This window comes from Somniosus microcephalus, chromosome 14 (genome assembly GCF_052327205.1).
Source record: "Somniosus microcephalus isolate GS21.2 chromosome 14, FLI_Smic_1.0, whole genome shotgun sequence".
Classification (NCBI taxonomy): domain Eukaryota; kingdom Metazoa; phylum Chordata; class Chondrichthyes; order Squaliformes; family Somniosidae; genus Somniosus; species Somniosus microcephalus.
Window position 1 is genome coordinate 63162612 of NC_141000.1, and position 144179 is coordinate 63306790.

The window sequence follows — 144179 nt, forward strand, 5'->3', positions numbered from 1 at the left end:
CGTAAGATCCTTTTCCTCTAGCAGTCGCTTCTGGGTTCCTTCCCTTAGGAGCCCACACACAAACTTATCTCTCAGTGCGTCTGCTAGTCCTGTACCGAACTGACAGTACTTTGATAACTTGCGCAGTTCGATTAAGAATTCAGCGTTGCTTTCCTCTTTAAGTTGAATTCTTTTGTAGAATTTAAATCGTTCCACTATCAGCAGCGGCGTGGGGTTTAAATGCTCTTGCAGGATAGTAACAATATCCGCGAAACTCTTTCCTACCTGTTTATCTGGTGTTACAAGGTTCCTTAATAACCCGTACGTCTTCGCACCCATCGAGTTTAATAGGGTTAGTGCTTTCTTATCCTCCGGTACCTCATTCGTTGTACAGTAAACTTCGACGCGTTCCACATAAGTGGCCCAATCTTCCACATCGCTATCAAAAGCAGTGATGTTACCCATTTTTGGCATCCTTGTTGAGTTTCCTTTCCTTCGGATATGATTATTATTTTATTTAATTTTTTTCAAAATGGCGGCTTCCCGCTCTTGGCGGCTTTTCCCGCGCTTGTCTTCTTCCCCCGCCGACTCAAAATGGCGATTACCGCGCTGTTGCCATTCTCGCCTCCCAGCGGTCTTTTATTTTCCCCTACGCTGCTGCTCTTGTTCCCCGCCGCTCCCGCGGTCCTTGTGGACATAAGCGCTTTTCTGGCTGCTGCGCGTCTTTGCCCCGATTGCAGTCCGGCCCCTGACACCGGCTGCGGTCGTGTTCTCCGCCCTTTTCGTCGTTTCCCTCCCCTTCTCTTACTGACAACTCGGCTGACTTCCCCCCCGTGCCACTCGATCGGGCTTACCCGCCGCTGTCGTCGAAGGGATGTTCACTGATGTTTGACTTCGTGGCCAGAAACCACCCCGGGTTCCCGATTGCCTCCCATGCTATGCAGTGCCCAGCAGGATGTTGAGGGTGGATGTCCTTGATCGACGCCCGTTTCAGAGGCGAAGCTTCCTTTGATGCAACTGCCGCTAGGTAAGATCAGACTCGTCGCCACTGTTAAGTCTGTGTTTCCAAATGTAGTTATGCTGAATAACTGGACACAGACTACAGAAATAATTAAACAGTTCTTTAGTAATTGAGGGTCAGGGCTGAACTGGAATACAATTTGCTCCACAGGGTTTATATACCAGTGTGGTCACCACCGGTACTACAATGTACAGGAGCCATCAAAAAGTAGTCCATCACCTTAAGGTATCCTCTTAAGGTGGTACAGGTTACATACACTACAGGAGCCAGATGCAATAAGGAGGTACTCTTCCCTTCCTCCGGGAGGAAAAAGCCTCCTCAGCAGACTAAAGCTGTGTGGATGCAAGTGTCCCAGGAGGTCAACTCAATGTCTATGTGCCGCAGAACCTGGCTGCAGTGCAGGAAGAGGTTTCATGACCTTCTGCGCACTGGAAAAGTGAGTATGACTTTCCCATCACCCTCAATCTGATCCCCATCTCCTCTCCTCACCAGCACTCAGCTTTGACAACCTCTTCCTCCACATCCCACTTGACACTGACATCCCTGCACCCTTACCCATTCCCTCTCTCTGTATGTTCACATTCACTTAACTATTCGACTATGCAGCCCTCACACTCCCTATCACTATGATGCTATGAAAACAACTTACAAAACACAGGGAGAGCCCTTGGTCTTGCCACCTCACTCCATCTTTGTCTCCTTCTAACCATCAATGATATGGATTCTCTACACTCACTCCTTCATTCTCACTCAAACTCCACTTGTCTCCCTCATCGCAGGAAAAGAGAGCTCACAATAAGAGGGAAAGAGCGAGGACAGGAGGAGGGCCACCCTCAGTAGCCCAGCGCACCCCCTGGGAGGAACCGGCCCTGGAGATCGTGGGAGTGGAGGAGGATGTGCAAGTGGGGGACGGACAGACAGGTGCATCAGAGCAAGCTGGTGACAGAATAGTTTATCATCTCTCTCATTGACATTGCATGAGTCACTGATAATGATTCTGATGCTCTAACAGGTTGACTTTTGATCATCTGCAATATTCAATGTGCCTTGGCCTCACATCTCTGACTCTTTCCTTTACTCCCCCACAGGACCATCACAAGCCCCCGTCCCCACTGTCCAGGAGGAAGAGCCTGAGCTTCCAGACTCCTCAGAGGAAGCTCGAACCTCTGAGGGCACAACGTCAGCAGAATTCAGCGCACCCAGCACCAGTGCAGGCATTCACACCTCGGTGGGACCCTCGCGAGATAGAGTAGTGTTGTCACCTGGTGTATCACAGCTCACAGGTGAGCATCAGCAGACGATGGAGACAGGGACATCAGTGGAGAGTCCTCGTCGGAGTGCGCAGTACTCTGCCAGCTCGGCTCAGCTGCATGTCGACCCTGTGCATACAGGTTTATCCAGAGGAAGAGTGGTGCTGGAACTCCAGGAACAGGTGCAGGAGTCTCTGGCAGGTTTTGTCTCTAAGGTAGCTGCGAGTGTGGAGCGAATGGAGGAGTCCCTCGCTAACATGAGCAAAGCCTTTGTGGAGGCGTTGGCACATGAAGGCAGCACCACGGAAAGGATGGTAACCTCCGTGGAAAGGCTGGCTACGGCCATGGAGGCTGTAAGTCGCTGGAGTGAGGAAAACATGGTGAGTGTTCAGAATAGACTGACATCTCTGGAGGAGCGATGGTCATCTATTGAACAGAGAAACCAGAGCTTCATGGAAGTCCCTCTGAGTAGGACTGCCAGTGCAGAGACAGGTCCCCATGGCCCCCCTGATGTGCAGCAAGGTGCTCTCAAGCCACTTGCAAGCGCTGAGGGGGACCTGACCCATGATAGGGAAGTTGGTGGCAGACATCAAGGAAGTGGGAGCTCCTCTCCAAGCACTCAAATTTCCATGCCACTGTAGAGCCCTCGGTCAGAGCCCCTTCAGAGTCCCCACCCAACTGAGATCGACGTCTCAACCCCTGCACAGCTGCAGGAGCAGCAGGCTGTTGACGAGCCCTCACAGGCTCGCAACCCCAGAGGATGCCCACCAAAGGCGTCGAGGTAGGAGCAGCAACAAAGTGAGCAAGGGGCCTCCACATCTGCTGAAGCCACAGGGGAAGCACCACGTAGGAGCACACGTAAAAGAAAGATAATGCACAAGTAGTCACAAGGGTAGTCACTTGGGTGTAATTTGTGTTTATTTTTAACATGCCATCAATTGCATATTGTCATAAAAAATACTGATGGGAAACGGTTGCAGTTGTGGCGTCTGTCATTTCGCAAATGGGACTTCCACATTGAGGGCTTAGGGTGACTTGCAATTGTCAGTATGGTGGTAAGAGTGATAGGAATCTGCAGGCTCTTGGCCATTGTCGATGATCTGATAAGAAGCTGCGAGGCGAAAGTGTTTGATTGTGCAGGCTAAGCAAATCTGGCCAAGTGCATCCCTTGCATCCCGGGCAGCAATGTGGTCACGCGCTGGCGCCTTCTGGCCTGTGCAGCTTCAGGTGGGTGAGCAGCAGCTTGGTACTCCTGTTGATGCTGCTGCTGTTGGTGGTGCTGTTGTTCATGGTTCTGCTGCTGCCACGGTTGGTCTTCGTCCGAATCTGATGTCCAGGAGGAAAGGAAATAAATGGTTCCCATGCTTCTGGTATAAGCCTCAGTTGAGGAAGCGCTCAGTCAAGGTGGGGAGAGGGGTTTCCCAGGAGGTCACACTGGAGATGGGTGTCAGGCTCCAAACTTCCACAACAACGAGTAGGCCTGTTAGAGTTCCCCCAGACCTGAGACAACAAAGTTCTGCCACCTGCAAATGAAGATTGTTGAAAACTCCTTTTTAATGGCGGAGCTGCATCTGTTAGTAAGCAATCCACTTGTGCTGCTGACAGGTTTCACTGGCGAGTTTCAGAGGAGGCGTAAAGCGCGTGGAAAAAGTGTTAAAATCAGAAAGGCCTCTCAAAATGGGATTATAGAGGCACTTAACTGGTTGTTAAGGGCCTTAAGGGCCTATCCTGCCTCTTGGAGGTGGGATGAACATAAGAACATAAGAACATAAGAAGTAGTAGCAGGAGTAGGCCATACGGCCCCTCGGGCCTGCTCCGCCATTCAATAGGATCATGGCTGATCCGAATCTAGACTCATGTCCACTTCCCTGCCCTCTCCCCGTAACCCCTAATTCCCTTATCTGCTAGGAAACTGTCTATCTCCATTTTAAATTTATTTAATGTTGCAGCTTCCGCAGCTCTCTGGGGTAGCAAATTCCATAGATTTACTACCCTCTGAGTGAAGAAGTTTCTCCTCATCTCAGTTTTGAAAGGGCAGCCCCTTATTCTTAGATTATGCCCCCTAGTTCTAGTCTCACCCATCAGTGGAAACATCCTCACCGCATCCACCCGATCAAGCCCCCTCACAATCTTATATGTTTCGATAAGATCGCCTCTCATTCTTCTGAACTCCAATGAGTAGAGTCCCAACCTACTCAACCTTTCCTCATACGTCAACCCCCTCATCTCCGGAATCAACTGAGTGAACCTTCTCTGAACCGCCTCGAGAGCAAGTATATCTTTTCTTAAATATGGAAACCAAAACTGCACGCAGTATTCCAGGTGTGGCCTCACCAATACCCTGTATAACTGCAGCAAGACTTCCCTGTTTTTATACTCCATCCCCCTTGCAATAAAAGCCAAGATTCCATTGGCCTTCCTGATCACCTGCTGCACCTGCATACTAACTTTTTGTGTTTCATGCACCAGGACCCCCAGATCCCTTTGTACTGTAGCACCTTGCAGTTTCTCTCCATTTAGATAATAACTTGCTCTTTGATTTTTTCATCCAAAGTGCATAACCTCACACTTTCTAACATTATATTGCATCTGCCAAATCTCTGCCCACTCACTTAGCCTGTCTATGTCCTTTTGCAGGTTTTTTATGTCCTCCTCACTCACTGCTTTCCCTCCCATCTTTGTATCGTCGGCAAACTTGGATATGTTGCACTCGGTCCCTTCCTCCAAATCATTAATATAGATTGTAAAGAGTTGGGGTCCCAGCACAGACCCCTGCAGAACACCACTAGTTACTGATTGCCAGCCCGAGAATGAACCATTTATCCCAACTCTTTGTTTTCTGTTAGATAGCCAATCTTCCACCCATGCCAGTATATTACCGCCAATCCCGTGATTTCTTATCTTGATCAGTAATCTTTTGTGTGGAACCTTGTCAAATGCCTTTTGGAAGTCCAAATACACTACATCCACTGGTTCCCCTTTATCCACCCTGTATGTTACATCCTCAAAGAATTCGAGCAAATTTGTCAAACGGGGTCAGATTCTATGGGCTTGATTTTGCCAGGCCCGAGGAGGCGAGATTGGAGGCGTGTGAGTTGTTAAAATCGCAAAAAATGGCAGGCGGGCCCGATCCTGCCTCCATCCCGCCTCCAAGCAATTTTCCCACATCCGAGTTTTCTGACCCCGTTTCCATCCCACCTCCAAGAGGCGGGATTGGCCCTTAAGGCCCTTAACAACCACTTAATTGCCTCTATAATCCCATTTTGAGAGGCCTTTCCAATTTTAACCCTTTTCCCACGTGCTGCACACCTCCTCTGGAACACGCCAGTGAATCCTGGTGGCTTCACAAGTGGACTGCTTACTAACAGCTGCAGCTCCACCATTATAAAGGAGTTTTCATCAATCATCATTTGCAGGTGGCAGAACTTTGTTGTCTCATGTCTGGGGGAACTTTTAGCAGGCATAGCCATTGTTCTGGAAGTTTGGAGCCTGACACCCATCTCCAGTGTGACCTCCTGGGAAACCCCTCTCCCCACCTTGACTGAGCACTTCCTCAACTAATGTATTTACTAGAAGAATGGGAACTATTTATTTCCTTTCCTCCTGGACATCAGATTCGGATGAAGACCAGCCGCGGCAGCAGCAGAACCCTGAACAACAGCAGCACCAACTGCAGGAGCAACAGCAGGAGCTCCAAGCTGCTGCTCACCCACCTGAAGCTGCACAGGCCAGAAGACGCCAGCGCATGGAAGCACATCGGCGCAGGAGGTACCCACCAAACAGGGTCTACAGACAGAGGATGAGCTACCTCAGCATGACTGAGCAGCAGTGCCAAAGAAGGCTCAGACTTTCGCGAGAGGTAGTGGCTGACATCTGCGCAATGCTGCAGCAAGACCTGGAGCCCAGAGGAGCAGGTGGACACCCCTTACCAGTGGCCGTCAAAGTCACCACCACACTCAACTTTTTAGCTTCAGGCTCATTCCAGGGATCAGCAGCAGACATCAACGGCGTCTCCCAGGCGGCCGCACACATTTGCATCACGCAGGTAACTGATGCCCTTTTTGCCATCGCGCACAATCACATCAATTTCTCCAAAGATCAAGCCAGTGTAACTGCGCATGCGGTTGGGTTTGACAATCTGGCAGGCTTTCCAAGGGTGCAGGGCATTGTTGATTGCACACATGTGGCCCTAAAGGCACCCCATCACAATCCAGGTATTTTTGTCAACCGCAAGGGAATCCACTCCCTCAACGTACAGTTGGTGTGTGACCACAAGAAGGAAATTTTGCATGTTTGTGCCAAGTACCCTGGCAATTGCCATGAATCCTTTATCCTGTGCCAGTCTAGTGTGCTTCCGCTCTTCAGTCCGCCAAATCAACTTTGCGGATGGCTACTTGGAGACAAGGGCTATCCCCTGAGGACGTGGCTAATGACGCAGTTGAGGAGCCCTTCCAACAAAGCAGAGGAGCGCTACAACTCCAGCCACACGTCCACCAGATCCATAATTGAGGAAACCATCAGCTTGCTGAAGATGTGCTTCAGATGCCTTGATAGATCAGGTGGAGCCCTGCAGTACTCAGCAGCCAGGGTCTCCAGAATGGTCGTGGTTTGCTGTGCACTTCACAACATGGCACAGCATCGTGGCTTGCAGATGCCAGAGGAACAAGTGGCTCATCACATAGCCTCCTCAGATGAGGAGGAGGAGGAGGAGGAGAGCGACAATGAACAGCTTGCAGAGGCGCATCAATCAGCGGCAGCAGCATGCGAGTACATTGCTGCCCGGGATGCAAGGCATGCACTCTTCTTGGCCAGATTTGCTTAGCCTGCACAATCAAACACTTTTGCCTCGCACCTTCATATTAGACCCTCGACAATGGCCAGGAACCTGCAGATTCCTATCACTCTGACCACCATACTGACAATTGCAAGTAATCCTAAGCCCTCAATGTGGAAATCCCATTAGCGAAATGACACACGCTACAACTGCAACAGTTTGCCATCAGAATTTTTAATGGCAATAAGCATCTGATGGCTTTTCAAAATTAAACATAACATTACACCCAAGTGACTACCCTTGTGACTACTTGTGCATTACCTTCCTCTTACGTGTGCTCCTACGTGGTGCTTCCCCTGTGGCTTCAGCAGATGTGGAGGCCCCTTGCTCACTTTGTTGCTGCTCCTGTCATGACACCTTTGGTGGGTGTCCTCTGGGGTTGCAAACCTATGAGGGCTCGGCAACAGTCTGCTGCTCCTGCGGCTGTGCAGGGGTTGAGACGCCGCTCTCAATTGGGTGGGGACTCTGCTGGGGCTCTGACCGAGGACTTTGCGGTGGCATGGTGGTGTAAGCGCTTGGAGAGGAGCCCCCACTTCCTTGCCGTCTGCCACCAACATCCCTGTCATGGGTCAGCCCCACTTCAGAGCTAGCAAGTGGCTTGACAGCACCTTGCTGCACTTCACGGGGGCCATGAGGACCCGTTTCTGTACTGGAAGTCCTACTCCCGAGAACCTGCATGAATGTCTGGTTTGTACGCTCAATAGCTGACCATCGCTCCTCAAGAGAAATCAGTCTGTTTTGAACAATGATGATGTTTTCACGACCCTGGTGACTAAGCCGTAGTCATCCTCTCCTCTACGATAGCCATCCTTTCCACGGAGGTTGCCATTCTTTCTGTGGTGATGCGTTCATGCGCCAACGCCTCCACAAAGGCTCTGCTCATGTTAGCGATGGACTCCTCCATTCGCTCCACACTCGCAGCGACCCTGGAGACAAAACCTGCCAGAGATTCCTGCACCTGTTCCTGGAGTTCCAGCACCGCTCTCCTTCTGGATGAACCCAGAGGCAGAGGGTCGACATGCAGCTGAGCCGGGCTGACAGAGTCCTGCACCCTCCGATGAGGACTCTCCACTGCTGTCCCTGTCTCCAACATCTGCTGATGCTCACTTGTGAGCTGTGATACACCAGGTGACAACTCTACTCTATGTCCCGAAGGTCCCACCGAGGTGTGAGTGTCTGCGCTGGTGCTGGGTGTGCTTAATTCTGCTGACACAGCAACCTCAGATGTTGCAGCTTCCTCTGAGGAGTCTGGAAGCTCAGGCTCTTTCTCGTGGACAGTGGGGAAGGGGGCTGTTGATGGTCCTGTGGGGGAATAAAGGAAAGAGTCAGAGATGTGACGTCAAGGTTACATGCACATTGAATAGTGCAGATGATCATAAGTCAATCTGTTAGAGCATCAGATTCATTATCAGTGACTCATGCAATGTCAATGAGAGAGATGCCAAACTATTCTGTCACCAGCTTGCTGTGATGCGCCTGCCTGTCCGTCCCCCATTTGGGAATCGTCCTTGATCCCGGCAATTTCCAGGGCCGCCTCCTCTGAGGTGGTGAGCTGGGCTACTGAGGGTGGCCCTCCTCCTGTCCTTGCTCTTTCCCTCTTATTGTGGGCTCTCTTTTCCTGCAATGAGGAACACAAGTGGAGTTTGAGTGAGAATGAAGGAGTGAGTGTAGAGATTCCATAGCATAGATGCTTATAAGGAGACAAAGGGCCCTCCCTGTGTGTTGTAAGTTGTCATTGCATCACAGTGATAGAGTGTGTGAGGGCTGCATGTTCGAATAGTTAAGTGAATATGACCATAGAGAGAGTGGGAATGGGTAAGGGTGCAGGGATGTAAGTGTCAAGTGGGATGTGGAGGAAGAGGTTGGCAAAGCAGAGTTCTGGTGAGGAGAGGCGATGGGGATCAGATTGAGGGTGAAGGGAAAGTCATACTCACTTTTCCTGTGTGCAGACGGTCATGAAACCTCTTCCTGCACTGCAGCCAGGTTTTGCATTACATAGAGATGGCATTGACCTCCCTGGCCACTTGCAGCCACACAGCTTTAGTTTGTTGTGATGGCTTTTTTCACCCTGTGGAAGGGAAGAGCACCTCCTTATTAGATCTTGCTCCCTGCACCAGAGCTTGGAGGGAGGGCTCATCAAATCGAGGTGCACACTTTTGCTTGCTGGTGGACATGGTCAGTAAATGAAGTTTTCATACAATGTCTAAAGTGTTTCCAGTCTCCAGAAGAAGCAAGGCTGCTTGCAGGCCTTAAATCCAGCAGCACTGATGACATCATCGGAGATGACTTTCAGGGTGGAAAGACTAATTGGGCCAGGGGTTCCCACACGCAGGAAATCAATTGCCTAATTAGGGGAAAATCGCTCTTTTTCCCCACATCACACTGGAGTCGGGTTCTAAAAACACCTGACATGCCCCAGCCCATCCACACTGGCAAAATCAAGCCCTATTGACCCTATACAATGGTGTGTGTGTGCCTTTATAAAATGGTGTGTGTGTGTCTTTATAAAATGGTGTGTATGTGTCTATATAAAATGCTGTGTGTGTCTATATAAAATGTTATGTGTGTGTCTATATAAAATGGTGTATGTGTGTCTTTATAAAATGGTGTGTGTGTGTCTACATAAAATGGTGTGTGTGCCTCTATATAAAATGGTGTGTGTGTGTCTACATAAAATGGTGTGTGTGTGTCTATATACAATGGTGTGTGTGTGTCTATATAATGTAGGGGGTGATGTGTGGGTCAGCTTCCCCTCTGACTTCTGAGTGGTTTGAATTGCTCCCACTCCCTTGATTCTAGACCTTGGGCTTATTTGGGGGTTGTGCAGCAGACAACTGGTTTTGTTGCAAGAAACTTTGATCTTTATTCAAGAAAGAAAATATAACACAGCAATCTTCTACTCTAATAAAAATGGGGAACACTTCGATACATACGAGGGAAAATACAGTAGAAAAATACCTCACCCCTCCCAATCCCACTTCCTAGCTAAGTTGGACTCTAGAGGACCAGGGATAATGCTCACTAAAACGAATCCTTGACAGTTGAGCTGGTTCGCAGTTTTGGGGTTTGCTGGATGTGTTGGCCGGTGTCTGCCATACCCCGTATGTGGTAGAGGACTTCGACTATCTGCTGGTCAGTCTTTGCGAGTCCGCTGATGCGGTAGGGTGTGTTTTGGATCTATGGGGTGAGTACCCACTTTTCTTTGGTCGAGATAGGGTTTAGAGTTCCTTTTAAGTAAAAATCTTACCCGGGGTAAGTCAGGAATAGATTGTAGAGTGGAAACTTTCGAATCTTCGGTTTTTCTCCTGAGTTGTTTATCTTTGGTCGCGGTGGCTCAGTATTACCGGATTGGTTGGTGATAATATTATTTTGATAGTTTTGTAAGGCTCTTGTTGCCACAGGGTGTCCGACGATGTCCTGGGTCACTGAAGCTGTTGGGCTTGGGTGTACGGTAGAATGCTGCTCCGTTTCGATGCTTCGGTTTCTCTTGGGCGTTGCTTCTGGGGCGAGCTTTCTGAGAGAGAACTTCTTGAGTTGTCTCGAACTTCTGGAGAGTTCCTTTTCTTTAGAAAACAGGCCTTTAATTATACTAATTGGGGCCTCCTTATCTGCGCACCAAATCAGTCCCGGTTTATTGTTTAATTTGGGCAGGGTCGTTAAGGTAACTTGATTAAAAATGTGAAAAATGGTTTTGGGATGTTGTACTGTTTAGTCAATGAGTTGTTGATCGCCTAGTTCATTGTCATAGTTATATTCAGGTATCGAGTATCCTGTCTGAGCCTAAGATTTCTATGTAGGTTGGCGAGGTGATTTGCATTATGCATGTTTTGGATGGGTCCTGTGTTTTGGGTGGGGACTGCTCCTTCGTGGATCGATTGTTAGGATGAATTGAGGTTACACAGTTCCCCAGACAATTTTATTTACTCCAATATCCAAACTGTCCTTAAAGAGGTTGATCCCATTTCCTGTTGCAGCCTTTTCTCCCTGTACAGGTCCAAACATGCCTTTTTATTTTACCACCCTGAAACTTGTTTCGAAAGAGTCCAAACTCATTTTTCTTAGGGTTTTCTTCTAGCTTTGGGGGATCTGTGAATTTTGAGAATCTTACAATAAAATGGTGTGTGTGTCTATATAAAATGGTATGTGTGGCTCTATAAAATGGTGTGTGTGTGTATATAAAATGGTGTGTGTGTGTGTGTATAAAATGGTGTGTGTGTGTGTCTATATGGTGGCACGGTGGCATAGTGGTTAGCACTGTTGCCTCACAGCGCCAGGGACCCGGGTTCAAATCCGGCCTCGGGTGACTGTCTGTGTGGAGTTTGTACATTCTCCCCGTGTTTGCGTGGGTTCCTCCGGGTGCTCCGGTTTCCTCCCACAGTCCAAAGATGTGCGGGCTAGGTTGATTGGCCATGATAAAAAATTGGCCCTTAGTGTTAGGGGGGATTAAATACGTGGGGTTATGGGGTTACGGGGATAGGGCTTGGGTGGGATGGCTGTCGGTGTAGGGACCGGGTGCTAGGGTTTGGATGATCAGCCATGATCTCGTTGAATGGCGGAGCAGGCTCAAAGGACCTACTCCTGCTCCTATCTTCTATGTTTCTATATATAAAATGGTGTGTGTGTGTCTATATAAAATGATGTGTGTGTGTCTTAAGAAAATGGTGTGTGTGTGTGTGTCTACATAAAATGGTATATGTGTGTCTATATAAAATGGTCTGTGTGTATCCATATAAAATGATGTGAGTCTGTGTCTATATAAAGTGGCATGTGTGTCTATATAAAATGGTGTGTGTGTCTCTATAATGTGGCATGTGTGGGTCTATATAAAATGGTGTGCGTGTGTCTATATAAAATGATGTGGGTGTGTGTGTCTATATAAAATGGGGTGTGTGTGTGTGTCTATATAAACATAGAAACATAGAAGATAGGAGCAGGAGTAGGCCATTCGGCCACTCGAGCCTGTTCCGCCATTTAATGAGATCATGGCTGATCATCCAAATTCAGTACCCTGTCCCTGCTTTCTCCACATATCGCTTGATCCCTTTAGCCTGAAGAAATATATCTATCTCCTTCTTTAATATATTTAATAAGTTGGACTCAACTGCCTCCTGTGGTAGAGAATTCCACAGGTTCACCACTCTCTGGGTGAAGAAATTCCTCCTCATCTCAGTCCTAAATGGCTTACCACTTATCCTTAGACTGTGACCCCTGGTTTTGGACTCCCCCGCCATCGGGAACATCCTTCCTGCATCTAGTCTGTCTAGTCCTGTTAGAATTTTATAAGTTTCAATGAGATCCCTGTTATGTTCATTAATAAATAGACATTCTTATTATGAACACAGCTAGCTTTTGCTAGTTACTTTATTGAGCCATGTGGACTTGGTACAGTATCTGTAGAGATGCAGCATTGTGCTCCTGTGTGCAGGCTGCCATCTTGACTGTTGCCTTGTGGGTAGCCTAGCCTCATGGGTAATGTAGTCTTAATGTATGTATAGCTGGGTAGTGTAGTTTTATACATACAGCTATGTACAGCTCTACTGCTCCACCTAGTGTCCACCACAGAATGACATGTTATTGATCACTACATCCCCCTTTCTTTGGAGGTTTAACAAAATCAATATCACTCAACTTTCAAGAAAACAATAAAGATAATATCAGTAACACTTTTGTTAGTGCTCTATAAACATAAACATTTTCAAAACAGTCAACACATTTTCAAAGCTTTACATTGTACTCAAAGATTAAGTCTATCAGGCTCTTTTACTTTACGTGTGGATCTTCTCAACACGGGTAAGTCTGATGTGTCTTCATGAGATCGTTCTGGCAGTGAATGACAAGATGCAGTTGCGGCATTGTCATCAATCTGCTCTTGTATAGATTGACGTCTCCTTGCGATCTTTGCTTGGAGAGGGTTTCAGTGTTTCCTTCACTCTTCATGCCATAACTCTCAATGTAGTCAATGCACTCTCGAAAAACTGCTGGCAGCTGGATCCCATCATACAGCATAGTCCTCTCAGCAGCCTCGGCTAATGGAACACCAAAGATTGGCCTGAGGGAAGAAGGAGCATCCACCGGAACTGCTTCCTGCTCTGGCGCAGGCTTCTTCTTTTTCTTTTTCTCTTTCCACTGCTTAACAACATCTGCTGCAGTTATATCTTTGGACTTTTTCTCCTTGTGTTTTTCCTCTTTGTGCTTTTCTTTCTTTGGCTTCTCTTTGACCTTGAAGTCTTTTTCTTTCTTCTTGGAGAAACTAGGCTTTTTGAAGACATGGATACCCTTTGGCCTTTTCATCCTTGATAGGCTCTCTGCTTCATCACCTGAGTCATCTGGTCTGCTTATGGTACAGTTTATACGGTAGACTCTCTTGACCAGTTCTAAGTCTTCACAAGCTTTGTCACCTAGTATCGAATCAAGTCTTTCAGCCACAACAGAAAACATGAGATGATGCACTTTGTCTTTGACTGTCACTTTAAGTCTGCATACACCTAAGCTATCTATTTTCTGTCCATTATAGTCCTTCAGTAGTACTGACTTTTTCTGTATTTTGGGCTTTTCTTTCACATTGTTAATGTCACTCATACTGATTAAGTTTGCTTTTGCCCCAGTGTCCAGTTTCAATGTAACTAATGCTCCATTTATCTGCAGTGGGATCATCCATTTGTCCTCTTTTACTGCATTAACTTTATGTTCAGCATTGTCTATTTCTGAGGGCTGCACATTTTCTGTATCTTTTTTGATATCGTCACATGACACCATTCCTACAAAAAATGTCTCACTTAAATCAGTGTCCTTAATCACATTAACTTGTTGCCCTTTCATCGTTTTTACTTTTGAAAAGCATTGTTTGGCAAAGTGATTCTTTCCATTACACTTTGTGCACATTTTTCCAAACGCTGGGCATTGTCTTAACTGGTGTTTGTAACCACAGCGTTTACAATTAAAAATTTCATCCTCCGATTGCTTTTCATTTCTGTTCTGCCCACGTTTCTTCCCCTTGTAGGACACAGCAGCATTATCACTCATTACATTCGCATCATTATTTATTTCACCGAAAGTCTTCGCGTGATTTCGAGCTAGCTCGCTGGCTTTGCATATTGTCACAGCATTTTCCAATGTTAGTTCGGTTTCTCTCAACAGACGTTCCCTGACTTTTTTATCATGAATACCAAACACAATCTGGCCACGAATCATGGATGCTTTGAGCTCAGAGAAATTACATGTCTGTGCTTTCAGTTTCAGATCAGTTATAAAGCTAACAAAAGTCTCATTTTGTTGCTGTGCCCGAGAACGGAAAATGTATCTTTCATACGTCTCATTCTTTTTGGGAGAGCAATGTGCATCAAATTTTTTTAGCACACCTACTAATTTTTCACTGTTCTCCGCTGAATTAAATACAAATGTATTAAATACCTCTATTGCCTGTGGGCCTGCAACCGTAAGCAGCAACGCTATCTTCCTTGCGTCTGGCTTTGTACCGAATCCGATGGCTGCAATGTAGTGTTCTAATTGTTGTTTAAAAATCCGCCAATTGTAGTCGACATTTCCCTCGAGATTCAAACGCTCTGGTGGCTTCAAATTCTCCATGTCGCTTTTCACAATTTTCAGCAGATCTTCACCACCCTGGTACCATGTTATGTTCATTAATAAATAGACGTTCTTATTATGAACACAGCTAGCTTCTGCCAGTTACTTTATTGAGCCATGTGGACTTGGTACAGTATCTGTAGAGATGCAGCATTGTGCTCCTGTGTGCAGGCTGCCAGCGTGACTGTTGCCTTGTGGGTAGCCTAGCCTCATGGGTAATGTAGTCTTAATGTATGTATAGCTGGGTAGTGTAGTTTTATACATACAGCTATATACAGCTCTACTGCTCCACCTAGTGTCCACCACAGAATGACATGTTATTTATCACTACAATCCCCTCTCATTCTTCTAAACGCTAATGAATATAAGCCTAATTGACCCAATCTCTCTTCATACATCATTCCTGCCATCCCAGGTATCAGTCTGGTGAATCTTCGCTGCACTCCCTCCATGACAAGAACATCCTTCCTCAGGTAAGGTGACCAAAACTGCACACAATACTCAAGGTGTGGTCTCACCAAGGCCCTGTACAACTGCAGCAAGACATCCATGCTCCTGTACTCGAATCTTCTCGCTATGAAGGCCAACATACCATTTGCCTTCTTAACCGCCTGCTGCACCTGCATGCTTACCTTCAGCGACTGGTGCACAAGGACACCCAGGTCTCGTTGCACTTCCCCTTTTCCCAATCTATTGCTTTTCAGATAATAATCTGTCTTCCTGTTTTTGCCACCAAAGTGGATAACCTCACATTTATCCACATTATACTGCATCTGCCATGCATCTGCCCAATCACCCAACCTGTCCAAATCATACTGGAGTTTCTCTGCATCCTCCTCACAGCACACATGCACACCCAGCTTTGTGTCATCTGCAAACTTGGAGCTATTACATCTAGTTCCCTCGTCTAGATCATTAATATATATTGTGAATAGCTGGGGTCCTAGCACCAATCCCTGCGGTACCCCACTAGTCACTGCCTGCCACTCGGAAAAAGACAAGTTTATTCCAACTCTTTGCTTCCTGTCTGCCAATCAGTTCTCTATCCAAGACAGTACCTTACCCCAAATCCCATGTGCTTTAACTTTGCATGCCAATCTCTTATGTGGGACCTTTTTGAAAGCCTTCTGAAAGTCCAAATATACTACATCTACTGGTTCTCCCATATCTATTCTATCCGTTACATCCTCAAAAAATTCCAGTAGATTAGTCAAGCACGATTTACCCTTTGTAAATCCATGTTGATTGGTCCGATCCTGTCACTGTTTTCCAAGAGCTCTGCTATTACATCTTTTATAATGGACTCTAGCATTTTCCCCACTTCCAATGTCAGGCTTACCGGTCTTTAATACCCCATTTTCTCTCTACCACCTTTTTGAATAGTGGGGTTACATTAGCTTTCCTCCAATCCATGGGAACTATTCCAGAGTCTATAGAATTTTGGAAGATGACCAGCAATGCATCTTCTATTTCTAGGGCCACTTCCTTAAGTACTTTAGGATGTAGATTACCAGTCCCTGGGGATTTATCGGCTTTCAATGCCATCAATTTCCCTAACACCATTTCCCTACAAATACTGATTTCATTCAATTCCTCCCTCTCATTAGACTCTATGTTCCCTGACATCTCTGGAAGATTATTTGTGTCCTTCTTTGTGAAGACAGAACCAAAGTATGTATTTAATTGGTCTGCCATTTCTTTGTTCCCCATTATAAATTCCCCTGATTCTGACTGCAAGAGACTTATGCTTGACTACACCAATCTTTTTCTCTTCACATATCTATAGAAGCTTTTACAGTCAGTTTTTATGTTCCTTGCAAGCTTACTCTCATATTCTATTTTCCCCCTCTTTATTAATCCCTTTGTCTTCCTTTGCTGAATCATAAACTGCTCCCAATCCTCAGATTTGCTGCTTTTTCTGGCCAAATGATGTCCTCTCCTTGGATCTTATGCTATCCCTATTTTCCTTTGTTAGCCACGGTTGAGTCACCTTTTTGTTTTATTTTATGCCAAACTGGGATGAACAAATTCTGTAGTTCATCCATGCAATCTTTAAATGTTTGCAATTGCCTATCCACTGTCAACCCTTTAAGTAACATTCCCCAATCCATCCTAGCCAACTTGTGCCTCATACCATCATAGTTTCCTTTATTTAAATTCAGGACCCTAGTCTCTGAGTCAACTACTTCACTCTCCATTTTAATGAAGAATTCCATCATATTATGATCGCTCTTCCCCAAGGGGCTTCGCACAACAACATTGCTAATTAATCCTTTCTCATTACATAATACCCAGTCTAAGATGGCCTGATCTCCAGTTGGTTCCTCGACATATTGGTCCAGGAAACCATCCCGTATACACTCTAGGAATTCCTCCTCCACAGTATTATTACTAATTTAGTTAGCCCAATCTATATGTAAATTAAATACACCCATGATAATTGCTGTGCCCTTATTGCATGCATCTCTTACTTTCCCGTTTAATGCCCTCCCCAACCTCAGCATTACTGTTTGGGGGTCTGTATACAACTCCCGTTTTCTGCCCCTTGGTATTTCTCAGCTCTACCCATACAGATTCCACATCATCAGAGCTAATATCCTTCCTTACTATTGTGTTAATCTCCTCTTTAACCAGCAATGTTACCCCACCTCCTTTTCCTTTTTACCTGTCCTTCCTGAATATTGAATACCCGTAGATGTTGAATTCCCAGCCTTGGTCAACCTGGAGCCATTTCTCCGTAATTCCAATTACATCATATCCGTTTACATCTATTTGCGGAGCTAATTCACCCACCTTATTAGGAATGCTCCTCGCATTAAGACACAAAGCCTTCAGGCTTGTTTTTTTAACACTCTTAGTCCTTTTAGAATTATTATTTACTGCAGCCCTGTTTGATTTACACCCTTGGTTTCTCTGCCTTCCACTTTTGCTTTTCTCCTTCCTGTCTTTTGTTTCTATCCTTTCTTCCCTTTCCTCTGTCTCCCTGCACAGGTTCCCAACCCCCTGCCATTTTAGTTTAAACCCTCCCCAACAGCACTAGCAAACACTCCCCCGAGGACATCGGTCCCAGTCCTGCCCAGGTGCAAACCGTCCAGTTTGTATTGGTCCCACCTCCCCCAGAACCAGTTCCAATGTCCCAGGAATTTGAATCTCTCCCCCTTGCACCATTCCTCTAGCCATGTATTCATCTGAAATATCCTTCTATTTCTATTCTGACTAGCATGTGGCACTGGTAGCAATCTTGAGATTACTACCTTTGAGGTCATATTTTTTAATTTACCTCCTAACTCCCTATATTCAGCTTTTAGGATCTCATCCCATTTTTTACCTATATCGTTGGTACCTATATGCACCACGACAACTGGTTGTTCACCCTCCCCCTCCAGAATGCCCTACAGCCACCCCTGCAGTGGCGTGTGTGTGTCTATATAAAATGGCGTGTGTCTATATAAAATGATGTGTGTGTCATAGAGTCATAGAGTCATAGAGTTTTACAGCACAGAAAGAGGCCCTTCGGCCCATCGTGTCTGCGCCGCCCATCCATCCCTGTCCAGTCTAATCCCATTTTCCAGCATTTGGTCCATAGCCTTGTATGCATTGGCATTCCAAGTGCTCATCCAAATGCTTCTTGAATGTTGTGAGGGTTCTTGCCTCTACCACCCTTTTGGGCATTGAGTTCCACATTCCAACCACCCTCTGGGTGAAAAAGTTCCTCCTCAAATCCCCTCTAAATCTCCTGCCCCTTACCCTGAATCTATGCCCCCTTGTTATTGACCCCCCTACTAAGGGGAAAAGTTCCTCTTTGTCTACCCTATCTATGCCCCTCATCATTTTGTATACCTCAATCAGGTCCCCCCTCAGCCTTCTTTGCTCCAAGGAAAACAACCCCAGCCTGTTTAGTCTTTCTTCATAGCTGAGGCGCTCCATCCCAGGTAACATCCTGGTGAATCTTCTCTGCACCCTCTCCAAAGCAATCACATCCTTCCTATAGTGAGGCGACCAGAACTGCACACAGTACTCCAGCTGTGGCCTCACCAGCGTTTTGTACAGCTCCATCATAACCTCCCTGCTCTTATATTCTATGCCTCGGCTAATGAAGGCAAGTATCCCATATGCCTTTTTAACCACCTTATCTACCTGCTCCGCTGCCTTCAGGGATCTATGTACATGTACACCAAGGTCCCTCTGACCCTCTGTACTTCCTAGGGTCCTACCACTCATTGTGTATTCCCTTGCCTTATTTGTCCGTCCAAAATGCATCACCTCGCACTTTTCAGGGTTAAATTCCATTTGCCACTTTTCCGCCCATCTGACCAACCCGTTTATATCGTCCTGTAGCCTGAGGCTTTCCTCCTCGCAATTGACCACCCCACCAATTTTCGTGTCATCTGCGAACTTGCTGATCATACCTTTTACATTCTCATCCAAATCATTTATGTAGATCACAAACAACAAGGGACCCAGCACCGATCCCTGAGGTACCCCACTGGACACAGGCTTCCAGTCACAAAAGCAACCTTCGACCATCACCCTCTGCCTCCTGCCACTCAGCCAGTTTAGGATCCAACGCGCCAAGGCACCCTGGATCCCATGGGCTCTTACCTTCTTGACCAGTCTCCTATGCGGGACTTTGTCAAAGGCTTTACTGAAGTCCATGTAAACCACATCCACAGTATTTCCCTCATCCACCCCCCTAGTCACCCCCTTGAAAAATTCAATCAGATTTGTCAGACATGATTTACCCTTGACAAAGCCATGCTGACTATCCCCGATTAATCCTTGCCTCTCCAAGTGGAGACTAATTTTGTCCCTCAGAATTTTTTCCAATAATTTCCCTACCACAGATGTTAGGCTCACTGGCCTGTAATTCCCTGGTTTATCCCTGCTACCCTTCTTGTATAATGGTACTACATTAGCTGTTCTCCAGTCCTCTGGTACATCCCCTGTGGCCAGAGAGGTTCTGAAAATTTGTGTCAGAGCCCCTGCAATCTCCTCCTTTGCCTCCCACAGCAGCCTGGGATACATCTCGTCCGGGCCTGGGGATTTATCCACTTTTTGGCCTGCTAAAACCGCGAGCACCTCCTCCCTCTCGATGATAATATGTTCAAGTATGTCACAGTCCCCTTGCCCGATTTCTATGTCTGCATCGTCTTTCTCCATAGTGAACACAGATGCAAAAAATTCATTTAAAACCCCGCCTACATCATCTGGCTCTACACACAGATTGCCGCTTTGGTCCCTAATGGGCCCTACCCTTTCCCTGGTTATCCTCTTGCCCTTAATATACTTATAAAACATCTTAGGATTTTCCTTTATTTTGCTCGCCAGTGTTATTTCATGGCCCCTCCTCGCCCTCCTAATTTCTTTTTTAAGTATGCCCCTGCACTTTTTATACTCCTCTAGGGCTTCTTCCGTCTTTAGTCTTTTGTAACTGCCAAAAGCCCCCCTTTTATTTCTAATGCATTTTTGTATATCCCTTGTCATCCAAGGTTCCCTTTGCTTGTTGGTTCCACCCTTGACCTTTACAGGAACATGTTGGCGCTGTACTCTCTCTATTTCCCTTCTGAAAGTCTCCCACTGTTTTGATGTGGATTTTCCTATAAGTAGCTGCTCCCAGTCCACTTTGGCCAGATCCTGCCTTATCATATTAAAATCGGCCTTCCCCCAATTTAGAACCGTTATTTCCGGGCCGTCTTTGTCTTTTTCCATGACCACCTTAAATCTCACCGAATTATGGTCACTGTCGCCAAAATGCTCCCCTACTGATACTTCCACCACTTGCCCGGCTACATTCCCCAGGATTAGGTCCAGTACCGCCCCCTCTCTTGTAGGACTTTCTACATGTTGGCTCAAAAAGCTCTCCTGGATGCACTTTAAGAATTCTGCACCCTCTAAGCCTTTCACACTCTGGTGTGTGCGTGTGTGTGTTATATAAAATGGTGTGTGTGTCTCTATATAAAATGGGGTGTGTGTGTCTATATAAAATGGTGTGTGTGTGTCTATGTAAAATGGTGTGTGTGGGGGCGATTTCCTGACATCGGAGGAGGCGGGTTTGTAGGTGGGAAAGGCGGGAAAGGAGGGAAAATCAGATTCAAAGAGGTCGGATTTGGAACCCGCCTCCAACCCGCCTCCATGGGATTTTGCCGGTTCCGGTTTTGGAGGTCAGGAAATGCTCCCACCTCCAGCTGGCCATTTCGCTATTTAACATCCTTAAATGCTCATTAATGGCCTCTCTAAGTCTATTTTGAGAGGCCCTCGTGATTTTTCCAGCTTTTTGGTGTGATGCACGCACCTCCTGAATCAAGCTGGGTTAATCTGGTGGGTTGACTCATGGGTGGCCTCCTCACTGCTGCAGGTCTAACAAGACATCGTTTACTGCAGCAAAGATTACTTGCAGGTGACAGACCTTGGTTTTAAAAGGTCTCCAAGCATTTTTAGAAGGCCTTCCAAAGTTGGAGGTGCTGCAGCATGACTCCATCAACTGTGGGACCACCTTGGAAGACCCTCTCCCCGCTTGCAATGAACGCTTCCCCAAAGGAGGCATCTACAAGCAGCATGGGAACCATTCGTTTTCTTTCTGCATGGACCTCAGATGAGGATGAGGAGGAGGAAGAGGAGGATTTGGAGGAGGGGGAGGAGGAGGTCAGAGCTCGGGATGCAAGGGATGAACTTATCGGGCTCGATTTTGTCAATGGGGACGTGATGGAGGTGGGACTCCCACTTTTTGGGTTGTAGTCCCGCCTCCATCGACTTGTGGCCAACCCACGCTATTTTCCCTTGATTGACCTTGTTAAGCCCGCCCAGCGGGCTCAGCCGGCCAATTAAGGGACACCTGGTTATTGGTGACGTCAGTGATTGACATTTCATCTGTCAAGAGCTTTTGACAGATGAAAAATCAGCGTTTTACAGCTCTGTGAAGCTGTCAAACACTGACAATCTGTCTTCTAACTTGAGTCCTTCTACTCAGACTCAGTTAGCGAGCTCTCCAGACCAGAAAGCAGAGGCTGCAGCTTTTGACAGTTCAGCGGCCATTCTGCTTTCTGTGCTGGTGAACTGAGGGACTCCCAAGAACTGAAGGAAGGAAGCCTGCAGGAGAAAGTAAAGGTAAGTAAAACTTATTAAAACACTTTACACTTACCTCACACACTTACTTCTGCACACATGCACCCATTACTCACCTGCACAACGGACATCTCGACCCCTCCAAGCCCTGCAGACCAACGGTCTGCCTCACTATCTTGGTGTGGTTCGGAGCTGTCGGACAGCCCACACTTCAGGGCTAAAACCAGTGGTTAGCCAAAAAACTGCCTGTTAACTATCTGTTAACAGGCAGTTAATTGGCACTAAACACCTTTCTGCCTCGGGGAGGTGGCTCCCAGCACAGGTCGGGTACCCGCCTCCTGGGACATTGGCACGGAGGTGGGTTGGGGGCGGGATGGGTTCCTGCCCCCTGATTCTGCAATTTTCCCATCACTCCCACCTCCGAACCTGCCTCCTCGGGGCTTGGAAAATCGAGCCCATCATGGCCAGATTTGCATAGGTTGCCCAAGTTGGCACATGTCCTTTGCTCCATCCTAGGACATCGTTGACAATGGACTCTCTGGCCTCCGTTCACTCAGGCCACCAACCTGACAACGCAAGTGTGCCTAAGGCGAAAGAACAGATGGCATAACGCCAACATTTTGGCTTCAAATCATTTTAATGCTTTCCAACAGGGATGGCATTTCATCAATACACAGAAACAGTCTCCCAATCTGCACACAGATCTGGAGGTTATAGCCCTTGCCAGCTGTACCCACACAGCCTTGGTTAGTTTGGTAGGCCCCTTCCTCCGAGATGAGTGGAAGAGCACCTCCATGCTAGCTGACACCCCCTCAACCAACATTTGCAGCACTTCATCCGAGAGCCTCGGGTAGGCCCTTGCCTTGGAATTGAACATAGTGGTTTCTCAAAAGATGTTAGAGGTGGTGCAGGAGACGCAGAAATGCTGTGGAATGAGGCAAGGGAGCAAGAAGCCATGAAATCGACTGGAAAAGTGCTGTCAACAGAGGCGGGTTGCAGTCCCAAAACACTAATTGAGCAAAGGCATCCCACACCTCTGAAATCAAGTGGCCAATCGTGGGAGAATCGCAAATTGTTTAAACCTATCATTGGAGGCGGGTTTCAAACCCACCCAAACTGAAACCTGCCTCCATTTCACCTCCAGTGGGAAAATTGCCCCTGTGTGTCTATATAAAATGATATGTGTGTGTCGATAAAAAATGGTGTGTGTGTGTGTGTGTGTGTGTGTGTGTGTCTATATAAAATGGTGTGTGTGTGTGTCTAAATAAAATGGTGTGTGTGTGTGTAAATAAAATGGCGTGTGTGTCTATATAAAATGGTGTGTGTGTGTGTCTAAATGAAATGGTGTGTGTGTGTGTAAATAAAATGGCGTGTGTGTCTATATAAAATGGTGTGTGTGTGTGTCTATATAAAATGGCGTGTGTGTCTATATAAAATGGTGTGTGTGTCTATATAAAATGGTGTGTATGTGTCTTTATAAAATGGCATCTGTGGCTACGATTTTGCAAATGGATGTTGTTTGGGAGCGGGTCAGCTGGTTTCCAGCTTCCAGTCCTGCCCCCAACGACATCTGGCCCACGGACGTGATTTTAGGTTGATTGACCTTGTTAAGCCCACCTTGCTGGCTTCCTGGCCAATTAAGAGGAAGCTGGTCAGATGGCGTCATTTGATGACGTGTCATCTGCTGGTTTTCTTAAAGGGACCACGCACAATATTTCTTTGACAGCTCATTTCTCAGTGTTTGACAGCATTGAGGTGCTGCAAACATTGACAATCACTGTACAAAGGTGAGCTCTCATACCCAGGCTCTCCAATGACTCCCTCCATAGGCTGGAACAGATGGCAGCTGCAGGTGAGGTTATAGAAGCCATCTGTCACTGGTGAGAGAGGTTCTCCCAATGAGGTGGGACTAGACAGCCAATTCAAAATTTTGGGCTGGATTTTCTCAATGGGGAGCTTTTGGAGGCGGGACTCCCACTTGTCAGGTTTTAGTCCTGCCTCCATCGACTTGTGGCAACCCACTCTATTTTCCCTTGATTGACCTTGTTAAGCCCGCCCAGCGGGCTTAGCAGGCCAATTAAGGGAAAGTGGGTTAGTGGTGATGCCAGCGAGTGACATTTCATCTGTCACGAGCTTTTGACAGATGAAATGTCAGCGTTTGATGGCTCTGTAAAGCTGTCAAACACTGACAATCTGTCTTTTAAGTTGAGCCCTTCCACTCAGGCTCACTTGATCCCTCCTGAGCAGAAAGCAGAAGGCTGCAACTTTTGACAGTTCAGCGGCCATTCTGCTTTCTGTGCCGGTGAGAAGCGGGACTCCCGAGACCTGAAGGGATGAAGCCTGCAAGAAGAAGTAAAGGTAAGTAAAGCTTTTAAAACACTCAACATTCACCTCACATACTTACCTCTGCACACTTGCACCCATCACTCACTTGCACACCGGACATCTCGACCCCTCCGACCCCCGCAGACCGACGGCCCGCCTCGTGGACACTGGCGAGGTTCGGAGCCATAGGGAAGCCCACACATCAGGGCTGAAAATAGGGATTCTTCAAGAAACTGCCTGTTAATTACCTGTTAACAGGCAGTTAATTGGCACTAATCCCCTTCCCGCCTCGGGGAGACAGCTCCCAGCGTGGGTCGGGTACCCACATCCTGGAAAGATGGCACAGAGGCAGGTTTGGGGGCGGGATGGGTACCCGCCCTGTAGGGGGTGCTTTGTGCAGTCAGCTCTGCCCCTGACTGTTTTGAGAGGTTTGAAGCGCTCCCACACCCCTGGTTCTAGACACCGGACTTCGGTACAGGCGGCGACACAGAATTGGAGTAGACAACTGATTTGGTGCAAGAAAACTGTATTTTTATTAAAGACACAACAAAATCACAACACTGAAAAATTACTGGAACAGTTACAGGCATACAGGAGTACACTTAATGAGGAATGGGGAACACATGGCACATCGAGGGAAAAATCACATTAACAATCCCCCTACCCTTGTCCCACCCCCAATATCTAACTAATTGTATAGTGAGGGGCCGGGGATTATGCTCACCAATCAGGGTTCCTGGACAGGTCGAATCCTAATGATTAAGCGGTTTTGGGGTTCGCTCTCGGTGTCCTTTATGGCCTGCCGTCGCCACGTGGTCTCAGGGCGCGGTAGTGGAGTCGTCTGTGTAAAGTACCCTCTCTTCTCCGTTAGAGATAGGGAGTAAAGTCTTTGTTGGGTACTTTACCTTGTAGAGTGGAAAACTTCTGGTTTTGTTCTTCTGGTGGTGGTCTGGTCATCGAAGTTTTGTTGCGGTTGGGGTTCGGTTGGCGGTCTTCGGTGTTAGCTCGGTCGCGGTGGCCTAGATCACTACCTGTGCAGTGGTAATGATCTGAAGGTATGGTTTACCCGGCCTTTTGTTACCGCGGTGCTCGTGGTCGTTCTGCTTTGTTGAGTTTCGAGCATCCCTGGACCAAAGTGTGCATCTGCCCGTCCCCCAACGCTTCTCCACACTGCCCTTCTCTGCTTGTCGGCTTTGCCATTCGCCTCGTATCACCTGCCCGCTTGCTGCTCCATGTGTCCTGTGCATTTTCGGTTACCAGTGGGCCTACAATTATACTATTTCGGAGGTTCCTTATCTGCGCGCCAAATCAGGGTTAGTCCTTTGTCTAATTTTGGCAGGCTCGTTAAAGTGATTGTGGTCATTCACCTTAACTGCTTTTTGGGGTGGTTGTCTCATTGCTAAATGATCTTTAATGTCTCAGTGTTTGATATTCATAAGGTTTAATCGGCGTCTCCCTGGCTTGGTGACTACTTAGAACTATAACCGATTATTTATGCAAAAGGTTTGATGGGTTCAAGATTAAGTCTTTCCTGAGTTGATCTGTTTCAAATGAAGAATGCGTATCCTGCATTATCTTTTTGTCTGCCTTCAGAAATAACAAGTCTCTCACAGACCCAGGCATGTCATCTGACCTGCCGTTTTTGCAGGGCCCTGCTTTCCAATCTTGCAGGCCTCTGCCACGAGGTCCAGAAGCCATTTTCTTTAGGGTACCCTTGTTAATACATTTGTCCTTCAGGGTCCCTTTAACTAACTTTGGGGAATGTGGGAATTTTGAGAACCCTACACTCCCCCCTGTTGATACTAAAACTCGCTTTAAGTATCACACTTATGAAGGTGAGCAAAATTCCAACGCTCCACAGCCAATCTTCCCTGTAATTACCTATCTAAAATCCCATGACACATGCAATTCCTGTTCTTCGAAAATGTAGTGTACATAAGCATACATAGGCAAAAATACAAGTTACATACATCCAAGCATGAAGGGGGACCAACACCCCTGCACCACTTGGTACACACACGTCTTTATTAAAAATAACACGTTAAAATCTTTATTGAAAATAACAAAAATGCAAAAGAACAACATTCTTTATTTAGAAATACAAAATAAAAGATTCAAACAGGTATATCTCCTTCCACCTTAACATAATGCTCCTTCCAAGTCCTTTGGTTTCGGAATTCTAGTATTTGGCCTTTTCCCTTGCACTGAGTGCACACTAGGTAAAATGCTATTCCCAGCTGGCAAACCACGAGGATGTGGGAAGCCATTCTATCCCATGAAGGGACCTCTATATTTTCAAAAATGTCCCACCAGGGTGGAACTACAATATCCAATATCTTGGCCCCTATCTCTATTGTTTTCTGCTCCAAAGTATAGAAATGTTTCTGTGAAACAACTATTGCTTTTAATAGGGCAGTAAGATGCTCTGATAGAGGGGGAATCTCATAGCCGAAATGTGTGACGTAACTTTGCAGGTTGGTGATGTTTTCCCTGACAGTGAGGTGAACAGTCGAGGGTTCAGGGATGGGTACAAACCGTTCCTGGGCCACATGAACTTCTGCCTCGGGTTTAAAGCAGAAACTGCTGTCACTTACCGGACACCAGCTATGCTGTCCAAGCTGATAGTGGGGTGCACTTGTGATGACACAATATGTCCCACCTCCTATATATGCTACCTGTGGGGGAACATGGTCTTGTGCCATTATCTCCATGGTACAGTTTATAGGTCTTGCGCCAGCAGCTTTAAACCCGCACTGTGGTCTCGAATAGGTATTCAAGTGCTGGGGACACAGGATTATGTGTGCTCCCCGGCTCCGACACCCGAAGAGGTCTGTACCTGTCATAGCGTGCCCCCACTTTATGACATAAGGTGGGACCACTGTGAAACGGATGTGTGCACCCCCTTGAATGACTCCAATGTACTCTACCCTGTATACCGGTGCGGGTCGGGCTGTCCCACCCATGACCAGCATCCTCACTACTATCCCCATGATAGTGTGGTTAGAACGTCTACAATCTACTGGGACAGGGTAGGCCTCAGAAGCTAGCTGGAGTTGGTACGGGCTCAATGTATTCTCAAATGGATGGATGGCTGCGAGGTGCTTGTTGCTGATCCAGGAGGGGATTAAACCCTGTTTTAAATCCTCCAGGTTACTGCGGCCCTCACCTAGCAACCATGCCCCGTACAGTATGCACACCTCGTTCTGTGCAGCCTGATCTGAAGCACTTCTGTCCTCTCTTATGAGAGCATTTACAGTTTTGGTGTGTCTTTCCAGCTCAGCAATGATCTCTTTTAAATGGACCATCATAGCTTGGTCCTTGTGTAACTCTGAGCCTACTACTGTATTTTCATCCATTAAGATTTTTGGTAATTGTGTTTTCAAACCGTTTATCTGTGTCTGCAATTCTATGTCATCCAGGCTGTTTATAAAAGAGGATCCTGTGTTATATGCAGTAAAAACATCATTCCAGGTTCCCCTTCTTTGTCTCACCGCATTGCTAAAGTACTCATTGTGTGTAGTGTACAGTTCGGTTTTGCCTACTGATATACCTATCAATTCATCCAATGAAAAGCGACGAGTTAAGAAAGTAACTATAGGTTTTTATTGGCTAAATAACAGAGCCCACCCTCGTGGGTGATCGGATCCAACAAGGAGGAATACCAGCCAGTCGACCACCTTTATACCTGGGCAGGTAGGTGGAGCCATGGGCGGAGTCAGCAGTGGTCAGCCCAGGTATAACAGCGTGACAAGAGGCGACCTCGTATAGTGATACAACAGTGTGAACAGTGATAACGATATAACAGTGATAACTATAGTGTAACGATAGTGAATGATAAAAGTGGTTTACCACATTCACCCCTTGTTTAGATTTGAGTCCGGCGGGGTGAAGTGTACTACCAGTTCTGGTAAGTCAGTCTGTCCGGAGGCCTCGTAAGCCTTTCTGATCGTCGCAGCGGTGGTGTTGCCTTCTCCGGTGTTGATGCTGGTGTCTGCGTGGTCGGCGAAGGCTCGTGGGGTTCCGGCATGCCGTCTTCCTGAGCTGGAATTGGGGGGGGTGGGGGGGGGTAAAGGTGGTGTCTCCGGAATGCCCGAGGGGAGACTGTGTCCTCCCGCCCGTCCGGGTAAGCCACATAGGCGTACTGGGGGTTGGCGTGCAGGAGGTTCACCTTCTCGACCAGGGGGTCCGTTTTATGGGTCCTCACGTGCTTTCGCAGCAGGACGGGCCCCGGGGAGGTCAGCCAGGTTGGTAGTGTGGTTCCCGTAGTCGACTTCCTGGGGAAAACAAACATTCGTTCATGGGGGGTGGCGTTAATGGCAGTGCAAAGTAGTGACCGGATGGAGTGCAGGGCTGCCGGGAGGACTTCCTGCCAGCGGGAGGTTGGGAGGCCCTTAGACTTTAAGGCAAAGAGGACGGCCTTCCATACCGTCGCGTTCTCTCTTTCTACCTGGCCGTTCCCTCGGGGGTTGTAGCTGGTGGTCCTGCTTGCAGCAATACCTCTCGCTAGTAGGAACTGACGGAGTTCCTCGCTCATGAAGGAGGAGCCCCGGTCACTATGTATATAGTTTGGGAACCCGAACAAGGCGAAGAGGTCGTTCAGGCATTTGATGACCGTGGTACTGGTCATGTCTGGGCAGGGGAAGGCAAAGGGGAAATGGGAGTACTCATCAACGATGTTGAGGAAATACACATTACGGTCAGAGGACGGGAGGGGCCCCTTAAAGTCGATGCTCAGGCGCTCGAAGGGGCGGGTGGCCTTGATCAGGCTTGCTCTGTCCGGCCTAAAGAAATGCGGTTTGCACTCGGCACAGGTCTGGCAGTTCCTGGTCATGGTCCTGACCTCCTCGATGGAGTATGGCAGGTTGCGGGCCTTAATGAAGTGGTAAAGTCTGGTGACCCCGGGGTGGCAGAGGTCGTTGTGGAGGGTCTGAAGTCTATCACTTTGCGCGCTGGCGCATGTAATTCGTGACAGAGCATCAGGGGGATCGTTCAGCTTACCTGGCCGGTACAAGATATCATAATCATAGGTGGATAGTTCGATTCTCCACCTCAATATCTTGTCATTCTTGATTTGGCCCCTCAGCTTGTTATTAAACATAAAAGCGACCGAACGCTGGTCGGTGAGGAGGGTAAATCGTTTGCCTGCCAGGTAATGCCTCCAGCGTCGTACCGCCTCCACAATCGCTTGGGCCTCCTTCTCGACCGATGAGTGTCGGATCTCAGGGCCCTGTAGGGTCCTTGAGAAGAAGGCCACTGGTCTCCCCTCCTGGTTAAGGGTAGCGGCTAGGGCGAAGTCGGATGCATCGCTCTCCACTTGGAAGGGGATGGACTCGTCCACTGCGTGCATTGTGGCCTTGGCGATGTCTCCCTTAATGAGGGAGAAGGCTGCGCACGCTTCCTCTGTAAGGGGGAAGGATGTGGACTTCATGAGGGGTCTGGCTTTGTCTGCATAATTGGGCACCCATTGGGCATAGTAGGCGAAGAGCCCCAGGGTTCTCTTCAGAGCCTTTGGACAGTGGGGGAGGGGTAACTCCATGAGGGGACGCATTCTTTCGGAGTCGGGGCCGATGACTCCGTTCTCTACTACACAGCCGAGGATGGCAAGGCGCGAGGTGTTACGCGGTGGGCGGTTTAAAATCTGTTGGTTGTCGACTGTGAGTGGGGGGAGGGGTCCACCGTATGCTAGCGTGACGCTTTGGAGGTGGGATTGGAAGTCTAGCCCTAGTAGGATGGCGGCGCATAGCTGGGGGAGGACGAGGAGTTTAAAATTTTTATACTCCGTACCCTTAACCGATAGGGTCACAACACAGTAGCCGCTGATGTCTGTGGCGTGGGATCTCGATGCCATCGAGATCCGGTTGCGCGTTGGCAGGACAGGGAGGGAGTAGTGGCTCACCGTGTCTGGGTGGATGAAACTCTCCGTGCTTCCGCTGTCGAACAGGCAGGTCGTGGCGTGGCCGTTTACTCTGATGTCCATCATTGACTTGGACAGGTGATGCGGGCGGGCTTGGTCCAGTGAGACGGAGGCTAGTGTATAGCTGAGCGAGTCGTTGTAGTCTGCGGGTGAGGCGGTAGTCGGGTCTAGAGGCACGGTGGCGGTCGAGCGTGGTGGGTAAAATGGCGTCTCCCACGAGGTTGGACAAAATGGCAGAGAAGATGGCTGCCCCCGTAACTCACATGAGGCACTGCTGGTGTCGGTTGCCTGTATCAAAGATGGCCGCCCCCATGACTCACATGTGGGGATGCTGGCCTCTGTTGCCTTGAAGGAAGATGGCCGCCCCCACAGCTCGCATGAGGCACTGCTGGCCTCTGATGATCCACCTCTGCAGGCCTTAGCGAAGTGGCCTTTCTTCATACAGTTTGAGCAGGTAGAGTTCCTGGCTGGGCAGCGCGACCTCGGGTGTTTCGCCTGGCCACAGAAGAAGCAGCCGGCGGCCCGATCGCGGGGGTCCGATGTCGGAGCCGGTACCGGGGGTGGCGGTCTCGATCGGGTCCGGGACGCCGACGCTGAGGTAGGTCCCAGGGGGGGTGCTGCGGGGGGTATCGCGGTCGGGGTCGGTCCCAAGTCCCAGGGTCGCGAGTTACAGTACCTTGAGTATGCCTCGAGGTCCCGATGGGCCACCTCTAGAGAGAGAGCAAGGGCTGCAGCTTTGTCCAGGTCGAGGTCCCTTGCTTCCAGTAGTCTTTGCCGTGAGTAGTCGGACCGCAGGCCTTTCACGAAGGCATCGCGGACGTTGTCTTCAGTATTTTCTGCCGCCGTTACCGCTTTAAAGTTACAGTCTCTGCCGAGTGCTTGTAGCACCCGTAAAAATTCCTCCATGGGCTCCCCTGGCTGTTGCGGGCGGGATCTTAGGAGGTGTCTGGCATACATGGAATTTACCGGGGTTTGGTACTGTCTTTTCAGCCGGTTGATGGCGTCCTCGTATGTTTTGAGGTCCCGGATGAGTGCGAATACTTTAGGGCTCACTTGGGCATTCAGAACTCTTAGCATGGATTTCTGAGGCACGCCGGATTCTCCCAGGTAGGCTTCGAAGCAGCTCAGCCAGTGTTCAAAGTCGAGGGCTGAGTTTGCTGCCTGTGGATTTAGGTCCAGGTACGGTGGTCTGAGGGCTCGCAGCCAGGCAGGCTGCTGTGGCTGTTGTAGCTGGGCGTCTGGCTGGTCGCTTGGCTGGTCGTTTGACTGCTCAAGTGTCGACATTTTAAAATTTAGCCAATAAAATTGATATACCTATCAATTCATCCAATGAAAAGCGACGAGTTAAGAAAGTAACTATAGGTTTTTATTGGCTAAATAACAGAGCCCACCCTCGTGGGTGATCGGATCCAACAAGGAGGAATACCAGCCAGTCGACCACCTTTATACCTGGGCAGGTAGGTGGAGCCATGGGCGGAGTCAGCAGTGGTCAGCCCAGGTATAACAGCGTGACAAGAGGCAACCTCGTATAGTGATACAACAGTGTGAACAGTGATAATGATATAACAGTGATAACTATAGTGTAACGATAGTGAATGATAAAAGTGGTTTACCACACCTACGTCAGCAAAATTGAACTCGTAGAATTTCCTAAACATTTCTCTCAACAGGGCCTGGTATAGCTGCTCTGTCTCTGCGGGGCATCACTCAGGTAAGTGCACCTCGGTAAGCCTTAGAATCACGGAGGCTACCGCGTAGTGTACCCCCTAGTATAGCACCTTTTCAGTCGGCACTTGTACCAGCCCATTCCCTGGTCCCTTTGTGGTGGCAGGGCACCTCTCTACATATGTCCTTGCTGTCTATGTCATGGGCAGGGGCTTTCGGGTGCGTGCCACGAGTTCAGTGGCTTTAACTGGGGCTGGGGAGCGTGGGACTATGCAAGTGTGTAGGTGGGAATCCCATTCCACCCCCTTCCCCTTATCCTGCCATGATGCAGAAAAGATGATGGATATGCCTGTGGGGCAGGCCCTTTGTGACCCCCACATGCAGACATAAATTCCTTGTTCTGACTCCCACCACTTATCCCAGCACACTCTCGTCCCAGCACACTCTCTTCCCCCCAAGTCGTACCCAGTCAGCTGTACGGTCCCCATGTCTTTGCTCAGCTTCCTGAGGCACCACCACCTTCCCAGGGGAATCTGTCCTCTGCAAGTCAGGCACACGCGTTTCCCCTCAGTGACCCCAACCAGTGTGGTCACCACCTGTATGCTGGGGCAGGGGAGGGAGGCCTCCCCGTAGGTGAACCCGGTCTGGCTGGAGTACCGGGTGGAGTTAGATCCCAGCCACCCTGGCCATCTGCCCTCATGGGAATAGGTGGCGAGCTCCTCCACACCTCAGTCGCCGCCCCCGGCAGTCACAACCGGTGCTCTCTCTCCTGAGCACCCGTAGATGTGGGAGTCCTCCACGTCAGCTCGCTTCCCAGTGCTCATTCCTATCAGGGCGAGTAGGAGTATGCCCCCCTTCATCTCGAAATCCCTTCTGTAAAGAAACACAAGAGCATATAGCCATGTCCCGAGAAGATTCTCTGGCTTGGGTAAAGCATAGTCGAGTCTTGCGACCTCGACTCAATACAAACACTGTTAAAACAATAATAAGGTAGTGGTACTCGGTAAAATAATGGGACTCAAGGCGGATAAATCACCTGGACCTGATGGCTTACATCCTAGGGTCTTGAGGGAAGTGGCGGTAGGGATTGTGGATGCATTGGTAATAATTTTCCAAAACTCCCTGGACTCAGCAAAGGTCCCGGCAGACTGGAAAACTGCTAATGTAACACCCTTATTTAAAAAGGGCAGTAGACAGAAGGCTGGAAACTATAGACCGGTTAGCCTAACATCTGTGGTAGGTAAAATATTGGAGTCCATTATTAAGGAGACAGTAACAGGACATTTGGATAATCATAATTTAATAGGACAAAGTCAGCATGGTTTTATGAAGGGGAAGTCATGTTTGACAAATTTGCTGGAGTTCTTTGAGGGAGTAACATATAGGGTGGATAAAGGGGAACCAGTGGACGTAGTGTATTTAGACTTCCAAAAGGCATTTGACAAGGTGCCACACAAAAGATTATTGCTTAAGATAAAAAATCACGGGATTGGGGGTAATATTCTGGCATGGATAGAGGATTGGCTATCTAACAGAAGGCAGGGAGTTGGGATAAATGGTTCATTCTCGGACTGGCAATCAGTAACTAGTGGTGTTTCACAGGGGTCAGTGCTGGGTCCCCAACTCTTTACAATCTATATTAACGATTTGGAGGAGGGGACCGAGTGTAACATATCAAAGTTTGCAGATGATACTAAGATGGGAGGGAAAGTAGTGAGTGAGGAGGACATAAAAAACGTGCAAGGGGACATAGACAGGCTCAGTAAGTGGGCAGAGATTTGGCAGATGGAATACAATACTGGAAAGTGTGAGATTATGCACTTTGGCAGGAAAAATCGTAGAGCAAGTTATTATCTTAATGGCAAGAAACTGAAAGTACTGAAGTACAAAGGGATCTGGGGGTCCTGGTGCACGAAACTCAAAAGGTTAGTATGCAGGTGCAGCAAGTGATTAAGAAGGCCAATGGAATATTGGCTTTCATTGCTAGGGGGATAGAATATAAAAATAGGGAGGTATTGCTTCAGTTGTACAAGGTATTGGTGAGACCGCACCTGGAATACTGCAAACAGTTTTGGTGTCCATACTTAAGAAAAGACATATTTGCTCTCAAGTCAGTACAAAGAAGGTTCACTCGGTTAATCCCGGGGATGAGGGGATGGACATATGAGGAGAGGTTGAGTAGATTGGGACTCTACTCATTGGAGTTCAGAAGAATGAGAGGCGATCTTATTGAAACATAAAAGATTGTGAAGGGGTTGGGTCGGGTGGATGCGGGGATGATGTTCCCGATGATGGGTGAAACTAGAACTAGGGGGCATAGTCTTAGAATAAGGGGCTGCTCTTTCAAAACTGAGATGAGGAGGAACTACTTCACTCAGAGGGTGATAGGTCCATGGAATATGCTGCCCCAAAAAGCTGTAGAAGCTACATCATTACATAAATTTAAAACAGAAATAGACAGTTTCCTAGAAGTAAAGGGAATAAAGGGTTATGGGGAGCGGGCAGGAATTTGGACATGAGCCTAGCTTCAGATCGGTCATGGCTCTGTGGGTAGCGGAGCGGGCCCAGGGGCCGTGTAGCCTGATCCTGCTCCTATTTCGTGTGTCTAATTCTGTTAGATTCAGGAAATGGTTCTGTGATAGTAGATTGGCGGTCAGGATCAGATCAGCCATGATCTTATTGAATGGCGGAGCAGGCTCGAGGGGCTGATTGGCCTACTCCTGCTCCTATTTCTTATGTTCTTATGTTCTTATGTTCTTAAACTACCAATCACCTCGTATAAACTTAAACTAACACCCAAACTTAACAATAACTAAAATTACATTACAGAAACTATGTACATCCGCCGCCTGTCTCCAGGCAGCTAGGCTAATCCCTGTTTGGGCTGCAGCACACTACTCCCTTCGGTGTGGCTGCTCTGTCCTGTTCCTTTGGTGCCTCGCAGCCTGCGGCTGCTGGCTGGCAACCTCTGTCCTCAGACCGATCCCTGACTTGAGAGGCTGCCCATTTAAACTGGGGAGCCGGTGACCACGGTTTCTTTGGCCGTGGCGTTCGTGGGGGCCTTCTCGTGACTTTGGCTGTTGGAGGTTTTCTGGCTGGTTGTTTTTTAACACGAGCCACTGCCCCCTCCTCTGCGGTCTGTGAACTTTCCACTGCCGCTGGCTGGGGATTTTCATCCTCAGGCTTTACCACTCCTAAACCTGTGCTAGGGGCAGGTAACTCTTCGCAGCCTGGTGCTGCAGGCTGAGGGTCTTCACCCTCACACCCCACATCATCTAAACCTGGGTCAGGGGCGGGTGGCTCTCTGCAGCCTGGTGCTGCAGGCTGAGGGTCCTCGCCCTCAGGTCCTACCTCGCCTAAGCCTGGGTTAGGGGCAGGGCCTTCGCTCTCACATCCCACCTCATCTAAATTCCAGAGGAGTGGGGGAGTGTCCCAAGCGGTTGGTGGGATGGCCCCTCCCCTAAAACAAGCCACTACACCTGCCTGTGCAGTCTGTGAGTTTTCTCCTGCTGCAGGCTGAGGATTTCTATCCTCAGACATTGCCCCAACTGGCTGTCCTCTTTTCTCAGGCTTAAACAATTTGCATTGGTTAATATGGAACCATTTGATGCGCCGAGGCATCGTTATGACATATATCATGGGGCTTGCCTTGTCTACAATGCTGTAGGGCCCCATGTATAACGGTTTTAGACTTCCTACCCGAGCAAAATTCCTCACCATAACCTGATCCCCTATCTCCCACTCGTGGTGTTTTCGGGGTTCTAACAGCAATTGGTTACTCCGATGCTGCTTTCCCATGTTCCCAGCCGCCTGCTTATGGACCTGTTTAAGGTGCTCGAAGAGGTTCCTGGCGAACCTATCCTGGTTCACCTCCCTGAGCTGACCTTCTGTGAGCACCGGGGCTAGTACATGGGAGGGGGTCCACATAACTCGGCCAGTCATCAGCTCGTGTGGGGAATACCCCGTGCTTTTTGACTGGCTGGCTCGGATCCCCATCAGGACCAACGGTAGGACCTCTGCCCATTTTCTAGATGAGTCCACCGTCTCTTTCCTCAGCCTTTCCTTCAAGGTCCTGTTCATCCTCTCCACAATCCCTGAGGACTGTGGGTTGTGTGCAACGTGCCAATTCCCCTCAATGCCGAGTACCATAAGGGTATTCTGCATGACCTGTCCAGTAAAGTGACTCCCTTGGTTGGACTCCACATACTGTGGTAGCCCCCATCGTGAGAACACCTCCCTGACCAGGATCCTGGATGTACCCAGAGCTGTGGCCGTTCTGCAGGGGAAGGCTTCTACCCACTTCGTGAACACATCTACCAGGACTATGCAGTACTTATAGCCTCCCTGGGCGATGGGTAGGGGCCCGATGAAATCGACCTGGATCGGCTGCCATGGTCCCTCTACACTCTTGATGTGTCCCATAGGTACCTTCCTTTTGTGGGGGTCAGGGTTGATAGCAGCACACACCAGACAGCTGGCGCAGAACTCGCAGACATCTTCCCTGAGTCCTGGCCACCATCCCGCCTGTTCCACCTGCTGCCAGGTGGTCTCAGGCCCAGGATTCCCTGCTCCTGGACCCTCATGGGCCAGTTGAAGGAATTCCCTCCAGTGCTGCTGTGGTACCACCCATTGTTCTCCCCTAAACAGCATGCCTTCTTTCACAGAGAGGCTGCTGTACCGTAAGGGTCCTCTACCCTGTTTCCCTCAGTCACTGCACTGAGGACTGCCTTGAGGATGGGGTTTTGGGTTTGGACCATTTTAAGGTCCGGGGCTAAATCTACCCCTGCACTCCCTTGTGTCCGGTTCCTACCCCTGACTGCTGCTATAAGATTGGACCCATATGGGTCCCAGAAAGTGCCTGTGCGGGCACCCTCCTTAGCTAGCACGTCGGCCTGCTGGTTGCCCTTACTATGGGGTTCTGTGGAGGAATGGGCTTTCACCTTATGGATGAAAACCTCCCCTTCCTCCCCCACTGCTGCTAAGATTTTCTCCAGCAGGGATTTCACTGTGAGGGGTCTCCCATCAGCGGAGGTGTATCCGCAGCAGGACCAGATGGCCAGGTACCCATACACGAATTGCACGTGAACATGCTGTCCAAGCAAATCGTGTATGGGGTGGGGAAGATTTCGGGGTGTGTAACGACGTACACTACCGTGGACAGTTCAGCCTGCTGGGCGCTCATGGTGCTGGGGAGCTTAATTGCCAGGGCAATGTTTGCCGCTGGGTCATAAACTCCACACCCTGAGAGTCGCTCACCAGCAGATACCGTGTTGGAGCCATCCACATAGATTTCGCGGCCTGTGGGGTGTATCCCGGCCCGCAAACCTATTTCCATTTCCCAAACCCCTTCTATGGAACACCGGTGGGCTGTTCCAGGATATACCAAGTTAGCTGCGAGCTTTGGCTCGCAGAGCCCTTTCACCTTTAGGTCCATCGATGAGAGAAGCAGGGTCCAGTGAGCAATGCGGGCACTGCTCATTGTCCCATCCTTGATTCTCCCGTCCAGGAGCATCTGGGTGGGTGTGTGATGGGTGAGGAGGGTGATGGGAGAGGTGCCTGTGAAGATCAGCAATCTTTTCACAGCCCAATGTGTGGCCAAGAGGTGCCTCTCACAATTGGAGTAGCTCCTCTCCACATCCGTGAGTATCCTGGAGGAGTAGACCACCGGCCTCAGCCTGCCATGCCGCTCTTGGAGCAGCACAGCACTCAGGCTGTCCCCGCTGGCTGCCACCGCCAGGAAGAACTCTTCCCCCCCATCTATGGCCCCTAGAGCTGGTGCGGTCTGCAGGTCTTTCTTGAGCCTGACAAATGCTGCCTGGCAACCCTCAATCCAAGCCCACTCCACTCCCTTGTGTAGGAGTCGGAGCAGAGGGGCTGCTGTGGCTGCATAGTTCTCAATAAAATCTCTGCAGTACCTGGTTAGCCCTAGAAAAGATCGCACTCCCGTGACTGTATTGGGGACTGGTAACTCCTGTACCGCTTCCCTTCTAGCTTTGTCTATGGCTCTTTCCCCAGCACCTATGGTCAGGTTGTTGTCTATATAATATGGTGTGTGCCTGTCTAGATAAAATGACGTGTGTCTTTCTATATAAAATGGTGTGCCTGTCTCTATATAAAATGTTGTGTGTCTCTATATAATATGGTGTGCGTGAGTGTCTACATAAAATGGTGTGTGTGTGTCTGTATAAAATGGTGTGTGTGTGTCTATATAATATGGTGTGTTGTCTATATAAAATGCTGTGTGTGTCTATATAAAATGCCTGTGTGTCTATATATAATTGTGTGTGTCTCTATATAATATGGTGTGTGTGTGTCTACATAAAATGGTGTATGTGGGTCTATATAAAATGGTGTGTGTGTCTATATAAAATGGTGGGTGGGCATCTATATAAAATGGTGTGTGTGTCTATATAAAATGCTGTGTGTGTCTATATAAAACGCCTGTGTGTCTATATAAAAGGGTGTGTGTGTCTATATAAAATGGCGTGTGTGTGTCTATATAAAATGGTATGTGTGTGTCTATATAAAATGTTGTGTGTGTCTATATAAACTGGTGTGGGTGTCCATATAAAAGGGCGGGTGTGTGTCTATATATAATGGTGTGTGTGTGTTTCTATATAAAATGGTGTGTTGTGTGTCTATATCAAATGGTGTGTGTGTGTTTGTCTTTATAAAATGGTGTGTGTATTGTCTATATAAAATGGCTCGTGTGTGTCTATATAAAATGGCTCGTGTGTGTCGATATAAAATGGCATATGTCTGTCTGTATAAAATCGCGTGTGTATATATCTATATAAAATGGTGTGTGTGTCTATATAATGTGTTGTGTGTGTGTCTATATAATATGGTGTGTGTGTGTGTCTATATAAAATGGTGTGTGTGACTATAAAATGGTGTGAAGGTGTCCATATAATATGGTGTTTGTGTGCTGTAAGTGGTGGTGTGTGTGGTCAGCTTTGCCTCTGACTCCTGAGCGGTTTGAATCGCTCCCATTCCCTTGGTTCTAGACTTTGGACTTATTTGGGGGTTGTAATGAAATTGCAACAGACACCTGAGTTGGTGAAAAGAACTTGGATTTTTATTTGAGACAGGAAAATATACAATACTATAATCTTATCACTCTAAAATGAGGGAACACTTCGGAATATACGAGGGAGAATGATAATAGACATAATACTTCACCCCTCCCAATCCCACGACTTTCTTGACAGTTGTAGGAGAGGTTCGCAATTTTGGGGTTCTCTTTAGGTGTGGCGGTTGGGGCCTGCCATACCCCGGACGTGGTGGAAGACATCACCTGCGTTGGTTTTTCAGTCTTCGCGTGTCCTCTGATGCGGTCGGGTGCGTATTGGATCTATCAGGTAAGTACCCAATTTCCTTTGGTTAGGTGTAGGGTTTAGAGTCTTTTTCATCAAATCTTACCCAGGGGTAAGTCTGGATAGCTTGTAGAGTGGAAACACACTTGCGAATCTTTGGTTCCTTCCAGGTTGGTTTCCTGTTGGTCGCGGTGGCCCAATATTACCTAGTTGTTGGTAATATTGTTGGTTGTTTGTTTCTTGGGGCCCTTGGTTGCCTTTGATTCCTTTCCGTTCTCCTCCTGTTGTCCTTCCGTCGATTGATTGTCTCAAGGCTGAATGAAACCACTGCACCTTCAATTCACTGACTGTCTGTAAAAGCAGGCCTCAATTATACCGTTTGAGGCCTTCCTTATCTGCCTGCCAAATCTTCCCTGGCCCATTGTCAATTTTGGCGGGCTCGTTAATTTAATTGTTTTAAATTCTTTATCGAGTTTTGAGTTGGTCCCATCTATTTTTAATAGATTTTAAACTAGTTTCGGGATGGTCCATCGAAACCTAAATTAGCTTTTAATGGCTGTTTAATCTTTGGTGCGATTAGTAAGTTTTGTCTTCTCCTGCTGGGGTCAGGGTCCCTTTTGTTGATCAGTGGCATGTACTGTATTATTCATATTCTTGATGGCATTTTTGGATGGGGTTAGGGCCCACAGGGAGGTCCTCTTCCCTAGGCCAGGGAGGAAGAGGCCTCCCACTGAGACCAAGGCTGCATGGATGCAGGCATCAGCAGATGTCAACTCCCTGGGAGTCACCAGAAGAACCTTGGCATTACATCTCTAACTTCTTCCTTTACTCCCCCACTGTACCATCCAGAGCCCCCGTCCCCACTTTGGAGGAGGAAGAGGCTGTGCAGCCAGACTCCTCAGAGGAAGCTCCAACCTCTGAGGGTGCAGCGTCAGCAGAAATAAGCGCACCCAGCACCAGCACAGACACTCACACCTCGGGGGGACCTTCGGGACATTGAGTAGTGTTGTCACCTGGTGTTTCACAGCTCACAAGTGAGCATCAGCAGATTGTGGAGACAGGGACAGCAGTAGAGAGTCCTCGTCGGAGGGCGCAGGACTCTGCCAGCTCAGCTCAGCTGCATGTCAACCCTCTGCCTCTGGGTCCATCCGCAAGAGAAGAGGTGATGGATCTCCATGCATAGATGCAGAAGTCTCTGGCAGATTTTGTCTCCAGGATCGCTGTGAGTGTGGAGCGAATGGAGGAGTCCATTGCGAAGATGAGCTGAGCCTTTGCGTAGTCATTGGCGCATGAACGCATCACCATGCAAAGGTTGGCATCCTCCATGGAGGAGATAAGTCACCAGGGTATGGAAAACATGGTGAGTGTTCATTATAGAATGACATCTCTTGAGGAGCGATGGGCATCTATTGAACAGAGAAACCAGACCTTCATGGAAGTCCTTCTGAGTAGGACTGCCAGTGCAGATACGGGTCCCCATGGCCCCCTGATGTGCAACAAGGTGCTCTCAAGCCACATCCAAGCGCTGGCCCCTTCTGGCCTCTGCAGCTTCAGGTGAGTGAGCAGCAGCCTGGCGCTCCTGCTGCTGATGCTGCTGCTCCTGGTTCTGCTGCTGACGTCTCTGCTGCTGGAGATCCTCTAATGGCATGAAGGGAAGGGAAAAAAGGCCTCCCATACTTCTGGTAGATGCCTCCGTTGAGGAAGCGCTGAGTGAGAGTGCCGAGTGGTGCTTCACAGGAGCTCACACTGGAGAAGTGTGTGAGGCTCAAAACTTCCACAGCTGTGCCAGCCTTGAACAAGTTGCCCCAAGCCTGAAACAACAAGGTCCTACAACCTACAAATGCTGCCTTATTAAATCTCTTCTTTCCTGATTGACCTGCAGCTGAAAGTAAGCGAGCCGATATTGTTCATGTCAGGTTTCATCAGCGATGTTCCCACCAGGCGTGTTTAGCGTGGGGAAAGGCTGAAAATTGCAAGGGCCTCTTAAAATTGGATTACAGATACCAAATATTGCTCATTAGGCTCCCGCTGACCAGTCCCGCCTGCTGCGGGCGGGACTGATTCGGGTCGCGCTGAAACAACGGGGCGAAAGTCAGACGGGGCGGGGAATCGGGCGGGGGGGTCGTGACCCCCAATTTCTGCAAGTTTCAACCCCCGCCCACCTGAAATCCCGCCTGACAGCTCCAGGAAAATCGGGGCCAATATATCCCACCCCCTATGAATGCTACCTGTGGGGAAGCATGGCCTTTTACCATTACCTCCATGGTACAGTTCACAGGTTGTGCGCCAGCAGCTTTAAACCTGCACTGTGGTCTCAAATGGGCATTCAAGTGCTGGGGACACACTATTACATGTGCTCCCCGGCTCCGGCACCCGGAGAGGTCTGTACCTGTCATAGCGTGCTCCCACTTTATGACATAAGGTGGGACCTTTGCAAAATGGACGTGTGCACCCCCTTGAATGATCACAATGTTCTCCACACTGTATACCAGTGTGGGTCGGGCTGTCCCACCCATGACCGCCATCCTCACTACTATCCCCATGTTAGTGTGGTTGGAACGTCCACAATCCACTGGGACAAGGTAGGCTTCAGAGGTTGGGGGAGCTGACACGGGCTCAGCGAATTAATAAACAGGTGGAGGGCTGTGAGGTGCTTGTTGCTAATCCAGGACGGGACTAAACCTTGTTTTAAACACTCCAGATTGCTGCGGCCCGCACCTAGCAACCATGCCCCGTATAGCACGCACACCTCATTCTGTGCAGCTTGATCCGAAGCATTCCTGTCCTCCCGTATAAGTGCATTTACTGTTTTGCCATGTCTCTCCAGCTCAGCTATTATTTCTTTTAAATGGGCCGTCATAGCCTGGTCCTCGTGTAGCTCTGAGCCTACCACTGTGTTCTCCTCCATTCGGATTTTTCTTAATTGGGTCTTTAAACCATTTATCTGGGTTTGTAACTCTATAACATCCAGGCTATTTATTACTGAGGATCCTGTATTATAAGCAGTGAAAATATCGTTCCGGGTTCCCATCCTTTGTCTCTCCACGGCAATAGCATGCCCAGGTTGTAAACTGTACAGTTTCGCATTGTCCACATTGGCAAAGTCGAATTCATAAAATTTCTTAAACATTTCCTTCAGCAGGGCTTGGTACAACTGTTCTGTCTCCTTAGGACACCATTCAGGTAAGTGTACCTCGGTCAGGTTCAGGATCACTGAGGCCACTGCATAGTGTACCCCCTGGTACAGTAACTTATCGGTTGGCACTAGGACTAACCCATTCCCTGGTCCCTTGGTGGTGGTAGGACACCTCCTTACTAAAGTTCGTGATGTCGTGGACGTGGGCAGGGGCTTTCGGGGTGGGTTACAAGTTTGGTGGCATTGACTGGGGTCGGGGAGTGTGGGATCGCGCACGCATGCAGGCTAGAATCCCAATCCATCCCCTCCCCGGCATCTTGCCATTGTCTGTAGAAGATGATGGATATGCCTGTGGGGCAGACTTTCTCTGATCCCCACATACAAACATAAATCCCCTGATCTGGCTCCCACCACTTGTCCCACCACACACTCACTCCCCCTCGGGTCCCTGTAATCGTCCGGTGGGTATTGTTCCCCAGTCGTTCCCAATCGACTGCGGGGTTTCCTATATCCTTGCTCAGCTTTCTGAGCCACCACCACCAATCCAAAGGAATCTGTCCCTTACATGTCAAACACACATGCTTCCCCTTGGTGACGCTGACCCTTGTAGGGGTTTTGGTGTACGCAGTCAGCTTGCCCCTGACTGTTTTTGAGCGGTTCAAATCGCTCCCACACCCCTGTGGTTCTAGACTCCGGACTTAGGTACAGGCTGTGATACAAATTGGAGTAGACAACTGGTTTGACGCAAGAAAACCGTATTTTATTAAAGGCACAAAAAATTACAACACTGAAAATTACTGGAATAGTTACAGGCATATAAAAGTACACTTAATTAAGAATGGGGAACACACAGCACAACGAGGGAAATATCACATTAATAATCCCTCTACCCTTGTCCCACTCCCAATATCTAACTAAATTGTGCCATAAGGGGCCAGGGATTATGCTCACCAATAAGGGTTTCCTATATCCTTGCTCAGCTTTCTGAGCCACCACCACCAATCCAAAGGAATCTGTCCCTTACATGTCAAACACACATGTTTCCCCTTGGTGACGCTGGCCCTTGTAGGGGTTTTGGTGTACGCAGTCAGCTTGCCCCTGACTGTTTTTGAGCGGTTCAAATCACTCCCACACCCCTGTGGTTCTAGACTCCGGACTTAGGTACAGGCTGCGATACAAATTGGAGTAGACAACTGGTTTGACGCAAGAAAACCGTATTTTATTAAAGGCACAAAAAATTACAACACTGAAAATTACTGGAATAGTTACAGGCATATAAAAGTACACTTAATTAAGAATGGGGAACACACGGCACAACGAGGGAAATATCACATTAATAATCCCTCTACCCTTGTCCCACTCCCAATATCTAACTAAATTGTGCCATAAGGGGCCAGGGATTATGCTCACCAATAAGGGTTTCTTGACAGGTTGAATCCTGTTGATTAAGCCGGTTGCGGTTTTGGGGTTCGTTCTTTGTGTCCTTTGGGGCCTGCCATCGCCATTTGGTCCCAGAGCGTGGTGGTGGATTTGTCTGAGTAAAATACCCTCTTTTCTCCGTTAGAGATAGGGAGTAAAGTCTTTGTTGGGTACTTTATCTTGTAGAGTGGAAAACTTTGGGTTTTGTTCTGGTGGTGGTCTGGTCGTCGAGGTTTTGTTGTGGTTGGGGTTCGGTTGGCGGTCTTCGGTGTTGGCTCGGTCGCGGTGGCCTAGATCATTACCTGTGCAGTGGTAATGATCTGAAGGTATGGTTTACCCGGCCCTTTGTTACCGCGGTGCTCGTGGTCATTCCTCGTGTAAGGCTGTGGTTGCGGCTTAGTCGTCTTCGGTCGAGCCTGCCCCACTGTGCCTCCTCGCTGTGCTGTTCCGTGCTGCTTCTTTGCATTTCGAGTAAGCCCGGACCTGAGCATGTGCCTGCTTGTCCCCAACACTTCACCACACTGCCCTTCTCTGCTTGCTCGTCTCCGTAACAGTTCGTCTCCGCTTTCCTGCCTGTTGCTCGTCTGCTTGCCCTTGGTTACTGGTGGGCCTACAATTATACTCTTTCAGAGGTTGTTATCTGCGCGCCAAATCAGGGCTAGTTCTTTGTCTAATTTTGGCGGGCTCGTCTAAGGTGATTATAGTCGTTCACCTTAACTGCTTTTTGGGTGGTTGCCCCATTGCTAAATGGTCTTTAATGTCTCGGTGTTTGTTATGCATAATGTGAATCGGTATCTTCCTGGCTTGGTAGCCAGTTAAACTGTAAGTGATTATTTATGCAATGGTTTGATGGGTTCAAGATGAAGTCTTTCCTGAGTTGATTTGTTTCAAACATGAAGAATGCGTATTCTGTATTATCTAGTTGTCTGGCTTCAAAATAACAAGTCTGCCACAAACCCAGGCATGTCAGGTTTTTCAAAGTCTTTTTGAACTTGACCTGCTGTTTTGCAGGGTCCTGCTTTCAATCTTGCAGGTTTCTGCCGCAAGGTCCAGAAGCCATTTCCTTTAGGGTACCCTTATTAATAACGTATCCTTCAGGGTCCCTTTATTAATAACTTTGGGGAATGTGGGAATTTTGAGAAACCTACACTCCCCGCTGTTGATACTAAAACTCGCTTTAAGTATCATACTTACAAAGGTGAGCAAAATTCCCGACCCTCCACAGCCAATCTTCCCTGTAATTACCTATCTAAAATCCCATGACACAGACATTTCCCATTCTCTAAAAATGTAGTGTACATAAGCATACATAGGCAGAATACCGTTGTTTACACACATCCAAGCATAGAAGGGGTCCAACACCCCTGCACCACTTGGCACACACACATCTTTATTAAAAATAACACATCAAAGTCTTTATTAAAAATAACAAAAACACAAAAAACAACAATCTTTATTCAGAAACATAAAATAAAAGATTCAAACAGGTGTATCTCCTTCCACCTTAACATAATGCTCTTCAGAAGTCCTTTGGTTTTGGAATTCTAGTATTTGGCCTTTTCCCTTGCACTGAGTGCACACTAGGTACAATACTATTCCCAGCTGGCAAACCACAAGGATGTGGGAAGCCATTCTAACCCATGAAGGGACCTCGATGTTTTCAAAAATGTCCCACCAGGGTGGAACTACAATATCCAATATCTTGGCCCCTATCTCTACAGTCTTCTGCTCCAACGTGTAGAAATGTTTTTGTGAGACGACTACTGCTTTTAATAACTTGGTAAGATGTTCTGGTAGGGGGGGGGATTTTGTAGCCGAAATGTGCTACATATTTTTGCAGGTTGGTGAAATTCTCTTTTACAGTGAGGTGAACTGTGGAGGGTTCAGGAATGGGGACAATTCGTTCCTGGGCCACTTTAATTTTTGCCTCAGGTTTAAAGCAGAAGCTGCTGTCACTTACCGGATGCCAGCTATGCTGTCCATGCTGGTAGTGGGGCGCACCTGTGGTGACACAATATGTCCCACCTCCTATATATGCTACCTGTGGGGAAACATGGTCTTGTGCCATTACCTCCATGGTACAGTTTATAGGTTTTGCGCCAGCAGCTTTAAACCCGCACTGTGGTTTTGAATAGGCGTTCAAATGCTGGGGACACAGTATTTTGTGTGCTCCCCGGCTCCGGCACCCCGAGAGGTCAGTACCTGTCATAGCGTGCTCCCACTTTATGACATAAGGTGGGACTGCTGTGAAACGGATGTGTGCACCCCCTTGAATGACTCCAAGTTTCTCTACCCTGTATTCCCGCACGGGTCGGGCTGTCCCACCCATGACCGGCATCCTCACTATTATCCCCATGATAGTGTGGTTAGAGCGCCCACAATCTACTGGGGCAGGGTAGGCCTCAGAAGCTAGCCGGAGTTGACACAGGCTTAATGCATTCTCGAATGGGTGGAGGGCTGCAATGTGCTTGTTGCTGATCCAAGAGGGGACTAAACCCTGTTTTAAATCCTCCAGGTTACTGCGGCCCTCGCCCGGCAACCATGCCCTGTACAGTACGCACACCTCGTTCTGTGCCGACTGATCGGAAGCATTCCTGTCCTCTCTTATGAGGGCATTTACAGTCTTTGCGTGCTTCTCCAGCTCAGCAATGATCTCTGTTAAATGGACCATCATAGCCTGGTCCTCGTGTAACTCTGAGCCTACTACTGTATTTTCATCCATTAAGATTTTTCGCAATTGTGTTTTCAAACCGTTTATCTGTGTCTGCAATTCTATGTCATCCAGGCTGTTTATAACAGAGGATCCTGTGTTAAACGCTGTGAATACCTCATTCCAGGTTCCCCTTCTTTGTCTCCCCGCATTACCAAAATACTCAGTGTGTGTAGTGTACAGTTCTGTCTTGTCTACGTTGGCAAAATCAAACTCGTAGAATTTCCTAAACATTTCTTTTAACAGGGCCTAGTATAGCTGTTCTGTCTCTTTGGGGCACTGTAGGGGGTGGCGGGTGCCCAGTCAGCTCTGCCCTGACTGTCTCTGAGCGGTTCGAATCGCTCCCACACCCCTGGGTTCTAGACACTGGACTTAGGTACAGGCGGCGATACAGAAAATAGAGTAGACAAGTGGTTTGGTGCAAGAAAACTGCAAATTTTATTAAAAGGCACAATAAAACACAATACTGAGACTTACTGGAATAATTCCAGGCATATAAAATTACACTTATATGGAAATGGGGAACACGCGGCACATCAAGGGAAACAAATACACCAAAAATCCCCTTATTCTTATCCCACCGCCGATACCTAACTAGATTAAGCTATGAGGGGCCAGGAATTCATGCTCACCAATAGGGATCTTTTATGGTTCGAAACCTGTCGATTAAGCCAGTCGCGGTTTGCTCTTATTGTCCTTTGGGCCTGCCGTCGTCACGTGGTCACTGGGCGCGGCAATGGAGTTGTCTGTGCGAAGTACCCTTCCCCTTTTCTCTTCGTTAAGTTAAAGTCTTTTGTGGGGTACTTCACCTTGCAGGAAATGGTTGTTCTTCTGGTGGCGGTTTGGTCGCCGACGGTTTTGTTGCGGTTGGGGCTCAGTTGGCGGTTTTTACTGTTAATATGATTTTCCTACCCAAGCTTCAAACGCCAACTTATTCTTGATTGGCTTTTACTGTCTGATCATCAAATGCCAGCTTATAACTAGGCCGTTTGTCTTGATTTCACTATCCATGCATCAAACGCCAGCTTATAACTAGGCCGTTTGTCCCCCAACGCTTCTTCTTGCTGCCCTTCTTTGCCTATTGGTTTTACCATTCGTCTCGTCTCGTCTCATCTGCCCATTTGCGGCCTGTGTGTCCTGTGCATGCTCGAATTCGGTTCCGTTCTTCTTCCCGTTTGGCCCCTGTTGTTGTAATGGGCATCCTCGGTGTCGGGAGTGAGTAAGAGAGCAAGAGGCAAGAGGCAAGAGAGCGAGAGCTACCGGAGGGCCTACAATTATACCCGGTTCTTCACCCCTTATCTGCGCGCCAAATCAGGTCAGTTCTTTGTCTAACTTTTGGCGGGCTCGTCTAAAATGATTACAGTCATTTACTTTAACGACTTCTGGGGCGGTTGTCTCCTTGTATAATGACTTCGATATCCTGGCTGTTTGTTATTTATGAAATGTAATCGTCTTTCCTGGCTTGGCAGCTACCTGTGAGCTGTTACCGATTATTTATGCAGAAAGTTAATGGCCTTAAGATTAGGGCCATCCTGACTTGATCTGTTCCAAGGTGAAGAATGCATATTCTGTGTTTACCTAGCTGTTTGGCTTTAGAAAGGACAAAGTCTTTCACAGATCCATGCAGTTTCGTTTCAGGTTTTGAAGGGGCCTGCCTTCTGCAGGGCCTTGCTTTTAAAAATCCTGCAAGCCTTGGTCACGAGGTTTCAGAAGCCATTTTGGGTACCCTTTTTAATAACTTGTCCATACAGGGTCCCTTTATCCATAACTTTTAGGGAATGTGGGAATTTTGAGAACCCTACAGCATCACTCAGGTAAGTGTACCTCGGTAAGGTTTAGAATCACGGAAGCTACTGCATAGTGTACCCCCTGGTATAACACCTTTTCCATCGGCACTAGTACCAGCCCATTCCCTGGTCCCTTGGTGGTGGCAGGGCACCACTCTCTGTGTGTCCTTGCTACCTGGGTCATGGGCAGGGGCTTTCGGGTGTGTGCCACTAGTTCAGTGGCTTTAACTGGGGCTGGGGAGCGTGGGACTATGCAAGTGTAGGAATCCCACCCCACCCCCTTCCCCTTATCCTGCCATGATGCGGAGAAGATGATGGATATGCCTGTGGGACAGGCCCTTTGTGACCCCCACATGCAGACATAAATTCCTTGTTCCGACTCCCACCACTTATCCCAGCGCACTCTAGTCCCCCCTCGGGTCCCTGTGACTGTCCGGTAGGTGTCGTTCCCCAGTCGTACCCAGTCAGCTGTACGCTCCCCCATGTCTTTGCTCAGCTTTCTGAGCCACCACCACCTTCCCAGGGGAATCTGTCCTCTGCAAGTCAGGCACACGTGTTTCCCCTCAGTGACCCCGACCCGTGTGGCCACAACTTGTGCGCTGGGGCAGGGGAGGGAGGCCTCCCCGTAGGTGAACCCGGTCTGGCTGGAGTACCGGGTGAAGTTAGATCCCAGCCACCCTGGCCATCGTCCCTCCTGGGAATAGATGGCGAGCTTTACCACGCCTCGTTCGCCGCCCCCAGCAGTCACAACTGGTGCTCTCTCTCCTGAGCACCCGTAGATGTGGGAATCCTCCACGTCACCTCGCCTCCCAGTGCTCTTTCCTATCAGGGCGAGTAGGAGTATGCCCCCTTCATTTCGAAAATCCCTTCTGTAAGGAGATATAAGAGCATATAACCAGGTCCCGAGAAGATTCTCTGGCTTGGGTAAAGCACAGTCGAGTCTTGCGACCTCGACTCAATACAAACACTCTTAAAACAATAATATTTAAACTACCAATCACCTTGTTTAAAATTGAACTAAAAACACCCAAACTTAACTTAAACTTAAATTACATTATAGAAGCTATGTACATCCGCCGCCTGTCTCCGGGCGGCCAGGCTAATCCCTGTTCGGGCTGCAGCACACTACTCCCTTCGGTGTGGCTGCTCTGTCCTGTACTTTTGGTCCCTCACAGCCTGTGGCTGCTGGTTGGGGACCTCTGCCCTCAGACCGATCCCTGACTTGAGAGGCTGCCCGTTTAAATTGGGGAGCCGGTGACCACGGTTTCTGTAATGTCCGAGTGGTAAGGTCAAGAACTGAGGTAAGCAAGATATTAGGAAGAAAACCCAACTGTTTAATTATACGGTTTAGCAGAGAACATAGCTCTTACAGGCTGCAAGCAAAACACAGATTTCTAACTGCACGAGCACCAAGATGGAGGATGAACCTCTGAGTCATACCCATAATGCAATGCCACATTACCATACTAACTGGTGTACCAGGACATTACCTTAAACACTGGTGAATATGATCCCTTAATCTTTGGCTCCATCTGGTGGATAACTTAAACATTACATCCCAGATTACTATATCCCCCCCCTCTTAAGTTTACATTTATTTCTTAACAACATTCTTAAAATGTCCCATAAGGAAACTTCTTTAACAATAGTCCATACTGAACGAATCTAGCAGGTCGTTATCAATCTCTCTGGTGGCTTGCGAGCCCTTGGTGAATGTCTTGCAGTCAAGTCCCTGCTTGGTTGTGGTAGAGCCACCTGCTGCTCCTGAGCAGTACTCAGAGTATCTGATTCTGCTACAACGGTTTCCTCTTGACGAAGGGGTCCAGGTGGAACGGGCTCTGTTTGTGGTGTTGGTACCACCGATGCATTTGGATAACTGGGGGCCAGCTTGTCCTCCGACATCTCCTCTGGAACCTCCAGTTCGATTTCCCGTTGTCTGGTCAGTATCTGATCAACATGTCTGTGTACTACCTGACCAGTTCCCACCATGACCGTATATGATACTGGACCGGTCATTGAGTCTATGACGCCAGGAATCCATTTTGGACTATAACTGAAATTCCTGGTAAGGACCGCATCTCCTTCTCCAAAACTGCGGCTCTTTCTCCTTCTGTCATGGTTCTCCTTTTGTTTGATTTGTCGGTTTTCCACCTTCCTTTTTAGATCTGGGTGCACCAGGTCAAGAGTGGAGCGTAGTCGACGTCCTAATAACAGCTCAGCAGGAGAGAGTCCTGTGGTAGATTGAGGTGTTATTCTGTAGCTGAACAGAACTCGTGACACCTTGGTTGCCAAACTCCCTTCGGCACTTTTTTTCATCATCTCCTTAAATGTTTGTATGGCTCTCTCCGCAAGTCCATTTGAAGACGGATGATATGGAGCTGAGGTCACGTGCACTATGCGATTGTTTCTCATGAACTCTTTTGTTTCTGTACTCACAAAACACGTGGCATTGTCACTTACTACGATCTCTGGTAGCCCTTGATTACTAAAACTCCTACGCAGGCAGTCTATAGTAACAGTGGATGAAGCAGAATTTACAGGATACACATCCATCCATTTGGAATGTACATCAATGATTATGAGGAACATCTTTCCTATGAATGGACCCGCATAATCTACATATAATCTTCTCCATGGTCTATCCGGCCACTCCCAAGGGTGGAGAGGAGCCGCTGCTGGTGCCTTCCTGTGTACTTGACAAGTGCTGCATGTCTTGACTAGATTTTCTATCTCCTTATCTAGCTTTGGCCACCACAAGTAACTCCTTGCCAAGGCTTTCATACGCGAAACCCCAGGATGACACTGATGTAGTTGCCCTAGGATAGACTGTCGTGCTGGCTGTGGAATAATCACTCGTGCTCCCCACAACACGCAACCTTCCTGCACACTCAGCTCTGTCTTCCTGACACTGTAAGCTGTGAAATCAGTCCCTTCCAGATGCTGTGGCCAACCCCTCATCACATATTCTCGGACTCTAGACAGTACTGGATCTTTACCAGTCCAAGCCCTTACTTGTTCTGCGGTCACAATTGCCATGTCCGTGTCCTCCAACATCAAAACTGTGTCCTTTGGAGCTGCACGGATAGGTGTACCTGGTAATGGAAGACGGCTCAAGGCATCTGCGTTCCCATGGTACTTGCCCGCCTTGTAAACGATGACATACTCATATGCCCTCAACGTCACTGCCCACCTCTGGATCCGGGGTGACACCATCTGTGGTACTGCTTTCATTTCATTAAAAAGAGATAGAAGAGGTTTATGATCGGTGTATATGGTGAATTTCCTGCCATATATGTACTTGTGAAACCTCTGTAACCCAAACATTACTGCTAACCCCTCTTTATCTAACTGGGAATAGTTTTTTCCACTGGTGTCAGAGTTCGAGACATAAACCCTATTGGTCTTTCTGTTCCATCTTCCAAGCTGTGTGAAAGAACCGCCCCCACCCCGTAAGGTGAAGCATCACAAGAGAGAATGATGTCTTTCTCTGCATTGCAGTGAACCAGCACATCCGAGGACAGCATCAGTTTCTTGGACTGTTCAAATGAAACCCTCTGTTCCTCTTCCCACTGCCACTGTGTCTCCTTACACAGAAGTTTGTGAAGAGGTGCTAACACTGTTGAAAAGTTTGGTAAAAATCTTTTATAATAGTTTAGCAGTCCCAGGTAAGCTTTTAACTCAGTCAGATTTGTCGGAGCTGGGGCCTCCTGCAGTGCTTTTACCTTCTCCTTGATTGGATGGAGCCCTGTGGCGTCCACTCTGTGTCCCAGGAACATGGCCTCATTCCCCAGGAAAGTGCACTTACTCCTCTTGAGCCGTAACCCAGCCTTATCCAATCTTTGTAGTACCTCTCTCAGAGTGCTCAGATGCTCCAGGTCAGTCCTTCCCATCACCAGAATGTCAACCAGATAGATTGAAACATGTGGAATCCCTTGCAGTACACCTTCGATTGTCCTCTGGAAAATAGCTGGACTAGATGAGACACCAAATGGTAAGCGGTTATAGGTAAACAAACCCTTGTGTGTATTTATGGTTACATACTTCTTGGATTCCTCATCTAGTGTAATCTGCAAGTATGCATGACTCATATCCAGCTTTGTGAATTTCTTCCCTCCAGCCAGGTTTGCAAAGAGATCCTCCGTTAAAGGAATAGGATACTGTTCAAGTTTAGGCACCCTATTTACTGTCAAATTATAATCTCCACAGAGTCTTACCAAATTGTACATTTTACGGGTTCCAATATGTTTTCTCTCAAAAGACGGTCCAGCTCAGCCTCTACCTTCAGTTTCATGGCATAAGGCACAGGTCGTTGTTTAAAAAACCTTGGCAGTGCCTCCTTGTCGACATAAATCTTAGCTGGGGGGCCATTAAATGTGCCAAGTTCTTCCTTGAACACATTCTCATGTTCAATCAACACTTCTTGCAAAGACAACTGTTTGCCTCCCTCCATTTGATTTATTGCTCCCCAATCTAATTTAAGTTCTTGTATCCAGCCCCGACCTAACAAGTTTGGTCCAGAACCCGATACTACAACTACAGGTAGCTGTTCCACGGTGTCCCTGTGCTGCACAGTTACAGTAGCTGTACCCAATGTCGCCACTCATTCACCGGTATATGTTTTAAGCTGCATAGAGCAAGACTTTAACTCTGGAACTTTTGCACGGTTCCACAATTTTGAGTACTCCTCCCTGTTCATTATGGTTATGCCACATCCTGTATCCACTTCAAAGTTCACCTTAGAGTCATTTACTGTCAGTTGCAAAGTGATAGGATCCACTTTTGGAATGTCCTCTACCATACTATGCAATATGAACATGTCGTCTTCTTTCTCAGCTTCTCCACTGATGTGATGTGCTCCCTGTTTTTTCACTTCTCTTCCTAGGTTTTGCTTTCCTCCCCCTTTTGGTTTGTATTCCTCCCCGGGGGCTTTTGCCCTGCATGCACGTTTTATGTGTCCTTTTTTCCCACACTTGTGGCACTTTTCCTCCAGAAACCTGCATTCCCTCGCCAGGTGATCTCCATTGCATCTATAACATGCCTTTACATGCTCACGTTGTGGTTTCTGACTCATATTTAACTTGTGCACACCAACCAGACCTGCAGCTTGCTTCGTAGTAGCCCAGTCTGAACCTTGTATTGCTTTTACATCACGGTTCACAGTCTCCATGGCTTGAGCAAGTTCCAACGCCTTTTCATATGTAAGCCCAGTCTCGGACAATAATCTCCTCTGCATTCGAGCATCCATTATCCCGCAAACAAGCCTATCTCTCAGCATGTCTTTCAGGTTGTTCCCGTAATTGCAATCATGTGCCAGTTTTCTCAACACCACTACATAATCCAATACAGTCTCTCCCAGTTTCCTGTTCTGTGAATTAAATTTGAAATGCTGTACAATCTCACTTGGTCTGGGATTGAAATGATCCTTCAGCAAGGCCACTAAGTTAGCAAATGTTACGTCTCCAGCCTTCTCAGGACTGCATAAGTTTCTCATTAAACTATACGTCTGATTTCCCACGGAAGTGAGCAAAATAGCTCTCCTTTTTCCAACATCATCTATATCATTTGCTTCAAAGAAATGCAGCAGCAACTCACAGTATTCATTCCAGGTCTGTGTCTGAACATCAAAAGCAGAGATCTTTCCTACCATAGCAGCCATGATCCTTATCCAGTGCTCTTTTATTTTTCCTTCTTCAAGTTGAGATCTGTTAATCCCCGTCGCCAATATGTGATATCCGAGTGGTAAGGTCAAGAACTGAGATAAGCGAGATATTAGGAAGAAAACCCAACTGTTTAATTATACGGTTTAGCAGAGAACATAGCTCTTACAGGCTGCAAGCAAAACACAGATTTATAACTGCACGAGCACCAAGATGGAGGATGAACCTCTGAGTCATACCCATAATGCAATGCCACATTACCATACTAACTGGTGCACCAGGACATTACCTTAAACACTGGTGAATATGATCCCTTAATCTTTGGCTCCATCTGGTGGATAACTTAAACATTACATCCCAGATTACTATAGTTTCTTTGACCGTGGCATTCGTGGGGACCTTCTAGGGACTTTGGCTGGTGGGGGTTTTCTGGCTGGTGGTTTTTTAACACGAGCCATTGCCCCCTCCGGTGCGGTCTGTGATCTTTCCACTGCCGCTGGCTGGGGACTTTCATCCTTTGACTTTACCTCTCCTAAACCTGTGCTAGGGGCAGGTAACTCATCGTAGCCTGGTGCTGCAGGCTGAGGGTCCTCGCCCTCAGGTCCCACCTCATCTAAGTCTGGATCAGGGCAGGGTCTTCGCCCTCACATCCCAGCTCATCTAAATCCCAGTGGAGTGGGGGAATGTCCCAAATGGTGGGTGGGATAGCCCCTCCCTTTAAACAGGACACAGCACCTGCCTGTGCAGTCTGTGAGTTTTCCCCTGCTGCAGGCTGAGGATTTCTATCCTCAGACTTTGCCCCAACTGGCTGTTCTCTTTTCTCGGGCTTAAACAATTTGCATTGGTTAATATGGAACCATTTGATGCGCTGAGGCATCGTTATGACATATATCATGGGGCTTGCCTTGTCTACAATGCTGTAGGGCCCCATGTTTAACAGTTCTAGACTTCCTACCCAAGCAAAATTCCTCACCATTACCTGATCCCCTATCTCCCACTCGTGGTGTTTTCGGGGTTCTAACAGCAATCGGTTACTCCGATGTTGCTTTCCCATGACCCAGCCGCCTGCCCGTGGACCTGTTTAAGGTGCTCAAATAGGTTCCTGGCGAACCTGTCCCGGTTTACCTCCCTGAGCTGACCTTCTGTGAGCACCGGGGCTAGTACATGGGTGGGGATCCGCATAACTCTGCCAGTCATCAGCTCGTGCGGGGAGTACCCCGTGCTTTTTGACTGGCTGGCTCGGATCCCCATCAGGACCAACGGTAGGACGTCTGCCCATTTTCTAGGTGAGTCCACCGTCTCTTTCCTCAGCCTTTCTTTCAAGGTCCTGTTCATCCTCTCCACAATCCCTGAGGACTGTGGGTTGTGTGCAACGTGCCATTTCCCCTCAATGCTGAGAAGCATAAGGGTATTCTGCATGACCTGCCCGGTAAAGTGACTCCCTTGTTTCGACTCCACATACTGTAGTAGTCACCATCGCGAGAACACCTCCCTGACCAGGATCCTGACTGTACCTGGAGCTGTGGCTGTTCTGCAGGGGAAGGCTTCTGCCCACTTTGTGAACACATCCACCAGGACTAGGCAGTACTTATAGCCTCCCTGGGTGGAGGGTAGGGGCCCGATGTAGTCGACCTGGATCGACTGCCATGGTCCCTCTACCCTCCTGATGTGTCCCATAAGTACGTTCCTTTTGTGGGGGGTCAGGGTTGTTAGCAGCACACACCAGACAGCTGGCGCAGAACTTGCGGACATCTTCCCTGAGTCCTGGCCACCATCCTGCCTGTTCCACCCGCTGCCAGGTGATCTCAGGCCCGGGATGCCCCGCTCCTGGTCACTCATGGGCCAGTTGAAGGAATTCCCTCCGGTGCTGCTGTGGTAACACCCACTGTTCTCCCCTAAACAGCATGCCTTCCTTCACAGAGAGGACTGCTGTGCCATAAGGGCCCTCTACCCATATCCCCTCAATCACTGCACTGAGGACTGTCTTGAGGATGGGATCTTGGGTTTGGACCGTCTTAAGGTCCGGGGTTAAAGCTGCCCGTGTACTCCCTTGTGTCCCATTCCTACCCCTGACTGCTGCTACAGGACTAGACCCATATGGGTCCCAGAAAGTGCCTGTGCGGGCACCCTCCTTTGCTAGCATGTCGGCCTACTAGTTACCCTGACTACGGGGTTCTGTGGAGGAATGGGCTTTCACCTTATGGATGAAAACCTCCCCTTCCTCCCCCACTGCTGCTAAGATTTTCTCCAGCAGGGGTTTCACTGTGAGGTATCTCCCATCAGCGGAGGTGTATCCGCGGCGGGACCAGATGGCCAGGTACTCCATACACGAATTGCACATGAACATGCGGTCCGAGCAAATCGTGTATAGGGTGGGGAAGATTTCGGGGTGTGTAAGAACGTACACTACCGCAGGCAGTTCAGCCTGCTGGGCGCTCATGGTGCTGGGGAGCTTAATTGCCAGGGCAATGTTTGATGCTGGGCCATAAACTCTGTGAGTCGCTCACCAGCAGATACTGTGCCGGAGCAATTCCACATAGATTTCACGGCCTGTGGGGTGTATCCCGGCCCGCAAACCTATGACCACTTCCCAAACCCCTTCTATGGAACACCGGTGGGCTATTCCAGGATATACCAAGTTGGCTGCGAGCTTTGGCTCACAGAGCCCTTTTACTTTCATGTCCATCTGTGAGAGAAGCAGGGTCCAGCGAGCAATGCGGGCACTGCTCACTGTCCCATCCTTGATTCTCCCATCCAGGAGCATCTGGCTGGGCGTGTGATGGGTGAGGAGGGTGATGGGAGAGGTGCCTGTGAAGATCAGTGATCTTTTCACAGCCCAATGTGTGGCCAAAAGGTGCCTCTCACAATTGGAGAAGCTCTTCTCCACATCCATGAGTATACTGGAGGAGTAGACAACCGGCCTCAGCCTGCCATGCTGCTCTTGGAGCAGCACAGCACTCAGGCTGTCCCCACTGGCTGCTACCACCAGGAAAAACTCTTTCCCCCCATCTATGGCCCCTAGAGCTGGTGCGGTCTGTGTTAGATCCGTGTATCTTGATCTTGTGTCCTTCAATAATTAGACAAGAGACTGCAGGGAACGATCAACAGGTGTTTACTGAATAAGGGTTACTCTAGAACTAACTCTCCAGATCCCTACTCAGGGTTTATATACAGGTGTGGTCACTGCCGGTACTACAGTATACAGGAACTGTAAAAAGTAGTTCTCCCCTTAAAGGTACATACATTACAATTCCTCCCCTTTTAGATTAACTGTACCATAACACTCATTTAACAATTAAATATCAAACTAATTACAATTAACACTTTTAACATGCAACATTAACTGAAAATAGTCTATTTATAAATTCAGTCTTTGGGGAGGCTTCCTGATCCTTTCTGGATAGCGCCTTTCCCGAGTGCCTTGCTCTTGGTGTGGAGGCGATTCTGGCCCCCTGTCGTCGATTGGTTCATCAGCTTCCGATGCTACTGTTTCTGGGGTAGATGTGACCTGTACGTCGGGTTCCTCACCAGGCACGTAAGGCCGAGACATGGGGTTGACTCGTTCCTGTGACTCTAGGATCTGGTCAGCATGGCGTCTCACAATGTTCTCCCCAACATCCACTGTGTACATTAGTGGCCCCTGCCGTGTGCATATCGTCCCTGGTTGCCATTTCTCTGTTCGGTCGTCGCGGGCCAAGACTGGTTGCCCTATATTGAAGCTCCTTGTCGGCTTCTCATTGATGTGCTGGAATCGCTTATTCTCAACATCTCTTCGTACATTTGGTCTGAGCAAATCCAGACGAGATCTCAACCTTCGGTTAAAGAACATCATGCCCGGGGCCTGGTTGGTGACTGCATGTGTCGCATTTCTGTAGGCTAACAGGAAATTGTCCACCTTATGCTGCAGTGGAATGTCATCATCGCACATGGCCTTTACTGCTTTTTTAAAGGTTTGTACGAACCTCTCAGCCAATCCATTTGTGGCTGGATGATACGGGGCGGATGTGTAATGCCTCACCCCATTCCTTTTCATAAATCTTCGAAACTCTTTGGACACAAACTGTGGTCCGTTATCAGAGCAAATCTGCTCTGACAAGCCGTTCCTGGCAAAAATGGTCCATAGGACTGCAATAGTTTTCTCCGTGGTGGTGGAGAACATTTTGATCACCTCAGGCCATTTCGAGTGTGCATCCACGGCTATTAAAAACATTGAGTCCATGAATGGACCAGCAAAATCAATATGCACCCGTTGCCATGGAGATGAGGGCCACTCCCATGGGTGTAGAGGGGCATGTGGTGGTGCATTTTGGACCTTCTGGCATCCTGAGCAGCTCTTTGTCAGGTCCTCGATTTGCTGATCGGTCCCTGGCCACCACACATAAGCCCTAGCAAGGCTTTTCATTTTCACCCCTCCCAGATGACCTTCGTGAAGCTCGTTGAGCACTCTCTCCCTTAACTTGGGTGGAATTACTACTCGGGATCCACACATCAAGGTCCCCTGGCATACTGACAGCTGTTCCCTTCTGGATGAGAATGCTGGCAACAGTGAGTCGCCATGTGCTGGCCATCCCTTCACCGTCAAATCATATACCCGAGACCGTGTCGGGCCATTTTGGGTCTCCTTCTCTATACCAGCGTTAGTTACTGGCAAGCATTCAATTATAGTCGAATGAAATATTTCGACAGGATCCACTGCTGGTGCTTCCTCCGCAGTAGGCAGTGGCAGGCGTGATAGCCCATCAGTGTTTCCATGCTGTTTCATGCCCTTATACTCTATTTCATATTGGTGCGCCCCTAGAAAAAGGGACCATCTTTGTAGCCATTGCGCAGTCATCACCGAAATGCCCTTCTTTGGATTAAAGATGGAGACAAGTGGTTGGTGGTCAATCAGCAAGGTGAACTTCTGCCCGTGCAGATAGTGATTGAACTTTTTCACTCCCCGCACTAGGCTGAGGGCCTCCCTGTCAATCTGGGCGTAGTTACGCTCGGCTGAGGTTAGTGACCGAGACGCAAAGGCTACTGGCCTCTCCGAGCCGTCCGGGAATTTGTGTGACAGCACCGCTCCAATGCCATAGGGTGATGCATCACACGCCAACCGAATTGGTAGTGCTGGGTTGAAATGAGCCAACACCTCTTTTGATGTGATCAATGCTTTGCTCTTCTGGAAAGCTCGTTTACATTCGTCACTCCATTTCCATGGTACCCCCGTTTGCAGTAGGGTGTACAGTGGGTGTAGTACGGTAGACAAATTCGGCAAGAACTTATGGTAGTAGTTCACCAGCCCGAGGAACAACCTCAGTTGTGACACATTTTCCGGTGCTGGAGCCTTGAATACTGCCTCAATCTTTTCAGGGGACTTATGTAACCCCTCTTTATCAATAACGTGGCCACAATACGAGATCTGCTTCTGGAAAAACTCGCATTTGTGGCGATTAGCTCGGAGCCCATATTCCTTCAATCTAGTGAGCACCTGCTCCAGGTTGGCGAGGTGATCACTGTCATTTTCACCCGTGACCAGGATGTCATCCAAATAACACTAGGTCCCTGGAATCCCTTGCAGGACTTGTTCCATTGCCCTTTGCCAAATAGCCGGAGCTGATGCTACCCCGAACACCAGCCGGTTGAATTGGTAGAGACCTTTATGAGTGTTGATCGTGAGGTACTGTTTCGAGGCTTCTTCTACCTCCATTTGCAGGTACGCCTGGGCCAGATCAATCTTAGTGAAGCGTTTCCCTCCAGATAGCGAGGCAAAAATATCTTCAATCCGCGGAAGTGGATATTGTACAGTGTGAAGGACTGGGTTCACTGTCACCTTAAAGTCCCCACAGATGCGAACCTTCTTTGGTTCCCCAGGCGTATTACTCAATGACCTCTTCATTACAGGAACGATGGGTGTAGCCCACTCGCTCCAGTCCACTTTGGACAGTACTCCTGAACGTTCCAAACCTTCCAGCTCTGCTTCGACAGCTGGGCGGATCGCATATGGTACCGGTCTGGCCTTAAAAAACTTTGGGCTCGCATTTTCCTCTATTTTGATCGTCGCTGTTATGCCTTTTAGTGTTCCGAGTCCTTGCTGGAACACTTCTTGTGTGTCAGTTAGCATTTTTGACAGTCGTCCAGGTGTGACGTCGTCATCCTTTTTGGCATCTACAGTCAGTGCTTGTATGGAATGCCAATCTAGCTGTATCTTCCAGATCCATTCACGTCCTAGTGGTGGTTGTCCTCCATCTGGCAATACGTATAGGTCCATTTTTGGTGTTTCCTTGCCGTTATATATAACGTTCACCCTTATTTTTCCTTTGGGGTAGACTTTTTGCCCCGTGTACGTCTTCAAGACAATCTTTGTATCTCTCAAGGGTATATGTGAGAATAGCCGCTTGTAGTCCCTTCGGGACTGTTAGAGCTGATCCTGTGTCCAATTCCATTTTCACTTGGACTCCTGCTATCTTGAGCGTGACCCAGATAGTTTGGTGATCCTCCATTTTGATCACACTATGTAGTTTCAGACAACCCAGCTCCTTGCTTCCGGAGTCTGTATCACTTTTCTGTTCGTCTGAACGACTCTCCGTCACCTTATGTACCTTCTTGTACTTCTCCTGTGGAGATTTCTTGCTGCTGGTTTTCTTTCCCGACCTGCAGGCTCTTGCTATGTGTCCTACTTTTCCACACTGTCTGCACACTTTGTCCTTGAACCAGCAATCATTATGGTCGTGTGTTGTTCTGCCGCAGCGATAGCACTTCACTGTTCCGTATGACATTTCATTTGTGCCATATTCTTGCGGTCTCCGTTGTATCTCTGCCATGCCCCGTGCTGCTGCTTTGTGTGATACTGCAATGCTGAAAGCCTTGTCCAGCGTAAGATCCTTTTCTGATAGAAGCCATTTCTGGGTTCCTTCACTTTGAAGCCTACACACAAACTTGTGCCTTAAAGTATCTGCTAGTCCCGTTCCAAACTGGCAGTGTTTCGATAGCTTGCGCAGTTCCGTTAAATACTCAGCATTACTTTCATCTTTATGCTGGTTCCTTTTGTGAAACTTAAATCTTTCTGCTATCAGCAGCGGTGTGGGGTTTAAGTGGTCCTGTAGGATTGACACTATGTTTTCAAAATCCTTTTCTACTGGCTTCTCTGGGGTTACTAGGTTTCGTAGTAAGCCATACGCTTTTGCACCCATTGAATTCAACAGTACCAGCGCTTTCTTGTCATGTGGCACTTCATTCACCTTGCAGTATACTTCTATGCGTTCGACATATGTCATCCAATCTTCGACTTCATTGTCGAACGCTGTGATACTGCCACTCTTCGACATTTTTGTGTGCGGTTAGATTGGCTTAAAATGGCGTTTCCCGCGCTTTCCTTTCTTCCCCACTGCGGCTTAAAATGGCATCTCCCGCGCTTTCCTTTCTTCCCCGCTGACGCTGCTCGGCCCTTGAACACCGGCTGCGCTCTGCGTGTTTTCCTGCGCGCCTCTCTCCCCGTTGACTCTGCTCGGCCCTTGAACACCAGCTGCGCTCTTCTCTCTCTCGCCTCTCTCACCCCGTTGACACCGCTCAGTCCTGAACACCGGCTGCGCCCTGTGCGCTCTACCCTCTCTCACTCCCCCGTCGACGCTGCTCGGCCTTTTTCTGTGCCGTCGGTCGGCTCTAGCCGCCGCTGTCTGGGAAGTCTCTGCAGTACCCGGTTAGCCCTAGAAAAGATCGCACTCCCGTGACTGTGTTGGGGACTGGTAACTCTTGTATCGCTTCCCTTCTAGCTTTGTCTATGGCCCTTTCCCCCACGCGTAAGGTCAGGCCCAGGAATTTCACCTCCTGCTGGCCGATCTGTGCTTTCTTTGGGTTCACTTTAAAGCCCTCCTGACTATTGTGTCGGTGAATAGGAGCAGGTCATCCACATACTGTACCAGCTGCCTGGGCTGGCTGAAACCCTTTAGACTGTTTGCCATGAATTGATGGAAAATGCTAGGGCTATTGTGGAAGCCCTGAGGCAAACAGTTCCAGGTGTACTGTTGCCCTTTAAAAGTAATGGGAAACTGGTACTGATCCTCTCTCCTTAAAGGGATGGACCAAAATCCGTTAGAAATATCTAGCACTGTGAAAGTGGTCGTGGATGCTGGGATACATCCTATCAGGTCGGCAACTGCTGCTACCGTGGGTGCACAGGCTAGGATGTTACTGTTGAGCACCTGATAGTCCACCGTGGCCCTCCAGGAGTTGTACGGTTTTCTAACCTGCCACAGTGGAGAGTTTATGTGGGTGGCTATCGGTCTCAGGACCCCCTGTTGCACTAAGGAGGACATGGCTGTGGGTTGGATGGGGCTGATGGGGTCAGAGCACCGGTAGAGGCTGCTACCCTCCCTGGGCCAGACAAAAGGCTCCTCATCGCATCCAAAAAGGACTCAACCATCATGGGAGGGATTGCTAACTCTGTCTTTTGGGCTGGGGCTGAGGAATTCTTTCCCTTGTCATCCTTCCAAGGGTTTTTGCACTCCTTCCTCCAGTATCCATTCTTCCCGCACCCGTAACAATTAAGCTTCGTGCTGGAAGGGTTATTCCCTTCCTGATGCCACTCCTTCCTACCCTGTCCGGGTTTTACTTCATGCACCTTCCCCTTAGGTGGGTGTGCATCGGATCCCCTACCATTCCTGTAAGCTAGGGTCAATTGTCTGATCACTGTGAGTTCGGTAGTCAGGGGATTCTTAGGGTCGAACCAGACTTCCACCTTGGCCCTAACTTGTGGCAAGCTGTTTGCCACCAGGCAACGGAACCAGTGGGCCAGCTGATCCTGGTCCATGTTAGCCCGGTCAGGTGCCCCGGTACAGGCGCTCCTGTACACCGGCCACAACCTGTCTGCGAAAGCCTGCGGGGTTTCCCCTGCGAGCTGCACTGTCTTCTCCACTCAGGAGAAAGGACTTCCCTCATTCATCCCCATAGCCTCAAGAACTTCTTCCCTGAGCTCCCCATACTCGCACTGTCCCCTCTTTCACTGGTCAGTGAGGGACTGGAGGAGCTTTCTGTCCAGGGAGAACAGTAGCATTTTGGTCTGTTCGGCATCATTGCACTCATTGATGCTGGCCGCCTGCTCCACTTCCCTGAAGTGGACCGAGGGGTCCCCTTTTTCTGTGAGCTTTGGTATATGGCTTACCATGGCCCTAAGCTGTTGGCTGCCGTAGTGAACTACGAACTGATTTTGAAGGGGTCCCTCTTCCCCGTCATTAGCGGGCGGGGCAAACCTTCGCTGCCGGGCCGTGCACATCAGCCCCGCTCCCAGCCTCTCTTGTGGGGGTATTTCCACCTTCGCTTCTACCCCTAACTCCACCCCCCCTTGTTGCCAGACCTCGCTGAAGCCTGGCGCTACGGGTGGTGGTCGTGGGCCCTCCTGCTCCTCAACCGGATCATCCCTTGACACTACCCGTGGTGTATGAACCACTCTCCCCTTGTTCCCTGTAAAGTCGGCCTGGGCTGCCTTCGGGCTTCTGAGGCACACCATGCCCTTTGCCTTCCTTAGTGCAAGGCTCAGATTCTCTATCTGTTCCTTGCAGGGGCCGTGAGCTGCATCTTCGAACCCCTGTGCGCTCGCTATCTTGTAAGCTGCCTTTATGTCTTTTACTTTCTCCCCCTGCTCTCTTACTTGTTTTGCTAGGTGGGCATTCTTTTCCCGCAACCTCAGCTAATTGCTCTTTGCCTCGGTGACCTGACACTGTAGCTATTCCAAACTGGCATTATGCTCCCCCATTAACTGTACCCTTTCCTGGTTCAGAGCCTGCAATGCTACTAGTAACTTCTCCCCTGCTAGAGTCCTGCCTTGGACTTCCAGGGCTGATTCCCATATCTCAGCTGCCTGTGCTTCAATGAGCCTGTCCAAAAGCTGGAGCTGTTTCTTGAAGCACATCAGCCAGACTGCCTTTTCTATGGATTTCCTATGATCCTTCCCTTCTGTCCATTTAGCTGCAGCATCTACCAGACGCCCAGCTTTTAACAGATTAGTGATCCACATCTTAGTGATATTCACCTTACTGAAGACATGATTGGAAATCCTCTCTTCCATTACAGTTTGCTCTTCCGAATCAGTGTCTACTGTATGGCACCCCTGTTGCCAGAGTCCTGCCGCGGTTGCCATTTCTGTAGGGGTTTTGGCGTACGCAGTCAGCTTGCCCCTGACTGTTTTTGAGTGGTTCGAATCGCTTCCACACCCCTGTGGTTCTAGACTCCGGACTTAGGTAGAGGCTGCGATACAAATTGGAGTAGACAACTGGTTTGGTGCAAGAAAACCGTATTTTATTAAAGGCACAAAAAATTACAACACTGAAAATTACTGGAATAGTTACAGGCATATAAAAGTACACTTAATTAAGAATGGGGAACACACGGCACAATGAGGGAAAAATCACATTAATAATCCCCCTACCCTTGTCCCACCCGCAATATCTAACTAAATTGTGCCATAAGGAGCCAGGGATTATGCTCACCAATAAGGGTTTCTTGACAGGCCGAATCCTGTCGATTAAGCCGGTTACGGTTTTGGGGTTCGTTCTTTGTGTCCTTTGGGGCCTGCCGTCGCCATGTGGTCCCAGGGCGCGGTGAGTAAAATACCTTCTTTTCTCCGTTAGAGATAGGGAGTAAAGTCTTTGTTGGGTACTTTATCTTCTAGAGTGGAAAACTTTGGGTTTTGTTCTTCTGGTGGTGGCCTGGTCGTCGAGGTTTTGTTGCAGTTGGGGTTCGGTTGGCGGTCTTCGGTGTCGGCTCGGTCGCGGTGGCCTAGATCGTTACCTGTGCAGTGGTAATGATCTGAAGGTATGGTTTACATGGCCCTTTGTTACCGTGGTGCTCATGGTCGTTCCTCGTGTAACGCTGTGGTTGCGGCTTAGTCATCTTCAGTCGAGCCTGCCCCACCGTGCGTCCTCGCCGCAATGTTCTGTGCTGTTTCTTTGCGTTTCGAGTAACCCCGGACCTGAGCATGTACCTGCTTGTCCCCAACGCTTCACCATACTGCCCTTCTCTGCTTGCTCATCTCCGTAGCAGTTCATCTCCGCTTTCCTGCCTGTTGCTCGTCTGCTTGCCCTTGGTTACTGGTGGGCCTACAATTATACTCTTTCAGAGGTTGTTATCTGCGTGCCAAATCAGGGCTAGTTCTTTGTCTAATTTTGGTGGGCTCGTCTAAGGTGATTATAGTCGTTCACCTTAACTGCTTTTTGGGTGGTTGCCCCGTTGCTAAATGGTCTTTAATGTCTTGGTGTTTGTTATGCATAATGTGAATCGGTATCTTCCTGGCTTGGTAGCCAGTTTAAATTGTAAGCGATTATTTATACAAAGGTTCCAAACATGAAGAATGCATATTCTGTATTATCTAGTTGTCTGGCTTCAAAATAACAAGTCTCCCACAGGCCCAGGCATGTCAGGTTTTTCAAAGCCCTTTTGAACTTGACCTGCTGTTTTGCAGGGTCCTGCTTTCAATCTTGCAGGTTTCTGCCACTAGGTCCAGGAGCCATTTCCTTTAGGGTACCCTTATTAATAACTTGTCCTTCAGGGTCCCTTTATTAATAACTTTGGGGAATGTGGGAATTTTGAGAACCCTACACCCTTGTAGCAACAATCTATACCCTGGGGCACGGGATGGAGGCCTCACCGTACGTGAACCCGGTCTGGCTGGAGTACTAGAGTCGAGTTAGACCCCAGCCACCCTGGCCACCTTCCCTCATGGAAGTAAATAACAAGCTCCTCCACACCCGGTTCGCCACCCCCTGCAGTAACGATCAATGCTCTCTCTCCCGAGCACCCATAAATGTGGGAGACCTCCACGTCTCCTAGGTCACCGATGCTCACCCCTACCAGGGCGAGCAGGAGCAGCACCTTTCTCATGCCGATTTCCTTTCTGTAGGGGCACATAAAACAGATAGCCATGTCCCGAGAAGGTTCTCTGGCCTGACATAGTTACCGAAATTTTCAAAACTTAAACTTATCATAAACTAAAATTAGACTTTTCAAAATTCCAAAACCTAAGAAACTGGAAAACACTCTTGAACTAAAAGCTATATACATCTGCCGCCCGTCTCTGGACGGCCAGGCAAATCTTTGTTAGGCCTTTGCCTTTTGTGGAATCTGGGCGGCTTGTACACCTGGGCGTAAGGTGACCTGTGCCATCGGACCCAGAGAGTCCTTCTTAAAAGAACTGGGGGGTTTTACATTTCCCAACTGACCGGGGGAGTGTGCCCTCCTGTGCTGCAGCACACTACCCCTTTCTGTGTGGCTGCCGAGTCCCTATTCCATCCTGTGGGTTCCGCGCAGCCTGATGCTGCAGACTGGGGACCCTTCTCTCTCTCTCTGCCCAACGCTACCTCTCCTGTGAATCCCTCACCTTTGGAGGTGGCAGGCTGGGGATCTGTATCCTTAGACTGGTCCCTGACCTTGGTTTTTCCCTTTCTGTTAAGGGCTCTCCTGGGGCTGGACTGTTTAAACTGATACTCGGGTGACCACGGTAGTTTAGGCTGTGGTATGCGAGGAGACCTTCTTAAGGCTCCGGCTACTGGGGTGTAACTGAATCCCACTTAATCAGTGGGAGGGCCTCTCCAGTCACACACGTCACTGCCCCCACCTTTGCGGTCTGTGAGTCTGTCACAGCTGCAGGCTGATGATCTCTAGCTTTAACACGGTTCGTCCTTGCTGGCCATTCCCCATTCTCAGTTTTGAACAGCTTGCACTGATTAATGTGGAACCACTTTGTGCAGCGGGGCATCTTTATGGCATATACCATGGGGCTTGCCTTATCCACAATGCTGTACAGCCCCATATACAATGGTTCGAAACTCCCCATCCGGGCAAAGTTCCTCACCATGACCTGATCCCCTATCTCCCACTTGTGGTGCCTGTTGGGTTCTAGCAGCAGTCGGTTACTCTGGTGCTGCTTTCCCATGTTGCTAGCAGCCTGCCAGTGAATCTGTTTAAGGTATTCAGACAGATTCCTGACAAAGCTGTCCCGGTTCACCTCTCTGAGCTGACCTTCCATGAGCACCGGGGCTAGCACATGGGTGGGGGTCCGCATTACCCTGCCAGTCATGAGCTCGTGTGGGGAATGCCCCGTGCTTTTTGACTGGCTGGCTCGGATCCCCATTAGGACCAACGGGAGGACTTCTACCCACTTCTTGGGTGAGTCTCCCGTCTCCTTGCGCAGCCTTTCTTTTATAGTGCGGTTTAAATGCTCTACAGGACCCGATGACTGTGGGTTGTAGGCGATGTGCCATTTCCCTTCAATGCCGAGTACCATGAGGGTCTCTTGCATGACCTGCCCGGTAAAGTGACTCCCTTGATCGGACTCCACATACTGCGGTAGTCCCCATTGTGAGAACACTTCCCTGACCAGGATCTTAGCTGTACCCAATGCGGTAGCTGTACGGCAGGGAAAAGCTTCCACCCACTTTGAAAACACATCCACCAGGACTAGGCAGTACTTGTAGCCTCCCTGGGTGGTGAGTAGGGGCCCGATGTAATCGATCTGGATTGACTGCCATGGTCCCGCTACCCTCCTGGTGTGTCCCAAAGATACCTTCCTTTTCTGGGGGTCAGGGTTATTGGCAGCACACACCAGACAGCCGGCACAGAACTTGCGGACATGCTCCCTCAGCCCTGGCCACCATCCTGCCTGTTCCACCCTCTGCCAGGTGGCCTCAGGCCCGGGATGCCCCGCTCCTAGACCCTCATGGGCCAGTTGGAGGAATTCCCTTTGGTGCTGCTGCGGCACTACCCATTGCTCCCCCCTGAACAGCATGCCTTCCTTGACGGTGATGGCTGCTGTACCGCATGGGCCCTCTACTTTCTCCCCTTTTGTGAGCACTTTCAGGATGGCTCTGAGGATGGTATCCCGTACCTGGGCCTGCTTTAGGTCCGGGACCAAAGCTACCCACTGTGTACCTCCCTTGTCCCAGATTGCAGCTACCGAACCTGTTCGGTAGGGGTCCCAAAACTCTCCTTCCCTAGCTCCCTGCTTGGCCAATTCATCTGCCTTTTGGTTGCCCTCCCGCATGGGTTCTGTCTTCAAATGGGCCTTAACCTTATGGATATAGACCTTCCCTTCCTCCCCTATGGCTGACATGATTTTCTCCAGCAGAGGCTTGATTGCCAGGGCTCTCCTGTCGGCGGAAGTGTATCCCTGACGGGACCAGATGGCCCGGTATTCCGTACACGAATTGCATTTGAACATGCTGTCCACGCAAATCGTGTACGGGATAGGTAATTTCTCGGGGTGTGTAACCACATACACTACCGTGGACAGTTCAGCCTGCTGGGCGCTCATGGTGCTGGGGAGTTTAATCGCCAGGGCAATGTCTGCCCCTGGGTCATAAACTCCACACCCTGTGAGTCGTTTTCCAGCAGATACTGTGCTCGAACCGTCCACATAGATTTTGCGGCCTGTAGGGTGTATTCCGGCCCGAAAACCTATGTTGACTTCCCATACTCCTTCAATGGAACACCGGTGGGCCGTCCTTGGATAAATCATGTTGGCTGTGAGCTTCGGCTTGCAGAGACCTTTCACCCTTAGGTCCATCTGGGAGAGAAGCAGGGTCCAGCGAGCAATGCGGGCATTGCTCATTGTCCTATCTTTAATTCTCCCATCTAGGAGCATTTGGGTGGGTGTGTGATGGGTGAGGAGGGTGATGGGCGAGGTGCCTGTGAAGATCAATGATTTTTTCACAGCCCAGTGAGTGGCGAGGAGGTGCCTCTCACAGTTGGAATAGCCCTTTTCCACATCCGTGAGTATCCTGGAGGAGTACACCACTGGTCTCAGCTGACCGTGCCGCTCCTGGAGCAGCACTGTACTCAGACTGTCCCCGCTGGCTGCTACCTCCAAGAAAAACTCTTTCTCCCCATCAATGGCCCTTAAAGCCGGCGCAGTCTGCAGATTTTGCTTGAGTTTTACAAATGCTGCCTCGCAACCCTCATCCCAAACCCACTCCACTCCCTTATGTAGGAGTCAGAGCAGAGGGGCTGCTGTGGCCGCGTAATCCTCAATAAAATCTCAGCGGTACCCGGTTAGCCCTTGAAAAGATCTCACTCCTGTCACTGTATTGGGGGCTGGTAACTCCTGCACTGCTTCCCTTCTGGCTTTATCGATGGCCCTTACTCCTGCGCGCACAGCCAGCCCTCGGAATTTTACTTCCTGTCGGCCGATCTGTACCTTCTTGGGGTTTACTTTAAAACCTTCCTGCTTGAGTAACTCCAGCAGTTCAGCCAGTAGTGGACCGTGTTCCTCTCCTTCATCGGTGAATAGGAGCAGGTCATCCACATACTGGACTAACTGTCGGGGTCGGCTGAAGCCTTTTAAGCAATCTGCCATACACTGGTGGAAGACGCTGGGGCTATTGTGGAACCCCTGAGGTAGGCAGTTCCAGATGTATTGTTGGCCTTTAAACGTGAAGGCGAACTTGTACTGGTCCTCTCTCCGTAGAGGGATGGACCAAAACCCATTGGAAATATCCAGCACCGTGAAGGTGGACACGGAGGCTGGAATACTTCCAATGAGGTCGGCGACAGCTGCGACCGTGGGTGCACAGGCGGGGGTGTTTTGATTGAGTACCCGATAGTCCACTGTGGCTCTCCAGGAGTTGTCTGGTTTCCTAACCGGCCACAGTGGAGAGTTTACATGGGTGGCTATCGGTCTCAATACCCCCTGTTTGACCAGCGAGGTCATGGCCGTTTCCATGTCTGCCTCTGCCTCTTTGGGGAAATTATACTGCTTTTGTGGTCGGGTCATGGGGTTCCCGTCTACACTAACTTCGACCCCGTTCACCCTCCCACAATCATGCTTATGAGTGGCAAATGCACCGAGGTGTGCTCGCACAAATGCCTGGTACTCCACTGGAGTGTTACTGAACATTTGTTCGAGGTCGTAACCCTCCTTTGGTATTAGGGTACATAAGGTCCCCTTGCCCTGTTTCTCTGGGATAACTGCCACTTCACTTTCTTTGCCGGTGCATGCTCCCCACAGACAGTAGTTCCTAAGATCCACTAGAACCCTGTAGCCTATAATAAAATCAGCCCCCAGGATCCCTTTCCCTTCCTGCTCCCAATTCATTAAAACACAGGTCCACTTGGTATGGAGTGCTCCTAAATGAATGGACAGCGGGATGGAGAGTGAGCCAACCTGCTCGTTACCTGTAAACCCCACTAAGCTGTACGGGACCCCATTAGACAGAGGTGAGATGGCAAGGTCATCTGAATAGACTATGGTGCTCGATGCTCCCGTGTCCAACAGATAGGTCCCTTTCACCATTTCCACCTCCATCTTAACAAGTGGTCTCTTCCATGCATCGTACTCAAAGGGACACAGGTAGGCAGGCTGCGCTGGCTCTAGTCATAAGTCTGTGTTAGGTGGGGCAGATGGAGTTAAAGCACCCGTGGCTGTGGCTACCCTCCCTGGGCCAGCCAACAAAACTCGAAGTGCAGCTACTAATGAATCAACTGTGGGGGAGATTTTGGTGTATCTGTCTTTGGGGCAGGAGCTGGGGCATCCTTTCCTGCACTATCCTTCCAAGGATTTTTACAGTCCCTTCTCCAATGCCCACTTTTCCCGCACCCGAAGCAGTTACGCCCCTTATCAGAAGGGTTACTTCCTTCCTGGTGCCATTCCTTCTTACTTTGACTTGGTTTTAACTCGTGAACCTTTCCTTTTGTTTGTGGTTCTTCTGCCCCTCTACCGTTGCGGTAAGCCAGGGTCAGTTGTCTGACCACTGTCTCCTCAGTGACTTGGAGGCCCTTTGGGTCGAACCACAGCTCAGCCTTGGCCCTGATCTGTGGCAAGATGTTTGCCACCAGACTTCGGAGCCAGTGGGCCAGCTTGTCATGGGTCAAATTAGTCCGGTCGAGATCCCCATTACAGGCACTCTTATACACAGGCCACAGCCTGTCTGTGAAAGCCCGTGGGGTCGCCCCTGCTAATTGTGTAGTCTTGTCCACCCGGGAGAAAGGACTACCATCGTTCATTCCCATCGCTTCCAGGACTTGCTCCCGGATGGCAGCGTACCCGCCCTGTCCCTTCTTGCTCTCAGCAGAGAGAGACAGGTACAGCTTGCCATCCAAAGAGAACAGAAACATTTTGGCCATTTCTGAGTCATCGCACTCATTGATACCTGTTGCTTGTTCCACTTCCATGAAGTGGATTGAGTGGTCGCCCTTGTGGGTGAGCTTGTTCAGGTGGCTTACCATAGACCTAAGCTGTTGGGTACCATGGGGAATCACGAATTAGCTTTCAAAGGGCCCCTGGCCCCCACCACCACTGGGCGGGCCAAACTTTTGCTGCTGAGCCGGGCACATTGGCCCTGGCTCCAACCTTTCCTGCATTGGCTTGCCCCCTTCTTCCTGCTGCCAAACCGAGTCAAAACCCGGCGCCACCGGTGGTGGTGGTGTGCACTCCTCCCTGCCCTCCCTACAGATTGCTTGTCTCTCCTGCTGCCCAACCGGGTTGTTCCCCGATGCCACAGGTGACGTCTAAACAGTTTCCCATTCTACTTCCAGGTCCACCCGGGCCGCACCCGGGCTCACTAGGCATACCATGCCTTTTGCCCTGGAGAGAGCAAGTTTTAAACTGTTGATCTGCTTTTGACAAGGGCTGTGATCTCCCGCTTCAAAATCCCTAGTGCTCGTTACCTTATAAGCTGCCTGCATGTCTCTTAACCTTTCCTCCTGTTCTTTTAACTGTCTGGTTAGGTGAGCGTTCTCCTCTCTTAATACTAACTCATTGCTTTTACGCTCGGTGACTTGACACCAAAAATACTCATGTCTGTTCCTGTGTTTCTCCGCTATCTGTAATTTCTCTTGACATTTTGGCCTGTAATTCCTGCAGTAATCCCTCCCATGCTATAGCTCTTGCTTGAGACAGTTTGGCTGCCTCCTGTAGCTCTTCTATTAACACCTTAATGTGCTGATCTAAAAGCTGGATCTGTTGCAGGGCGCAGACCAACCAGATGGCCTTTTCCACCGACTTCTTATGATCCTTGCTCTCAGTCCATTTGGCTGCAGCGTCCATGGGACGCTCAGTGTGCAACAGACTGGTCACCCATTTCTTGGTGATATTCACCTTCTCAAACACATAAGAGGAAATCCTCTCTTCCATCTTCGTTCTTTCGTCAAACACAGGGTCTATTGCATTACATCCCTTTTGCCAAAGTCCTGCCGTGGTCGCCATTTTCTGTAAGGGGTGGTGTGTGTGGTCAGCTTTGCCTCTGACTCCTGAGTGGTTTGAATCGCTCGCACTCCCTTGGTTCTAGACTTTGGACTTATGTGGGAGTTGTAATGAAATTGCAACAGACAACTGAGTTGGTGAAAAGAACTTGGATTTTTATTTGAGACAGGAAAATATACAATATAATAATCTTATCACTCTAAAAGGGGGGAACACTTCCGAATATACAAAGGAGAATGACAATAGACAAAATACTTCACCCCTCCCAATCCCACTACACTAACTAGGTTGGATTCCAGAGGGCCAGGGAAATGCTCACCAAATGACTTTCTTGACAGTTGTAGAGGTTCGTGATTTTGGGGTTCTCTTTAGGTGTGGTGGTTGGGGCCTGCCATACCCTGGACATGGTGGAAGACTTCACCTGCATTGGTTTTTCAGTCTTTGCGTGTCCGCTGATGCGGTTGGGTGCGTATTGGATCTATCAGGTAAGTACCCAATTTCCTTTGATTAGGTGTAGGGTTTAGAGTCTTTTTCATCAAATCTTACCCAGGGGTAAGTCAGGATAGCTTGTAGAGTGGAAACACACTTGCGAATCTTCGGTTTCTTCCAGGTTGGTTTCTTGTTGGTCGCGGTGGCCCAATATTACCTAGTTGTTGGTAATATTGTTGGTTGTTTTTTTCTATGGGCCCTTGGTCGCCGCGATTCCTTTCCATTCTCCTCCTGTTGTCGTTCCGTCGATTGATTGTCCCGAGGCTGAATGAAACCACTGCGCCTTCAATTCACTGACTGTCTGTAAAAGCAGGCCTCAATTATATCGTTTGAGGCCTTCCTTATCTGCCCGCCAAATCTTCTCTGGCCCATTGTCAATTTTGGCGGGCTCGTTAACTTTAATAGTTTTAAATTTTTTAACGAGTTTCGATTTGGTCCCATCTATTTTTAATAGATTTTAAACAATTTAGGGATGGTCCACTGAAACCTAAATTAGCTTTTAATGGCTGTTTAATCTTTGGTCCGATTACTAAGTTTTGTCTTTTCCTGCTGGGGTCAGAGTCCCTTTTGTTGATCAGTGGCATGTATTGTATTATTCATATTCTTGATGGCTCTGTAATTTTGGCGGGAACTGTCCTTCCGTAGGCCCATTGTCATTTATGTGGAATGACTGAGACTCCAGAACATTCCCAGCCAATACTCAAACTGTTTTTTTTACAGGGGCCCATCCCAACTCCTTTGTCACAGCCTTCCACAGGCCTGGACATGCCTTTTTAAAATGACCAAAATCCTGGGGTTTTAACTTTAAGCACCTTTTTTGGCCCAATATTCTTTAAAACAGTAATCTTGTTGGTTTGGGGGAATCTGTACAATTTTGTGAATCTTACAGTGTCTGTATAAAATGGTGAGTGTGTGTCTATGTAATATGGTGTGTGTGTCTATATAAAATGGAGTGTGTGTCTATATAAAATCACGTGTGTATCTATACAAAATGGCTTGTGTGTGCCTATATAAAATGGTGTGTTTGTGCCTATATAAAATGGTGTGTTTGTGTGTCTGTATAAAATGGTGTGTGTGTGTCTATATAAAATGGCGTGTGTGTATCTATACAAAATGGCATGTGTCTGTCTATATAAAATGGCATGTGTCTGTCTATATAAAATGGTGTGTGTGTGTCTATATAAAATGGCATTTGTGTGTTTTTAGAAAATGGCATTTGTGTGTCCATATAAAATGGCGTGTGTGTGTCGAGATAAAATGGTGTGTGTGTGTTGAGCTAAAATGGTGTGTGTGTCGGGATAAAATGGCGTGTGTGTGTCAATATAAAATGGGGTGTGTGTGTCTATATAAAATGTTATGTGTGTGTCTATATAAAATGGTGTGTGTGTGTGTGTCTATAAGAAATGGTGTGCGTGTGTGTGTGTCTATATAAAATGGTGTGCGTATGTCTATATAAAATGGCATGTGTGGGTCTATATAAAATGGTGTGTGTGTCTCCATATAAAATGGTATGTGTCTCTATATAATATGGTGTGTGTGTGTCTACATAAAATGGTGTGTGTGTGTGTCTATATAAAATAGTGTGTGTGTCTATATAAAATGTCGTGTGGTTGTCTATGTAAAATCGTGTGTGCCTGTCTAGATAAAATGACGTGTGTGTGTCTATATAAAATGGCGTGTGTGTCTATTTAAAATGTTGGGTGTGTGTCTATATAAAATGGTGTGTGTGTGTCTATATAAAATGGCGTGTGTGTCTATACAAAATGGTGGGTGTGTGTCTATATAAAACGGTTTGTGTGTGTCTATATAAAATGGTGTGTGTGTGTCTATATAAAGTGGGGGGGTTATGTGTGTCTATATAAAATGGTGTGTGTGTGTCTTGTAGGGTTTTCAAAATTCCCGCATTCCCCAAAATTATGGATAAAGGGACCCTGTTTGGACAAGTTATTAAAAACAGGGTACCCAAAATGGCTTCTGTAACCTCGTGACCAAAACCGACAGGATTTTTAAAAGCAAGGCCCTGCAGACAGGCAGGCCCTGAAACGAAACTTAAAATGCAGGAATCTGTGAAAAGACTCTGTGGAGACAGACAGCTGAAGCAAACACAGAATATGCATTCATTCGCCTTGAAACAGATTAGGCTAGAATGGGCCTAAATCAAGGCCATTAGGTTTCTGCATATTTAATCGGTAACAGCTCACAGTAGCCATCAAGTCGGGATGGGGACAATTAAGTTTCATCCATGACAAACAACCAGGACATCGAGGCCATTAGACCCGGAGACAACCACTCCAGAAGTCGTTAAAGTAAATGGCTGTAATCATTTTAAACGAGCCCGCCAAAAGTTAGACAAAGGACTGACCTGATTTGGCGCGCAGATAAGGAATGAAGAATGGGTATAATTGTAGGCCCATCAGTTGGAGGACGAACGCCTAGTTATAAGCTGGCGTTTTGAAGAAATAAGTTGGCATTTACATGCATGGACAATAAAACCCCAGAGTCATAGCCCAGGTGAAGAATAAGCTGGCATTCAAAGAATGGGTAGCAGCGTCCATCACGAATAAACTGGCGTTCGAAGGATAGGTAGTAAAATCAGTTTAACAGTGTAAACCGCCAAACCGAGCCCCAACCGTTTTAAAACCCTGTCAGCGACTAAACCGCCCGAGGAAGAAGCAGAAGACGAAGACGCGGCTCAACAATAACATTAGTTGAGGAAAAGGAGGGTGCTTCGCATCAACAACTTCAGCGCCGCGCCCTGAGACCACGTGGTGACGGGATACCCCAAAGGACAGCAAGAGCGGACCTCAAAACCCAACCCAGTTAAAGCAACAGGTTTAGGATTGGTGAGCATGAATTCCTGGCCCCTCATAACTTAATCTAGTTAGATATAGGGGGTGGGATAAGGATAAGGGGATTGTTAATGTAGTTGTTTTCCCTCGATGTGTCGTGTGTTCCCCATTCCCATATAAGTGTAATTGTTTATGCCTGTATTCATACCAGTAATTTTCATAAGATTGTTTTATTCTGCTTTTAATAAAATTTTGGGTTTTCTTGCACCAAACCACTTGTCTACTCGATTTTCTGTATCGCCGCCTGTACCTAAGCCCAGTGTCTAGAACCCAGGGGTGTGGGAGCAATTCGAACTGCTCAAAGACAGTCAGAGGTGAAGCTGACTGGGCACACGCCACCCCCTACAGTCTATATAAAATGGTTTGTTTGTCTATATAAAATGGCATGTCTGTCTGTATAAAATGGTGTGTGTGTGTCTATATAAAATGGTGTGTGTGTCTATACAAATTGTTGGGTGTGTGTCTATATAAAATAATGTGTGTGCACATATATAAAATGGTGTGTGTGTATCAATATAAAATGGTTTGTGTGTCTATATAAAATGGCGTGCCTGTGTCTATATAAAATGGCATGTGTGTGTCTATATAAAATGGTGGGTGTGTCTATATAAAATGGTGGGTGTGTGCTTATATAAAATGGTGTGTGTCTATATAAAATGGTGTGTGTGTCTATATAAAATGGTGTGTGTGTCTATATAAAATGGTGTGTGTGTCTATATAAAATGGTGTGTGTGTCTATATAAAATGGTGTGGGTGTGTCTATATAAAATGGTGTGTGTCTATATAAAATGGTGTGTGTCCATATAAAATGGCGTATTTATATATATAAAATGGTGTGTGTGTCTATATAAAATGGTGTGTGTGTCTATATAAAATGGTGTGTGTCTATATAAAATAGTGTGCGTGTGTTTCTATATAAAATGGTGTGTTTGTGTGTGTCTATATAAAATGGTGTGTGTCTATATAAAATGGTGTCTGTGTGTCTATATAAAATGGCGTGTGTGTCTATATAAAATGGTGGGAGTGTGTCTTTATAAAATGGCGAGTGTGTGTCGATATAAAATGGCGTGTGTGTTTCTATATAGAATGGTGTGTGTGTGTGTGTGTGTCCACCGAAATTGGTGTGTGTGCGTCTATATAAAATGGTGTGTATGTGCGTCTATCTAAAATGGTGTGTGTGCATCTATATAAAAGGCGTGTGCATCTATATAACATGGCGTGTGTGGCTATATAAAATGGCGTGTGTGTGTCTATATAAAATGGTGTGTGTGTGTCTATATAAAATGGTGTGTATGTGTGTCTATCTAAAATGGAGTGTGTGCGTCTATATAAAAGGCGTGTGCATCTATATAAAATGGCGTGTGTGTGTCTATATAAAATGGTGTGTGGGTGTCTATATTAAATGGCATGTGTGTGTCTATATCAAAGGTGTGTGTGTGTGTGTGTGTGTCTGTATAAAATGGCATGTGTGTGTCTATATAAAATGGCATGTGTGTGTCTATATAAAATGATGTGTGTCTATATAAATGGTGTGAATGTGTCCATATAATATGGTGTGTGTGTGTGTCTGTATAAATGGTGTGTGTGTGTCTATATATATGGTGTGTGTGTCTCTATATAAAATGGTTATATAGAGACCTTCTGCACAGACTCAGTTAGAACTCTCAGCAGCACTCAAAGCTGAAGGCTGTCACTTTTCACAGATCGCAGCCGTTCAGCTTAAAGTGCCGGCTGAGTGATGCGCTCCCGACGGCTACAGGAAGAAAGGCTGTTAAGGTAAGTACAGGTAAGTAAAAGTTTCTATATAATATGGTGTTGGTGTGTCTACATAAAATGGAGTGTGTGTGTTTATATAAAATGGTGTGTGTGTCTGTATAAAATGGTGTGTGTGCATCTATATAATATGCTGTGTGTGTTTATATAAAATGGCGTGTGTGTGTCTATATAAAATGATTTGTGTGTCTATATCAAATGACGTGTGTGTCTATATAAAATGGTGTGTGTGTCTGTCTATATAAAATGGTGTGTGTGTGTCTATTTAAAATGGCGTATGTGTCTATATAAAATGGTGGGAGTGTGTCTTTATAAAATGGCTTGTGTGAGTCTGTATAAAATGGTGTGTGTGTGTGTCTATATAAAATGGCGTGTGTGTGTCTATATAAAATGGTGTGTGTGTGTGTCTATATAAAATGGTGTGTGTGTGTCTGTATAAAATGGTGTGTGTGTTTCTATATAAAATGATGTGTGTCTCTATATAATATGGTGTTGATGTGTCTACATAAAATGGAGTGTGTTGGGTCGATTTTCCTGGAGCCGTCAGGCGGGGTTTCAGATGTGTGGGGGGGAAAATCCTGAATTTGGAGGTCCTGACACCATCCCACCCAAAACCCCGCCCCACACATGTTTCAGGGGTGGCGGGTACCCGCCCCGCACTGGGACCCACCGAAACCAGGCGAGAAGGGATTAGTGCCAATTAACTGCCTGTTAACAGGTAGTTAACAGGCAGTTTTTAGCCTAATCCCTATTTTGAGGGGTTTCGTGTGGGATTCCTGACGTCTCCAAACCACGCCAGGTTAGAGCAGTCGGGCCGTCGGGTTGAAGGAGTTGGAGGGGTCGCGATGTCGGTGCTCAGGTGATTGATGGGTGCATGAGTGCAAACGTAAGTGTGTTTGGCGTGTCTAAAGTGTGTAAAGAACTTTTACTTACCTGTACTTACCTTAACAGCCTTTCTTCCTGTAGCCGTCGGGAGCGCATCACTCAGCTGGCACTTAAAGCTGAACGGCTGCGATCTGTGAAAAGTGACAGCCTTCAGCTTTGAGTGCTGCTGAGAGTTCTAACTGAGTCTGTGCAGAAGGACTCATGTTAGAACTCAGACTGTCAGTGTTTCACAGCTTCAAACAGCTGTGAAACACTGATATTTCATCTGTCAAGAACTCTTGACAGATGAAATTGCAGTCTGTGACGTCACCTGTTGCCGGGTGGCCCTTAATTGGCCAGCTGAGCCCGCTGGGTGGGCTCAACATGGTCAATCAAGGGAAAATCACGCGGATTGGCCAGACGTCGAAGTAGGCGGGTCTAAAATCCAAAAGTTGTAGTCCCGCCTTCTTCCCGACAGCTTCAGGAAAATTGACCCCTGTGTGTCTATATAAAATGCTGTGTGTGTCTGTATAAAATGGTGTGTGTGTGTCTATATAAAATGGTGTGTGTGTGTATGTCTATATAAAATGGTGTGTGTGTGTCTGTATAAAATGGTGTGTGTGTGTCTATATAAAATGGTGTGTGTGTTTCTATATAAAATGATGTGTGTCTCTATATAATGTGGTGTTGAAGTGTCTACATAAAATGGAGTGTGTTGGCTCGATTTTCCTGGAGCCGTCAGGCGGGGTTTCAGGTGTGTGGGGGGGAAAATCCCAAATTTGGAGGTCCTGACACCATCCCACCCAAAACCCCACCCCACGCATGTTTCAGGGGCGGCGGGTTCCCGCCCCGCACTGGGACCCACCGAAACCAGGCGAGAAGGGATTAGTGCCAATTAACTGCCTGTTAACAGGTAGTTAACAGGCAGTTTTTAGCCTAATCCCTATTTTGAGGGGTTTCGTGTGGGATTCCCGACGTCTCCAAACCACGCCAGGTTAGAGCAGTCGGGCCGTCGGGTTGAAGGAGTTGGAGGGGTCACGATGTCGGTGCTCAGGTGATTGATGGGTGCATGAGTGCAAAGGTAAGTGTGTTTGGTGTGTCTAAAGTGCGTAAAGAACTTTTACTTACCTGTACTTACCTTAACAGCCTTTCTTCCTGTAGCCGTCGGGAGCGCATCACTCAGCCGGCACTTAAAGCTGAACGGCTATGATCTATGAAAAGTGACAGCCTTCAGCTTTGAGTACTGCTGAGAGTTCTAACTGAGTCTGTGCAGAAGGACTCATGTTAGAACTCAGACTGTCAGTGTTTCACAGCTTCAAACAGCTGTGAAACACTAATATTTCATCTGTCAAGAACTCTTGACAGATGAAATTGCAGTCTGTGACGTCACCTGTTGCCAGGTGGCCCTTAATTGGCCAGCTGAGCCCGCTGGGCGGGCTTAACAAGGTCAATCAAGGGAAAATCACGCGGATTGGCCAGACATCGAAGTAGGCGGGTCTAAAATCCAAAAGTTGTGGTCCCGCCTTCTTCCCGACAGCTTCAGGAAAATCGACCCCTGTGTGTCTATATAAAATGCTGTGTGTGTCTGTATAAAATGCTGTGTGTGTGTCTATATAATATGCTGTGTGTGTGTCTATATAAAATGGTGTCTGTGTGTCTATATATAATGGTTTGTGTGTCTATATCAAATGACGTGTGTGTCTGTATAAAATGGGTGTGTGTCTATATAAAATAGTGTGTGTGCCTATATAAAATGGTGTGTGTGCGTCTATATAAGATGGCGTGTGCGTCTATATAAAATGGCGTGTGTGTCTATATAAAATGGCGTGTGTGTGTCTATATGAAATGGTGTGTGGCTGTCTATATAAAATGGCATGTGTGTGTCTATATAAAATGGTGTGTGTGTGTCTATATAAAATGATGTGTGTGTGTGTGTCTGTATAAAATAGTGTGTGTGTGTCTATAAAGTGGCGCGCGTGTGTCTATATAAAATGGCATGTGCCTGTCTATATAAAATGGTTTGTGTGTCTATATAAATTGGTGTGTGTGTCTATAAAATGGTGTGAATATTTCCATATAATATGGTGTGTGTGTGTGTCTGTATAAAATGGTGTGTGTGTGTCTATATAGTATGTGTTATGTATTATGTGTTCTCCTCCCACCTGCGGTGGCACTGTCACAGCAGATGAACGGTTGGGTTTGTTCTCTTTTGTTCTGTACTTTCTCCGGAACTTTCCTTTTGAATAAAGAAGCAGCATGTTTGCAATCTCGGGGTTCTGAACACTAATTGTGTTTAAGTATAATGGCACAGGTACAGACACAACAAAGTGGCGATGAGGATCAGATGAATCTGCGTTGTGGGAACTTTCTTGTTTTCGACTACAAAACACTCGGAACAGAGATTGCAGCATTACATTAACATTACGGGTGCAGTGAGTAAACAGAAATTAAAATTTGAAATGTGAGATGGCTACTATATTCAGAAACATCGGTGATTTTGATGAAAATGTTGAGCAATGGAGCGCTTATATGGAACGTTTTGACTATTTTGTTTTGGCGAATGCGGTGACAAACGTTAAGGTCATGCCTGCCTTTTTGAGTATAATGGTAGCAAAGACATTCAATTTACTGCGCAGCCTTGTACAGCCAGTTAAGCTAGGAACTAAAACATATAAACAACTAGTGGAAATTCTGGGAGCACATTTTTCACTGAAACCTCTGGTTATTGCTGAGAGATTTAGATTTCACAAACGGAATCAAGAGGAGGGGGAAACAGTGACTATGTTTATTGCTGCTTTGAAAAGGTTGTCAGAACACTGCGAGTTCAAGGAGGTGCTGAATGACACCATTAGAGACAGACTTGTGTGTGGTCTGCAAAGTGCAGCCACACAGAAGCGCCTTCTTACTGAGGACAACCTTACTCTTGAAAAGGCCATTGAAGTTAATGTCTCCATGGAGATGGCAGAAAAGGAGGCTCACCAGTTTAGTTCAACAGGGAGAGTTCACAAGGTGTCGTCTGAGCCTAAAGGTGCGCGGAACGGCACATGTTACCGTTGTGGAAAAATGGGCCATCACGCTAATGACTGCTGGTGTACAGAGCTGGAATGCCGAAACTGTGGCAAAAAGGGTCACATTGAACGCGCCTGTAGAGGTAAAAAAAAGAACAGAGAGAGCTGGGAAGCATGAAAATCAAATGTCTGTATTTGGACAAGAGAAGAAAAAGAGTGTTCATTCAGTGCAGTATGATGGAACAAGCAAAACAAAGGGGAGCGACACCCCTGAGGAGGAAGAGGTGCACATAGTGTAAGGGGTTTTCTGCTAGGTCTCTCTCTCTGGTGAGACCTCTCTCTCTTTTGCACAGTAATTTACCGAGTGGTTTGACCCACTCAGCCCTTAGGTTCTATACACTGGACTTTGAGGCAGGAACTACAATGCAGAGAATACTCTGTAGACCAAGTTTAATGAAACGAAGTGAAATTTTATTGCATAAAGGAAAAATTGAATGTAAGCCAAAATAAGGTACATGGGAGGGAAAAACAAAATCATAATACAATACTAACCAATATATCCACAGGCTTATTACACTTTACAAGGTTCATCATGGAATAGGGAAACACACGGAACATCGAGGGACAGCAACTCATTGTTAATTATCCCCTAAAATGCCCACCCGCTAAACCTAGCTAGATTAGATTGTGAGGGGCCAGAAACATGCTCACCAATCCCAGTTAGAAAATAGAGGTTTTGAAGTCTGCGTTTTGGTCCTCTCAGGCATCCTGTCTCCACGTGGTCAGCGGAACGCAGCGGGCTGCGACACACTCTTCTCTCCCTTGAGGTGATGGACTCGGACAGGCTGGATGTTAGCAGGCCTGGGCGTCGGCGTGGAGAGAGATCAACTGTTTGACCATTTTCATATAGGTTTCTTCTTGGAGGTGTAAAGTCTGTGTGTTGTTTAGTTAATTACTACACAGACTACCAGAGTAACTTAAAACAGGACTTTACTATTCGAAGGTCAGGGCGAATCTGCCCAATAAATCCTGACACAGCACTTATATACCGGTGTGGTCACCGTCGGTATTACAGTATACAGAAGCCAACAAAGTAGTGCAACACCTAAAGTAGTTCTCTTAAAGGTGGACGGTTACATACAATAGTCCTCTTAAAGGTAGACGGGTACATACACTACAATCCTCCCTTTTTAGCTTACAACATACTGATTCCCCATTAAACATACATTATAACATATATACAACTTTATGCAAGACAGTTCACAGATTCAGTCTCTCTGGAGGTTTCCGGACTCTGTCCGGATAACGCCTCGGTGGTGTTGTAACTCCCGGCGGGGTAGCAGGTGCTTCTGGCAAGGTCGATTCGGCTTGAAGGACAGTGTCAGGTTCATCTGATTCCAGTATTACCAGATCGGGGGACACGGTGGCATAGTTGTTAGCACTGTTGCCTCACAGCGCCAGGGACCCGGGTTCAAATCTGGCCTTGGGCGACTGTGTGGAGTTTGCACATTCTCCCCGTGTTTGCGTGGGTTTCCTCCGGGTGCTCCGGTTTCCTCCCACAGTCCAAAGATGTGCAGGTTAGGTTGATTTGGCTATGATAAATTGACCCTTAGTGTTAGGGGATTAAATACGTGGGGTTACGGGGGTAGGGTGGGATATGTGTCGGTGCAGGCTCAATGGGCCGAAATGGCCTCTATCTGCACTGTAGATTCTGTGATTCTGTGAGATCGGAGGTAGGTGTTCTGGGTATCTCTGTCTCAACATTAACCGTGTAAGGTGGTGGAGTAGATTGGCCATTTGTGGCTGACCCTATGATCTGGTCAACATGGCGCCTTATTATGCTGTCCCCAATGTCCACCGTATACATCAACGGCCCTAGCCTTTTTCCAATAGTTCCAGGCTGCCATTTCTCGGTACGGTAGTCCCGGGCCAAAACTTGTTGACCTATCTGAAAAGATCTAGTTGGCCTTTCATTCATGCCCTGGAATTGCCGGTTCTCTACGTCCCTTCTGACGTTTGGCTTAAGCAAATCCAGCCGGCATCTTAGTCGTCTATTAAAAAACATCATGGCGGGAGTTTGATTTGTGACCGCATGTGTTGCATTCCTGTACGCCAACAAGAAGCTATCCACCTTATGTTGTAAGTTAATGGCTTCATTACCCATGGCCTTTATGGCCTTCTTGAAGGTCTGGACAAACCTTTCAGCCAATCCATTGGAGGCGGGATGGTATGGGGCTGACGTGTAGTGCTTAACCCCATTGCTCTTTAAGAATTTCTTGAATTCTTCGGACACAAATTGTGGTCCATTATCAGAACAGATCTGTTCCGGCAGCCCATTCCTAGCAAACATGGTCATTAACACTGTGATGGTTTTTTCCGTGGTGGTGGTGGACATCTTTATTACCTCCGGCCACTTGGAGTGTGCATCCACCGCTATTAGAAACATTGAGTCCATAAATGGACCAGCAAAGTCGATGTGTACCCTTTGCCAAGGAGATGAGGGCCACTCCCATGGATGCAGAGGAGCCTGTGGTGGCGCGTTTTGGACCTTCTGGCATCCTAGACAGCTCTTAATGATTTCTTCGATGTCCCCATCAATGCCTGGCCACCACACAAACGCTCTTGCTAGGTTCTTCATTTTCACTCCACCCAGATGTCCCTCGTGCAGCTCCTTTAACACCTTCTGTTGAAGTTTGGGTGGAATCACCACTCTAGATCCACACATCAGGGTTCCTCGACACACTGACAGCTGTTCTTTTCTCTGCGAAAATGCTGGCAGCGTTGGTTCGCCCTGTGCTGGCCATCCCTCCACCGTTAAATCATAGACTCGTGAGAGAGTCGGGTCATTTCTCGTTTCGTTTTCGATCATCGAATTTGTTACTGGTAGACATTCCACTATGGATGAGTGGAACATCTCTACCGGGTCCACTGTAGTCGCTTCTTCTACTATCGGCAATGGCAAGCGCGATAACCCATCAGCATTTCCATGCTGTTTGGACCTTTTGTATTCGATGTCATATTGGTGTGCCCCAAGTAACACGGACCACCTCTGTAACCTTTGCGCTGTCATGGTGGAAACGGCCTTGTTAGGGTTGAATATGGACACCAAAGGCTGGTGGTCTGTCAGTAATGTGAACTTCTTGCCCTGCAGGTAATGATTGAATTCCTTTACACCCCACACAAGGCTGAGGGTCTCCCTATCTATTTGAGCATAATTTCGCTCCGCGGAGGTCAATGATCGGGACGCGAATGCCACTGGCCTTTCCGAGCCATTTGGTAACTTGTGTGAAAGTACTGCTCCAATTCCATAGGGGGAAGCATCACAAGCTAGATGAAGAGGTAACGTTGGGTTGAAATGAGCCAACACTTCTTCAGAGGTAATCAACGCCTTGCTTCTGCGAAAAGCCTTTTTACATTCCTCACTCCACTTCCATGGTACTTCTTTCCGCAACAGAGCATTCAGCGGATGCAGCACCGTGGATAGATTCGGCAGAAACTTGTGATAATAATTAATCAACCCCAAGAATGATCTTAACTGTGATACGTTTTCCGGAGCGGGGGCCTTCACGACAGCTTCTATCTTGTCAGGTGACTTGTGCAGCCCCTCTCGGTCAATGACATGACCACAGTGCGAGATCCGTTTTTGGAAGAACTCACATTTCTTGCGATTAACTCGAAGGCCATATTCCTTCAACCTAGTGAGCACCAGTTTCAAATTTGTGAGGTGTTCTTCCTCGTCTTCTCCCGTAATCAGGATATCGTCTAAGTAACACTGCGTGCTTGGAATTCCTTGTAATACCTGCTCCATGGCCCTCTGCCAAATTGCTGGAGCCGAAGCTACCCCAGAAACCAGTCTATTATAACGATACAAGCCTCTGTGTGTGTTGATGGTGAGGTACTGACGCGACTCTTCCTCGACTTCCATTTGTAAGTATGCCTGTGCCAGGTCTATCTTGGTGAAGTGTTTCCCTCCAGCCAACGAAGCAAAGATATCTTCAATCCGCGGAAGCGGGTATTGTACCGTGTGAAGCACCGGATTCACTGTGATCTTGAAGTCTCCGCAGATGCGGACCTTCCCCGGTCCCCCTGGCTTGTTACTTGGTGAAGACTTCATGACGGGAACAATGGGCGTGGCCCACTCACTCCAGTCCACTTTTGACAGTACCCCTGATCGTTCAAGTTCTTCCAGTTCTGCCTCCACAGCAGGTCGTATCGCGTAAGGTACCGATCTGGCTTTGAAAAATTTTGGGCTTGCATGTTCTGCAATCTTAACCTTTGCTTTAATTCCTCGCAGTGTTCCCAGTCCTTGCTGGAATACCTCTTTAGCTTCGTCTAATATTCTGGACAACCGTTCAGGTTTGACATCTTCCTTTCCGGAATCTACCGTCATGGTGTTTAGTGAATGCCAGTCTATCTTTATTTTCCTGATCCACTCCCGTCCCAGAAGTGGTGGACCTCCCTCAGGCAACACATACAGGTCCATCCTTTGGTGCTCTTTGTCCTTGTATCTCACCTTGACTTCTATCTTTCCGATGGGGTATACTTTGTGCCCCGTGTATGTCTTCAATACTAGTTCCGTATCCCGTAGGGGAATATGCTTGAATAATTTTTTATAATCATGCTTATTCATGACCGTCAACGCCGATCCGGTGTCCACTTCCATTTTCACTTGGACTTTTGCAATCTGTAGTGTGATCCAGATAGCTTGTCGGTCAGCTTCATTACTCACATTGTGAATTCTCAGACTATCCAGTTCCTTGCAGTTGGAGTGTGAGTCCGAACTCTGTTCTTCCGGACTCTTCCTAGTCACCTCATGTACCTTTCTGTACCTCTTTTGTGGTGACTCATTATTGTTGGTCTTCTTTCCTGACCGGCATACCTTAGCTATGTGACCGAGCTTGCCACATTTCCTACATTCCTGGTTTTTAAACCAGCATTGGTTCTGGTCGTGTGTTGTCTTCCCACAACGATAGCATTTCGTTGTACCCGAAGTAATTTGCTGCACCCTGAGTGCCGCTGCCTTTAGCTGCATTTCCGCCGTTCCTTTCGCTGCGGCTTCGTTCGATGCAGCAATAAGGATAGCCTTCTCAAGTGTAAGATCGTTCTCTTCGAGCAGTCGTTTTTGTGTTTCTTCCTTCGACATTCCGCACACAAATTTGTCTTGCAATGCCTCTGTCAGATTCCCTCCAAACTGGCAGTGTTTCGCTAGTCCACGCAGTTCGACCAAGTATTCTGCGTTGCTTTCGTCTTTCCTTTGTGTTCTCGCATAGAATTTGAATCGTTCCGCCAACATCAACGGTGTGGGGTTCAAGTGATCCTTCAGAACAGTCACAATATCATCGAAAGCCTGATCCGCCGGTTTAGCTGGTGCTAGTAGATGCTTCAAGAGCCCGTATGTCTTCGCGCCCATCGAGTTTAGCAAGGTTATAGCTTTGTCATCTTCTTCTATTTTATTGGCCTCACAATAGATCTCAATGCGTTCCACATACGTGGCCCAGTCTTCTACCTCGGAATTAAAATCGTTGATGTTACCACGCTTAGGCATCTTCTTCTCTTCCTGATAACACCACGAATTATTTCTTTAAATTTTCTTTTATTTTTTTTTTCCCAAGATGGCGGTTCCCACGAAAATGGTGGTTTCCCGCGCTTATCTTCTCTCCCCGCCCACTTCAATGGCAGTTTCCCACTTCTGTCTTCTTCCCCGCCTAATGGCGGCTTCCCGCGTTTCTTCCCTAGCGGGAGGGGTACACTTTCCCCACGGGCGACGGCCGCTGGCTTTCAGGTTCACAGCCTGCGCGTCGGCTTCAGTGCTTTCCCTTTTCTCGGCAGGGCAACCGGCGCTGGGTACACCCCGTTGACGGCGAACAGTTTCAGCCGCTGGGCTGGCTCTCGCTCAGTTCCCCTTGCTCGGGCTCTGTCTCTCTCCCGCTCGCTCGGCTCTACCGGCGCTGGGTACCCCCCGTTGACGGCGAACAGTTTCAGCCGCTGGACTGGCTCTCGCTCAGTCTCTCTTGGTCGGCTTTGCCTCTCCCGCTCGCTCGGCTCCCAATCGCGCCTCCCAGCCCTCTCGCAGTCCGGAGCTTCCCTCCCCGGCTGCGGCTGAGTTTTTATATCTTCCCACGCCTACGCTCCCGGTCGCAGCGCTTCGTGGCTTTGGTCGCTGCCCGGCCTTTTTCGCCGGTCGCAGTCTAGCTGTCTCACGACGCCGTTGAGTCCCCAGCCTGTCTATACCGCAGCTTCCTTGCTCCACGCTGCCCCAGTCTCAGCGCCTCTGGGCCCGACTTCTGTCCGGCTCCTTTCCCCCTCGACCGTGGTCGAGTGCACCGCCCTTATCCTCCGGTTATTCTTTTTACTTTTCCCTTACTCACAGTCACCGTGGCCGGCTTGCTTCTCGTGCTGATCGGCTCACTCCTCACCGTGGCAGAAGGGACAGTCAGTGCCTATTGCTGATGGAAGTCTTTGTCTCTGAATTCTTCCTCCTTTCCAGCTCTGCAGACTCGAGTTTTCTCCCAGCAGAATGACGAGGGCGGTTGCCTCTTCTCGACGCTCGTTAACTGCTTCGGAAGTATTGTTGCCGCAGGGTACGATCGGACTCGTCGCCACTGTAAAGTCTGTGGGTTGTTTAGTTAATTACTACACAGACTACCAGAGTAACTTAAAACAGGACTTTACTATTCGATGGTCAGGGCGAATCTGCCCAATAAACCCTGACACAGCACTTATATACCGGTGTGGTCACCGTCGGTATTACAGTATACAGAAGCCAACAAAGTAGTGCAACACCTAAAGTAGTTCTCTTAAAGGTGGACGGTTACATACAAAAGTTCTCTTAAAGGTAGACGGGTACATACACTACAGGAGGGTCGCCGTCTTTTCGTCTCGCCAAATGGCCCGGGGTTTGTCGATGATCTCCCGATAGCTACCCCGGGTCTGGGCGCTGACTCAATCTTCCCTCTCGAACCTCTCTCTCTCTCTCGAACTTCTCTCCGAACTCAGACCTCGATCCTCAATCGTCTGAACCCGATCCTCTCCTCGATCGTCTCAGCTCGAATCTCTGTACTCGATCGTCTTCCGATTCTCTGACCTCCTGATAGCTACCCTGGGTTTCCAATTATACTTCTCATCGAGGCCCTTATCTCCCGCCATATCAAGGTTAGTCTTTGTTTAAATTTTGGCGGGCTTGTAGCACAGAGGAGTAGTCATTGTGTTTAAAGTACTTTCGGGATGGTCGATAACTACCATCTCTAGTCTGGAATGACCTTGTATTGTCTTTAATGGGTCTTGATGTCCCCCTTTGAATTTGAAGCTGTTTCCCTTTGTCTGGGTAAACATTTTGATGGCTGTTATCTACAGGCTGATCTGATTGGATCTGCATCCAATCCATATATATGGGGTTCTGTCTGGTTTCGCATTCTCTGAAATTGCATTCCAGAACTTACTGTGGGTTGAATCCACAAAAGCTGTCTGTGGGCTGCAGGAACCATTTTAAAATGTCCCAAAAAGCTGGTCATGGGGTCTGGTGGCCATTTTGTGTGCCCCTTTTTCTGGGCTCCTTTTAAAACAGTCTTTAAAGTTAAGGCCTTTTCTGCCAATAGACCCTTATAGGACAATGTTCAATTTTGCGAATCCTACAATAGTCCAAATGGCTACTGGGTGTCACCACTGGTGGAGGGACAATCAGTGCGGATGGAGGTGGACACAGGCGCGGCTGTGTCCCTTGTTTCAGACACTGTCTACAACAAAATGCTAAAGCACCTTACCCTTCAGCCAACAAACATTGTGCTAAAGACGTATGGCCATGACAGGCCTGTGGCCTGTGGCCATGACAGCCGCCATTAAGGTGACAGTTAAATTGAACGGACAGACTGCAAAACTGCCACTATATGTGATAAAGGGAAATTACCCATCTCTACTGGGACGTGCGTGGCTAGAGAAAATCACGCTGGACTGGCCTGCAGTCCGCATGATGTCAAAAGGGGAGTCAGGCCTGAATGCAGTTTTAAACAAACATGCAGAACTCTTCAATGGTGAACTTGGGAGCATGAAAAAGATCAGCGTGAGACTGGACATTAAATCTGACAGCAAGCCGAAATTTCACAAAGACCGACCTGTACCCTATGCAATTAGGCCAAACGTTGAGGCTAACTTGGAGGCCTTAGTTGAGAATGGAGTCCTGGAGCCTGTGAGCGTGAGCAAATGGGCCACACCCATTGTTCCTGTCCTGAAAAAGGATAGATCTATTCGAATCTGCGGGGATTTTAAAGTGACTATTAACCCGGTGCTGTCTGCAGAACAGTACCCTCGTCCCCTCATTGGTGATCTCTTTACGGGCCTGGCCAGAGGGCAAAAGTTCAGCAAAATCAACTTATGCCAGGATTATCTACAAATGCATGTCAATGACAAATCAAAGGAGCTGCTGACAATTGTGATACACAAGGGGCTATACAGGTACTGCCGCCTTCCGTTTGGAATTACGTCGGCCCCTGCTCTATTCCAAAGGGCAATGGATCAGATTTTGAGTGCACTGCCAGGAGTCCAGTGCTACCTGGATGACATCCTTGTCACTGGGACAACTGAGGAGGATCATCTTCTGAACTTGGATGCGACACTACAGTGACTGAAAAAGTACGGACTCAGAGTTCGTAAGGACAAATGTGAATTCTTTCAGTCTTCAGTTGAGCACCTGGGGCATATAATTGTAGGGGTTGCAAAATTTCCCCTATTTCCCTGAAGATTGAAAATATTGGTCCACATCGTGGACGAAGAATTGGGTGATGTGGCTGGTCTACAGTGTTTTAAAATGTGCCGAGTACCACAAAAGACTGCTCTGAGATGGACAGAATGTGGACAACACCGGAGTCGTAGAGCTCTGTGGAAAATATTCACACACCTTGAGACAGTACATCTTAATAAAATTGTTCCCTGGAGTTTGGGCAATCACAAAAGGTTTTAAAATGGCCACGGAAAGCTTGGCCAAAAGGACAAAGCAGCAAAACAGCTCGTAGTGAGTTGTCTGTGTATAAAGTGGGAGGATACAGGGGCTGTGAGTCAGACCTGCCAATCAAAGGGAGGTTCCCTTCGAAGCACTTGAAGTTGTTTATTTACTTAAGAGATTAGTCCACTTGAGAAAACCGCAGGACAATCGATTTGAAACTGCGTCTGTTTACACAGCCATTCAAAGCATTCACAGACAATGATAGATTGAAACCCTGGAACGGATTTTGATCTGCAACCGTTTAAGCAATGAATGGGTTTTTGAAGCACCCATTATTCTGGACAATAGAGCAGTTGTATTCCCTTTTGTTTTAGCCCAGGTGAGCTCCGGATGTGGGCGGGAACATTTCGGCACCACAGTGCAGACACACTAACCCAGCCCAACCACATTGAGTTAGCCAATCACAGCTTTTCTCTTGTGTGTTGGAACTTTTTGGGAGCGAATCTTCCAGACAGGCAAACAGCAGAGGGCGGGGGGGGGGAGGACTCACCAGGTATATATGATAGCTCCTGAGAAGCTATCGCTCTCTCTTTACTTCCTGGGACCACAGGTGAGCCTCTCTCTCTCTCTCTCTCTCTCTCACTTCGCTGGACCACATGTGAGCAGAGTTTCTGACTCCTCAGCAAAGCAACCTAGTAAGGAGTTAGGGGATGGTAATTAAGGGGATATTGCTAAGATTGTTTAAGTAACATTGGAGCCATCTAATCCCTCATTTTTACCGTCTGCATACCCCCATTTAAGCAATTTTACTGTAATTACTGTGTTCGTGTGGTATAGTTTGATTTTTGATTATAGTTTCATTTAGTTAATAAAACTTGATTTTTTCTCTCATCCAAACCACGTGTCCGTTTTAACATCATTAATTATAAGTCCTTCAGTCAGAACTGGAAGGTGGGGTAGTGATTCAAAACCGCTGTTTTAAAATTGGTTTATTGGAAATTGGTTTACAGTGTAGCAGCAAGGCTGCCTGACCAGGTGAATTACCGTAATCCAGGTAAAAGATTGGAATTGGTCAGAGTGCAGGCAGAGGCTGCTGACCAGGTGAATTGCCTTAAACCAGTTAAAAGAAGCCCCCCCTACAAAATGGCGACTGTGGCAGGACTGCAGGCCGTTTTTGAATTGATAAGTGGTCTGGATCTGGAGAAAGCATCAGTTATTGCTTTTCTTGTTTTTAGCCTGTGGGCAGTCCTGCAGAAGGTAGTGGCTGTGTGTAAGCTGACCTATTATAGTTTAGGTGGCCAGGTTAAAGAGGCCAAGAATCAGGAGTCCCAGTTTGAGAAATGCCAGGCGGGGGTAGAACACCTCATGAGAGAGGTGAATGATGCCAGAGCTAGTGGGATGAGGGTGCAGGAAGAGAATGCACGCCTCACACTAGAGGTCATGAAATGCCAGGCATTTATAGCGCGCCTTGTGCAGGGAATCACTGAGGCCAGGGAAAGTGAGATGAGACTGCAGGAAGAGAATGTCTGCCTCATGTCAGAGGTTACAGAGCAGGAGGAAAGGTTTAGAGAAGTAAGGACAGCTTATAAGCTGGCCTGCACCCAAAGGTTTAGTGAAGCAGATCATGGCCCCTGTAGGGCAGAGATAGAAAGCCTTAACGTGGCTTTAAAAGCTGCAAAGGGGACGATTTGTGTGATCAGCCCAAAGGCAGGTCAGCTGGATTTTACCAGCAGCCCAAATCAAACCCCCCCACAGGCAACACCCAGGGAAAGGCTGGCTAGGGAATTAGAGATCCCAAGACAGCAGCCCACAGCTCCGGGTTTTGTGGAGCTCTGGCAGCAAGGAGGGGTGGACAATGGGGTGGTAGGAGAACGCCAGCAGGTCCCGCAAGGCAGGCGGGGACCAGGACCAGTGTACCCCCTCAGACAACGGAGGTACGGTCAGCCCGTGAATGATAATAACCCAGGGGCTGTTCAAAATACCTTTCTCATACCTTATGATACCCCACAGCTCAGGGGTATGGTGAAACATATTCCCATGCTCTCTGAAAAGGGAGACCCCTCACTGCACTTCCAACAAGTAGACCAGGCAGCCGGTGTTAACGGCTGTGATGATGAAGAGAAAGCCAGAATGTTGCTTTTCTCTGTGGATAGCAAGCTCTATCAGACCCTTTCAGATGAGGCCAAGAGAGGAGAGAAGGGTTTTGAAGACCTGAAAGAGGAAATACTGGAAGCCATGGGTGCGAACGACAGCAATCCATTCGATCGCGTAGGGAAAACCCTGCAGAAGGAAGGGGAGACCCCACAGGCATTTGCAGACAGGCTGTGGCCAGTCTACAACCATGCCTGTGCAGGGGGACAAGATAGGGCACGACTGAACCAGCGGCAGCAGACCCAATGGTTTCGTTGCCTGGTGTCCAATTGCCTGCCCCAGATAAAGGTAAAAGCTGATACCTGGTTTGACTCCCGAGACCCCCTAGTAACCGAAGAGACTGTAATCCGGCAGCTCACGGTGACGTTCAGGAACGGGAGGAATAGTGAAAGCCCCCAGCAAAAGGGTAAAGTCCACGAGGTTAAACCTGGGGCTCAGTATAAGAAAGAGTGGCACCAGGAGGGGAACAGTCCCTCCCAGGCTAGGTTAAATTGCTATGGGTGTGGGAAAGACAGTCACTGGAGAAAAGACTGTAAGAATCCCTGGAAGGATAGCAAGGGAAAGGATCCCACAGCCCCAACTCAAAGGGTAGAGACAGGAATCTCCCCCGCCTCAGTCGAGTCGCTACTGGAAGCAATGCGGTCTCTCCTGACCAACCAGGGAAAGGTAGCAGCCATCAGTGGTGCTGCAACCCCCTCGCCCACCTCTGCCTCCTCACAATGACTGGCCGGTATGCTGGTCAAAGAGGGTGCATGTGCAGGCACTTTCTGGGACCCTTATGGGTCCGGGCCAGTGGCAGTGATTACAGGCAGGGTTGGGGCACAGAGAAATTCAGAAAAATTGTAGAAGTCAAGTTCAAGTTCACAGCTTGTGAAAACAGGCGCTGTGGCTTGTTCCCAGGGAAAAGTTGTCCAGCCCACAAATTGGGACACTTCCCTACCCCAGTGGGACATTAGTTTTAACCAAAGTTTGAATTTGAGCGAGTTAGGTGGCTTAGGAACAGAGAAACAGCAGCCTGGGATCAGAAATCTGCAGGCTGCTGCCACTCCATCCACTGAAACTGCTCGCACAGGCGCAGCAGTGCGCCTGAGGGAAGAGGTTCCCCAACACTGGGCTTGCGCAGGCGCAGTCGAGAGCTTGGTAACCCCAGCGGATCATCTTAACTTTTCCCACACAGGTGCAGTCGAGCGCCTGAGGGAAAAGGTTCCCCAACACCGGGTTCGCGCAGGCGCAGTCGTGGACCCAGAACTCCGAGAGGCCCTCACTCAGTTTTCCCGCGCAGGCGCGGTCGCGCGCCTGAGGGGAGAGTTTTGCCAACAGGAGGTTCACGCAGGCACAGTCGTGAACCCGGAACCCCCAGCGACTCCTTTCCTCTGCGAGGCTGAGCGCGCAGGCGCAGTCGGCCGTTTAAAGAACCCCGCTTCCCAGAATAGACGTGCAGGCGCAAAAGCCTGCTTGGAAGACCCAGCGGTTCTTCCAACCTTTTTTAAAGAGACCGAATGCGCAGGCGTGGTTACCTGCGCTGGTGTAACAGTTCCCCAGCCCTGTAAAGTGCTTGTTCGCGCAGGCGCAGTTGCCGGCGGGACCACAGCAGCTCTTCCTCAGTTTTTTCACACAGGCGCACCTGCTTGTTTAAAGACAGAGATTTCACAGCCTCTGCCGCGGGACTCAGGGGAGGAGATTCGTGCAGGCGCAGTTGCCTGTTTAAAGGGACCAGCTTCCCAGCCCGCTTCCAGAGTGGTCCCCCCCATGAAGTAGGACCCTGGGGAGGCAGGGATAGCAATCCCTCTTACAGGGGACACAGGGGGGGAGCTGGCACCAGGTTGTTGACCTGGAGAGGAGGATTTGCAGCCACCAGCAATGGGTAGCGAGGTTATACCTGCCCCCAGCACAGGAGGGGGCAGGGAAAAGGAGGCAAACCTGGAGTACCGGCAGGCTGCCAGGTATCTTATACAGTGCAGGCTGTTGGCACCAGGGGGAGAAGGCTCCCAGCCAGCTAGGGCTGCGACCCTGGCTCAGGGTCCGCCAGCCAAAGTTTCCCCCACAGAGACGCCCCTCAGAAGGTCTCAGCGGGTCCGCAAGCCCGAGACAAGATGCGCACCCACTTTATAGTGGAGTAAGGTGGTCTCCCGAACCAGGGAGAAGCCAAAGGGCAGGGGTCCCCACTCAACAGCCATAAGCTGCGGGGGAACCAGAGACAGGAGGCAGTCCAGCTTCGCTGCAGCCAGCAGCAATCTGTGACCATGCCAGAGATTAGCCTGGCCGTCCGGAGATGGGCGGCATCTGTATTATAGCTTTGGTGTGCATATAGCGTGCTTTTAAGGTGCATTTTAAGTTTTGTTGATATAACTAGTTTTAAGTTTAAGTTTAAAGAGTTTAAGTTTACATGTGTGGCAAATGTTTGCATTTTGGTCCGAGGTCAAGGGACCCGACCATGTCTCCACCTAAGGCAGCAGGTCAGTGAGACCTGGCTGCGTGTCCATTTAAGTTTTTGCAGGAGATTGGAAAATGAAGTAGCCCTGTTTGCCCAGCCCGAGCTGGGCACCGAATGAAGATATGGATACGGAATGTTGGGGATCACCTCGCCACCGGACGAATCCAGAGGGAAAACCCGCAGCGGCCTTCGGGAGAAACCGGACAGGGTCCGGAGGAACTTGCCTACTCCTCCTACGCGGAAGAGATGGCCCCAGCTGGGTGGGGCACGGCCCCCAACCCAGCACTATCCTGACTGAAGTTCACTTGCGGGAGACCTTGCTGTTGAGGAGTCATGATGGGGAAGCGCGGGCACCTTGTCAGATAGGGACGCGTTCCCCGGGGGTGGGTGGTGATGGCTCGGGAAAGATTGTATAGAGGAGGGGGAGACCCAAGAGTCATGTGGGTGCGGTCAGGGGAGGGAGGAACTCACCCGGGGGCCCACGGGCAAAGAGGGTAAGTGTGGCTGGGAAGGATGAGTGGGTGGCCGGATCTGGGATCCAAGTTTCAGTGTGGGGCCAGAGAGAGCCGCCACACAGGCACCCATCATTTTCTGCAGCCAGTCAAGGGTAGACGGGAGGGGAAGGGACTGGGAGTCGTGATCCCATACTCCCCGGTCTCGGTCTGTGCCAGGGAATTTTAAACATGAGTGGCACCCCGCCTCCACACAGGGAGAAGGGAACGGCTCGGGGCTGGCGGAGCAGGCTGGTCTGTAAATCCATTCTGTCTGTTTTAAAGTTTAAGACGATTAGAGGGGGGTGGAAGGTACATTTACTGCCCGGGTGGGAGGAGCAATACCCACTGGAATTTTGCGACCCATCATTGGCACATGATGGTCGGGGTTTATTTAAGCATGTTGTTCAAGTTTCTTTTGTATTTTATGTTACAACCCCAAGTTGAGCAGAGGCGTAGGATCCTCTCCATGCTTGGGATCATTTTGTGACAAATCCAAGTTGAGCAGAGGCGTAGGGCCCTCTCCGTGCTTGAGATCATTTTGATTACATTGTGTAACTAAGATTGCAACATTTTGTAATAAGTTATAATGTGAAATGTGTTTGTAAATTTGGATTACATTGTATAATTTTACAAGCGTGTAGGGGTATGAGACCCCTTATTGAAAACTGATGTATCTGTAAGATGCCTACCGTACCACGGTTTTTCTCAAAATTATGGGGAAAGGACGGTTCGGAGGATCAGTGGTAGATAGCTGTTAGGTAAATACAGAGGATGGTTGTTTGTGAGGGGGTCTGAAAATTTTGCTCACTCCTTCGAGTTGATACTTCAATCAAGTTGGCGGTATCAAAAGGGAGGAATGTAGGGGTTGCAAAATTTCCCCTATTTCCCTGAAGATTGAAAATATTGGTCCACATCGTGGACGAAGAATTGGGTGATGTGACTGGTCTACAGTGTTTTAAAATGTGCCGAGAACCGCAAAAGACTGCTCTGAGAGGGACAGAACATGGACAACACCGGAGTCGTAGAGCTCTGTGGAAAATATTCACACACCTTGAGACAGTACATCTTAATAAAATTGTTCCCTGGAGTTTGGGCAATCACAAAAGGTTTTAAAATGGCCATGGAAAGCTTGGCCAAAAGGACAAAGCAGCAAAACAGCTCGCAGCGGGTTGTCTGTGTATAAAGTGGGAGGATACAGGGGCTGTGAGTCAGACCTGCCAATCAAAGGGAGGTTCCCTTCGAAGCACTTGAAGTTGTTTATTTACTTAAGAGATTAGTCCACTTGAGAAAACCACAGGACAATCGATTTGAAACTGCTTCTGTTTACACAGCCATTCAAAGCATTCACAGACAATGATAAATTGAAACCCTGGAACGGATTTTGATCTGCAACCGTTTAAGCAATGAATGGGTTTTTGAAGCACCCATCATTCTGGACAATAGAACAGTTGTATTCCCTTTTGTTTTAGCCCAGAAAAGCTCCGGATGTGGGTGGGAACATTTCGGCCACACAGTGCAGACACACTAGCCCAGTCCAACCACTTTGAGTTAGCAAATCACAGCTTTTCTCTTGTGTGTTGGAACTTTTTGGGCGCGAATCTTCCAGACAGGCAAACAGCCGTGGGGGGGGTGCTCACCAGGTATATATGATAGCTCCTGAGAAGCTATCGCTCTCTCTTTACTTCCTGGGACCACAAGTGAGCTTCTCTCTCTCTCTCTCTCTCTCTCTCTCTCTCTCACTTCGCTGGACCACATGTGAGCAGAGTTTCTGACTCCTCAGCAAAGCAACCTAGTAAGGAGTTAGGGGGATGGTAATTAAGGGGATATTGCTAAGATTGTTTAAGTAACATTGGAGCCATCTAATCCCTCGTTTTTACCGTCTGCATTCCCCCATTTAAGCAATTTTACTGTAATTACTGTGTTCGTGTGGTATAGTTTGATTTTTGATTATAGTTTCATTTCGTTAATAAAACTTGATTTTTTCTCTCATCCAAACTACGTGCCCGTTTTAATATCATTAATTATAAGTCCTTCAGGAAGGTGGGGTAGCGATTCGAAACCGCTGTTTTAAAATTGGTTTATTGGAAATTGGTTTACAGTGTAGCAGCAAGGCTGCCTGACCAGGTGAATTACCGTAATTCAGGTAAAAGATTGGAATTGGTCAGGGTGCAGGCAAAGGCTGCAGACCAGGTGAATTACCTTAAACCAGTTAAAAGAAGCCCCCCTTACATGATTGACGCTACCGACCTGCACAAGGCGCCGTCAAAGGTCAAGGCGATTGTGGAGGCCCCAGCACCCCAGAATGTGAGCCAGTTACGTTCATTCCTGAGGCTACTTAGCTACTATGGGAAGTTTATTCCAAACTTAGCAACATTGCTGAAGCCGTTACATCAGTTGCTATATCAAGGCAAAACATGGAAATGGACTGAACTGTGCAACAAAGCTTTCGCCCAAGCAAAGAAAGCATTGCTGAAGTCAGAGGTCCTGACACACTTCGACCCAAAGCTACCCGTGCAGCTAGCATGTGATGCATCACCATATGGTGTGGGAGCAGTCATATCCCACATCATGCCTTCTGGTGAAGAGAAACCTATCGCCTTCACATCACGCACCTTGAACAAGGCCGAGAATAACTATGCACAGATTGAGCGCGAGGCCTTGGGAATCGTTTTTGGACCACCATCCATTGACTTCAATCTTCGGGCCCCACACCGGAATTCCATCTCTTGCTGCAAGCAGGATGCAAAATTGGGCTTTACTGTTGTCGGGACACACATACGACATCAAATATCACAAATCAGGCTTGCACGGTAACGCAGACGGTCTCTCGAGGCTGCACTTGCCTGTTACTCCCCCAGAGCCTCGTCAGATAGACATCTTCTACTTCAGACAAGTGGAGGGAGCACCTGTCACTGCAGCTCAGGTATGAAGGCACACCCGCAACGATCCAGTCCTGTCTGAGGTAATGGACGATGTCATTCAAGGGAGAGCTACAGGAGATTATCCTAGTTTGAAACCTTACATTTCAAAAAGAAATGAGCCCTCCGTCCAGGCAGGTTGTTTTCTTTGGGGACGCCGTGTCATCATTCCACCACCTCTGAGGGAACCTGTACCACAACAACTTCATACAGGCCATAGTGGGATGGTCCGGATGAAGGAAATGGCAAGAAGCTACTTCTGGTGGCCAGGTCTCGATGGAAATATTGAGGAGAAAGCCAAAACATGTTCCCCGTGTCAAAGGGTCCGGAATGTTCCACAGCTGGCAACCCTACATCCCTGGGATTGGCCTGAAGAAGTGTGGCAGCGCGTACATGTGGACTTCGCCGGTCCTTTTGAAGAGAAGATGTTTATGGTGGTTGTGGGCGCTCGTAGCAAGTGGCCGGAGGTCGCTGTGATGAGGTCTACCATGGCAGAGAAAACAATTGAGAAACTTGGTGAGATGTTCAGCCGTTATGGCTCACCGGAACAACTCGTAAGTGACAACGGTCCACAATTTGTGTCACAGGAGTTTGCAACCTTCCTGCAAATGAATGGTGCCCAACACATCAGGACTGCACCCTACCATCCCTCCACTAACGGCCTGGCAGGAAGGTTCATCCAAACTTTGAAGCACGCCTTGAAGGCATCACAAGGTCAGGGCTCAATCCATCAGCGTCTGAACAGCTTCCTGTTGTCCTACAGGAATGAGCTGCATGCCACAACCAAAACTTCCCCCGCTTCGCTCATGATGAAGAGGCAGTTGCGGACAAGTTTTGACTTACTCAAACCTCCAAGGGCAGAGCAGGTTGTCCAACGTCAACAACAAGCTCAAATTGAAAGAAGAGAGAAAAGAGCCAAGGAGAGACGGTTTCATCCCGGAGAGCACGTCCTAGCTCGAAACTACAACACTGGCCCGAAATGGGTTCCTGCTACGGTGATCGCGCAGATGGCCCCTGTGTCTTACATGGTTGAGACTGCTGAGGACATCGTCTGGAGAATACACACTGATCAACTGTTGCTAGGAGCAGAGACAGCCACAGAGGCTCCAATGGCTGGTTGGCCTGAACTGTTTCCGGATGATACCGCAAACCAGCATCCTTCGCCACAGAGCTCTTCTCCAACACAGGAAGTCAAAGAGACTGTTCCACCTGTGCAAACTCCTGACTTTCGACTGACACAGGCACCTTCTCCTTCCAGGCCTGTGTCAATGCCTACTGCTGTGGAAGCCAGCGATGACCGCCGGTATCCTGTCAGAGAGCGGCGGCCTCCAAGACGCTTGGATCTGTAGGCTTAGCGACTTACCCACAAGACTGGGGCAGAATAAACCCCAGGGTAAAGTCAGGGTTTGAGGCAGTCTACCTCTACACTTGGTTAGTTGAGTGCATTGAAAGTAACTTACCTGTTGAGGAATAATGTGGACATTTCATTTAAGAGGGAAGAAATATGTTATGTATTATGTGTTCTCCTCCTACCTGCGGTGGCGCTGTCACAGCAGATGAATGGTTGGGTTTGTTCTCTTTTGTTCTGTACTTTCTCCGGAACTTTCCTTTTGAATAAAGAAGCAACAAGTTTGCAATCTCGGGGTTCTGAGCACTAATTGTGTTTAAGTATAACGGCACAGCACAGACACAATAATATGCTGTGTGTGTCTATATAAAATGGTGTGTTTGTCTCTATATAAAATGCTGTGTCTGTCTATATAAAATGTTGTGTGTATATATGTCTATATAAAATGGTGCGTGTGTCTTATAAAATGGCGTGTGTGTGTCTATATAAAATGGCGTGTGTGTGTCTATATAAAATGACGTGTGCGTCTATATAAAATGGCGTGTGTGTGTCTATATAAAATGGTGTGTGGGTGTCTGTATCAAATGGCGTGCATGTGTCTATATAAAATGGTGTGTGTGTGTGTCTATATAAAATGGCGTGTGTGTCTACATAAAATGGTGGGTGCGTGTCTATATAAAATAGTGTGTGTGTCTATATAAAATGGTGTGTGTGCGTCTAGATAAAATAGCGTGTGCATCTATATAAAATGGCGTGTGTCTATATAAAATGGCGTGTGTGTGTCTATATAAATTGGTGTTTGTGTCTATAAAATGGTGTGAACATGTCCACATAATATGGTGTGTGTGTGTCTGTATAAAATGGTGTGTGTGTGTCTATATAATATGCTGTGTGTGTCTCTATATAAAATGCTGTGTGTGTCTATATAAAATGGTGTGTGTCTATAAAAAATGGTGTGTCTGTCTTCTAAAATGGCGCGTGTGTGTCTATATAAAATGGTGTGTGTGTGTCTATATAAAATGGTGTGTGTGTCTCTATATAAAATGGTATATGCCTCTATATAATATGGTGTGTGTGTGTCTACATAAAAGGGTGTGTGTGTGTCTATATAAAATGTTGTGTGTGTTTATATAAAATGGCGTATGTTTGTTTATATAATATGATGTGTGCCTGTCTAGATAAAATGACGTGTGTGTTTCTATATCAAATGGTGTGTGTGTGTGTCTATATAATATGGCATGTGTGCCTATATAAAATGGTGGGTGTGGGTCTATATAAAATGGTGTGTGTGTGTCTATATAAAAAGGTGTGTTTGTGTGTCTATATAAAATGGTGTGTGTGTGTCTATATAAAATGGTGTCTGTGTGTCTATATAAAATGGTGTGTGTGCATCTATATAAAATGATGTGTGCATCTATATAAAATGGCGTGTGTATGTCTATATAAAATGGTGTTTGTGTGTCTAAATAAAATGGTGTGTGTGTCTACATAAAATGGTCTGTGTGTATCTATATAAAATGCTGTGCATGTCTATATAAAATGCCTGTGTGTCTATATAAAATGGTGTGTGTGTCTTCTAAAATGGCGTGTGTGTGTCTATATAAAATGGTGTGTGTGTGTCTATATAAAATGGTGTGTGTGTATATAACATGGCGTGTGTATGTCTATATAATATGGTGTGAGTGTCTATATAAAATGGTGTGAGTTTGTCCATATAATATGGTGTGTGTGTCTATATAAAATGGTGTATGTGTCTATATAAAATGGCGTGTGTGTGTGTGTCTGTATAAATTGGTGTGTGTGTGTCTATATAAAATGACGCGTGTCTGTCTATATAAAATGGCATGTGTCTGTCTATATAAAATGGCGTGTGTGCGTCTATATAAAATGGTGTGTGTGTCTATATAATATGGTGTGAGTGTGTCTATATAATATGGTGTGTGTGTGTCTATATAAAATGGTGTGTGTCTATAAAATGTCATGAATGTGTCCATATAATATGATGTTGTGGCAAAACCACCAATGATCTTCTGTACAAATGCATAACTGTCTTTAACCCAATGCTACAGCATCTGTGTTTGTTGGCTGAGTGTAAATAAGCTTTCTGCAAAAGCCCTGAAACAACGTGATGACGTCATCACGTTGGTCACGTGATGCCCCGAACGGCGGGAAACGTGATGACGTCATGACGTCAGAGAGTGGGAGGTTCTAAAGCCAGACCTCGTGTAACAAGCTGTTGAAAAGACCTGTTTGCTGTTGCTCCTGCATGTTTTGTTTTGTTCACTTGTTTGATTAAATTCAGTTGAATTTTTGAACTGACTCGACTTCAGTGCTTCAGTTAGGGATAGATCGATTCCTACAATGTGTGTGTGTCTGTATAAAGTGGTGTGTGTGTCTATATAATATGGTGTGTGCGTCTATATAAAATGGTGTGTGCATCTATATAAAATGGCATGTGTGTATCTATACAAAATGGCATGTGTGTGTCTATATAAAATGGTGTGTGTCTCTAAATAATATGGTGTGTGTGCCTACATAAAATGGTGTGTGTATCTATATAAAATGGTGTGTGTGTCTATATAAAATGGCGTGTGTTTGTCTATGTAATATGGTGTGTCCCTGTCTAGATAATATGACGTGTGTGTTTCTATATAAAATGGACTGTGTGTGTGTCTATATAAAATGGTGTGTGTGTGTCTATATAAAATGACGTGTGTGTCTATATAAAATGGTGGGTGTGTGTCTGTATAAAATGGTGTGTGTGTGTCTATATATAATGGTGTGTGTGTGTTTCTATATAAAATGGTGTGTTTGTGTAGCTATATCAAATGGTGTGTGTGTCTATATAAAATGGTGGGTGTGTGTCTATATAAAATGGTGTGTGTGTCTATATAAAATGGTGTGTGTGCGTCTATATAAAATGGCGTGTGCATCTATATAAAATGGCGTGTGCATCTGTATAAAACGGCATGTGTGTGTCTATGTAAAATGGTGTTGATGTGTCTAAATAAAATGGTGTGTGTATCTATATAAATTGCTGTGTGTGTCTATATAAAATGCCTGTGTGTCTATATAAAATGCTGTGTCTGTCTATATAAAATGTTGTGTGTATGTCTATATAAAATTGTGCGCGTGTCTTATAAAATGGCATGTGTGTGTCTATATAAAATGGTGTGTGTGTGTCTATATAAAATGGCGTGTGCGTCTATATAAAATGGCGTGTGTGTGTCTATATAAAGTGGTGTGTGGGTGTCTGTATCAAATGGCGTGCGTGTGTCTATATAAAATGGTGTGTGTGTGTGTCTATATAAAATGGCGTGTGTGTCTACATAAAATGGTGGGTGCGTGTCTATATAAAATAATGTGTGCATCTGTATAAAATGGCATGTGCACCTATATAAAACGGCATGTGTGTGTCTATGTAAAATGGTGTTGATGTGTCTAAATAAAATGGTGTGTGTATCTATATAAATTGCTGTGTGTGTCTATATAAAATGCCTGTGTGTCTATATAAAATTGTGTGTGTCGTATAAAATGGCGTGTGTGTGTCTATATAAAATGGTGTGTGTATGTCTATATAAAATGGCATGTGTGTATCTATACAAATGCCGTGTGTGTATATCTATATAAAATGGTGTGTTTGTGTGTCTGTATAAAATGCTGTGTGTGTGTCTATATAAAATGATGTGTGTGTCTATATAAAATGGCGTGTGTTTGTCTATATAATATGGTGTGTGCCTGTCTAGATAAAATGACGTGTGTTTCTATATAAAATGGAGTGTGTGTGTCTATATAAAATTGTGGGTGTGTGTCTATATAAAATGGTGTGTGTGTGTCTATATAAAATGGTGTGTCTGTGTTTCTATCTAAAACGGTGGGTGTGTGTCTATATAAAATGGTGTGTGTGTGTCTATATAAAATGGTGTGTGTGTGTCTATATAAAATGGTGTTTGTGCGTCTATATAAAATGGCCTGTGCGTCTATATAAAATGGCGTGTGCGTCTATATAAAATGGTGTGTGTGTGTCTATATAACATGGTTTTGGTGTGTCTAAATAAAATGGTGTGTGTGTCTATATAAAATGGTGGGTGTGTATCTATATATAATGGTGTGTGTGTGTCTATATAAAATGGTGTGTGTGTCTATATAATATGGTGTGAGTGTCTATATAAAATGGTGTGAGTGTGTCTATATAATATGGTGTGTGTGGCTATATAAAATGGTGTGTGTGTCTATATAAAATGGTGTGTGTGTGTGTCTATATAAAATGGTGTGTGTGTGTATATATAAAATGCTGTGTGTATCTATATAAAATGCCTGTGTGTCTATATAAAATTGTGTGTGTGTCTTATAAAATGGCGTGTGTGTGTCTATTTAAAATGGTGTGTGTGAGTCTATATAACCTGGCATGTGTGTGTCTATATAATATGGTGTGAGTATCTATATAAAATGGTGTGAGTGTGTCCATATAATATGGTGTGTGTGTCTATATAAAATGGTGTGCGTGTGTGTGTGTCTGTATAAAATGGCGTGTGTGTGTCGAGATAAAATGGTGTGTGTGTCGATACAAAATGGTGTTTGTTTGTGTAAGGGGTGGTGTGTGTGGTCAGCTTTGCCTCTGACTCCCTGAGCGGTTCGAATCGCTCCCGCTCCCTTGGTTCTATGCTTTGGACTTATTTGGGGGTTGTAATGAAATTGCAACAGATAACTGAGTGGGTGAAAAAATACTTGGATTTTTATTGAGACAGGAAAATATACACAACATAATATTCTTATTACTCTAAAAGGGGGGACACTTCGGAATATGCGAGGGAGAATGACAATAGCCAAATACTTCACCCCGCCCAATCCCACTACACCAACTAGGTTAGATTCCAGAGGACCAGGGAAATGCTCACCAAATGACTTTTTTGACAGTTGTAGAGGTTCGCAATTTCGGGGTTCTCTTTGTCTGGCGGTTGGGGCCTGCCACACCCCAGATGTAGTGGAAGACCTTTGGTTTGTAAGGTTTCACAAGAATTTCGAAAATCTCCACAGCTCCGAAGACATTTTTTGATTAAAGAAAACCTGGGTGGAATACCTTAAAAATCCAGGGCATCAAAAAGCAGAGGGAAGAGATAGAAAGCTTGAATATGGCTTTAAAGAGGGCAAAGGGGATGATATGTCTGATCAGCCCGAAGGCAGGTCAGCCGGATTTTACCTGCAACCCAAATAAAACCGTCCCACAGGCAACACCCAGGAAAAGGATGGTCAGGGAATCAGAGGTCCCACGACCGCCACCCACGGCTCCGAGCTTTCAGGAGCTCTGGCAGCAAAGGGGGGTGGAGGATGAGGTGGTAGGGGAAGCACAGCAGGCCCCGCTAGATAGGCTGGGACCAGGACCAGTGTATCCCCTCCGACAACGGAGGTACGGTCCGCCCGTTGATGAAGATGACCCAGGGGCCATCCAGAATCAGTTTGTGGTGCTGTATGGCACCCACCAGCTCAGGGACATGGTTAGCCACATACCCAAGCTCACTAAAATGGGAGACCCCTCTCTACACTTCAGGGAGATAGAGCAGGCTGCTTGTGTAAATGACTGCGATGATGCAGAGCAAGCAAAAATGCTGCTGCTTTCCCTGGCAGGTGATCTCCTCCAGGCCCTATCTGGCGAGTGCAAAAGGGGGCAGAGGGATTATGAGGGTCTCAAGAATGAGATATTGGAGGCCATGGGACTCAATGATGGTAGTCCGTTCACCCAGGTAGAAAGAACGGTGCAGCTCCCAGGGGAGTCCCCGCAGGCGTTCGCAGACAGGCTGTGGCCAGTCTATCGGAGCGCATGCCTGGGAATGCCAGGGCGGGCAGCACTGGACCCAGTCCAATTGACCCACTGGCTCCATTGTCTTATGACAAACAGCCTACCCCAGATCCAAGCCCAGGTCGCGGCTTGGTTTGACCCCCGAAACCCCCAGGCCACCGAAGAAGCGGTGATCCACCAGCTCACAGTAGCCTTTAGAAACCTAAATCGAGACACCCCAACCCAAGGGAAAGGTCCATGAGGTTAAACCTGGGAGCCAGAGTAAGACAGAGTGGCACCAGGAGGGGAACCGTCCCTCCCAGGCTAGGTTAAATTGTTATGGGTGCGGGAAAGACGGTCACTGGAGAAAAGACTGTAAGAATCCCTGGAAGGATAACCAGGGAAAGGATCCCACAGCCCTAGCCCAAAAGGCAGGGCCAGATATCCCTCCCGCTGCGATCAAGTAATTTTTACAGTCCCTACGGTCTCTTCTGACTGGCCAGGGGAGAGTAGCGGCCACCACCGGTGCTTTGACCCCGCCTGCCCCATCCCACTCCCAGCAATGACTAGAGCCAGCGCAGCCTGTTGACCTGTGTCCCCGCGAAAATGCTGAGGGGAGCAGGCCCTATGTTAAGATGGGGGTGAAGATGGTGCAGGGGAGATATTCGGTGGACATTGGAGCCTCCACAACGGTGGTCCACTCGGAAGACCTGACCAATTCACCCCGGTCTAACAAGGTCCCATTTAGCTTAATGGGATCCACAGGGAAACAGGCAGCTGGGAGTGAACCTGCGGACAGAAATCCTCAGCCCACAGCGGGTACAAGCTCACAGGCTGCACAGGCAGGCGCTGTGGCTTGTGTTAGGGGAGGAGCCATTCATGACCAGTGTAAGCTGTTTAAGCAGGGGGGCATGGAAGGAGAGTTCTGGGACCCCTGTAGAGCAGGTACGGTAGCAACAATCCGGGACAGGGGAGGCACACAGGGGATAGCTTGGGCCCCGGACCAAAATCAGGTCCAAGCCCAAGATTCTGCCTTTAAGGCCGCCCTGGTAAGGGAAAAGGAGTTAGAACGGAGTTACTGGCAGGCTGCCAGTTATATTAAACAATGCAGGTTGTTTGAGCCGGGGGCAGGGAAACAGGCAGCTGGGATTGAACCTGAGAATAGAAACCCTCAGCCTGCAGCGCGTATGCACACACAGCCACACACGCAGGCGCAGCTGTGTGCGTGAGAGGAGAAGTTCCCCAGCACTTGGCCCGAGTGATTCCCCCTCTCTTGTGGGACTCCGGGGAGGAGCCTGAACCAGGTTTCAGACCTGAAGGGGAAGGCTCTCAGTCACCGGCAGCCAGTGGCAAGGGATTGCCTGTCCCCAGCCCAGGTTTGGGTAGGGAGGGACCTGAAGGAGGAGGTCCCCAGCCAGCAAGGAGTGTGACCCGAGATAAGGGTCCGCTCGCCCGGGTAACCCCACCAGTGACACTCCCTAGGAGGTCTCTTCGGGTACCCAGCCCAAGAAAGTACGGTCACCAGCTTTCCGGTGGAATAGGGCGGCCTCCCGAGTCAGGGAGAAGCCAAAAGACAGAAGTCCCCAACCAGCAGCCATAAGCTGCGAGGGACTAGAAGTTTGGATCAATCCAGCCACGCCACAGGGAGCAGCCTGTGGCAGCCCAAGCAGGGATTAGGCTGGCCACCTGGAGATGGGCGGCGCTTGTATATAGCTTTGTTCAAGTAATGTGAAAAGGATTGAGGTAGAACGTGTTAATTATAAATTTTATATTGCATATCGGTAGTGTTAATTATTAGAGTATAAGTTTTAAGTATGGTACCATTCCAGAAGTTGTATTATGTGAGCCAAGGTCACGGGACCTGATCACACTCCCCTGAGCCAGGGGACCTGGCTAGATGTTTTCTTTTTAAAGTCTTTTTCAGAGTTCCAGAAGGTACAGAGGACCATCGTGTTTTTGGGTGTTCGGGAAAGGAGCACCTCTAGCCCACGAGGGGAGGGGTCTGCAGGAGGCAGATGCCCACAGCATTTAAACTGTTATTGGAAATTCGATTAAGTTTAAGAGTTTACAAAAGGCTTGTTAATTATTTTATATTTTGTATTATGTATTGGTCCCAACTCCAAAGGAAATAATGTGTGAATTTAGTTCCTAACTGTAAGATGGTACTACTTGTTTACAGTTAATTGAACAAATTGCATATGCCTATGGATTGTCATGTTTGCAGATTGTAAAGTTTGAAATACATTTATGGCTGTAGAATGGTGCCATTTATTAAAGTGTCAGGCTATTGCATTATATAAAAAAAAAGGAAAAGGGAAGCTCATTTTCTTCCATTTGTTTTTTTAACAGATATGTTTTGGCTTGATGGTAATCCCATTAAAGAAGTTGTATCATGTTAAAACTATGTCACAAGTGGTGCAGGGGCATTGGACCCCTCTGTGTTTGAATTGTTGTACTAATCTTGTTTTTCTGTCGATAGATGCCTACCGTGCACTGCGATTCTCTCTGGGTAGGGGAGATGGAGGTGTTGGGGGATCAAAGATAGATATAGATAAGTATAAGGGAAGGTTGTTTGTGGGGGTCAGAAATTATTGCTCACCTTTGGACAGGATACGACAAGCAAGTTTTAGTATCCGATGGGGGACTGTAAGGTTTTGCAAGAATTTCGAAAACCTCTACAGCTCTGAAGACTTTTTTTGATTAAAGAAAACCTGGGTGGAATACCTTAAAAATCCAGGGCATCAAAAAATGGCTGTCAGACCTCGTGGCAGGAGACAGAAGGACAGCCTGCTTGTGTGTCTGCAAAGGATTTGAAAAAAAACACCAGCCTGTGCAAAATGCATGAAGTACTTGAGACTGTCAATCAACTGCAGTTCAGGAAGTTTCAAACTGCAGGACAAAGGGGCTGTTTGTTTACAGAACCCTCTACAATGTTGACAAAGGCTTAAGTACTTAAAGCTGTCAATCAATTGCAGTTAGACTGACAATGGGTTTGTTTACAAACCACTTAGTGCTATTGACTATTCGTTTGTCCAGCACTTGAGATATCAGTAAGATATTTAAACTGAGTGAATACCAGTTTAAACGAATGGGGTAATACATTAAAACCCATCACAGTCAATGGGGACAGATCGATTCCCGTTTGTATAGCCCAGATACATCGGGATTTGGGCGCGAAGACTATGGCTCCCAATGGGTATAAAATAGCCTCTCAGGAAGCCATCTCTCTCTCTCTGCCGCCTCGCCTCCGTGCTCTGCCTACAGAAGAACAGCTCAGCAAACCCGCCCAAAAGAAGTGGAATACCAGCAATTACTTTTAAATACTGGGGTATCTCTACGTCGGGGCGGTGAAGAATACAGACCGCAGGGGCATGGAGCAGGCGTTTCACTGGTGAGCATAGATTTTCTGGCCCATTACAAGGCAACTTAGATAGGTATTAGGGGTGGGAATTAAGGGGAATGTTGTTAAAATTGTAATTTTAGTCAATTTTCCCTCGTTGTGTCTGTTTTCTCCTCCCCTACTGCGCAAAAGAGTGCTGCACTAGGTAAAAGTGCTGTATTAAGTAAAAGAGTGTTCTACTAAGCAAAAGAGTGCTGTAGTAAGCATAAGTGTACTGTATTTGAGTAATAGTGCTGTATTTAGCATAGGTGTGCTGTATTGATTATTTTCAATTTATCTCTTTTTATTTCAATAAATACTGGTCTTCTTTGCACCCAACCACGAGTCTCATTTTGTCTACATCGCTACTGAATAAGTCCGGCGGTCAGAACCAGAAAAGGGGAGCGATTCGAAACCGCATGGGGCTCTGGAGCAACTCAGATATTTCTGACTGGCCAGAGGCAATAACCCCAGTTATAACCCCATTTCTACAGTTAGATATAGGTTTTAGAGTCTTTTTCATCAAATCTTACCCAGGGGTAAGTTAGGATAGCTTGTAGAGTGGAAACAAACTTGCGAGTCTTCGGTTTCTTCCAGGTTGGTTTCTTGTTGGTCGCGATAGCTCAATATTACCTAGTTGTTGGTAATATTGTTGGTTGTTTGTATCTTGGGGCCCTTGGGTGCCACGATTTCTTTCCATTCTCCTTCTGTCGATTGAATTGTCCTGAGGCTGATGTGTCTTTCGAATGGGCTATGCCTCTGTTGTTGTTCCGAAAAGACGGTCTGCATCTGGATGAACCATGAATGAACTGCTGGATGAACTGTGACTTCTCCCGTGTTGTTGTTCCGAAAGAATGTGTTGAACTGACAAAGCAGGCCTCAATTATACCATTTGAGGCCTTGCTTATCTGCCCGCCAAATCTTCTCTGGCTTATTGTTAATTTTGGCAGGCTCGTTAACTTTAATTGTTTTAAATTCTTTATTGAGTTTCGACTTGGTCCCATCTATTTTAATTGATTTTAAACTAGTTTCGGGATTGCTTCGAAATTGGTTTAAGTGTGTGAAGTGGTTTTGGATGTCTCTCTGAGTGGTTTAAACTGTTGTTCAATTGTCTTCGACTGCTGGGGTCAAGGTCCCTTTTGTTGATTAGTGGCATGTACTGTATTATTCATGTTCTTGATGGCTCTGTAGTTTTGGCGGGAACTGTCCTTCCGTAGGCCTATTGTCTTTATGTGGAATGACTGAGATGGCCCAGAACATTCCCAGGCAATCTGGCCTTTGCCAATACTCAAACTGTTTGTCTTACAGGGGCCCATCCCAACTCCTTTTGTCGCAGCCTTCCACAGGCCTGGACATGTCCCTTTTAAAGTGACCAAAATCCTGGGGTTTTAACTTTAAGCCCCTTTTGGCACAATATTCTTTTAAACAGTCCAAAAATCTCTTCTCTTCCTGGTTTGGAGGAATCTGTAGAATTTGCGAACCTTACACCCCCCCCGTGATACTTTAAACACTATAGTATCATACTGGGTGAGCAATTTTCTGACCCCCGGGCGCCAACCTTCCCCTGTATTATCTAAACTAAAACCCAAAAACAAAACACTCTCCCGTTTCCCCTTTAGGTGTAATGTTTAACAGATATACAAGGTACTAAAATTCTGATTATGTTCACATCCAAGCACGGAGGGGGTCCAACACCCCTGCACCACTTGAAAAATTACACACACATAGGAAAAATAACTACACACGCACTCATCAAACTTTATTTTTGACAACGGTTATGGTTTGTTTTATACCTGGTTGTAAACTTTATTTTTATTTTTGTCCCATGCCCCCTCATGTTGAGAGCGGAGCATCCTATCCTTTCCCTTGCACTTTGTGCACAACAAGTAGAAAACTATACCAAGCTGGCAAACCACTAAAATGTGTGAAGCCATTCGAATCCAAGGAGGGACCTCTATATTTTCAAAAATGTCCCACCAGGGTGGAACTACAATATCCAAGATCTTGGCCCCTATCTCGACTGTCTTCTGTTCTAATGCATAGAAATGCTTTGTGAGATGACCACTGCTTTCAATAGGGAGGTAAGATGTTCGGGTAGAGGGGGAATTTCATAGCCGAAATGTATTACGTAATTTTGCAGGTTGGTAATGTTTTCCCTGACAGTGACATGAACAGTTGAGGGTTCAGGGATGGGTACAATCCATTCCTGGGCCACTTGAACTTCTTCCTCGGGTTTAAAACAGAATCTGCTGTCACTCACCGGACACCAGATGTGCTGTCCATGCCGGTAGTGGGGCGCACTTGTGGTGACACAATATGTCCCACCCTCTATGAATGCTACCTGTGGGTAACATGGCCTTGTGCCATTACCTCCGTGGTACAGTTAACAGGTTGTGCACCAGCAGCTTTAAACCTGCACTGTGGTCTCGAATGGGCATTCAAGTGCTGGGGACACAGTATTATGTGTGCTCCCCATCTCCGGCACCCGGAGAGGTCTGTACCTGTCATAGCGTGCTCCCACTTTATGACATAAGGTGGGACCTCTGCGAAATGGACGTGTGCACCCCCTTGAATGATCCCAATGGTCTCCACCCTGTATACCAGTGCGGGTCGGGCTGTCCCACCCATGACCGGCATCCTCACTACTATCCCCATGATAGTGTGATTGGAACATCCACAATCCACTGGGACAGGGTAGGCTTCAGAGGCTAGGCAGAGCTGACACGGGCTCAGCGAATTACTAAATGGGTGGAGGGCTGCGAGGTGCTTGTTGCTAATCCAGGAGGGGACTAAACCTTGTTTTAAATCCTGCAGGTTGCTGGGGCCCTCGCCCAGCAACCATGCCCCATATAGCACGCCCACCTCATTCTGTGCAGCTTGATCCGAAGCATTCCTGTCCTCCCGTATGAGTGCATTTACTGTTTTGGTGTGTCTCTCCAGTTCAGCTATTATTTCTTTTAAATGGACCGTCATAGCCTGGTCCTCGTGTAGCTCTGAGCCTACCACTGTGTTCTCCTCTGTTAGGATTTTTCTTAACTGGGTCTTTAAACCATTTATCTGAGTTTGTAACTCTATATCATCTAGGCTGTTTACTACTGAGGGTCCTGTATTATAGGCATTGAAAATGTCATTCCAGGTCCCCCTTCTTTGTCTCCCCGTGCCCATATTATGCTCAGGGTGTAAACTGTACAGTTTTGCTTGTCCACATTGGCAAAGTCGAATTCATAACATTTCTTAAACATTTCCTTCAGCAGGGCTTGGTACAATTGTTCTGTCTCCTTAGGACGCCACTCAGGTAAGTGCACATCGGTCAGGTTTAGGATCACTGAGGCCACTGCATAGTGTACCCCCTGGTACAGCACCTTGTCAGTTGGCACTAGGACTAAACCATTCCCTGGTCCCTTGGTGGTGGTAGGATACCTTTGTACTATAGTCCGTGATGTTGTGGTCATGGGCAGGGGCTTCTGGGGGTGGGTTATGAGTTCGGTGGCATTGACTGGAATCGGGGAGTGTGGGATCGCGCACGCATGCAGGCTGGAATCCTACCCCATCCCCTCCCCGGCATCTTGCCATTGCCGGTGGAAAATTATGGATATGCCTGTGGGGCAGACTTTCTCTGACCCCCACATACAAACATAAATCCCCTGATCCGGCTCCCATCACTTGTCCCAGCACACACTCAGTCCCCCTCGGGTCCCTGTAGTCATCCGATGGGTATTGTTCCCCAATCATTCCCAATCAACTGCGGGGCTTCCTATATCCTTGCTCAGCTTTCTGAGCCACCACCACCTATCCAAAGGAATCTGTCCCTTGCATGTCAAACACACACGTTTCCCCTCAGTGACACTGACCCTTGTGGCAATGATCTGTACCCTGGGGCACGGGATGGAGGCCTCCCCGTACGTGAACCCGGTCTGGCTGGAGTACTGAGTGGAATTAGACCCCAGCCACCCTGGCCACCTTCCCCCGTGGAAGTAGATGGCGAGCTCCTCCACACCCCGTTCGCCACCCCCTGCGGTAACGATCGGTGCTCTCTCTCCCGAGCACCCATAGCTGTGGGAGTTCTCCACGTCTCCTCGATCACTGATGCTCACCCCTACCAGGGCGAGCAGGAGCAGAACCTTCCTCATGCCGATTTCCTTTCTGCAGGGGCACACAAACAAAATAGCCATGTTCTCTGGCCTGACACAGTTAACAAAATTTTCAAAAAATTAAACTTATCATAAACTAAAATTAAACAATAATAATTCCTAAAACTACCAAACAGTAAAACAGTCTTAAACTAAAAGCTATATACATCTGCCGTCCATGTTCGGACGGCCAGCCTAATCCCTGTTAGGCCTCTGCCTTTTATGGAATCTGGGCAGCTTGTACGCCTGGGCGTAAGGTGGCCTGTGCCACCGGATCCAAAGAATCCTCCTTAAAACAACTGGGTGTTTCCCTGAATCCCAGATGATCGGGGGAATGTGCCCTCCTGTGCTGCAGCACACTGCCCCCTTCGGTGTGGCTGCTGGTTCCCTGTCCTGTCCTGTGGGTTCCGCGCAGCCTGATGCCACAGGCTGGGGACCCTTGTCTCTCTCTCTGCCCAATGCTACCTCTCCTGTGAGGCCCTCACCTTTGGAGGCGGCAGGCTGGGGATCCGTGTCCTTAGGCTGGTCCCTGACCTTGGTTTTTCCCTTTCTGTTAAGGGTTCTCCTGGGGCTGGACCGTTTAAAGTGATATTCCAGTGACCACGGTAGTTTGGACTGTGGTATGCGAGGAGACCTTCTTAAGGCTCCAGCTACTGGGGGTGTACCTGAGTCCCACTTAATTGGTGGAGGGCCTCTCCAGTCACACAATTCACTGCCCCCACCTTTGCGGTCTGTGAGTCTGCCACAGCTGCAGGCTGATGATCTCTAGCTTTAACACGGTTCGCCTTTGCTGGCCGTTCCCCACTCTCAGTTTTGAACAGCTTGCACTGATTGATGTGGAACCACTTTGTGCGGCGGGGCATCTTTATGGCATAGACCATGGGGCTTGCCTTATCCACAATGCTGTACGGCCCCATATACAATGGTTTGAAACTTCCCAACCGGGCAAAGTTCCTCACCATGACCTGATCCCCTATCTCCCACTCGTGGTGCCTGTTGGGTTCTAGCAGCAATCGGTTACTCCAGTGCTGTTTTCCCATGTTGCTAGCAGCCTGCCAGTGAATCTGTTTAAGGCGTTCAAACAGATTCCTGACGAAGCTGTCCCGGTTCAGCTCTCTGAGCTGACCTTTCATGAGAACCGGGGCTAGCACATGGTTGGGCGTCCGCATAACCCTGCCAGTCATGAGCTCGTGTGGGGAATACCCCATGCTTTTTGACTGGCTGGCTCGGATCCCCATTAGGACCAACGGTAAGACTTTCACCCACTTCTTGGGTGAGTCTCCTGTCTCCTTGTGCAGCTTTTCTTTTATGGTGCGGTTTAAATGCTCTACAGGACCCGATGACTGTGGGTTGTAGGCGACGTGCCATTTCCCCTCAATGCAGAGTACCATGAGGGACTCTTGCATGACCTGCCTGGTAAAGTGACTCACTTGGTCAGACTCCACATACTGTAGTAGTCCCTATCATGAGAACACTTCCCTGACCAGGATCTTAGCTGTACCCAATGCGGTAGCTGTACGGCAGGGAAAAGCTTCCACCCGCTTTGAAAACACATCCACCAGGACTAGGCAGTACTTGTAGCCTCCCTGGGTGGTGAGTAGGGGCCCGATGTAATCGATCTGGATTGACTGCCATGGTCCCTCTACCCTCCTGGTGTGTCCCAAAGATACCTTCCTTTTCTGGGGGTCAGGGTTATTGGCAGCACACACCAGACAGCCGGCACAGAACTCGCGGACATATTCCCTCAGTCCTGGCCACCATCCTGCCTGTTCCACCCTCTGCCAGGAGGCCTCAGGACCGGGGTGCCCCGTTCCTGGACCCTCATGGGCCAGTTGGAGGAATTCCCTTTGGTGCTGCTGCGGCACTACCCATTGCTCCCCCCTGAACAGCATGCCTTCCTTGACAGTGATGGCTACTGTACCGTATGGGCCCTCTACTTTCTCCCCTTTTGTGAGCGCGTTCAGGACAGCTCTAAAGGACGGGATCCTGTACCTGAGCCTGCTTTAGGTCCGGGACCAAGACTACCCCTTGTGTACCTCCCTTGTCTCGGATTGCGGCTACTGAACCTGTCCGGTAGGGGTCCCAAAACTCTCCTTCCCTAGCTCCCTGCTTGGCCAATTCATCTGCCTTTTGGTTGCCCTCCAGCATGGGTTCTGTCTTTGAATGGGCCTTAACCTTATGGATATAGACCTTCCCTTCCTCCCCTACGGCTGTCATGATTTTCTCCAGCAGAGGCTTGATTGCCAGGGGTCTCCCGTCAGCGGAGGTGTATCCGCGATGGGACGAGATGGCCAGGTATTCCATACACGAATTGCATGTGAACATGCTGTCTGAGCATAACGTGTACGGGGTACGGAATTTCTTGGGGTGTGTAACCACGTACACTACCGCGGACAGTTCAGCCTGCTGGGCGCTCATGGTGCTGGGGAGTTTATTGGCAGGGCAATGTCTGCCCCTGGGTCATAAACTCAACACCCTGTGAGTCGTTTCCCAGCAGATACTGTGCTCGAACCGCCCACATAGATTTCACAGCCTGTGGGGTGTATCCCGGCCCGAAAACCTATGTTGACTTCCCATAGTCCTCCAATGGAACACCGGTGGGCCGTGTAAGATTCGCAAAATTTCCACATTTCCCCAAAGGTTATTAATAATAAAATGGACCCTGCATGGACATTTTAAAAAGGGTACCCAAAGATGGCTTCCGCACCTCGTGGCCAAAAGCCTGCAAGGTTTTAAAAGCTTGGACTCTGTGGCAGAAGCAGCTTTTGGGGAAATCGAAACCAAAGCTGTAGTTTCTGTGAAGAAAGACTTCTGTATTTTGAAAAGCATGGACTTTGAATTATGCATTAAGCCAAATCCCAGACAGACCAAAACCAGTTAGGTCTATACTTGAGGCCATCAAGTTGTTTGCATAAATAATCGGAAACAGCTTAAGGAAGCCATCGAAGCTGGGCAGGCCGATTAAGATGTGTTAATAACAAAACAACTCGATCATCAGGCCAGTAGGTGCGATCACCGGCCATCTAAAAACAGTTAGTTTAGATTGCTACAATTATTTAAACTAGCCTGCCAAGATTGGAACAATGAACGAACCTGATTTGTCACGCAAATAAGGGTTATCGTGAGGAGTATAACTGAAGGCCTCGGGTAGCAATCTCTCTCTTGCTCTTGCCCTTCACTCTGCTCTCTGCTCTCGTGGCTCCGGCCTCTTGGGCTGCTGCTCATACTCATGCCCTGGCCTCGTGGTGGGTTCTCTCTCCGGAGCAGATTTTCAGTAGCCAGTAACACCATACCAACTGCTAGGAAGGGGAACAAGACCCAAGTCCATAGCCATCCAGGATGCCCAGACCGCAGAAAGGGGTGAGACGAAGTTTAGCAGGTAGCCCAGGACTCGTATAGTAGTCCGACGAGACGAGACGAGTGGAAACGAAGAAGACGATAATAACTCGATAAGGGCAGAGCAGGGCAGTGAAGAAAATGTATTGATAAGTAAACCAAGTGCCTAGTTATAAGCTGGCGCTTGGGAAGACAAGTATCTTGTTGAGCACTGCGAAAACGCAGGTGGCCACGCCACGACGAATAAACTGCTGTTCTTAAGCTTGGGTAGGAAAATCTAGGCAGTTAAGACTGCCAACTGCTCTGCAGGCACAACGATGCCGCCGACGACCGCCAGAGGGAGAAGAAGAGGACAACCCATCGCGACGAGACGACGACGGCAGCGGAGGGGAGAAGTTGTTTTGCAATAGCAGACCCAGCACTGCACCCCCGAAGACCACGTGGCGATGGGGTACCTAAAAGGACCAGAAAACAGACTTCAAAACTCACACTCGTTAACAGTTGGCTTTTATCTTTGGATTGGTGAGCAGGAATTCTGGCCCCTCATAGCTTAATCTAGTTAGGTATAAGGGGTGGGATAAGGATAAGGGGATTGTTAAGATAGTTTGTTTTCCCTCGATGTGCCGTGTGTTCCCCATTCCCTGTATAAGTATAGTTATTTTGTATTTGCCTGTAATTTTATACTAGTAACTTTTCATAAGATTGTGTTAATTTCCGTTTCAATAAAATCTTGGTTTTCTCACATCCAAACCACCTGTCTACTCGAGTCTTTTCTGTATCGCTGCTTGTACCTAAGTCCGGTGTCTAGAACCCAGAAGCGTGGGAGCGATTTGTACTGCTGACAAACAGTCAGAGGCATAACTCACTGGGCGCACGCGCCACCCCACACCACCCCCTACAGAAATGGCGACCACGGCAGGACACCAGCAACAGGGTTATGATACAGTAGACAATGGTTCAGATGAGCAAACCATGATGGAGGAAAGGATTTCTGATTATGTGTTTAGCAAGGTGAATATCACTAAGAAGTGGATCACCACTCTGTTAAAGGCTGGGCATCCGGTAGATGCAGCAGCTAAGTTGACAGAGGAAAAGGAACACAAGAAGTCCCTAGAGAAGGCAGTTTGGCTGATGTGTTTTAAAAAGCAGGTCCAGCTTTTGGACAGGCTCGTTGCAACACAGGCAGCCGAGTTAAGGGAGTCAGCCCTGGAGATCCAGGATAAGGCTCTGTCAGGGGAGAAGTTATTAGTAGCTTTGCAGGCCCTGAATCAGGAGAGAGTGCATTTAATGGGAGAACATAAGGCCCAGTTGGAATACCTACGGTGCCAAGTCACCGAGGCCAAGGGAAATGAGTTAAGGTTGCGGGAGAAGAACGCCCGCTTGGCAAAGCAGATTAGGGAACAGGAAGAGAAAGTACAGGAGATAAAGGCAGCGTACAAGCTAGCGAGCGAGCAGGGGTTTGAGGAGGCAGACCACGGCCCCTGTAAAGAGAGGATAGAAAATCTGAGCCAGGCCCTCCGGAAGGCAAAAGGCACGGTATGCCTCATAAGCCCAAAGGCAGGTCAGGCAGATTTTATGGGGAACGAGGGGAGGGCAGTTCCAACGTTAGTGTCTAGAGACGACCCGGTTGAGAGAGAGGGGACCTCACGACCACCACCCGTAACGCCAAGTTTCAGCGAGGTTTGGCAGCAAGGGGGGTGGAACCAGGAGTGGAGCCAGAGGTGGAGGTGGAGGTGGAGCAACCCCCGCCAGAGAGGTCGGAGCCGGGACCGATGTGCCCAGCATGGCATCAGAGGTTCGGCCCACCCACCAATGGCGACAATGAGGGACCCCTCCAAAACCAGTTCATATTACCCTTTAACACCCAACAGCTTAGGGCTATGGTCAACCATATCCCGAGGCTCTCCGAAAAGGGAGACCCCTCGGTCCACTTCAGGGAAGTAGAGCATGTAGCCAGCGTCAACGACTGCGATGACGCTGAGAAGGCCAAGATGCTGCTATTCTCCCTGGAGAGTAGTCTCCTCCAATCCCTCTCTGACGAGTGTAAAAGGGGGCAGAGCGGGTACGAGGAGCTTAAAGATGCAGTTCTGGAGGCCATGGGGACGAATGAGGGAAGTCCTTTCTCCCGTGTGGAGAAGATGATCCAGCTCCCAGGGGAAACCCTGCAGGCTTTTGCGGACTGGCTGTGGCCGGTGTACCAGAGGGCCTGTCCGGGGACGCCGGACCGGGTGTTCCTGAACAGGGAACTCCTGGCCCATTGGCTCTGTTGCCTGGTGGCGAACAGTTTGCCACAGGTCCGGGCCAAGGCAGAAGCCTGGTTCGACCCAATAAAACCCCAGACCACCGAACTTACGGTAATTAGGCAGCTCACTCTGGCCTACAAAAACGGTAGGGGAGCCGATGCACACCCACCCAAGGGAAAGGTGCATGAGGTAAAACCTGGACCGGGTAGGAAAGAGTGGCACCAGGGAGGGAGTAACCCCCCCCAACACCAAGACCAATTGTTACGGGTGTGGGAAGCATGGTCACTGGTGGAAGGAGTGCAAAAACCCTTGGAAAGATAACAAGGGAAAGCACTCCACAGCCCCAGCCCAAAAGGCGGGGGCAGGGATCCCTTCCGCAGAGGTTGAGTCACTTTTGGACACCATGAGGTCATTATTGACTGGCCAGGGGAGAGTAGCAGCTGCCACCGGTGCTCTCACCCCATCCGCCCCATCCAACCCACAGCCGTGACTAGAGCCAGTGCAGCCTGTTTACCTGTGTTCTCTCCGGTATGATGAGTGGAAAAGACTCCTTTTGGAGATGGAGCTGGAAAAGGTGACGGGGACCTATCTGTTAGACACGGGGGCATCATGCACCGTGGTCTACTCAGCTAACCCCACCACCTCGCCTCCCTCTAACGGGGTCCCATACAGTCTATCGGGGTTCATGTGTAGGGAACAGGCTGGCTCGTTTTACATCCCGCTCGCCATTCAGTTAGGACCGCTCCACTCCAAGTGGACCTGTGTCCTGATGAAATGGGAAGTGTAGGGTGGAAGAGGAGTCCTGGGGGCCGACTTTATTGTAGGCCACGGGATCCTAGTAGATTTGAGAAATCATTGCCTTTGGGGGGCAGGGAAAGTAAAGAACGGAGAGATCGTCGTAATCCCAGGAAAGGAAGGGAAGGGGACCCTCTGCACCATGAAGCCCAAAGAGGATTATAACCTGGGGCTCATGGTCAGCAACACCCCACAGGAGTTCCAGGCATTTGTGCAGGCCCACCTGGCCACATTTGCCACACACAAACACAACTGTGGGAGGGTCACAGGGTTTGAGGTCAGCGTAGACGGGGACCCCATGGCCCGACCACAGAAACAGTATAACTTCCCCAGGGAAGCAGAGCCAGACATGGAAGCAGCCATGTCCTCGTTAGTGCAGCAGGGAGTTCTGAGACCGATAGCTACCCACGTGAATTCTCCATTATGGCCGATCAAAAAGCCGGACAATTCCTGGAGGGCCATGGTGGACTATCGAGTGCTCAATAGTAACATCCCAGCCTGCGCACCCACAGTAGCAGCAGTTGCCGACCTCATAGGGAGTATTCCAGCATCTGCGACCACTTTCACGGTGCTGGATATTTCCAACAGGTTTTCGTCCATCCCTGTAAGGAGGGAGGATCAGTACAAGTTTGCCTTTACGTTTAAAGGGCAACAGTGCACATGGAACTGTTTGCCCCATAGCTTCCACAACAGCCCTTGCATTTTCCATCAGTGCATGGCCAACAGTTTGAAGGATTTTAGCCAGCCCAGACAGTTGGTCCAATATGTGGATGACCTGCTCCTGTTCATGGATTCGAGAGAGGAGCATGGCCCGCTATTGGCTGAACTGCTGGAGCTACTAGGGCAGAAGGGTTTCAAAGTAAACCCCAAGAAAGCGCAGATCGGCCAGCAGGAGGTGAAATACCTCGGTCTGACCGTGCGCGCTGGAGAAAGGGCCATAGATAAGGCTAGGAGAGAAACGGTACAAGAACTACCGGTCCCCAACACAGTAACGGGTGTGAGGTCGTTTCTAGGGCTAACCGGGTACTGTAGAGACTTTATTGAGGACTATGCAGCCACCAAAGCCCCTCTGCTCCGACTCCTACACAAGGGAGTGGAGTGGCTTTGGGATGAGGGTGGCCAGGCAGCATTTGTCAGGCTCAAGAAAGACTTGCAGACCGCACCAGCTCTAGGGGCCATAGATGGGGGGAAAGAGTTTTTCCTGGAGGTAGCAGCCAGCGGGGACAGCCTGAGTGCTGTGCTGCTCCAAGAGCGGCACGGCCGGCTGCGGCCGGTGGTCTACTCCTCCAGGATACTCACTGATGTGGAAAGGAGCTATTCCAACTGTGAGCGGCAACTTTTGGCCACACATTGGGCTGTGAAAAGATCATTGATCTTCACAGGCACCTCTCCCATCACCCTCCTCACCCACCACACACCCACCCAGATGCTTCTGGATGGGAGGATCAAGGATGGGACAGTGAGCAGTGCCCGCATTGCCCGCTGGACCCTGCTCCTCTCACAGATGGATCTGAAGGTGAAGGGTCTCTGTGAGCCAAAGCTCGCAGCCAACCTGGTATATCCTGGAACAGCCCACCGGTGTTCCATTGAAGAGGTTTGGGAAGTAAACATAGGTTTACGGGCCGGGATACATCCCACAGGCCGCAAGATCTATGTAGACGGTTCCAGCATGGTATCTGCTGGCGAGCGTCTCACGGGGTGTGGAGTTTACGACCCAGCGGCAAACATTGCCCTGGCAATTAAGCTCCCCAGTACCATGAGCGCCCAGCAGGCTGAACTGTCCGCGGTGGTGTACGTTGTTACACACCCCAAAATCTTCCCCACCCCCTACACGGTTTGCTCGGACAGCATGTTCACGTGCAATTCATGTATGGAGTACCTGGCCATCTGGTCCTGCCGCGGATACACCTCCGCTGATGGGAGACCCCTCACCGTAAAACCCCTGCTGGAAAAGATCCTGGCAGTAGTGTGGGAGGAAGGGGAGGTTTTCATCCACAAGGTGAAAGCCCATTCCTCCACAGAACCCCGTGGCCAAGGCAACCAGCAGGCTGACTTGCTCGCCAAGGAGGGTGCCCGCACAGGCACTTTCTGGGACCCATTTGGGTCCAGTCCCATGGCGGCGGTCAGAGGTAGGGATGGGACCCAAGGGAGTGCAGGGGTAGATTTAGCCCCGGACCTTAAGATGGTCCAAGCCCAAGACCCCATCCTAAAAGCAGTCCTCAGTGCAGTCGCTGAGGGAAAGGGAGTAGAAGGTCTGTACGGCACAGCGACCGTTAAAGAGGGCATGCTGTTCCGGGGGTAACAGTGGGTTGTGCCACAGCAGCACCAGAGGGAATTCCTTCAACTGGCCCATGAGGGTCCAGGAGCGGGACACCCCGGGCCTGAGACCACCTGGCAACGGGTGGAACAGGCGGGATGGTGGCCGGGATTCAGGGACGATGTCCGCGAGTTCTGTGCAGGCTGTCTTGTGTGCGCTGCGAATAACCCCGACCCCCACAAAAGGAAGGTACCTATGGGACACGTCAGGAGGGTAGAGGGACCATGGCAGTTGATACAAGTTGACTAAATCAGGCCCCTGCCCACCGCCCAGGGAGACTATAAGTACTGCCTAGTCCTGGTGGACGTGTTTACCAAATTGGTAGAGGCCTTTCCCTGCAGAACAGCCACAGCTCTGCATACTGCCAGGATCCTGGTCCGGGAAGTGTTGTCTCGAGGTCGGGACTACCACAGTATGTGGAGTCTGACCAAGGGAGTCACTTCACCGGACAGGTGATGCAGAACACCTTTATGCTGTTAGGCATCGAGAAGAAATGGCACGTGGCCCACAACACGCAGTCATCCGGGATTCTGGAATGCATGAACAGGACCCTCAAGGAAAGGTTAAGGAAGGAGATGGTAGACTCGCCCCGTAAATGGGCCGAAGTCCTTCCGTTGGTTTTGATGGGGATCCGGGCCAGCCAGTCTAAAAGCATGGGGTATTCCCCGTACGAGCTAATGACTGGCAGGGTTATGCGGACCCCCACCCATGTACTAGCCCCAGTGCTCACGGAGGGTCAGTTCAGGGAGGTAAACCGGGACAGGTTCGCCCGAAACCTCTTTGAGCACCTGAAGCAGGTCCATGAACAGGCGGCTGGGATCATGGGAAGGCAGCATCGGAGTAACCGATTGCTGCTCGAACCGAGAAAGCACCATGAGTGGGAGGTAGGAGATCAGGTCATGGTAAGAAACTATGCTCGAATAGGAAGTTTGTAGCCATTGTACATGGGGACCAACAGCATTGTAGATAATGCCAGCCCCATGGTATACACCGTGAAGAAGCTCCGGCGTACAAAATTGTAGTGTATGTAACTGTTCTACCTTTAAGAGAACTATTATATGTAACCGTTTACCTTTAAGAGAACTATTTTAGGTGTGGCACTATTTTATCTTGGCTGCTGTATACTGTAATACCGACGGTGACCACACCGGTATATAAGTGCTGTGGCAGGACTTATTGGGCAGATTCGCCCTGACCTTCGAATAGTAAAGTCCTGTTTAAGTTACTCTTGTAGTCTGTGTATTACTTCGCTATACAACCCACAGACGTTACAGTGGCGACGAGTTCGATCTTACCCTGCGGCATCAATACTTCTGAAGAAATAAACGAGCGTCGAGAAGAGGCACCCGCCCTCGTCGTTTTGCTGAGAGAAAACTTGAGTCTGCAGACCAAGAAAGGAGGAAGATTTCAAACACAAAGTCTTCCATCAGCAACAGGCATGGATTGTCCCTTCTGCCACGGTGGGGAGTGAGCCGATCAACACGAGAAGCAAGTCGGCCACGGTGACTGTGAGTAAAGGGAAAATAGAAACAAATAAACGGAGGATAAGGGCGGCGCACTCGACCACGGTCGAGGGGGAAAGGAGCCGGACAGAAGTCGGGTCCAGAGGCGCTGAGACTGGGGCAGCGTGGAGCAGAAGCCACGGTACAAGCGGGCGAGGGAGCGTCGTGAGACGGCTAGACCGCGACAGCGAAAAAGGCCGGACAACTACCGCGACCACGAGGCGCTGCGACCGGGATCGTAAGGCGCGGGAAAATATACAAATAAATAAGCCACAGAGAACTCAGCCACAGCCGGGGAGGAAAGCACCGGACTGCGAGAAGCTGGGAGGCGCGATTGGGGTGAAAAAGGCCAGACAGTGATTGAGGCCACGAAGCGCTGCGACCGGATCGTAAGGCGCGGGATGATATAAAATAAATAAACCGCGGAGAACGTAGCCGCAGACGGGGAGGGAAGCACCGGACTGCGAGAGGGCTGGAGGCGCGATTGGGAGCTGAGCGAGCGGGAGAGACAGAGCCCGAGAGAGAGCCGCGCGAACGGGAGAGACAGAGCCCGAGCGAGGAAGGCTGAGCGAGAGCCAGCCCAGCGGCTGAAACTGTTCACCGCCAACGGGTTGTACCCAGCACCGGCTGCCCTGCCGAGAGAAGGGAACGCGCTGAAGCCGACGCGCAGGCTGCAAACCCGAAAGCCAGCGGCCGTCGCCCGAGGGAAGCTTACCCCTCCGGCCAGGGGAAGAAACACGGGAAGCCGCCAGTAGGCGGGGAAGAAGACAGAAGCGGGAACCGCCATTTTAAAGTGGGCGGGGAAAGAAGATAAGCGCGGGAAACCGCCATCTAGAAAAAAAAAGTTAAAGAATATTGTTGTTGTTTCTCAGGAAGAGTGTGAAGATGCCTAAGCATAGTAACAGCAACGGTTTCAATGCCGAGGTGGAAGACTGGCCCACGTATGTAGAACGCATCAAGATATATTGTACGGCTAATAAGATAGCAAATTATGAAAAAGCTCTAACCTTATTAAATTCAATGGGTGCGAGGACATACGGGTTATTGAAGCATCTTCTATCACCAGCTAAACCGGCGGATCAGTCTTTCGAGAATATTGTTGCTGTCCTGAAGGATCATTTTAACCCCGCACCGCTGATGTTAGCGGAACGATCTAAATTTTACGGGAGAACACAACGAAAAGAGGAAAGCAACGCGGAGTACTTGGTCGAGCTGCGTAGACTAGTGAAATGCTGCCAGTTTAGAGGAAATCTGACAGAGGCATTGCGAGACAAGTTCGTGTGTGGATTGTCGAAGGAAGAAACGCAAAAACGACTACTCGAAGAGAACGATCTTACACTTGATAAGGCTGTCCGTATTGCAGCATCGCACGAAGCCGCAGCGAGAGGCACGGCGGAAATGCAGCGGAAGACAGCGATACTCAGTGTGGATCAAATTACTTCGGGTACAACGAAATGTTCTCGTTGTGGGAAGACAACACACGACCAGAACCAATGCTGGGTTAAAAACCAGGACTGTAGGAAATGTGGCAAGCTTGGCCACATAGCTAAGGTATGCCGGTCAGGAAAGAAGAACAACAATAATAAGTCACCGCAGAAGAAGTACAGAAAGGTACATGAGGGGACTGGGAAGAGTCCAGAGGAACAGAATTCGGACTCAGACTCCAACAGCAAGGCACTGGGTAGTCTGAGGATTCATAATGTGAGTAAAGAAGCTGACCAACAAACTATCTGGATCACACTACAGATTGCAAAAGTCCAAGTGAAGATGGAAGTGGACACTGGATCGGCGTTGACGGTCATGAATAAGCATGATTACAAAAAGTTATTCAAACATATTCCCCTACGGGATACGGAGATAGTATTGCAGACATACACGGGGCACAAAGTATACCCCATCGGGAAGATAGAAGTCAAGGTGAGATACAAAAACAAAGATCACCGAAGGATGGACTTGTATGTGCTGCCCGAGGGAGGTCCACCACTTCTGGGACGGGAGTGGATCAGGAAAATAAAGATAGACTGGCATTCACTAAACACAATGACGGTAGATTCCGGGAAGGAAGAGGTCAAACCTGAACGGTTGTCCAGAATATTGGACGAAGCTAAAGAGGTATTCCAGCAAGGACTGGGAACACTGAGAGGAATTAAAGCAAAAATCAAGATTGCAGAACATGCAAGCCCAAAATTTTTCAAAGCCAGATCGGTACCTTACGCGATACGACCTGCTGTGGAGGCAGAACTGGAAGAGCTTGAACGTTCAGGGGTACTGTCTAAGGTGGACTGGAGTGAGTGGGCCACGCCCATTGTTCCCGTCATGAAGTCTTCATCAAGTAACAAGCCAGGGGGACTGGGGAAGGTCCGCATCTGTGGAGATTTCAAGATCACAGTTAATCCGGTGCTTCACACGGTACAATACCCACTTCCGCGGATTGAGGATATCTTTGCTTCATTGTCTGGCGGGCAACACTTCACCAAGATAGACCTGGCACAGGCATACTTACAAATGGAAGTCGAGGAAGAGTCGCGCCAGTATCTCACAATCAACACGCACAGAGGCTTGTATCGTTATAATAGATTGGTTTTTGGAGTAGCTTCGGCTCCAGCAATTTGGCAGAGGGCAATGGAGCAGGTCTTACAAGGTGTTCCAAGCACACAGTGTTACTTGGACAATATCCCGATTACGGGAGAAGACGAGGAGGAACACCTCACAAATTTGAAACTGGTGCTCACCAGGTTGAAGGAATATGGCCTTCGAGTTAATCGCCAGAAATGTGAGTTCTTCCAGAAACGGATCTCGTACTGCGGTCATGTCATTGACCAAGAGGGGCTGCACAAGTCGCCTGACAAGATAGAAGCTGTCGTGAAGGCCCCCGCTCCGGAAAACGTTTCACAGTTGAGATCGTTTCTGGGGTTGATTAATTATTATCACAAGTTTCTGCCAAATTTATCCACTGTGCTACATCCGCTGAATGCTCTGTTACGGAAAGAAGTGCCATGGAAGTGGAGCGAGGACTGTAAAAAGGCCTTTCGCAGAAGCAAAGCGTTGATTACCTCTGAGGAAGTGTTGGCTCATTTCAACCCAACGTTACCTCTTCGTCTAGCTTGTGATGCTTCTCCTTATGGAATTGGAGCAGTACTTTCACACAAGTTACCAAATGGCTCGGAAAGGCCAGTCGCATTTGCGTCCCGATCGTTGACCTCCGCGGAGCGAAATTACGCTCAGATAGACAGGAAGGCCCTCAGCCTTGTGTGGGGAGTAAAGAAATTCAATCATTACCTGCAGGGCAAGAAGTTCACATTACTGACAGACCACCAGCCGTTGGTGTCCATATTCAACCCTAACAAGGCTGTTTCCACTATGACAGCGCAAAGGTTACAGAGGTGGTCCGTGTTACTTGGGGCACACCAATATGACATTGAATACAAAAGCTCCAAACAGCATGGAAATGCTGATGGGTTATCGCGCCTACCATTGCCGGTAGTAGAAGAGGTGGCTACAATGGACCCGGTAGAGATGTTCCACTCATCCATAGTAGAATGTCTACCAGTAACCAATTCGATGATCGAGAATGAAACAAGAAATGACCCGACTCTGTCACGGGTCTACGATCTAACAGTGGAGGGATGGCCAGCACATGGCGAACCAACACTGCCTGCATTTTTGCAACGGAAAGAACAGCTGTCAGTGTGCCGAGGAACCTTGATGTGTGGATCGAGAGTGGTGATTCCACCCAAACTTCAGCATAAGGTGCTGAAGGAACTTCACGAGGGGCATCTGGGTGGAGTGAAAATGAAGAACCTAGCAAGAGCGTTTGTGTGGTGGCCAGGTATTGATCGAGACATCGAGGAAATAACCAAGAGTTGTCTAGGATGCCAGAAGGTCCAAAACGCGCCACCACAAGCTCCTCTGCATCCATGGGAGTGGCCCTCATCTCCTTGGCAAAGGGTACACATTGACTTTGCTGGTCCATTTATGGACTCAATGTTTCTAATAGCGGTGGATGCACACTCCAAGTGGCCGGAGGTAATAAAGATGTCCTCCACCACCACAGAAAAAACCATCACAGTATTAAGGACCATGTTTGCCAGGAATGGGCTGCCGGAACAGGTCTGTTCTGATAATGGACCACAATTTGTGTCCGAAGAATTCAGGAAATTCTTAAAAAGCAATGAGGTCAAGCACTACACGTCCGCCCCATACCATCCCGCCACCAATGGCTTAGCTGAAAGGTTTGACCAGACCTTCAAGAAGGCCATAAAGGCCATGGGTAATGAGAACATCAACTTACAACATAAGGTAGATAACTTCTTGTTGGCGTACAGGAATGCAACACATGCGGTCACAAATCAAACTCCCGCCATGATGTTTTTCAATAGAAGGCTAAGATGCCGGCTGGATTTGATTAAGCCAAACGTCAGAAGGGGCGTAGAGAACCGGCAATTCCAGGGCATGAATGAAGGGCCAACTAGATCTTTTCAGACAGGTCAACAAGTTTTGGCCCGGGACTACCGTACCGAGAAATGGCAGCCTGGAACTATTGTAAAAAGGCTAGGGCCGCTGCTGTATACAGTGGACATTGGTGACAGCATCATAAGGCGTCATGTTGACCAGATCATAGGGTCATCCACAAAGAGCCAACCTACTCCACAACCTTACATGGCTAATGTCGAAACAGAGATACCCAGAGCCCCTACCTCCGATCTGGTAATACTGGAAGCAGATGATCCTGACACTGTCCTTCAAGCTGAATCGGCCTTGCCGGAAGAACCTACTACCCCGCCGAAAACTACTACGCCACCGAGGCGTTATCCGGACAGAGTCAGGAGACCTCCAGAGAGACTGAATCTGTGAACTGTTTTACATAATTTGTATATATGTTCTAATGATATGGTTAATGGGAAATAAGTATGTTGTAAGCTAAAAAAGGAGGATTGTAGTGTATGTAACTGTTCTACCTTTAAGAGAACTATTGTATGTAACCGTTTACCTTTAAGAGAACTATTTTAGGTGTGGCACTACTTTATCTTGGCTGCTGTATACTGTAATACCGACGGTGACCACACCGGTATATAAGTGCTGTGGCAGAACTTATTGGGCAGATTCGCCCTGACCTTCGAATAGTAAAGTCCTGTTTAAGTTACTCTTGTAGTCTGTGTATTACTTCGCTATACAACCCACAGGCGTTACAAAAATGGTTTCATATCAACCAGTGTAAGCTGTTTACACCTGAAAAGGGAAAACAGCCAGTTGGGGAAAGGTCTGAGGATAAAGAGCCTCAGCCTGCAGCAGGAGCGAGTCCACAGACTGCACAGGCAGGCGTGTGGCTTGCTTGAAGGGAGGGGCCATCCCGCCCATCGATTGGGACACTCCCCCCGCTCTTCTGGGATCCAGACGAGGGGGAGGGACCTGAGTGTGAAAACACCGCCCCTAACCCAGGTGTAGAGAGGGAGGGACCTGAGGTCGAAAACCCCGCCCCAGACCCAGCCATGGGACCTGCGGGCGGAGACTCTCAGCCCACAGCAGCAGGCTGCGAAGAGTTACCTGCCCCTAGCCCGGGTTCAGGAGAGGTCAAGCCTGAGGGAGCAGCGGTTCGGGTTAAAGGCCCACCGGCCAAGAAAGCCCCACCCGCCAAAGTCCCTAGAAGGTCCCCACGGACGCCCCAGCTGAGAAAGCCATAGTCACCAGCCCTCCAGTTACCAAGGGCCGTCCGCGAGCCAGGGAGAGGTCCAAGGACAGAGGTCCTCAGCCAGCAGCCATGGGCTGCGAGGGACCAACAGTGAAGGACGGTGCCGGGGGTAGCGGTGAGCCGCAGTCCAACCAGGGATTAGCCTAGCCGTCCGAAGACGGGTGGCGGATGTATATAGTTTTAGTTTAAGTTTGTGTTTCTTGTTAAGTTTAATTATTTAGCATAAATTTGGGTGTTTTAGTTTAAGTTAAATAAGGTGATGGGTAGTTTTAAGTAAGTTATCTTCTAAGAGTGTGTACATTTGGGTCAAGGTCGCGGGACCCGACCATGCTTCACCAAGCCAGAGAATCTCTTGGGGACCTGGCTGCATGTTTTTGTATCTTTTACAGAAAGACTTTCAGGATGAAGGGGATCGTGATCCTATTCGCCCTGATTGGGATGGCCGTCGGGAGGCGAGGCGACGTGCAGGATTCCCACATCTACGGGTGCTCGGGAGACAAGGCGCCCATAGCGACCGATGGAAGCGGTGAACGCGATGCGGAGGAGACCGCCGTCTACGTCCACGAGGGAAGGTGGCCAGGACGGCTGGGGTCCAATTCATCTCAGTACTCCAGACAAACCGGATTCACGTACGGGGAGACCTCCCTCCTGTGCCCCAGGGTGCGGGTTGTTACCACGAGGGTCAGCGTCACTGTTGGAAAGCGTATTTGTTTAATGTGTAAAGGACACATTCATCTGGGTAGGTGGTGGTGGCTCAGAAAACTGAGCAAAGATATGAGGGACCCGGAAGTCAAGTGGGAACGGTCGGGGAACAACACCCACCGGACGATTACAGGGACTCATGGAGGATTAAGTGTGTGTTGGGACAAGTGGTGGGAACCGGACCAAGGGATTTATATCTGTATGTGGGGGTCAGAGGAGGTCTGCCCCGCAGGCATATCCATCATTTTCCACCGGCAGTGGCACGACACCGGGAAGGGGATGAGGTGGGATGCCAGCCGGAAGGTGTGCGCAGTCCCATTCTCCCCAATCCCAATCAACGCCACTGAGTTTGTAACCCGCCCCCGTAAGCCCCTGCCCACGGCGCAGGCAGCGAGGCTACACAGGGAAGGTTGCCCCACCACCACCAAGGGAACAGGGAATGGGCTGGTACTAGTCCCTACTGATCAGGTGCTGTACCAGAAGGTACACTATGCGGTAGCCTCCGTGATTTTAAATCTCACCGAGGTACATTTACCGGAGTGGTGTCCCAAAGAAACAGAGCAGCTATACCAGGCCCTATTAAAGGACATGTTCAGGAAGTTTAATGAGTTCGATTTCGCCCACGTGGACAAAACCGAACTCTACACCACACACCGAGAGCTTTTGGGTAATGCAGGGAGGCAAAGAAGGGGAGTATGGAATGATGGTTTTACTGCGTTTAATACTGGGTCCTCTGTCATCAACAGTTTAAATGACATAGAGCTGCAGACCCAGATAAACGGTTTACAAACACAGTTAAAAAAGATATTACTGGATGAAAACAAGGTAGTGGGCTCGGAGTTGCATGAGGACCAGGCCATGACGGTCCATTTGAAAGAAATCACAGCGGAGTTGGAAAAGCACGCAAAGACGGTAAATGCTCTCATAAGGGAGGACATAAATGCTTCTGACCAGGCTGCGCAGAATGAGGTATGCGTGCTATATGGGGTGTGGTTACTGGGCGAGGGCCGCATTAATCTGGAGGATTTGAAACAGGGTATAATCCCCTCCTGGATTAGCAACAAGCACCTCGCAGCCCTCCACCCATTTGAGAATGCATTAAGCCCGTGCCAACTCCGGCTAGCTTCCGAGGCCTACCCAATCCCCATGGATTGTGGGCGGTCCAACCACACAATCATGGGAGTGGTAGTTAGGATGCCGGTCATGGGTAGGACAGCCCGACCCACACCGGTATACAGGGTCGAGAACATTGGAGTCATTCAAGGGGGTGCACACATTCGTTTCACAGCGGTCCCGCCTTACGTCATAAAGTGGGAGTACACTATGACAGGTACTGACCTCTCAGGCTGCCGGAGCTGGGGAGCACACATAATCCTGTGTCCCCAGCACTTGAATGCCTATTCAAAACCATAGTGTGGGTTCAGAGCTGCTGGCGCGAAGCCTATAAATTGTACCATGGAGGCAATGGCACAAGGCCATGTTCCCCCACAGGTGGTGGGACATATTGTGTCACCACCGGCACGTCCCACTACCAGCATGGACAGCATAGCTGGTGACCGGTTAGTGACAGTAGCTTCTGTTTTAAACCCAAGGCAGAAGTTCAAGTGACCCAGGAGCGAATTGTCCCCATTCCTGAACCCTCCACTGTTCACCTCACTGTGAAGGAGAATTTTACGAATTTGCAGAAGTACGTAGCGCACTTTGGCTACGAAATTCCCCCTCTCCCTGAACACCTTACCAAAATACTCAAAGCCGTTATAGTTTCGCAGAAACATTTTTACACTCTGGAGCAGAAAACAGTAGAGATAGGGGCTAAGATATTGGATATTGTGATTCCACCCTGGTGGGACATTTTCAATAACATAGAGGTCCCTTCGTGGATCAGACTGGCTTCCCACATTCTCGTGGTTTGCTAGTTAGGGATAGTGTTGTATCTAGTTTGCATTCAGTGTAAGGGAAAGGGTCAGTTGTTGAATTCCGAAACCAGAGGATCTGGAAGGAACATTATGTGAGGGTGGAGGGTAGTGGGCCCACGAGGTCGATATGAACATGATCGAATCGCCGCTCCAGTGCCTCGAAAATGGTGACAGGAGCTTTAATGTGGCGCTGCACCTTTGCTCTCTGGCACATGACACAGGTGTTGGCCCAGTCGCGCACATCTTTTCGCATTCTCCTCCAGACAAACTTGGATGCTAACAACTTCTGTGATGCCCGCACACCCGGGTGGGCGAGGTTGTGCATGATATCGAAGACTTTCCTGCGCCAGGATGATGGAACGATCGGGCGTGGGTCTCCCAGGGAGACATCGCAGAGCAAGGATGTGCTGTCTGAGTGGAAAAGTACGTCCACTGGCCGCAGGCCGGACGAATCGGAATGGAAAGCGTGCGTCTCCGGGTCAGCCGCTTGGTCGACCGCCATTAGTGAATAGTCGAGACCCAGTTGGACGGCCTGGACGGCCGCACGCGAAAGGCAGTCGGCAACCACGTTGTCCTTGCCGGCCACATGACGGATGTCGGTGGTAAAATCGGAGATGAACGTGAGTTGCCGTTGCTGTCGGGCCGACCACGGCTCAGTTGTCTTGGCCATGGCAAACGTCAGGGGCTTGTGATCCACAAAAGCGATGAATTGGCGTCCTTCTAATAAAAAACGAAAGTGGCGGATGGCCAGGAACAACGCCAACAGCTCTCAGTCAAATGTGCTAGAGCTACGTTCGTTAATACGTAACTGGCGGCTAAAAAACGTCAGCGGTTGCCATGCCCCGTCGACCCATTGCTCTTGCACGGCGCCGACGGCGTATTCCGACGCATCTGTCGTGAGCGCGATGGTGGCGCCGGGCAGCGGGTGCGCTAACATCGTCGCATTGGCGAGGGCCTCCTTCGTGTCCCCAAATGCGCGGTCCATGACCGACAACCAGATCACTGGTTCTTTCCCCGGTTTCCCTCGGAGTGCCTCATAGAGCGGCCGCATGAGCTGGGCGGCCCAGGGGACAAAGCGATGGTAAAAGTTTACCATGCTGAGGAATTCTTGGAGCGCCCTGACGGATTGCGGCCGTGGGAACGCCGCAACGGCTGCCACTTTCACCCTGAGTGGCAGTGCCCCTTCCGCGGTGATGCGCTGGCCCAGAAAATCGATCTGCCTCAGACCAAATTGGCACTTGTTTGGGTTAACTATAAGGCCGTGCTCCTGGAGACGACGGTAAAGGACACGCAGGTGACGTAGGTGTTCTTCCTTTGACGCGCTGGCGACGAGGATGTCATCGAGGTATACGAAAAGGAATTTGAGGTCCCGGAGCACCGAATCCATGAGGCATTGGAACGCCTGCGCCGCATTTTTAAGCCCGAAAGGCATCCGTAAAAATTCAAAGAGGCCAAATGGGGTAATGACCACCGTTTTCTGGACGTCCTGAGGGTGGATGGGCACCTGGTGGTATCCGCGGATGAGGTCGATCTTGGAGAACCACGACGTGCCGGCCAAATGGGCGGAAAAATCTTGAATATACAGTATCGGGTACCGGTCTGGAGTTGTGACCTCGTTGAGGCACCGATAATCACCACAGGGCCGCCACCCGCCACCGGGCTTTGGCACAATGTGTAGCGGGGACGACCAGGGACTGTCAGATCAGCGAACGATGCCCAACCGCTCCATAGTGGCGAATTCCGCCTTCGCGGCCTCAAGTTTACTGGCCTCTAATCACCGAGCTCGGGCGTAAACCGGGGGGCTGGTTGTCGCGATGTGGTGTTCAACACCGTGTTTGGTGGTCGTCGCAGAGAAAGTGGGTCGAGCGAGCTCCGGAAATTCCTTTAGCAGGCGGGCGAACTCGTCGGGCAGCGACTCGGTGCGGGCAACCGCGTTGGTCGTGCCGAGGCCCCGAAAACCGGGGATGGGGGCTCGTGAGGCGGCATGGATCAGGCGGCGATTACGTACGTCGACCAGTAGGTCATGCGTGCAGAAAAAATCGGCACCGAGGATTGCAAGTGGTATCGTGGCGGTGATAAACTCCCAGTGGAAGAGTTGGCCGCCGAGACACAATCGGATACGTCACTTCCCGTACGTACAGATGGCGCTGCCATTGGCGGCCTGTAGTGGAGGACCGCGCCGCCCAGATGGGACGTCGAGAACCGAAGCGGGGAGGATGCTGCACTGAGCGCCCGTGTCGCATAAGAAACGCTGGCCCGAAATGGAGTCAGTGATGTACAACAATTTCCCGGAATCACCAACTGTCATTGTGGAGGCGAAACCGACCTCGGGGCTTCCCTTCCAGTCGCGCAAGAGGTGTTGCTGCTTTCTCAGTGCCGGTGGCACGAATTTACACGGGGGTCGGCAGCATCTGGCTTTCTGACCGAAACGGGCATGGTAGTAGCAAAAGCCAGTCTGTGGAGGTGCCGAGGCGGGGTTCTTGGAGGCGGGGCGCGTCGAGGTGGTGCAATACTGTTGCATCACCACATAAATGGTGTCGGCTTCGGCCGCGAGCGCCACACCGTCCGTAGCCGTCGACCTGGCCAGGGCTGCTTGTACCTGCTCAGGGAGCTGGCTGAGGAACAGTTCATGAAATATAAAACACTGCGGCTCAGACCCGAGGAGGGTGAGCATGTGGCTCATCAACTCGGAAGGCTTAGCATCGCCTAACCCGGGGAGTGCGAGCAAGCGCCGTGCGCGCTCTGCCTTTGTGAGACCGAATACCTGCAGGAGGCGCGCCTTGAGCGTTTCGTACTTGTTCTCCGTGGGCGGGGACTCCAGCAGGCTGATAATGCGGGAAGCCGTCGAGCTGTCCAGTGCGGAGACCACATACAGGTAACGGGTCTGATCCAGCACTATGTTTCGCAGTTGGAACTGAGCCTCCGCTTGAACGAACCAGGAGGCTGCCTGTTGTTCCCAAAATTGAGGGAGCTTCAAACTCGCTGCATTTACATCCATCTTGTTCTCGAGCTTGTCTCCACGAAAATCGTCTGCGAAGCTTCGGGATCACCAATATAGGAATCAACGGATTCCTATCTAAATCACTGAGGTCAAGGCAGTTCAGTAAATTAACCAAATTTAATTAAACTGGTGAACAAAACAAAAACATGCAGGAGCAACAGCAAGCAGGTCTACACAGTAACTAGTTCCACGAAGTCTGAACTCAGAACCTCCCACCTCTGACGTCATGACATCATCACGTTTCCCGCCACTCAGGGCACCACGTGACCAACGTGATGACGTCATCGCGTTGTTTCAGGGTTTTTACAGAAAGCTTGTTTACACTCAGCAAACGGACATAGGTGCTGTAACATTGCTTTAAAGACAGTTATTCATTTGTACAGGAGTTCATTGGTGGTTTTACCACAGTGTGTGTGTGTGTATATAAAATGGTGTGTGTGTGTGTCTATATAAAGTGGTGTGTTTGTGTCTATATAAAATGGTGTGTGTGTGTGTCTATATAAAGTGGTGTGTTTGTGTCTATATAAAATGGTGTGTGTGTGTCTATATAAAATTGTGTGTGTGTCTATAGCAAAGTCCTCCTCGCTAACATCTGGGGACTTGTGCGAAAATTGGAGAGCTGTCCCACAGACTAGTCAAGCAACAGCCTGACATAGTCACACTCATAGAAACATCCCTTTCAGCCAACATCCCAGATGGCTCCATCACCATCCCTGGGTATGTTCTGTCCCATTAGCAAGACAGAGCCACCAGAGGTGACAAAACAGTGGTATACAGTCGGGAAGGAGTGGCCCTGGGAGTCCTCAACATTGACTCCGGACCCCAGAGGTCTCATGGTTTCAGGTCAAACATGGGCATGGAAATCTCTTGTTGAATCCACCTACCGCCCTCCCTCAGCTGATGAACCAGTACGCCTCCATGTTGAACACCACTTGGACGAAGCACTGAGAGTAGCAAGGATACTGTACTCTGGGTGTGGGACTTCAATGTCCATCACCAAGAGTGGCTCGGTAGCATCACTACTGACCAAGCTGGCCGAGACCTGAAGGAAATAACTGCCAGTCTGAGCCTGTGACTGGTGGTGAGAGAACCAACAGGAGGGAAAAACCTACTTGAGCTTGTCCTCACCAATCTACCTGTCACAGATGCATCTGTCCATGACATTATTGATAGGAGTGACCACCGCACAGTCCTTGTGGAGCCAAAGTCCTGTCTTCACACTGAGGACACCCTCCATCATGTTGTGTGGCACTACCACCATGTTAACTGGGATAGATTCAGAACCGATCTGGCAGCTCCAAACTGGGCATCCATGAGGTGCTGTGGGTCATCAGCAGCAGCAGAATTGTATTCCACTGCAATCTGTAACCGGCATATCCCTCACTCTACCATTACCATCAAGCCAGGGGACCAACCCTAGTTCAATGAGGAAGTGTAGATGCCAGGAGTAGCACCAGGCGTACCTAAGAATGAAGTGCCAACCTGATAAAGCTACAACACAGGACTACATGCATGCTAAAAAGTGGAAACAGTGTGTTATAGACAGAGCGAAGCGATCCCACAATCAATGGATCAGATCAAAGCTTTGCAGTCCTGCCACATCCAGTCATGAATGGTGGTGGACCATTAAACAACTAATGGGAGGAGGAGGCTCCATGAATATCCCCATCCTCAATGATGGTGGAGCCCAGCACGTGAGTGCAAAAGACAAGGCTGAAAAGTTTGCAACCATCTTCAGCCAGAAGTGCCAAGTGGATGATCTATATCGGCCTCCTCCTGGGGTCCCCACCATCACAGAAACCAGTCTTCAGCCAATTCGATTCACTCCACATGATATCAAGAAACGGCTGAGCGCACTGGATACAGCAAAGGCTGTGGGCCCCGGCAACGTCCCGGCTGTTGTGCTGAAGACTTGTGCTCCAGAACTAGCTGTGGCTCTAGCCAAGCTGCTCCAGTGCAGCTACAACACTGGCATCTATCCGACAATGTGCAAAACTGCCCAGGTATGTCCTATCCACAAAAAGCAGGACAAATCCATTCCGGCCTGTTGCCGCCCCATCAGTCTACTCTCAATCATCAGCAAAGTGATGGAAGGAGTCGTCGACAGTGCTATCAAGCGACACTTACCAATAATCTGGTCACGGATGCTCAGTTTGGGATCCACCAGGACCACTCGGCTCCAGACAACATTACAGCCTTGGTCCAGACATGGACAAAGGAGCTGAATTCCAGAGGTGAGGGGAGAGTGACTGCCCTTGACATCAAGGCAGCATTTGACCGAGTCTGTCATCCAGAAGCCCTAGTAAAACTGAAGTCAATGGGAATCAGGGGGGGAAACTCTCCACTGGCTGGAGTCATACCAAGCACAAAGGAAGATGGTTGTGATTGTTGGAGGTCAATCATCACAGCCCCAGGACATTGTTGCAGGAGTTCCTCAGGGCAGTGTCTTAGGGCCAACCATTTTCAGCTGCTTCATCAATTACCTTCCCTCCATCATAAGGTCAGAAGTGGGGATGTTCGCTGATGACTGCACAGTGTTCAGTTCCAATCGCAACTCCTCAGATAATGAAGCAGTCCATGCCCACATGCAGCAAGACCTGGATGACATCCAGGCTTGGGCTGATAAGTGGCAAGTAACATTTGCGCTTCACAAGTGCCAGGCAATGACTATCTCCAACATGAGGGAGGCTAACCACCGCCCCTTGACAGTCAACGGCATTACCATTGGCAAATCCCCCACCATCAACGTCCTGGGGGTCACCATTGACCAGAAACTTAGACTTAGACTTATTCTAGATTACATTTTCCAGCACTATGTATTATTATTTTCACATTCTAAAAAGTTTTGCAACATGATCTACTGCAAAGCAAACAAGCTGCTGTTTATATCTTTACATAAACATTTTGTTCATATTTGTCAGATTTATCCCTGGAGGTCATATAAATTTAGTTGCCATGAAGATTGGCTTCTTTTCTGATAATTAATGAAGTAAATTATTTAAAATCAGAATAACATAAGCAAAAATATGGAAGTGGAAAGTAAAAGGAAGAAAGTAAGAACGAATTAATAATTGAAACCAGCTATAATGAGTTGCATCTCTGCAAGTCCCAATCACTTTCTCATTCTTTTTGTTTCTAATGCGAATGAGGAGCAAGACAATGTGGATTTTTTTAATAAAGCTATTGAAATAGGTTGCTGGAGTTGGACTGTTTTTGTTCCAGATTACACAATTAATTTGATTTTTGATCTTTATAATGACTTCACGTTTTATACACCTTTTGAGGGGACAAAAGTTAAAACAGTCATATTGCTTCATGGCTTGCAGCGGAGTGGCCTGGAAACTGTTGGTGTTACTATTAGAGCCTGTGCTATTATCGCATTATGTGCGAGTCATTTTAGGAGTCCAGTGTGATGCATATTGTGGTGTATGTAACCGTTCCACCTTTAAGAGAACTATTTTAAGAGTTGCACTATTTATCTTGGCTGCTGTATACTGTAATACCGGTGGTGACCACACCGGTATATAAGTGCTGTGTAATGATTTATTGGGCAGTTCCGCCCTGACCTTCGACTAGTAAAGACCTGTTAAAATTTACTCTTGTGGTCTGTGTAGTAATTCTCACTATAACACACAGACTTAACAGTGGCGACGAGTACGATCTTACCCTGCGGCAGAGATACATCCAAGGCAGTTGACGGGCGTTGAGAAGAGGCATCCGCCCTCGTCATCCTGCTGAGAAAAGACGCAGGTCTGAAGAGCAAAGGAAGAATCCTGACACGAAGTCTTCCATCAGCAACAGGCAGTGATCATCCCTTCTATCACAGTGGTGGGTAAGCCGATCAGCGACGAGCAGCAAGTCGGCCACGTTGGCTGTGAAGTAGGGGAGGGAAAAACGGAGGATATAAGGGCGGAGTACTCGACCACGGCCGGGGAAAAGAGCTGGACAGAAGTCGGGGCCAGAGGCGCTGAGACTGGGGCAGCGTAAGGCACGGGAGCCGCGGTGAATGCAAACACAGCCGGTGTAAAAGACGGGGCTGCAAGCGGGCTGGGAGACGCAACAGCGTCGAGAGAGAGCTCGACCGCGACCGGTGAAAAAGGCCGGGCAGCTACCGAGGCCATGAGGCGCAGCGACCGGGTCAGCGTAAGGCGCGGGAGAAATTTTTTTTTAAAAACCGCGGAGAACTCAGCCGCAGCCGGGGGAAAGGACCGGACTGCAAGAGGGGCTGGGAGGCACGATTTGAAAACCGCTGGGGAGGGCGAACGCAGCAATACGGCAATCGCCATTACAGCCAGCGGGGGAGAAAGGCAAACGCGGGAAGCTGCCATTTTCGTCGGCAGGGGAAGAAGACAAGCGCGGGAAACCGCCATTTTGAAAAAGAAAAATTTCTTTTTGTTTCTCAAGAAGATTGCGAGGATGCCTAAGCGTGGTAACATCAACGATTTCGATCCCGATGTTGAAGATTGGGCCACGTATGTAGAACGCATAGAGATATATTGTAAGGCGAATAAAATATCAGATGAAGATAAAGCACTAACCTTACTAAACTCAATGGGTGGGAAGACATACGGGCTATTGAAGCATCTTCTATCACCAGCTAAACCGGCGGATCAGACTTTCGCTAAAATTGTTGCTGTCCTGAAAAATCATTTGAACCCCACACCGCTGATGTTAGCGGAACGATTTAAATTTTATGCGAGAACGCAACTGAAAGAGGAAAGCAATGCGGAGTATTTAATTGAACTGCGTAAGCTAGCGAAATACTGTCAGTTTGGGGAAAGTCTGACAGAGGCACTGAGAGACAAATTCGTGTGTGGATTGTCGAAAGAAGGAACACAAAAGCGGCTGCTTGAAGAGAATGATCTTACACTTGATAAGGCTGTCACTATTGCAGCATCGCATGAAGCCGCAGCGAGAGGCACTGCGGAAATGCAGCTGAAGGCAGCGGTACTCAGCGTAGATCAAATGGCTTTGGGTGCAACGAAATGTTATCATTGTGGAAAGACAACACACGATCAGAACCAATGCTGGTTTAAAAACCAGGAATGTAGAAAATGTGGCAAGCTTGGTCACATAGCTAAAGTATGCTGGTCAGGAAAGAAGACCAGCAACAAAAAGTCACCGCAGGAAAAGTGCAGAAAGGTACATAAGGTGGCTGAGAAGAGTTCGGATGAACAGAATTCGGATTCAGACTCCAACAGCAAGGAACTGGGTAGTCTGAGAATTCACAATGTGAGTAAGGAAGCTGACCTACAAACGATCTGGGTCACACTGCAGATAGCAGGAGTCCAAGTGAAGATGGAATTGGACACCGGATCGGCGTTGACGGTCATGAATAAGCAAGATTACAAAAGGTTATTCACACATATTCCCCTACGGGATACGGAGATAGTATTGCAGACATACACGGGGCAAAGAGTATACCCCATCGGAAAGATAAAAGTCAAGGTGATACACAAGGGCAAAGAACACCAAGGAATGGACTTATATGTACTACCTGAGGGAGGTCCACCACTTCTGGGACGGGAGTGGATCAGGAAAATAAATATGGACTGGCACTCCCTAAAAGCAATGACGGTAGATTCCGGAAAAAAAAATGTCAAACCTGAACGATTGTCCAGAATATTGGATGAGGCTAAAGAGGTGTTCCAACAGGGACTGGGAACACTAAGAGGAATTAAGGCAAAAATCAAGATTGCAGAACATGCGAACCCAAAATTTTTCAAAGCCAGACCGGTACCTTATGCGATACGACCTGCTGTGGAAGCTGAGCTGGAAGGGCTAGAACGTTCAGGAGTACTGTCTAAGGTGGACTGGAGTGAGTGGGCCACGCCCATTGTTCCCGTCATGAAGCGTTCATCGAGTAACAAGCCAGGGGAACCGGGGAAGGTCCGCATCTGTGGAGACTTCAAGATCACAGTTAATCCGGTGCTTCACACGGTGCAATATCCGCTTCCGCGGATTGAGGATATCTTTGCTTCATTGTCTGGCGGGAAACACTTCGCCAAGATAGACCTGGCGCAAGCGTACTTACAGATGGAAGTTGAGGAAGAGTCGCGCCAGTATCTCACAATCAACACGCACAGAGGCTTGTATCGATATAATAGACTGGTTTTTGGAGTGGCTTCGGCTCCAGCAATTTGGCAGAGGGCCATGGAGCAGGTATTACAGGGAATTCCAAACACTCAATATTACTTGGACGATATCCTGATTACAGGAGATGACGATGAGGAACACCTTGCAAATTTGAAACTGGTGCTCACCAGATTGAAGGAATATGGACTTCGAGTTAATCGCCAGAAATGTGAGTTCTTTCAGAAACGGATCTCGTACTGTGGTCATGTCATTGACCAGGAGGGGCTGCACAAGTCATCTGACAAGATCGAAGCTGTTGTGAAGGCTCCCGCTCCAGAAAATGTATCCCAGTTGAGATCGTTCCTAGGGTTGATTAACTATTACCATAAGTTTCTGCCAAATCTATCCACGGTGCTGCACCCGCTGAATGCTCTTTTGCAGAAAGAAGTACCATGGAAGTGGAGCAAGGACTGTAAGAAGGCCTTTCGCAAAAGCAAGGCATTGATCACCTCAGAGGAAGTGTTGGCTCATTTCAACCCAACGCTACCTATTCGTTTAGCTTGTGATGCTTCTCCTTATGGTATTGGAGCAGTACTCTCACACAAGTTGCCAAATGGCTTGGAAAGGCCAGTCGCATTTGCATCCAGATCATTGACCTCCGCTGAGCGCAACTATGCTCAGATAGATAGGGAGGCTCTCAGCCTGGTGTGGGGAGTAAAGAAGTTTAATCATTACCTGCAGGGCCAGAAGTTTACACTGCTGACAGACCACCAGCCGTTGGTATCCATATTCAACCCTAAAAAGGGCGTTTCCATTATGACAGCGCAAAGGCTACAGAGGTGGTCCCTTTTCCTAGGGGCACACCGATATGACATAGAATACAAAGGATCAAAACAGCATGGGAATGCTGACGGTTTATCGCGCCTACCGTTGCCAACGGTAGAAGAGGCGCCTACAGTGGACCCAGTGGAGATGTTCCACTCAACCATAGTGGAATGTCTACCAGTAACAAATTCTACCATCGAAAAGGAAACGAGAAATGACCCGACTCTCTCACGAGTCTACGATTTAACGGTGAAGGGATGGCCAGCACATGGCGAACCACTGTTGCCAGCATTCTCGCAAAGAAGAGAGCAGCTGTCAGTGTGCCGAGGAACTTTGATGTGTGGATCCAGAGTGGTGATTCCACCCAAACTCCAGCATAAAGTGCTAAAGGAGCTTCACGAGGGGCATCTGGGTGGAGTGAAAATGAAGAACCTAGCCAGAGCGTTTGTGTGGTGGCCAGGTATCGATGGAGACATCGAAGAAATGACCAAGAGCTGTCTAGGATGCCAGAAGTTCCAAAACACCCCACCACAAGCCCCTCTACATCCATGGGAGTGGCCCTCATCTCCATGGCAAAGGGTACATATCGACTTTGCTGGTCCATTTATGGACTCAATGTTCTTAATCGCGGTGGATACACACTCCAAGTGGCCGGAGGTAATAAAGATGTCCTCCACCACCACGGAAAAAACCATCACAGTATTAAGGACCATATTTGCCAGGAATGGGCTGCCGGAACAGATCTGTTCTGATAATGGACCGCAATTTGTGTCCGAAGAATTCAGGAAGTTCTTAAAAAACAATGGGGTTAAGCACTACACGTCTGGCCCATACCATCCCGCCACCAATGGATTAGCTGAAAGGTTTGTCCAGACCTTCAAGAAGGCCATAAAGGTCATGGGTAATGAAGACATAAATCTACAACATAAGGTAGATAACTTCTAGTTGGCGTACAGGAATGCAACACATGTGGTTACAAACCAAACTCCCGCCATGATGTTTTTCAATAGAAGACTAAGATGCCGGCTGGATTTGATCAAGCCAAACATCAGAAGGGACGTAGAGAACCGGCAATTTCAAGGCATGAATGAAAGGCCAACTAGAACCTTCCAGATAGGTCAACAAGTTTTGGCCCGGGACTACCGTACCGAGAAATGGCAGCCTGGAACTATTTGCACACGACTAGGACCGCTGATGTATACAGTGGACATTGGTGAAAGCATAATAAGGCGCCATGTTGACCAGATCATAGAGTCATCCAAAAAGGGACAACCTACTCCACAACTCTATACGCCTAATGATGAAGCAGAGATACCCATAGTATCTACCTCCGATCCGGTGATACTGGAATCAGATGAACCCGACACTGGCATTCAAGCCGAATCGACCTTGCGAAAAGAACCTACTACACCACCGAAAACTACTACACCACCGAGGCTGTAAAGTCTGTGAGTTGTTTAGTTAATTAATACACAGACTACCAGAGTAACTTAAAACAGGACTTTACTATTCGAAGGTCAGGGCGAATCTGCCAAATAAATCCTGACACAGCACTTATATACCGGTGTGGTCACCGTCGGTATTACAGTATACAGAAGCCAACAAAGTAGTGCCACACCTAAAATAGTTCTCTTAAAGGTGAACGGTTACATACAATGGTTTTCTTAAAGGTAGACGGATACATACACTACAATCCTCCCTTTTTAGCTTACAACATACTTAGTCCCCCATTAAACATAACATATATTCAACTTCATGTAAAACAATTCACAGGTATAATCTATGCGGGAAACAGTTTACAGATTCAGTCTCTGCTGGAACAGTTCACAGATTCAGTCTCTGGTCTTGACTCGGTCCGAACAACATCTCTGTGGTGTAGCCGGTTCACATTGCTAGCGTGACTCATCCAATAGTCTTTCCCTTGACTTAACAGCTTGAACTTCCGTCCTGCTGAACCAGCAGTGCTGACTTATACAAACAGCTGGACTGCCTTGGTAATTTTTCCTACTTGCCAACTGATTTGGCTCCCTTCGTAGGATCCACGTACATGATCTGGTAGAAGTGATAATGATTTAGATGGTTATCACCTTCTGCTTCGTCTTTTTCTTTTCTGCTTCTTGGAGACTCTCGGGGCTCCCTTATCAGCTGCCAGCTGTAGCGCCACCATCTCCCTATGTTCCTTAGACTTTAAGTGCTTCATCCTGATTTCTGCACTTTGGGAGTTTTCATCACAAGCTGGGCAGACCAAGTCCTCGTAATATTCGGTGTCACTCAACAGGTCATGGTAATATTCGGTGTCATCCTGAACTAGCCTAGCGAGAGGGCCTGCTACTTCTTCCTTACCCAACTGGACGTTAGCCGACTGTTGTTCCCTCCCTAGACATCTTTCCTGAAGAGACTTCTTCATGCATTCATATTCATCCCGCTCTTCCTGGGTTTCCTGCAAATCCTTCACTAATGACCTCATTTGTGATTTCAACACTTCCCCTTCCATCGGGGATTGATTGATCGGGCTATTCAATCCTTCTACTGGAGCAGCTGTTTCAACATTCTGTTGTTCACATAGATGTGATTCAGCGTACTTTTGGCATCCCAGTAAAATCTGTGTTGCAATCTCAGCTATTTCCATAACTTTTGAGAGCTCCGAACTCCTTCCCTTTGAAGATTGAAGCTCGTGCTCAGATTGTTCCCATTGCAGAGTCTTGTCCCTCAGCATATGAAGGAGTTGGCTGACCATTAACTCTTCCACGGGAACACTGTGGATCAGAGTCTTCTCCATTTCATCCACCTTTTCCTCCAATGCTTTCACCTTCTTTTCCTCTTGTACTTTGGCTTTCAGCGCTCGGAGAAGTTGCGCCTTGATGCTCTCTAGCTCATGTTCAGGGGCCATTCTTACAGTCTCTGTGTTTCTTACAGTTTCCTTTTCTTCCCCTGAAAGGATTCCCAGTTGAATCTGTTCTTCAAGTTGTTGAACCTCGGTCATTGCCGCCTCATATTTGTCTTGGGTTTCCTTCAATATTTTTATGAGTTCTTGGACATCTTGTCTTTCATGTTCTGCCATGTCTTTCACCTCTAATTTTTCATCTATGGATGGAACTTCTACCGATGAGTCTGTCTTGGCCTTGAGCTCATCAAGAATTTTCTGCAGCCTTTGGACTTCTTGCTCATGTTCAACCTTTAGTTGCTCATATGCTTCTACTGAAACTAGCTTTTCGGAGGTTGCCGAGTTAATCCCCTCCAGGATTGTAGCCTGGGCCTGTTCATACTGTTCCTTCAACTTCTCAAACTCTGCTTGTAAGGAGTCGTAGAGAAGAACGGGAATAAAATCCTGGCTTCCTGAAGATTCCTCTTCATTTGCTCCTTCCTGCAAATATTCTAACTCCTGAACAGCATAAGGGAGATGTG